Source organism: Hyperoodon ampullatus, assembly GCF_949752795.1.
Source record: "Hyperoodon ampullatus genome assembly, chromosome: X".
In the NCBI taxonomy this organism is placed as follows: domain Eukaryota; kingdom Metazoa; phylum Chordata; class Mammalia; order Artiodactyla; family Ziphiidae; genus Hyperoodon; species Hyperoodon ampullatus.
In genome coordinates, this window is record NC_136913.1 from 14,861,305 (window position 1) to 14,983,200 (window position 121,896).

General features: G+C 42.8%; 2 protein-coding genes across 2 annotated transcripts; one reads left to right on the forward strand and one right to left on the reverse strand.

Moving 5' to 3' along the window:
* Positions 1 to 21,436: 21,436 nt before the first annotated feature.
* CTPS2 (CTP synthase 2) lies at positions 21,437 to 120,625 on the reverse strand. Its single transcript, XM_079727118.1, has 18 exons — positions 120,445 to 120,625; positions 114,502 to 114,672; positions 112,088 to 112,188; positions 108,082 to 108,198; positions 107,721 to 107,804; positions 106,773 to 106,853; positions 103,329 to 103,480; positions 99,432 to 99,564; positions 97,101 to 97,189; positions 95,878 to 95,972; positions 93,853 to 93,915; positions 93,703 to 93,746; positions 55,523 to 55,619; positions 43,778 to 43,833; positions 41,784 to 41,880; positions 36,698 to 36,842; positions 22,552 to 22,662; positions 21,437 to 21,656 (listed from the first exon to the last, which is right to left on the reverse strand). Exons 1-17 carry the CDS (start codon positions 120,608 to 120,610, stop codon positions 22,593 to 22,595), a joined length of 1,761 nt encoding a protein of 586 aa, XP_079583244.1. The 5' UTR covers positions 120,611 to 120,625; the 3' UTR covers positions 21,437 to 21,656; positions 22,552 to 22,592.
* On the forward strand, positions 68,849 to 72,361 carry S100G (S100 calcium binding protein G; the record flags this gene model as incomplete). The annotated part of the gene is made up of 2 exons (XM_079727119.1): positions 68,849 to 68,983; positions 72,257 to 72,361. The coding sequence occupies 2 exons, from the start codon at positions 68,849 to 68,851 to the stop codon at positions 72,359 to 72,361; spliced, it is 240 nt and encodes a 79-aa protein (XP_079583245.1).
* Positions 120,626 to 121,896: the final 1,271 nt, after the last annotated feature.

The window sequence follows — 121,896 nt, forward strand, 5'->3', positions numbered from 1 at the left end:
TCTCAATTCTTCCTTCCTTCCCTTCCTTTACCAGGGTTTACTGTGGGCAGAGAATAAGTCCCAACCCTCGCTGATTTAGCCAATGGCATTAAAGCAGAGGCTTTAGTTGTGTTCGCAGGGTTTGGCTTGGCCTCTTTTGCACTTCTGCCATTGGCCATGAGAACAGGCCTTGAGTAGCCACTGGGGATATATGGAGCAGACCAGAAACGAACCTGCAGCCAGAAGCCAAGTGCTGCAAAGCCACAACTACTTGCAGACCCATGAGTAAGAAATAAGTGCTTGTTTTTGTGAGTCATTGAGATTTGGGGGTGTTAGTTGTTATGTAGCATTATCACACCAGAAACCTGACTACAGGTTTCTTCACTGGGAAGACAAAATAACAAGTGTATATATCACAGTCTATCATTGGTAGTTTATTGTGCGTATACACACACACACGCCTTTATTCCTATGCATATTTTTTAAATGCTACCACCTACTACAGCTAATCCAAATACAACCAAAAATGAACTGACCCCCTTCCCAATATGAGGCAACTCAAAATCATAGTCTCCCCATCCAGCTTCCAAGTCAAGTATCACTTGGTGATGTCCATGACTCAAGCAGGATGAGATGTGACGTCTCATGGTCTTGCAACTTGTGGCCTGAATGATATCCGTTATACAACATGAGCAGGGAGGGACCAAAAATGCTCAAGGAAAAAAGAAAAGCAACATGTCAAGCATGGACATGATCCTCCTGGAACGTCCTTAGAGTCTACTTGTCAATTCACCTCCCTGGCCGTGCAGAGAGGTCCTTGATCAACTCAGGTTGTGTCCTCTGGATTTCCTTCACCCAGTGTCTTCCAAGGCCCCACCTGAGCGAAGTGGTGGGAGGGTTCCCCTGCCGCAAACGGCACCATCTTAGCAGACTGCTTCCTAAGGGAGCATGACCGACAGACGCTTGGTATGTTGGATCATCAGCCAGGGTATATGCTTTCTTAATGATGCTGTACACCAAAGCTTAGTGCCTTCTGGAAGCACCTTGAGAAAGGCAGAAAAGTAGCCCACCCTGGGAAACATCCAGACATTTTACACGTAAGGTGCACAGTCCCAGGAAAAAAATGAAGCACAGTCTGATCAGCAGTTTTGCTGCCCTTTATTATAAAAAACAGGGCAGGCTCTGCCATTCTCAATCAGTTTCACATTCTAGGGTCTGTTCCTTGCAAAAATCCCTCCTGTATGTACAAATTTATGACTTAGTTTTCTTTTGGTTGTAAGCAAACAGAAACCAATGCTGGCAATAAGCACAAAGTGAGGGTGTGGGCTGCGGGAGAATTCATCGGAAGGACACACACTCAAAAGCAAGCTCAACAACCAAGCTGTGGAAGGCAGAAACCAGGGCCTCAGCAACCAGGGTCCACGGACCTTTCGTTCAGGCCTGTGGGATCAGCAAGGTCACAGGGAGTGCTCAACCTAAACATGTCTCCTGGAGCTCAAGGAACAGCCACTTTTGGAGCTGACGAAAATGTTCTAAAATGCATCATGGTGATGGTTGCACAACATTGTGAGTATACTAAAAAGCAATGAATACTTTTTAAGTGGGTAAATTGTATGATGTGTGAATTATATCTCAATAAAGCCAGTATAGATATAAATAGATTTTTTAAAAGTCAGGAAATCAGAGAAAAAAAAACAAAGATTAAGAAGAGGCAATGCACAAAGGTGGAAGTCAGAATGCTAACATCACCAGCAATCAGAGAAATGTCAAAACAAGATACCACTTTGCACCTATCAGACAGAGAAAAATTAGAAAGGTGGGTAATACTTAGCAGCTGGGGGTGGGGGACCTGGCCCATGCCTGACCTGCTGATGGAAATGTGGACAGGCTGCTGCAGCCACTTTCCAGAAAAGCAACCTGGCTGGCTGTGGCTCAGTTAAGTGTGCCCGTTTCCTATGGCCCAGCAATTCTGCTCCTGGATCTGTGTACTCCAGAGAAACTCGCAGATAGCTCCACTAGGGCACAAGTTCAAAGATAACCTTTGCAGCACTGTTTGTGGTAGCAGGAAAGTGGATGCAACTCAAGAAATACAAAAGGAAACGTAATGAATGCAGACTGAGGAATACTACACAGCAACCCAAAGCAACGAACTAAACGTACAAATGGCAGTGGGGATAGACTTTAAAATCATGGTGCTGAAAGATAGCAGTAAAAAAAACAGAATAAGAGTTGTAGCACAATGCCATTTATAGAAATGAGACATAAACACGTGCATAAAACAAGACTGTCAATGCTTCAGGGATTTGTACCTTTTCAAGAACATGGTGGGGAGAGGGGACACCAAAAAAAAAAAAAAAAAATCAGGGGCCTTGGACTGACCACGGAGGATAGTGAGCCATGAATGGAGATTCATGATGAACTAAGCTCTCTGTCAGAGATCTTTTTTAATTAAATAAACAAAAGTCAAATGTTTCACTGACTCGTTCCAGATGACTCTTTAAAAATAAAGGAAATTAGAACAAGGAAAAAATTCACCTATATTTCCCATCACCCAAAGATAACCATTGTTAATATCCCCAATGTTTTCTCAAAGAATTGCTTCTTTTAAAGTGATTTCATACAGCTATTTTACATATTAACAGTTTATACTTTTCCTACTTTTCATGGAGCTCTATTACACATAAGTGATTTATAATTTTACCACTTTGACTACTATCATAAAATAGGATTTCCAAAGCTTAAATAAGGTATGGCAAAGGTGCTTTACAAGTTTTCAACAGCCAGATTGCTCCCTTGCATAATAAGGTCACTATTAGGTATGTCTCTTAAGGGAAAAAAGAGATATCTTATATTAAAAAAAAAAAAGACATTTTCAGTTACATGATGAGTATATGCCACCATATTTACCTACTTCGCTATTTTCTTTGCACATCAAATGACTTAGAGCTAAAGAAAACCTCAGGTGTGGACAATAAATAAATAATCTTGATTCGGTTGCCAATTTGTAGGCGCTCTACATTTTCTCACAGCTGTGGAATCCCACCAAAGGGAGTTTTGCCTTCACAATAAACCTTATTTCTGGGGTTTAAATTCTAAGTGATTTAACCCCTGAAGTACTATCGTAGTTGCCTTGCTGACTTTCTATGAGCGGCGTAAGAGCGAAGTTGCAATCAAAGAGTCAAAGAAAATAAGACAAAACAAAGTAAACAGACCTCAAGAGTTTCCCTGACTTGTACTGTATATCCATTTGGTATTCTAGGTAACATGTTACTTTTCCTTTGATGCTCTTCCTGAATGCTTTCTGCCTGGGACCAGAATTGAGATTAAACTGGGCTTTTCTATAAGACCAGAAACATATCAAGAGCAAATAACTGCCATTCCCAAACTAGCCAATCCATATTGTATGGCTCCCAATTAAACACAGAGAAAATGGATGTCGGAAAATGCTACCACACTCTGACTGAGAGGTAGTTTGCCAGGGCTGCCACCTTGGCCAGGCCCTTTACCCTTGTCTAGACCAGCAGTATTCTGTGTGAGAATTCAGCCCCATTTCTCTTACATAGAAAAGTAGTACTTCTCCATGAAGGGCCTTTGGCTGTTTGGTGAATCCCAGCTTTGCATGATACAAACTGGAAGTTCAGGTTAGTTTTGACCTCAATTTCCTCTGGCTCATAAAGGTGGAAGTAACATTATACATACATTTTTACTAAGGATTATTCTGGACACCAAGCTTCTTGTTTCTGTGTGGCCAGCCACAGAGTCTGGCATACCACAGAGAACCACTGCTGAGCACTGGAAATGTGGCTAGTCTGCACTGAAACATGCTGTCAAGACCAACAGACCCAGAGTATATGCTAAATTTAAAACAAATGCCCAATAAACATAAATCTCACTTCTAAATTAAGAAAGACATAATTTATGCAGCCACTTGAAAAATTTTCTAGTCCAAAATCATACTTTTCCTTTATTAACTGCCATTTAAAAACTTTGATTGGGTCATTAGCATTAGGGGCTCCCTTCCCTCGACAGGCTTCCTAGCTTGCTTTCATTCTGTTTTAGATTAGAAAAGAATTATACTAAGATGCAATTATTTATTATCAAGCTAGAAACAGACAGGAATCATGAGAGCCATGGAAAGGGATTCTAGTGCAATTTACAAATTTAATGTTTCCAACTGCATTTCCAAATGTTCATCATTCAACAGCTGAAAGCCCTATGATTGTTATTATAAAACCCCTTCACAAAACATGTCACAATCCCATAAATCTACCCAACTCTACCCTAGGTTGGAGGAAATCATCCTTGTGCATGTTCACATGTGTGTACAACTTCTCTCAGTAAAGCACAAAGCCTCACATACATGTCATCACCTCCCAAGTAATATGCCATGACACGATTCTATCCCTCCATTAAAGAACTCTTGAAAGACTCAGATGTTACTCACGTGTAAATCTCTTCCTATCTTCCCTAACATCAGACTGAATTATCTGAACATAGGGCTTGAAGGCTACTGTCTAGCACCCTACTGGCAAAGTTGACTCAAAAAAATGTTTGATGAATTGAATTATCCATGTGTCTCAAACTTTCTTTCTTAAGAATTCCATTTTCTTCAGTCCTAATGATTAGAAGGGCCAAATTTGCTGATCAACAGTAGCTTCCACTCGAAGCTTTGACAGGGGGTCTGGCTATTTTCTAAAGTATACCCAAATCAAGGGCAAAATGTAGAAGTACAACACTGGCAATCAGTAGATTTTGCTGTAAATGATTATTTTCCTTTGAATGCAGAAAATACTCATTACTTACAAGTGTTATTAAGGGGAATCTGAAAGAACCTGCCAAGTAAATTTACCCTACGATGGTCCCGGGTAGAGAGTGGAAAACCCTAGAAAAGCAAAACCAACTAACCTGGGACTTCCCTGGTGGTCCAGTGGGTAAGACTCCGCCCTACCAATACAGAGGGCCCAGGTTCGATCCCTGGTTGGGGAACTAGATTCCGCCTGCTGCAACTAAAAGAATCTCACATGCCGCAACTAAGATCCAGTGCAGCCAAAATAAATAAATATTTTTAAAAAACAAACAACTAATCTGCATTTCTCCTCTCTTTAAGAACACTATTCAGTATCTGGAGACTTCTAAGGAAGAGAGAAGCAAGCAACTTTCTCAAAAAATGGAGGCAGCGGTAGGACTTGGGTACCTGGGGAGCCACCAGAAGAAACCAGCCAGATGACCAACTGCCAAACCCAATAGCAAGCCTCACACGTGGCTATACTATACTGGTTTCACCCCAAACACAAAAATATGCATAACTAAATAGGAGATGCTTTATGATTTTAATATATATACTTCTCTCTGAATTATACCCAGGGATTCCACCATGAGCAAGTGGTGGATGTGCACGTCCCCTTTATACAGCATCTAGAGCTGTGCTGTCCAATACCAAAGCACTCCTACATGTGGCTACCGAGCACTTGAAATGTGGCTAGTCTGAATTAAGATGCACTTGTAAATGTAAAATCTACACCAAATTCCAAAGACTTCATATAACAAAAAATATAAAATATCTCATTAACAATTTTATATTGACTACATGTTGAAATTGTATATTACTTATATATTGTACTAAAATATATTACTAAAATTAATTTCACCTGTTCCTTTTCACTTTAATATGGCTGCTAGAAATTTTCAAATGTGGCTCACATTTTTTGGACAGCACTGGCTAATATTTGCTTTATGTATTTACGTGCTCCTATGTTGGGTTAATATATGTTTACAATTGTTATATCTTCTTGCTGGATTTATCCATTTATCATTATAAAATGTCTTTCTTTTAAAGTCTATTTTGTCTGATAGAAGTATTGCTACTCCAGCTTTCTTTTCATTTCCATGGAATACTTTTTGCATCCCCTCACTTTCAGTCTGTGTGTGTCTTTAGATCTGAAGTTGAGTCCCCTGTGGGCAAGATATACAGATCTTGTTTTTGTTTTTGTTTTTCTGGGTTTTTTTTTTTGTGGTATGCGGGCCTCTCACTGTTGTGGCCTCTCCCGTTGCGGAGCACAGGCTCCAGACGCGCAGGCTCAGCGGCCATGGCTCACGGGCCCAGCCGCTCCGTGGCATGTGGGATCTTCCCGGACTGGGGCAAGAACCCGTGTCCCCTGCATCGGCAGGTGGACTCTCAACCACTGCGCCACCAGGGAAGCCCTGGATCTTGTTTTTGTATCCTTTCAGCCAGTCTATGTCTTTTGATTGGAGCACTTAGTCCATTTACATTTAAAGTAATTATTGATAGGTATGTACTTATTGCCATTTTGTTCATTATTTTCTGGTTGTTTCTGTAGTTCTTCTTTGTTCCTTCCTTCTTTTGTGCTCTCTTTCTTTGTAATTTGATGACTACCTTTAGTTTCATGTTTGGATTCCTTTCTGTTTTTGTGTGTATATTATAGGTTTTTGATTTCTGGTTACCATAACATTCATATATAACAACACATGCACACACAGTTATTTTCAGTTGACAATTTCTTAAGTTCAAACACATTCTAACAACTCTACATTTTTACACCCCCCACGCACCTTTAATGTTTTTGACATCATATTTTATATCTTTCTGTTTTGTGTATCCCTTAACTACTTATTGTGGATATAGATGATTTTACTACTTTTGTCTTTTAACCTTCCTACTAGATTTATAAGTGGTTGATTAACTACCTTTACTGAATGTTTGCCGATACCAATGAGATTTTTCCTTTCATAAGTTTCATATTTCTAGTGTGGTCTTTTCTGCTTAGAGAAGTCCCTTTAACATTTCTTGTGAAGCTGCTTTAGTGGTGCTGAAGTCTTTTAGCTTTTGCTTGTCTGTGAAACTCTCTCTCTCCTTCAAATCTGAATGATAGCCTTGACAGGTATTCCTGATTGTAGGGTTTTTTCTTTCATCACTTTGAATATATCATGCCACTCCCTCTGGCCTGCAGAGTTTCTGCTGAAAAGTCAGCTGACAGTCTTATGGGAGTTCCCTTGTACATAACTAGTTGCTTTTTACTTGCTGCTTTTAAGATTCTCCATTTTTAATTTTTGCCATTTTAGTTACTAAGTGTCTTGGTGTGGACCTCTTGGGTTCATCTTGTTTGGAACCCTCTGTGCTTCCTGAACCTGGATATCTGTTTCCTTTCCCAGGTTAGGGAAGTTTTCAGTCTTGGCAGTATTTATAATACAAAGATGCATTTACTCAACTCCTACTCATGCATCAGGATTTGGTTCAAGCACTGTAGTAGGCCACTCCTCAGCTAGACCACATCTTACAGGTTTTTCCATATTCTCTGCTGCATAAATTCAGGGTGGGCCCACAGCATGTACACAATATCTGTGACAAGCTGAACTAAGAATTGACCTTTCCCTTGTACATTTTTTCTCATAATTACTTTTTTTTAAATTTATTTATTTTTGGCTGTGTTGGGTCTTCGTTGCTGTGCGTGGGCTTTCCCTAGTTGTGGCAAGCAGAGGCCACTCCTCACCACAGGGCACGGGTCTCTCACCGCGGTGGCCTCTCCCGTTGTGGAGCATGGGTTCCAGGCATGCAGGCCTCAGTAGTTGTGGCATGTGGGCTTCAGTAGCTGTGGCTCACAGGCTCCAGAGCGCAGGTTCAGCAGTTGTGGTGCACAGGCCTAGCTGCCCCACGGCATGTGGGATCCTCCCAGACCCGGGCTCAAACCTGTGTCCCCTGCACTAGCAGGTGGACTCTCAACCACTGTGCGACCAGGGAAGCCCCATCTCTTTTTTCTTACTAAATAGAGAAATATAACCACAACTGAAATAAGAATGCTGCTTCAACATAGTAAAACAATAATCCTTGCATGATATGTCTCTGGAAGAACCCAGAACCATTTGATAATATGGTCTCCAGGGAAGGGAACAAGGTGGCTGAGGACAGAGGTTGAAGAGAGATTTTTCTGTAACCTTTCAATTTGTAACCTCATGTCAAGAATTCTTTTAAAATCTTTTTAAGAGAATATCTTCACTATATAGAAAAAAAGATTTTTTTAAACTTAGGTTCCATTGGAGACTGTTCCATTGCAAATATTTTTTCTTGCATTGTACCTTTTAGATCAGCAGTCAACAAACTTTTTCTGTAAAGTGCCAGATAGTAAATATTGTAGGCTTTGTGGGTCTCTGTGGCAACCACTCAACTCTGCTGTAGTAGCATGAAAACAACCATAGACAATATGTAAAGGAACATGTGTGGCTGTGGGTCAATAAAACTTTAATTTAAAAACTAGGCAGGACTTCCCTCATAGCACAGTGGTTAAGAATCTGCCTGCCAGTGCAGGGGACACAGGTTCGAGCCCTGGTCCAGGGAGATCCCACATGCCGCGGAGCAGCTAAGCCCGTGCACCACAACTACTGAGCCTGCGCTCTAGAGCCCGCAAGCCACAACTACTGACCCACCTGCCACAACTACTGAAGCCTGCGCAACCAGAGCCCGTCCTCCGCAACAAGAGAAGCCACCATGATGAGAAGCCCATGCACTGCAACAAAGACCCAGCGCAGCCAAAAATAAACAAATTTAAAAATAAATAAATAAATAATAAAAAACAGGGAGAATTTAGCCTGTGGCCAGTTTGCCACTCCCCCTACAACCACCCTGCTTTAGAGAGTGCCTCCTCTGAACAATAAAGAACGTGTAATCATATTCTTTACTTTTTCATTCTTAAACATGTTAAAACAAATCTCCCTTCAACTCAAATTAAGAATTATGTTAGGAATGTTGGAACAAAAAGATAAAGATAATGGGGAACAGAAGAAAAACATCTAGTTTATGATATAAAACCATAAAGTTGTAATACTCACTCGGAAAAACAAAGGTGTTTCAAAAGCCATGAATAACTCTCATCCTATCAGAAATCTTCTGGGTAAGAATCAATGGTGGCAACAAAGAAGTCACATTCTGGGTTGAAAATTACTTCTGAGTCTTCATACGTCTCAAGTTGGACACTAAAATAATATATACTTGTGCAAATAAATTCAGAAATTGCTACTCTGGAAATGTAGATAATCTAAATTAACTAAATATTGACTGCTTACCATTAAATTCTCTACAGAAGTGACCATTATAACAAGTAGTCTCGGACCTTCAGGACGGAGGAGGAGCAAGACATAGAGGTGACCTTCCTCCCCACAAATACATCTACATGTGGAAAAACACCTATAGAACACCTACTGAACGCTGGCAGAAGACCTCAGACTTCCCAAAAGGCAAGAAAGGCCCCACGTACCTGGGTAGGGCAACAGAAAAAACAGAGACAAAAGCATAGGGACGGGACCTGTACCTCAGGGAGGGAGCTGTGAAGAAGGAAAAGTTTCTACACACTAGAGAACCCCTTCACTGGTGGGGATGGGGGGTGACGGGGGGGAAGCTTCGGAGCCATGGAGGAGAGCGCAGCAACAGGGGTGCGGAGGGCAAAGCAGAAAGATTCCTGCACAGAGGACCGGTGCCAACCAGCACTCACCAGCCCGAGAGACTTGTCTGCTCACTCGCCGGGGCGGGCGGGGGGCTGGCAACTGAGGCTCGGGCTTCAGAGGTCAGACCCCAGGGAGAGGACTGGGGGTGGCTGCATGAACACAGCCTGAAGGGGGCTGGTGCGCCACAGCTAGCCAGGAGGGAGTCCGGGAAAAGTCTGGAGCTGCCGAAGAGGCAAGAGACCATTGTTTCGGGGTGCACAAGGAGTGGGGATTCCTGCTCCGTGTGCCCACAGAAGGCAGAACACCGCCTAAGTGAGTTCCAGAAACAGGTGCGAGCTGTGGCTATCAGCTCAGACCCCAGAGATGGGCATGAACCGCTAACGCTGCCGCTGCTGCCACCAATAATCCTGTGTGCAAGCACAGGTCACACTACCACACACCCTCAGAGCCTGTGCAGCACGCCACTGCCAGGGTCCCATGATCCAGGGACAACTTCTCCAGGAGTAAACACAGCGTGCCTCCAGCTGTTGCATCTCACACTAGCCTCTGCCACTGCAGGCTCACCCCGGATTCCAATTATGACTACCGTACACCTCCCTGTCCCTGGCCTGAGTGAGCAAGAGAGCCCTAATCAGCTGCTGCTTTAACCCCCTCCTGTCTGGGCAGGGAACAGATGCCTGAGGGTGGCCTACATGCAGAGGCAGGGCCAAAACCAAACCTGAATTCCAAGAGCTGTTCGAACAAAGAAGAGACAGGGAAATTTCTCCATGCAGCCTCAGGATCAGCAGATTAAATCCTCACAATCAACTTGATAAACCCTGCACCTGTGGAATACCTGAATAGACAATGAATGTTTCCAAAATTGAGGAGGTGGACTTTGGGAGCAACCGTAGACATGGGGTTTGCTTTCTGCATCTGATTTGTTCCTGGTTTTATGTTTATCTTAGTTTAGTTTTTAGTGCTTGTTATCATTGGTGGATTTGGCTATATTGGTTTGTTTGCTTTCCTTCTTAATTTTAAATATTTTATTTAAAAATTTTTTTTTCCTTTTTTTTTTCTCTTTTTGTGAGTGTGTATGTGTATGTTTCTTTGTGTGATTTTGTCTGTTTAGGTTTGCTTTTGCCGTGTGTCCTAGGGTTCTGTCTCTTCATTGTCTTTGTTTTTTGTTCTTTGTTTTTCTTCCTTTTCTTCCGAGCCATGTGGCTGGCAGGGTCTCAGTGTTCCGGGTGGGTGCTGGGCCTGAACCTCCGAGGTGGGAGAGCCGAGTTCAGGACACTGAACCAACAGAGACCTCCTGGCCCCACGTAATATCAATCAGCAAGAGCTCTGCCGGAGACCTCCATCTCAATGCTAAGACCCAGCTCCACCCCAACGGCCAGCAAGCTCCAGTGCTGGATGCCCCATGCCAAACAACTAGGAAGACAGGAACAACCCCATCCATTAGCAGAGAGGCTGCCTAAAGTCATACTAAGTTCACAGACACCTCAAAACACACCACCGGACGTGGCCCTGCCCACCAGAAGGACAAGATCCAGCCCCACCCACCAGAACACAGGCACGAGTCCCCTCCACCAGGAAGCCTACACAAGCCACTGAACCAACCTCACCCACTGGAGGTAGACACCAAAAATAATGGGAACTATGAACCTGCCACCTGCACAAAGGAGACCCCAAACACAGTAAGTTAAACAAAATGAGAAGACAGAGAAGTATGCAGCAGATGAAGGAGCAAGATAAAAACCCACCAGACGAAACAAATGAAGGGGAAATAGGCAGTCTACCTGAAAAAGAATTTAGAGTAATGATAGTAAAGATGATCCAAAATCTTGGAAATAGAATGGAGAAAATACAAGAAACGTTTAACAAGGACCTAGAAGAACTAAAGAGCAAACAAACGATGATGAACAACACAATAAATGAAATTAAAAATTCTCTAGAAGGAATCAATAGCAGAATAACGGAGGCAGAAGAATGGATAAGTGACCTGGAAGATAAAATAGGGGAAATAACTGCTGTAGAGCAGAATAAAGAAAAAAGAATGAAAAGAATTGAGGACAGTCTCAGAGACCTCTGGGACAACATTAAACACACCAACATTCGAATCATAGCAGTCCCAGAAAAAGAAAGGGTCTGAGAAAATATTTGAAGAGATTAGAGTTGAAAACTTCCCTAACATAGGAAAGGAAATAGTCAATCAAGTCCAGGAAGCAAGAGAGGCCCATACAAGATAAATCCAAGGAAAAACACACCAAGACACATATTAATCAAACTATCAAAAATTAAAGACAAAGAAAAATATTAAAAGCAGCAAGGGAAAAGCCACAAAAAACATACAAGGGAATCCCCATAAGGTTAACAGCTGATCTTTCAGCAGAAACTCTGCAAGCCAGAAGGGAGTGCCAGGACATATTTAAAGTGATGAAAGGGGAAAACCTACAACCAAGATTACTCTACACAGCAAGGATCTCATTTAGATTCGATGGAGAAATTAAAACCTTTACAGACAAGCAACAGCTAAGAGAACTCAGCACCACCAAACCAGCTTTACAACAAATGCTAAAGGAATTTCTCTAGGCAGAAAACACAAGAGAAGGAAAAGACCTACAATAACAAACCCAAAACAATTAAGAAAATGGTAATAGGACCATATATATCGATAATTACCTTAAATGTAAATGGATTAAATGCTCCAAGCAAAAGACTGGCTGAATGGATACAAAAACAAGACCCATATACATGCTGTCTACAAGAGACCCACTTCAGACCTAGGGACACATACAGACTGAAAGCGAGGGTATGGAAAAAAATATTCCATGCAAATGGAATTCAAAAGAAAGCTGGAGTAGCAATTCTCATATCAGACAAAATAGACTTTAAAACAAAGACTATTACAAGAGACAAAGAGGGGCACTACATATTGATCAAGGGATCAATCCAAGAAGAAGATATAACAATTGTAAATATTTATGCACCCAACATAGGAGCACCTCAATACATAAGGCAAATACTAACAGCCATAAAAGGGGAAATCGACAGTAACACAATCATAGTAGGGGACTTCAACACCCCACTTTCACCAATGGACAGATCATCCAAAATGAAAATAAATAAGGAAACGCAAGCTTTAAATGATACATTAAACAAGATGGAATTAATTGATATTTATAGGACATTCCATCCAAAAACAACAGAACACACTTTCTTCTCAAGTGCTCATGGAACATTCTCCAGGATAGATCACATCTTGGGTCACAAATCAAGCCTCGGTAAATTTAAGAAAATTGAATTCGTATAAAGTATCTTTTCTGACCACAACACTATGAGACTAGATATCAATTACAGGAAAAAAACTGTAAAAGATACAAACACATGGACGCTAAACAATACACTACTAAATAACCAAGAGATCACTGAAGAAATCAAACAGGAAATCAAAAAATACCTAGAAACAAATGACAACGAAAACATGACAACCCAAAACTATGGTATGCAGCAAAAGCAGTTCTAAGAGGGAAGTTTACAGCAAAACAATCCTACCTCAAGAAACAAGAAGAATCTCAAATAAACAACCTAACCTTACACCTAAAGCAATTAGAGGAAGACGAACAAAAAAACCCCAAAGTTAGCAGAAGGAAAGAAATCATAGAGATCAGATCAGAAATAAATGAAAAAGAAATGAAGGAAACGATAGCAAAGATCAATAAAACTAAAAGTTGGTTCTTTACAAGATAAACAAAATTGATAAACCATTAGCCAGACTCATCAAGAAAAACAGGGAGAAGACTCAAATCAACAGAATTAGTAATGAAAAAGAAGAAGTAACAACTGACACTGCAGAAATACAAAGGATCATGAGAGATTACTAAAAGCAACTGTATGCCAATAAAATGGAAAACCTGGAAGAAATGGACAAATTCTTAGAGAGGTATAACCTTCCAAGACTGAACCAGGAAGAAACAGAAAATATGAACAGACCAATCACAAGCACTGAAATTGAAGCTGTGATTAAAAATCTTCCAACAAACAAAAGTCCAGAACCAGATGGCTTCACAGGTGAATTCTATCAAACATTTAGAGAAGAGCTAACACCTATCCTTCTCAAACTCTTCCAAAATATAGCAGAGGGAGGAACACTCCCAAACTCATTCTATGAGGCCACCATCACCCTGATAACAAAACCAGACAGAGGTACGACCAAAAAAGCAAATTACAGACCAATATCACTGATGAATATAGATGCAAAAATCCTCAACAAAATACTAGCAAACAGAATCCAACAGCACATTAAAAGGATCATACACCATGATCAAGTGGGGTTTATCCCAGGAATGCAAGGAATTTTCAATATATGCAAATCAATGTGATAAAACATATTAACAAATTGAAGGAGAAAAACCACATGATCATCTCAATAGATGCAGAAAAAGCTTTTGACAAAATTCAACACTCATTTATGATAAAAACTCTCCTGAAAGTGGGCATAGAGGGAACCTACCTCAACATAATAAAGGCCATATATGACAGACCCACAGCCAACATCGTTCTCAATGGTGAAAAACTGAAACCATTTCCTTTAAGATCAGGAACAAGACAAGGTTGCCCACTCTCACCACTATTATTCAACACAGTTTTGGAAGTTTTAGCCAGAGCAATCAGAGAAGAAAAAGAAATAAAAGGAATCCAAATCGGAAAAGAAGTAAAACTGTCACTGCTTGCACATGGCATGACACTATACATAGAGAATCCTAAAGATGCTACCAGAAAACTACTAGAGCTAATCAATGAATTTGGTAAAGTAGCAGGATACCAAATTAATGCACAGAAATCTCTTGCATTCCTATATACTAATGATGAAAAATCTGAAAGAGAAATTAAGGAAACACTCCCATCTACCACTGCCACAAAAAGAATAAAATACCTAGGAATAAACCTCCCTGAGGAGACAAAAGACCTGTATGCAGAAAACTATAAGACACTGATGAAAGAAATTAAAGATGATACAAACAGATGGAGAGATATACCATGTTCTTGGAAGAATCAATATCATGAAAATGACTATACTACCCAAAGCAATCTACAGATTCAATGCAATCCCTTTCAAAGAACCAATGGAATTTTTCACAGAACTAGAACAAAAAATTTCACAATTTGTTTGGAAACACAAAAGACCCCGAATAGTCAAAGCAATCTTGACAAAGAAAAACGGAGCTGGAGGAATCAGGCTCCCTGACTTCAGACTATACTACAAAGCTACAGTTATCAAGATAGTACGGTACTGGCACAAAAAACAGAAATATAGATCAATGGAATAGGAGAGAAAGCCCAGAGATAAACCCATGTACATATGGTCACCTTATCTTTGACAAAGGAGGCAAGAATATAGAATGGAGAAAAGACAGCCTCTTCAATAAGTGGTGCTGGGAAAACTGGACAGCTACATGTGAAAGAATGAAATTAGAACACTTCCTAACACCATACACAAAAATAAACTCAAAACGGATTAAAGACCTAAATGTAAGGCCAGACACTATAAAACTCTTAGAGGAAAACATAGGCAGAACACTCTATGACATAAATCACAGCAAGATCCTCTTTGAGCCACCTCCTAGAGTAATGGAAATAAAAACAAAAATAAACAAATGGGACCTAATGAAACTTAAAAGCTTTTACACAGCAAAGGAATTCATAATCCAGATGAAAAGACAACCCTCTGAATGGGAGAAAATATTTGCAAACAAAGCACCTGACAAAGGATTAATCTCCAAAATACACATGCAGCTCAATATCAAAATAAACAAACAACCCAATCAAAAAATGGGCGGAAGACCTAAATATACACTTCTCCAAAGAAGATATACAGTTGGCCAACAAAGACATAAAAACCTGCTCAACATCACCATTCATTAGAAAAATGCAAATCAAAACCACAATGAGGTATCACCTCACACCAGTCAGAATGGCCATCATCAAAAAATCTACAAACAATAAATGCTGGAGAGGGTGTGGAGAAAAGGGAACCCTCCTGCACTGTTGGTGGGAATGTAAATTGGTACAGCCACTCTGGAGAACAGGATGGAGGTTCCTTAAAGAACTCAAAATATAACCACCATATGACCCAGCAATCCCACTACTGGGCCTATACCCTGAGAAAACCATAGTTCAAAAATAGACATGTACCACAGTGTTCATTGCAGCACTATTTACAATAGCCAGGACACGGAAGCAACCTAAGTGTCCATCGACAGATGAATGGATAAAGAAGATGCAGCACATATATACAATGGACTATTACTCAGCCATAAAAAGAAACAAAATTGGGTTATTTGTAGTGAGGTGGATAGACCTAGAGTCTGTCATACAGAGTGAAGTAAGTCAGAAAGAGAAAAACAAATATTGTATGCTAACACATATATATGGAACCTAAAAAAAAATGGTTCTGAAGAACCTAGGGGCAGGACAGGAATAAAGACGCAGATGTAAAGAACGGACTTGAGGACACGGGGAGGGGGAAGGGGAAGCTGGGACGAAGTGAGAGAGTGGCATGGACGTATATACACTACCAAACGTAAAATAGATAGCTAGTGGGAAGCAGCCGCATAGCACAGGGAGATCAGCTCGGTGTTTTGTGACCACATAGAGGGGTAGGATAGGGAGGGTGGGAGGGAGATGCAAGAGGGAGGGGATATGGGGATGTGTGTGTATACATAGCTGATTCACTCTGTTATGCAGCATAAGCTAACACAACATTGTGCAGCAATTATACGCCAATAAAGATGTTCAAACAAACAAACAAACAAGTAGTCTCATCATCCCAGCCTGTGGCAGATGGTGAGGTTTAATTCAGAGCATCCCCTTGAGAGGGTGATTCAGTGTGGAAAAGTTTAGTACTGGGACACTGGTCCCAATCCCCAGATTCTAGGCTTTTATCTTACTCTACAGAATACTCCCAGCATATTAACTGAAAGCATAGTCTCCCCCAGAAAAAAAAAAAGTTAAGAAAGATTCTATTTTCAAAACAATTTCTTTTTCAAGATGGGAAGTTTAAAAGTTAACATTAAGGCTAAAAATGAAGTATATAACCAAACAGTGCCAACTGGATTCCCCAGCTTTACACTGATATTCTTCTCAGAGGAAGCAGGTAATACCAAAGAAGCTTCAGGGATGGAAACTGGGCCCCATAGAATTTGCCACTATCTTTTAGAGATATTCATGGACATAAACCTTGAAGAGCAAAAGTTGCATAGCAAAAAGCAGCTCAACAAGTTCAATTTATATTTCCATCAGCACCTAGTATGTCCCACGTGGAAAGCCTATGTAGAAATAGGGTAGGATATCCACCAGACCAGTGAAAAACCTTGATGTATAGCAAAACCCAAAGAAAGATGGAAATACAGTGGTTTTGTTCAAGGGCAGCGTGAGTCAAAATGGAATGAGCTGTTTTTCAAAATGGCTCACCTATTGATTATTACTGATAATAGAAGAAGCAGTGACGTGCAAAATGGCAGTTCATCATTATATCTGGCTTATTAATAAACCCATATTCAAATGTAAACACAAATCAAATAATGGTATCACACAAGAAAAGCCTACCTCCAAAAGAACTAAGAGGCTGGTCACTTCCCCAAAGTTGACTCTCTGGCTAGCACTGACTGTGCTGCTCAGATTAACAATGAGTATAGAGCCTGCTTCCTTACCACTGACCCTGAGAATACAAGTGTGATTCTATTTTGCAGACTGAAAGAACCCCACATCTCCTCATCCACAAGTGAAACAAAAGAGTTAGAAGGGAGACTCTGAGAAGGGCTTGGCGGCCTAGGGAGAGAGTGATGCAGACCTGTTGCTGCTACACGATCTTGAGCTCTTTCTTGCTCCATTCAAGAAATTCAATCAAACCGCAAAGACACTAGCACAGAAAAGAACCCACAGGCAACACTTCACTAACTCTGGATTTCTGGTGTTGTTTCTGCGTTATCTCCCCTCATCTTGTATGGCATCTTTGGGGTGCAGAACTTCAACTCTAGGGGAAAACTGTGATGAGTGTCAATGTCTGGCACTGACCTTATCAGAGCACACATGTGCATATAACTGGTACTTTTTACTTCAACAAAATATAAAGTCCAAGTAAGAAGTACAGCAACAAAAGTGACAATTGGGAATGGAGCTGGAGAGCTTATGGAGAAAACAGAAAAGCTGAGTCCCTTCAGCTTTAGTCCAAACTTCAACCAAGGAAAGGTGTGGGCTGATACCAAGCAGGGGATGACACCAGTGAAACAGTGTCATCACTCACCCAACTGCCAGCCAGTCTGGGAAACCACAGCCCACTGGTTCTCGGAGCTCTTTGCTCACCATCTTTGCATTGTGTGACCACAGGCACAAATCTGTGTGAAACATTTACCAGCTTTGCTCAGAAGGCCTTCCTTGGCTCCCCAGTTTGTCAGAGGATCCCATTTTACACTCTCTCATAGCCTCTTTGTCCTTATTCTTTAACACTCATAGCTCCCTGAACATCTCACAATTAATTAATTGCTTGTTTTCCTACAGATTTGTTTAAAGCCTGCCTTCCCCCAAGAGAAGGTCAGGTGCAAGAAGGTAGGTTGCTTCTGTAGGGGAAGAAAAATCATTTTCCCTCTACCCTTCTAGGTTCTTGGCTGAGACCTTTCTGTAATAAAAGACAGATTAACAGGAGAAAAACAAACAAGTTTTGTTGTTGAACCCAAGATTGTGTGCCTGTGTGTCCTGAAGCCAAACAAACCGAAATGTTGAAGTTCTGAGAAAGGTTTACTGATTGAGAGGGCGCCAGCCGAGAAGATGGGAGATGTAGGCTGATCTCAGATCCATTTTACTGGCTGGCCTGGGGGTAAGGTTTTGAAAGGCAAAAGGGGCAAAAGGGTGTGTGACCGGTTCGCGCACAGTTCTCTATTGGTGCGTGGGGAGGTGACGGTAATGTTTTGGGAGTCAACATCATCAACCTGGTTCCAACCAGTCTGGGGTCTACTGCTTGTGCTCAGCATGTAGTCACCATCCATCACCAGGGTGCAGGTTGTAGTTCCTGCAGAACAACTCAAAGATATGCATCAGACTGTCATATATATCCCTTGAGGAGGAACTAGGGCTATGTATTATCACTGAACTATTCTTTCTCGACTGCTTCTCCTCTGTTTCTGCATCTTCTCACTTCCCCAGTTAGTACCTGCTTGAGTCTGCTCTTTGGAACTCAGGGAAAGCTTAGGAGACTAAAGCCTTTTTCTACAAACAAGAAACAGAGGACATGGAAAGGCTTTTGTACCCGGGAGGGCCCTGCAGGCTCCTGCTTGGTTTCAGCTTAATAACATGTGTACCTGCTGTATACATGGGAGAGACCCAGGAAAACTGAGTAACTCTTCAAAATGGCCCAAGCCACCACCTTCAATACCATCTCCAGCGAAAGACAGAAGATGTTTTTGTGGGGGAGGCAGTTGTGGAAGGTGACCAGGCGAAACACAGTAATCAAGGGTGAGGTTGTTATACAGATTTAAGTCCCTGCCTTCTCCACTGAGAAGGTAAATGTTTCACACAGATTTGTACCTGTGGTCATACAATGCAAAGATGGTGAGCAAAGAGCTCCGAGAACCAGTGGGCTGTGGTTTCCCAGACTGGCTGGCAGTTGGGTGAGTGGTGACACTGTTTCACTGGTGTCATCTACGTCCAGAGACGTAGAGTCCTCAGTCTCTCCCTGGTACAAAGAAGGACTCAACTTTACAAACAAAGGTTTCCCTTATAAATGTAAATGTCTCTTAAAAAGGGCAACTTCTGGGCCTCCCTGGTGGCGCAGTGGTTGAGAGTCCGCCTGCTGATGCAGGGGATACGGGTTCGTGCCCCGGTCTGGGAGGATCCCATATGCCGCGGAGCGGCTGGGCCCGTGAGCCATGGCCGCTGAGCCTGCGCATCCAGAGCCTGTGCTCCGCAACGGGAGAGGCCACAACAGTGAGAGGCCCGCGTACCGCAAAAAAAAAAAAAAAAAAAAAAAAAAAAAAAAAAAGGGCAACTTCTATTCAGTTTTCAGAGCTTTTCCTGTGTCTGCTGTTTCTTTAAAATAATCCTTATGCCAAAGAGACATATTTGGGGGGCAAATTCTGCTCCCCTCCACTTCCCCCAGCACCTGACACCATGTGTCGCTCATCCTGGGGGCTCAAGATACATTTGTCGAATGACTGACTTATAATACCTTTCTATGTGCTCCACTACCCTACGCAGCCATGCTATTACCATTCTGCACTTCGCTGAACTCCAAGTTCAACAGGTGTCTCCAAAAGAGAAAATCTCATGTAGAAACAACAAAGAGGCTGCTTTGCTGCTTCTTAATCATTAGCCTGAAGGTAAGCACTCTGTTATAAGTAACTTTAGAAGTCATAATTACTACAATTGAAAACTCCCATTTAAGCCAGACTACCTCTTGTGCTGTTCAAGCATCCCCTCTGTGCTTACATACCTCTCTCTAGGAGGCCTATACCAGCTTTTAACCTATCTTGTGGGCTTTTCATTTGGAGCCTCCCGTGATCTTCAAGCTGTAATTTTCACAAGTGGAGCCCTAACGTTCTTTAATATTTTTGTTTACCAGAATTATTCATTTCATTTCTGCATGTGTTTGGTAGATGAATTTTCTGTAGCAGTTCACAAAATAATGCTTTACAGCATTAAGAGAAAACAGTTAAAGGCCAAAGACAACCACAAAAAAATTAACCGAGCAGTTAAAATATTTAAATCAGTTTCAGAAGGCTGAAATGTAAGCAACAACTAAGTCATCTCAAGTACATTCAACAGGGAAATCAGGAAGCATACTGGATGAGAACGTTGTACAACTGGCCCAGGACTAGGGCAGGTGAGGGAGGGGCAGGGTTGGATCCTGTCCTTATTTTAAAATTTGGTATTTTGCTCTTTGTAAATTTTTTTTATGAATTTTGGTTTTTTAAAATCTTACATTAAAATATTACTGATGCTTCCGCCAAAAGTCAAACAGAATTACCACATGACCCAGCAATTCCACTCCTAGGTATAACCATTTACCAAAAGAGTTAAAAACAGATACTCAAACAGTTATTTACAGGAATTCCCTGGCAGTCCAGCAGTTAAGGACTCTGTGCTCTCACTACCGAGGGCCCGGCTTGGATCCCTGGTCGGGGAACTAAGATCCCACAAGCCTCACGGTGTGGCAAAAACAAAAAACAAAAACAAACAAACAAAATTTATTTACACATGAATGTTCACAGCAGCGCTATCCAAAAAAGCCAAAAGGTAGAAACAAATCAAATGTCCATCAACGGATGAATGAATAAACAAATTGTAGTCTAATCCATACCAGGAAATTCTATTCAGCCACAACAAGGAAGAACTGACATAGGCCACAACATGGACGAACCTTGAAAACATCAAGCTCAGTGAAAGAAGCCAGACACGAGAGGCCACGTATTATATGATTCCACTAATATGAAATATCCAGAATAGGCCAATCCATGGAAATAGAATGGAGATAAGTGGTTGCGGAGGCGGCTGGGAAGACAGATGGAACCAGATGAAGGTGGTGGTTGCACAGCACTGCGAATGTACCCAATGCTACTGCATCGTTCACTTTGAAATGGTTAATCTACGTTATGTGAATTTCACCTCAAGTAAATATATATATATATATGTTACTGATCTTGATTCCTGAGTTTTTTTATGCCCCCTTAAATTCTGTGCCTGAGGCCAGGGCCTTACTTACCACCCCCAGTCTTGGACCTGTTTCATTTTACTTTTTACTACAAATAAACAGAGTGAAAACCTGAAATAAGCTTGGGCCACATGCAAATCTGTGGCTGAATTCCAGGTAACAGAATGACTCATTTTTGACACAAAATTAGTTGTTGCGTGTGCCTTGCCGGCCTTCCCATATAGCCCAGAGAAGGCTCAGTTACCTGGATCCTTCCTCACCACCTGGACGTCACCATACACCAGACAAGACACCAACACACTTTCTGCCCATTGAAGTTGCTGGGAAAAGTTTAATTGGCTACAGAAATTTGCAAGAACCAAAGGTCACCTCTGGAGGAAAAAGAAAACTACCCCTTTGATTCTGGTTCATGGAAGTGCATATTATTAGATTCCCCTCGAGGCTGTACATCCCATGTTTGGTGGAGAAAAGAGTGATTCTATGAGTGTGGTGATTTCCTTAGATAGTTCCTTCATCTTGGCTTCGGTTACTTCAGAGCCTTAAAAAAAAAAAAAAAGTATTAGCCGCATCAGAAGCTGAATAATATGTCTTGCAAGTACCTCCAACTAATCTTTGCACCATTTTGGTTTGCTTCTGAAGGTCTCCATGTCTGAGGCAAACCTAAATAGACCCGGATGTGCCTTCCCTGGTGAACAGGAATGTTCTGCCCCTAAGTGAAATAAGAAGAGAAATCACACTGGAGCGATTGTACGAATTTTCCAAAAGCTGCTGTCCCTGCTAAAGAGCAGGGTTGTCCAGGCAGCATCTGCCTCTGAGCATCAATGGAATAAAGCCATCCAGGCTGCTACCTTCTCTAATAAAACCTCCAGGAGCCGTGAGGGACATAAGCTGCTCTTGGAAGCCAAGCCAGTCTCTGGCATCTCCCTACAAAGAAAGAAAACACTATTTTATTTTCTACAAATCCAAGGAACTCTGCTTTTCCATGAGTGACCTAGACCAGGGGTCAGCACACTGTGTTTGGAAATCAAGTTTTACTGGGACACAGCCCTGCCCATTTATGTACATACTGTCCAAGCCTGCTCTCCCTCTCCAACGCACTGGAGGGCCCACAAAGCCGAAAACAGTCACTGTCTGGCCCTTTACAGAACAAGTTTGCTGACCCCTCAGCTACACTATCAGCCTCCACGTATCCATTTATAGGTGCACGGATATATTTATTCCCAGCCTCAGGCGCATTCCTAACTGCCTGCTTTCTCAGGTGCATTCCAGATTCCCAGAAGCATAATCAGCTGTCAAGTCCGTCCTGCTAACTATGCAAACAGGAGCATCCCAGGGGAGCAGGATCCTGCGAGACAAGTCCTGTGATGCTCCCTTCTACACCAAGAAGACAGCTTGTCTGTAAAACAAACAAGAACTTAAAGGTTCCATCTCACCCTCTCAGGCAGTCCTGGTGATTCCAAGTCATGTAACAGTTTCAGCTGATTTCCAACTCAGCTATCCTTGGCTCTGAAAAGCTGTCATCACTGGCATCGCTGTATCTATCACTAGAGCAAAAGATGAATTAACTTAGCAAGGTGTAAAAAAACTCTGGACAATTATCCTATTTACAATCCTAAACACTTTCCATAATTAACCCCCACTAAGAGAAGATACTAAGGAATATTCTATTATTAATTCCTAGTCACTCCAGGAAGACATTAGTCCAACCACAACCAACGGCCTCCTTCTTTTGTCAGAGGAACTGATCACTTGCTTGTGTCTTAAATTGGAAGTACCTTATTCAGAAAATTTATAAAAGCATTTCAATTTAGACTGAAATTTATAACCTTCTGAAGACCACTAATACAGGTCAACAGCATGAAAGTTTTCCATTCCAATAAACATTCTCGTAGGTCCAAGCATTTGAGAAATAATTTGCACAATTTTGCTATTCTCAAATTAGAAACTTTATGTGATGCTCCAACTACCTCAAGTTACATGTAGTATTCAAAGTAGGACTGATTATTGACATAGATGCCGCCATCTTGGGTTCCTGAAGAAATACACCTTCTCCATGAGATAGGCCTGCAATTGTACTTTCACTTTGAGCCACAGACTCAGTTTGGGGTTCCTCTTGCTTGGTTCCAAGTAAGTCAGCAGGTTGATCAACCCCTCAAGAGTTCTACTGATCTACGAAGATGACATTGTCAGGAAGTGTTTTATGCCTGACCCATTCCTAGCCTTGGCCAAGTTTTTGCTGACTTATAGCAATAGAAGGCTGAATTCCATAAGAGGTGAAAATCTACTTTTTTTTAAAGAGAGGAGAGGAAACAATTGGAGAAACCCTATGCTGACAGGCTAGAAAACAAAGATTTACCCTAAACATATGGAGTAAATATCAATAAATACATAAACAAAATCATAACAGACAACCTCACTCTCCTCCCTGACTTTTGGACAAAATACTGGAAAGGGGGAGGGTGGGGCTAGAGTATGGAGAAGACACAGAAAAAGATCAAGAATTGGCAGAAAAGACGAGATTACTTAGATGAACAAAGAAATCAACATATCCTTAAAACCAATCAAGTAGAAGATACCTCCTAGTTAGATTTTAATTCAGGAAAACCACTTCTACTGTTACAAAAGGGTTTCCAATAAAGAAAACACAGGAATAACCAAAGAAAATATATTTTTAAAAAACAACCCCCCAAAATTGATATATCCTTATCCATGCACTCTCACTACACAAACGTTGAGTCCTTCCTGGTTCTCTGCAACAAAAGGGGATTTGGAAGATGCACTCAACTTCCTATGTGAGAAGAAATGAAGGTCAGGGATGTTCAAGTGACTCACTAGGCACACAGCTCATTCAAGGTGGGACCAGGATCCCCATCATGCTAACCCAGGCCACAAGCTCAAGTCTAAGCTGTGTGCTGCAGTGGGCCCCACAGGGCATGTACCCTGACACCACAAGTGAGAAGGTCCAAAGGGCCAAGGGAACTCCATTTTCTCAAGTATCTCAAGCTTCCTTACCCACCTCTGAGCCCGTGGAGGAGTGGGGTGGGCCCACATCCTCGCCCTCACACTCCTGGCTGTACTAGTTATTAGCCACATGCCTGAGAGTCTAGAAAAAAGTAGTAACAATACCTACCACCTCATCAAAATGTTATGAGGGCTGAAAGAGAATGCATAAATGTGCTCTGAAACTATATGAAAATATGAGCTGTTGATGTTTATGGGGGTTATGTGTTTACAACATGATATCTCTCAAAAAGTCATGGAAATATAAAGAAGTGGCGAAAACTGCCAAGTGCATGATTTTCAGAAGTCTTTCCTGTACCAAGAGTAATTCCCTACCCACTTCAGCAAGTGGATTTGGGTGGGTCTAACCTAATGGCTCTCATTTCCTGTCTGCTGGCTGTCACCCCCAAACTCTGCCAAGGCATCAAAATGGCACAGGTTGAGTCTGCCAAAGGGGAGCTCCAAGGCAAATAACTGGGTTCACTAATTCTCTTTCATATGTGTTCAGGGGCAGAGGTAGAACAACCACATAAACCACAACACTCAAGAACAGAATTCTCAAAATAGGCAGTGCTGCTCAATAAACATGCTGATTTCATGGCATTCATGCTCCAGCAAAATACAAGTGCTAGAAACACAATTCCACATGCAGAACAGCAGTGGTTCCTGCCCATCCAATAAAATGCGGGTGCTGCTCTGTGCCATGTAAGACTTAGGGCTTCATTTTTGTTTCACACAGAATGGACTTAAGTCATAAGATACTTATCTGGGCATATTTTCACTTAATTCGAGACATCTCAGCTCTATCTTAAGACAACCTGTCTTTTAAAATAACCACTGTACACACACACACACACACACACACACACACACTTCTCAGTGGGGAGAGTTATTAGACATTAGGGTCTTACATGTTAAATTTTTTGAAATGCCGCAGAATACAGAGCTATTCGTGTGTGCCTTGTTACATTTGAGGAGTAGAAAGTTTTAAACCTGCACTGTCCGATATGGTAGCCACAAGCCGCAGTAGCTATCTAAATTTAAATCAACTAAAACCAAATAAAATGTAAAATTCCATTCCTCATGTGTACACACTGAGCCACACTTCAAGTGCTCAATAGCCATGTGTGGTTGGCAGCTGCCATATTGGACAGTGCAGATTATAGAACATTTCCATCACTGCAAAAAGTTCTATTGGATAGCATTGATTTAAAAACAAATGAATGATGATTTAAAAAAAAAAAAAAACATAATCACCATGCAATGGTTCTCCTTATCACTCCCTAAGAAAGTTTTTTTTTAAGGTCTGGCTATGTACAGTCAAAATCACAGCAACTCTCTCTCATACATGCATGTACCCCCCAAATAACAGAAGCACTCTTTTTTTTTTTTCTTTGCGGTATGCGGGCCTCTCACTGTTGTGGCCTCTCCCGTTGCGGAGCACAGGCTCCGGACGCGCAGGCTCAGCGGCCATGGCTTACGGGCCCAGCCACTCCGCAGCATGTGGGATCCTCCTGGACTGGGGCACGAACCCGTGTCCCCTGCATCGGCAGGCGGACTCTCAACCACTGCGCCACCAGGGAAGCCCCAGAGGCACTCTTCTTAAAAAAGTGTTTTACTGTACTATTTCTTACAAGACAAAATCAAAATCACCAGCAGCAACGTATGGGAATCGCTATCCTTAAACACTGGCTGGACTTACAAGACTTGACTTGGTCTACATGTGGTTCTTCGACAAACAAAAGGCTTGTCATAGTCAAGTTTGTTTGTCCAAGACTCCTGGTTCCTAATAAATTCCCAATATAAGAAAACATATATTCCAAGGCACCACGGCGAGGGTAGAGTAATGCCTCATGTAGTCCACCTTCTTTGCTACCCTGATGCAGCCATTAAACCATTTCTTCTCCATTAACAGAAAGAGGTGGTCGGAATTAAAAAAAAAACTAATAGCATACTTAAGATTCCCAGCATGCATACATTCCTATAACACTTTATATCAAAATCCATTTCATACGGAGAAAGCATGTTTTCAAACAGGTTGCCATGCACACAGTTTCCCCCAAAGCATTGTTATTGCTATGCTTACTTCCTTCTCAAACAGCCCCTGGAAGCCATAAAGTATAAGAGCAATGGAATAAAAACTTAGTATGCTTTGAATGAGTTTTGCATTGAATAGTAAACGGTAGAACACAACCCTAGCAGGGCGTTAAAAGCACAGTAGTCTGTATCTCTATTAACTCCGTCCCTGGCTGGCACCACATCATCTGCAGGCAGTGAATCACGATCAATAAAGAGCACCTTTTAAGCAACATTTAATCCCTGAGGGAAGGCATACTCAAATGGGGTTTATCAGCAGTACTTTACAAGAAAAAGTCTCCAGGTATGGTTTTGGAGTCCAACAATAAGGGAGGGGGGCTGTTTTAAAGATGTTTAAAAGAACTGTCAAAAAAGAAAGCAAAAAAGAATCTTTTTTTTCAGTTCACTTTTGCTTGAAATGTAACAAAGGAGGAAAAGTAGTATTTTTATATCAGTTGAAAGTTTACAAAGCACCATCTCAACTGTTCCTCACAGCAACCCTAAAGGATGAAGATCCTGAGGTTTAGGACTGGGGACTTGGAAAAAAATTACCCAGTAAGTGGCAGATCCAGAAAATAAACCCATAGCACCCGCTCTACTGGCCCACACTGTCCACACAAAAATAAAATATTTGCACCTTATACTGCAAGAATGGCCCCTGGCAACATCAACCATGTAGCCCAAAAGTTAAAATAAAAAGCAAGGTGATTCCAAGTTTAGAACAGTGCTGGAAAATGCACATTAGATTCACACAGGAGAAAAAGAGTATCTTACTCTCCTAGTCAAATAGAAAGACACCCAAAGTGGGATAAGGATGCCTTAGAGGGAGAAATGCACACTCTATATATAATCAGCGGAGAGGCCACACCCACCTCTAATGCCCACCATCAGTAACAATTTGGGGAACCAGCATCCTAATGGGCTACAGATGGGCATTCCCTTCTCGCTAAGCACTTCAGGAATGTATAACAGGAGCCAAGGGAGACGTGAGAGCTGAAGCCAAAGCACTAAACCCTCTGGGGGAGTTCAGGCTGTTCTGTATGGATTTGTGTGCATTTTATGCTGTGAGTCAAGGGAAGCCATTTAGAGATTCAAGCTCCAAAATAATGCAGGAAGAGCATTCTGCCAGCAGAAGATGGATTGAGAAGAGGAAAGCTGGAGGCCTGGAGACCAGGTAGGAGGCTTTGAGTAGGCAAGAGATGAAGGAGGCGGGAACTAAGGTGAAATTAATAATAGCACAATAATAATTCCCATTTAATTTCCTACCATAGACCAGGCACTGTGCTAAGGGCTTTCCATTTAGAATAAAACGTACTCTTCATCACTACCATGTGAAGTGAGTACTATTACCATCCCCTTTTTATAAAGACTATCTTAGCTGGGGGTCTGTATCTGAGGACCCCTAGAAGAATATCGATGGATGGGAGGCTTTTGGGATATGAATACCGTTCCAATTGCTATGTGTGTGCAGTCTTCCAGGAAGTGGGTCCACAGCTTTCATCACTTTCTTGGAAAGTGATTTGTCAGCCTCAAAATGCAGAGAACCATTATACTACCCAATGAGTCCCCCAGGACAGGGTGTATGTTCTTATTGGACTTGCAGTTGATCCTCTTGCACCCAGCACCATGTCTGGGATGGCGTGAGCTGCAGCACATGTGGCGCACTGAGTGGATGCTGAAGCACACAGCCAGCAAACAGCAAGAGCATCATGCAACTTGGAAAAATGTGTACGAGGTGTTCAGTTCAAAAGACAGGCTTTTGTAATTAATAAAGACGCTGTGGTGATGCTTTGAGAACATATGAATATCCTGTTTTCCGAAACCTTTCATCCAATGGTTTTGGCATCCACTGATGATCCTTATTTGACTCAGTTATTACATTGGGGGTTGCATCTACATTTCTTTTAATTGGCCTTTTGGTTTTTTTGAGTATTATTGTGGAATTTTAAAAAAATATTATGTGTTATAATCCAATTTTGTCATTATTGTTTTTGATGTTCAAACTGTCCAAAGTGAGCCCCTTTCAAGTGGCTTCTTTGACCTTATACAAAATCTCCCCCTTGGTTTTGAACTATTCCTTCCTTTAAGTCTAGCAATACGTTCTGGGCTCATCTTGTACTTTCCCTGCCCCAGACCTGAAACCAACCATTTCTTCCAGGAGCCCTAGTTCATTTCAGTGGGGGGTGGTATTTTAGAAACTAAAATGGAAAAAAAATGTTTCTTTACAAAAGAGACGTCCACACAGTCACTACCTTAACCAGGTGGTAAACTCAGCATCATCCACCGTGTGACAACAGAGGGAAGGTTACGTGCCTTATATGTCTCCTGACGTGTCCTTATAAAGTCTACAACAGCCCCAATGAACTATTCTTCCCAAAATGTCTAACCTGATTCTAATCATGAGAAAACAATCAGATGAATCCAAATTCTGGTCATTGCTACAAGACAATTGGCCTGGCCTCTATAAAAGTCAATGTGGGCTTCCCTGGTGGCGCAGTGGTTGAGAGTCCACCTGCCGATGCAGGGGACGCGGGTTCGTGCCCCGGTCTGGGAGGATCCCACATGCCGCGGAGCGGCTGGGCCCGTGAGCCGTGGCCGCTGAGCCTGTGCTCCGGAGCCTGTGCTCCGCAAGGGGAGAGGCCACAACAGTGAGAGGCCCGCCTACCGCAAAAAAAAAAAAAAAAAAAAAAAAAAAAAAAAGTCAATGTTATGCAGAACTGAAAACGAGAGGGTGATTTACCCAGATTAAAAGAAACTAAGGAAACATAACAAAATGAACCTCAAATTGAGCACTGATTACATTTTTTTGATTTCAAAAAAAAGCTAAAGATACATTTGGGGATAAATGGAGAAATTTAAATATGGACTGGATATTAAATGATGTCACTGAATTAATGTTAATTTTCTTAGGTGTGATCATGATACCGCATTTACGTAAGAAAATGTCTTCAGTTTTAGAAAATGAATGATAAAGTATTTAGGAGTGAACTGCTATGATGTTTGCAACTTATAAATGATTCAGAAATAAGTATACACACAGAGAAAGAGAGAATCAAATGTGGTAAAAAGGCAACAATTGATGAATCTAGGTGAAAGGTTTACAAGTATTCACTGTACTATTCTTTCATCTTTTCTGTAGGCTTGAAAGTTTTCAAAATAAAAGAATCAGGAAAAATACACACACACACACACACACACACTCACTATTATGATTACAAGCATGAAAGGAGTCATATACGGATATGGACTAAAGACTGGAAGGAAAGACTCAAAAACGAGCACAGTGACTATGTTAGGTTTATAGGTTTATGGATCCTTTTTCCTTTTTCCCAATTTTCTGTAATGCCTCAGCTAGAAGTCCACAGAAAACAAAATCTTCCCAGGCTGGAAGCCAGCATGTCACTGAGAAGGAAAAGCCCAGTAGTCACAGGAGAGAGACCAGAGACAATGGCGAAGGAAATGGGTGCCTTCGCTCCCTGACTGCTACCGAGATTCAAAGAGAAAAGTGAAGAGGGAAGCCTGAGCTTGCAGGAGAGAAGGGACTCAGATCCCAGGAGCACACTCGGGCTCAGGAAATGGAAGGCACTGACTCCAGCTCTGTACTTCCTTTAAGGACCCTCCGATTATGAAGTAGTTTCAACTCCTGAGTTTGGTCTGAAACGATCAAGCTAATACAGTGCATCGTGGAGTTAACTTCCCTCCTCTTTCTGTACCGGCCTGCCTCCTGTCTCGCCACAAAAAGATGACTTCTCTGCATAAGAGATAGTATGTATTGGGTGGAGACATGGAATCTAAGATCCTAAAACCTAGAATAAAATGCTACTCACATGTCTTAAGATTCCGGTTTTATACTTTAAAAACATGTTTCCCAAAAGAGCTGCATTTCTGTGAACTGCTGACTGAACCCCATCTCATTTCTTGCTTTCAGACATAGAACACATAGAACAAGCACTATCTAAGCACAAGAGTTTTACTCTGACCTGACAGAGGGGCATGATAAATGTTGAAATCATAAAAACTGGAAGTCGTTCCTGACCTCGGTGTGGAGTGGTTGCACCTCAGGGCCTTGCAAGGCAGCCCCAGAGACACGCAGACTGAAAAACAACCTATGAACTTTAGACTCCCATCCCTCTTCTCTTTCCAGTTGCTTAAAAATGGAATTCTGAAACAACAAGGTCCTACTGTATAGCACAGGGAACTATATTCAATATCACGTAATAAACCATAATGGAAAAGAATATATATATAAAACTGAATCACCTTGCTATACACCAGAAACTAACACAACACTGTAAATCAACTATACTGCAATTAAAAAAAAAGGAATTCTGGACAGAGATCATGTGCTTCGTTTCTAGATACTGAAAAACTTGCAATTATAAGAACCTTTGGATACCCTATTTAGTATAAATCTACAATTTTTATTACAATTACATGAAGCAGTCTCATTCTATTACATCATACACCAGCAAAGCCATGCAAATTTGTGGATACCGTTTAAACATGGGACAAATTATATTTAGACACCAGGGGAGAGACCTCAGCAAGTAATTACAATGATTTATTTAATGGACCATAATTTCCCATTGGATTTCTTTATTCTAAAAATGGTTTATTAGACTTGTGCAAAAGAGTTAACACAGCAGGCCTGAGGCTGCTATCTTTAGAAGGGCCTGCTTGCTGGGGAACTTAGCTTTCAGAATGTTTTCTCCATTGCTAACTGATAAGGTCATTTCATTGGGCCTAGGCTGTTTGTACAAGCAAGGTGATATATGGTGAACGCTTGCTATCCTTCTGGGAGCCTGGAATTTGGGTGGTTGCTAGGCAGAGAATGCCCATGTGACCAGTCTCCTATAGAAACTCTAAACTCTTAAGTGTCAAATGGGCTTCTCTGGGCATAAACATTACACACTGCATTTTTACTGCTGAGGGAGGGTGAGCTCTGTGTGACCTCTCACAGGAGGGAGAGAACATAGGAAACCTGCAGATAGATTTCTCCAGACTCTACTTATACCCCTTTCCCTTACTGAGCCAGCTGTGTATGATTACTCTGTCACTGAAATGAATTTTAGCCATGAGTACAACTATATTCTGATTCCTTCTAGTCAATCATCGAATGTGTGGGTGGTCTTGGGGGACCCCCAAAACAATACTTAGTTTGATTTTGCAAGTACTTCTGAGTAGCTTATAAAAACCTAAAAAAAAATTTTAAATACTATCCTAAAACTATTATGCCTGGGGGCTTCCCTGGTGGCGGAGTGGTTGAGAGTCCGCCTGCCGATGCAGGGGACACGGGTTCGTGCCCCGGTCCGGGAAGATCCCACATGCCGCGGAGCGGCTGGGCTGTGAGCCATGGCCGCTGAGCCTGCGCGTCTGGAGCCTGTGCTCCGCAACGGGAGAGGCCACAACAGTGAGAGGCCCGCATACCGCAAAAAAAAAAAAAAGAAAAAGAAAAAGTGAAAAAACTATTATGCCTCTTGAACAGACCACCACAGGTGGTGGACCTGGTCTTCGTAACTGCTGCCATTCTATAGATACCAGAGTAGCTGAGAGTTCAGCTCACCAGCTCTAGATCCCAAAATAATATTCTTACTGCAACTTCCCAGGCAATAAAAGATAAATGTTCTCCACGAAGCAGAAAGCAAAGGTTAGAGCCCAGGTGTATTTGCTCAAAGCCAAGGATTTTTTTACATTGTGGGTTTTAAAGACATCAGCTGCACATGTGCCATACATTTAAATAATATCAGCCAATTTCTGGGAAAGTAAGTCATTAGTCTAGTGTTCATATTTCTTGTCACATTTGTTTAGGATTGATTACAGACAGTAATCTTGTTTGACAGAAATACAGTCCCAACTCAGCTCACATTAGAGCATGGCCATCAAAGCAGTTATTTGCTTTTCAATGCTCACTAACACCATGGAGCCAGGCAGAGAGGAGCTGAAGTGCAAGGTTCCTCTGGAATCCTAGGCTCTGCCACTGGATTAAGTCATGGGCACCATTCTTAGTTGGAAAACCCCCTGCAAGGTGTCAAGATCATACTAGACTATATCCTCCCCTGCTACCTACATTTAGTACTGTAATGGGTAGTAAGCAACCACTGCATACTAGGGAGCCAGGGAGACAAAGATAAATAAGATGCTGGCTGCTCTTAAGGACCGCACCAGTTGGTGGCTGATAGATAGGAATTCTCTGACCACCACAGAAGCCTGCTAGTCAGCTGTGATCCCAATCCCAGCATCAGAGTCTTGTTAAGAGATCTTTCCTTTCTTTCTGAGACACTGTGCCTCGCTCAGCAGTTGCTGGCAAGCAGTCACTTTTCTCAGAAACTACTGGTGAGCTTTACTCAGAGACCACCAGGCCCCAGGCAAGAACTGGCGGACCAGCCAGCACACAGGTGGGCGGGCCACAGAAACCAGACGCCATTTCTATATTAGTTGATGCTTGCAAACAACCAGATAGTTATGCATGAACGATTATGTGTGCGTTATTTCTCCCAGCCATCTCACTTGTTCCACTGTCATCCTCCTTTCACGTGTGAGCACCTGAAATAATGGAGACAATAAAGTGGCTGGGAAGGGTCAGAGCATATATCCAACACGGGACCACGCTGGAATGTTCAATCTGCTGTGTAAGCCATGCAGCCTCACAGCACAGGAAGCTCATCTTCATATGCAATCTCATGCAGAACCAGGCCACGTGAGCCAGGAAAAGTGGAGCTGAAGCTCCGCTGAAGCAGGAAAGAGCCTGGAAACTGCCCCCATCCCCCCCCCGGCCCTGATCCCAGTCTACTCCTCATGGCAGCCTGGATTGCAGCTCCACAAGGCATGGTGTGAAAACCACTGCACTGGTTCAAGAGTGCAGGGAGTGATCATTAATTCATTAAGAGACCCAACATGCAAAATATGTAAAGCTATTCCCATCTGAACACACAGTTAAAGGAAATGCTAGAGAGCTGTGAGTCTCTCCTAGCAGGTAATATCGCAAACAAGCAGGCTTGTGTAACAAAGCACACGTAGACACACCACACAGCGATCCTGGCAGTCCTCAAATGCAATATCGCCAGGCTCATTTGCTAGGATGAGGGTCCACAATGGTAATCTTCTAAACAAGATATATCCAGTTATTGTGGTAATAACCCCTAGCTAAGAACATGATTCCGGCTAGTTCCTTTCACTTTGAAAGTTATTACATACAATATTCTTAGATGAGAGGAAGTAAAGATGTAAATTCTCCCCAAATGAGTATTTAAATCTAAAGAAAAAAAATTTTTTTTTTTTTTTGCAGTGCACAGGCCTCTCACTGTTGTGGCCTCTCCCATTGCGGAGCACAGGCTCCGGACGCGCAGGCCCAGCGGCCATGGCTCACGGGTCTAGCCGCTCCATGGCATGTGGGATCTTTCCGGACCGGGGCACGAACCCGTGTCCCCTGCATCGGCAGGCGGACTCTCAACCACTGCGCCACCAGGGAAGCCCTTAACTATCAAGAAATTTTAACGAAAATCCCTAAGGGATTTTTTTATTCAAACTTGACTCTAAAAATCATTATACAGGTCCTCCAGAAGAAAGCAAAACACATTTTTAAAAATGTTAAATAAAAATGAGAGTAGGGTAGATAAGGGCTTGATTTACAATAATCCTATGATAATGAAAAGGGTGGTAAGGATTCAGAAAAAAGAGGAAATCACCAATGGAACAAAACAGAAATCCCTGAAACAAATCTAAATTACTTCACTGGCGGGGGCACGGGGGGGCAGTGTAAGGGGGATGCAGATTCCCTGCCTCACACAATACACCAAAAATAAAGTCCATATAAATTACAAATTGAAAATATAAAATTGAAACCATATCAGTCTCCCAAGGCAATAGAAATAAAAACAAAAATAAACAAATGGGACCTAATCAAACTTACAAGCTTTTACACAGCAAAGGAAACCATAAACAAAACAAAAAGACAACCTACGGAATGGGAAAAAATATTTGCAAATGATGCCACGGACAAGGGCTTAATCCCCAAAGTACACAAACAACTCATATAAGTCAACCAAAAAAAACCCAAACAACCCAATTGAAAAATGGGCAGAAGACCTAAATAGACATTTCTCCAAAGAACACGTACAGATGGCTAACAAACAAATGAAAAGATGCTCAAAATCACTAATCATTAGAGAAATGCAAATTGAAACTACCATGAGCTATCACCTCACACCAGTCAGAATGGCCATCATTAAAAAGTCTACAAATAACAAATGCTGGAGAGTGTGTGGAGAAAAGGGAACCCTCCTACACTGTTGGTGGGAATGTAAATTGGTGCAGCCACTAGGAAAAACAGTATGGAGGTTCCTCAGAAAACTAAAAATAGAGTTACTATATGATCCAGCAATCCCAGTCCTGGGCATATACTTGGACAAAACTATAATTCAAAAAGATAACTGCACCTCTATGTTCACAGCAGCGCTATTCACAATAGCCAAGACATGGAAACAACGTAAATATGCACTGACAGATGAATGGATAAAGAAGATGTGGTACATAAACACAATGGAATATTACTCAGCCATAAAAAAGAATGAAATAATGCCATTTGCAGCAACAAGGAGGCAACTAGAGATTATCATACTAAGTGAAGTAAGTCAGAAAGAGAGAGGCAAATACCACATGATATCACTTATATGTGGAATCTAAAATATAGTACAAATGAACCTATCTACAAAACAGAAACAGACTCACAGACGTAGAGAACAGACTTGTGGTTGCCACGGGTGAGGGGTGGGGGGATGGAGAAGGGTGGATTCGGAGTTTGGTGCTGTTAGATGAAAACTATTACATTTAGAATGGATAAACAACAAGGTCCTTCTGTATAGCACAGGGAACTATATCCCATCTCCTGGCATAAACCATAATGGAAAAGAAAATTTTAAAAAGAATGTATATACATGTATAACTGAGTCACTGAGCTGTACAGCAGAAATTAGCACAACATTGTAAACAAACTATACTTCAATTCAAAAAATTTTTAGGCTTCCCTGGTGGCACAGTGGTTGAGAGTCTGCCTGCCGATGCAGGGGACACGGGTTCGTGCCCGGGTCTGGGAGGATCCCACATGCCGCCGAGTGGCTGGACCCGTGAGCCATGGCCGCTGGGCCTGCACGTCCGGAGCCTGTGCCCCGCAAGGGGAGAGGCCACAGCGGTGAGAGGCCCGCGTACCGCAAAAAAAAAAAAAAAAAAAAAAAATTTTTAAAAAGAGAAACCATAAAAGTGCTAGTGGAAAACAAATGGGTAATTATTTATATAATAATCTTTTGATAGGGAAAGACTTTAGGCAGGATACTAAAGACATAATCCACAAAAGTAAAAGATTTGACCACATATAAATAAAAAATACATGAATAAGGACTACATAAAGTCTCTATTTAAAACTTTAGGGAAAATAAAAACTAAGATAAAACTAACAAAAACTAATGAAAGCTGTTAACAACTTAGAAAAAAAACAAAATCACTTTGAAAAAGTATGTGTAACCTAACAAAGGATTAATGTCCTTTATATATAAAGAGCCTACCAATCATTAAGAAAAAAGGAGGCGATTTCCCTGGTGGCACAGTGGTTAAGAATCCTCCTGCAGGGCTTCCCTGGTGGCGCAGTGGTTGAGAGTCCGCCTGCCGATGCAGGGGACACGAGTTCGTGCCCCGGTCCGGGAGGATCCCACATGCCGCGGAGCGGCTGGGCCCGTGAGCCATGGCCGCTGAGCCTGTGCGTCCGGAGCCTGTGCTCCGCAAGGGGAGAGGCCACAACAGTGAGAGGCCCGCGTAACAAAAAAAAAAAAAAAAAAAAAAAAAAAAAAGAATCCTCCTGCAAATGCAGGGACATGGGTTCAAGCCCTGGTCCGGGAAGATCCCACATGCCGCAGAGTAACTAAGCCCGTGTGCCACAACTACTGAGCCCGCGGGCCACAACTACTGAAGTTCGCGTGCCCAGAGCCCATGCTCCACAACAAGAGAAGCCACCGCAATGACAAGCCCGCACACCGCGATGAACAGCAGCACCTGCTTGCCGCAACTAGAGAAAGCCCGCGCACAGCAACGAAGACCCAACGCAGCCAAAAATTAATTATTTTTAAAAAAGAAAAAGGATAATAGCAAAAGGAAAAATAGGGCAAAGGATATGAACACGCTATTCAAAAAACAAAAAGCCAATAAACGTATAAAATATTCATATGTATTTATTAATCAAAAAGTCAACAAAAGAAAATCCCTTTTTTAACCTATCAAAATGACAAAAATCTCTAAAACAATACTCAGCATCAGCATGATTTTGAAAGCTGACACATTACCATTGTAGATGTGATTAAATCATTTTCACTAAGAGAAAAAAGTATGCTTGTTAAGAGGGGAAAAAATGATTCTCCACTTTTTAAAAAAATCCTACAATGATATTAAATTTTATGAGAAACCTAAGATGTTGATAACTGCATCTCAAGTCACTGCTAAGAACTGTAAGCTGGTTACCTGGAAGACAGCTTGCATCCCTGAAGAAGGTAGGCATTCAGATTCCCAGTTGCCGCAAGTAATAGCCCCAGGTATGGAGGGGAAGGCTTCATTGGCCTAGAAGAAAACTCAGGATGGAATTGGACACCAACAAAATAGGGGTGATCTGAAATGAGAATAATCATAATGCAATTGAAGCAGATAAATATGAGAACAGCTTTAAAGGTCTTCTTATCTTTAAATAAGAAAACTCATTAAATGGTAAGATGATTATTTAACTTGTTACCATCATAGCCAGTTATTTTCATGATCCAACTTGGTAGTAGAATTTCAAATTGCAAAACGCATCACACTAATAAGAGATCCAGCATTTTATTTGTGCAAGGTGTTACAGTGAGCAAAGTTAAGCAAAAGTTTTTAAATGGGAAGATGATCTGCTTTCCCCAAATCTGCCCGCTATCTAGACCCTTCACAGATGTACAGTGGTTCCATTTCCATGGATGGGGCCCAGGGCAGGCCACCCCAAAATATGCCTAAATGGCATATTGATTATTTTGAATTAAAGTTACTTAAGATTGAGCTGATGGGGACTTCCTTGGTGGCACAGTGGTTAAGAATCCGCCTGCCAATGCAGGGGACATGGGTTCGAGCCCTGGTCCGGGAAGATCCCACATGCCACGGAGCAACTGAGTCCATGCGCCACAACTACTGAGCCTGCGCTCTAGAGCCCGTGAGCCACAGCTACTGAGCCCACATGCCACAGCTACAGAAGCCCGCGCACCTAGAGCCCATGCTCAACAAGAGAAGCCACCGCAAAGAGAAGCCTGCGCACCGTAACGAAGACCCAACGCAGCCAAAAATAAATAAATGAATGAATTAAAAAAAAAATTGAGCTGATGCAAGAGGGACACTTTGACACACACCCCACCTAGTCTCCAAGCAGGAAATAAATCTCTCTTGTGAAAGGTGTACTTCCTGCCTCTGAAGTGGAAGGATACCCTTATCACCAGAGACAGGGAATTTGGGCAGAGAAGCCTATATAAACACATTTTGTGACTTCTTTAATTTACTACCCAAGCCCAAACTTTGTTTAGATTCTTCACTAATTAAGCACCCAAAGCCTAAGTTTCTTTGTCCTGTTAGTTCCTCACATATTTATTGTTTCTTTGTCTAAAAAGTATAAAGGCTGCCTGCTTTGGCCACTTCTTAGGTCCCATTTCTATGAGACCTCCATCTGTATGAGTTAAAATTTGGTTTTCTCCTGCTTATCTGTCTTGGGTCAATTTTATTATTAGTCTAGCCACAAGAACTCAAGAGGGTAGGGGGGAAGGGTCCCCTCCCAGCACCCTGGTATCCTCATACTTAAGGCTAACGGTAAGTCACTCTTTCTCTTAGATGGCTTCAGGCCATTTTCCACAAGGTCTCCTTTCCCAAGGGATGGGTCCCCTGGGAATGCACCAGCTATAACTGCTTTTCTAGTCACAGCTCTGGGATGGATATTAATCATGGATAACATCACAAAGCTGAACAGGCACTCATATTTCAGCCTATGCCAACGTATCTCTTGTGATGAAGAGTCTCCAAGTGATAAAAGGATGCCCTTTCAGGATGTTAATGGTGGTTATGGCTCAGGGGGTGAGAGTTCAAGATATTTTTATTTTCTCCCTTATATTGATACTTCTCTGTATCATGTGAACCTTTACAATCAACACATATTTCTTACATTATCAGAGGGCAAATAAAGCTATTACATATTGAGGGTTGTAAGAAGTCCCTATATGAGCAATTCAAGTTCTCCTAGATGTAATAGGAACAGAAAAGTAGCTTTTCTCAGGTATCTGAAATCCCTCGTTTGGGAATGGTAAAAATTAATGGGCAACATTTCCAAATTTGGGTAGAAATTTTCTAGGATTACAAATTCCTCTCCCCACTCAGAACTCTCAAAAACTATGTTTATTCCCAGATTAGGAAGCAACTCCTAATTAGAGATTGGGCAACTCTCTAATCCCATAATTGCTATAGTCAAAGCATGGTTAGTATGTATTCCTTACTTTAAAAATCATTTTAATGGCCATATACATGTCAAACTGAAGATGATAAAATACAAGTTTTACAGGAGGAAGTAAATATAACTTTAAATCTTTCAATGAGATGCTTTATCAAGTGACCTGAAAGTCTAGTATGGAATTCAAAATCACAAATCCCCATCACTTACCACTGAAGACCCAAAACTACTGCTCAGTAGTAAGGAAATGATGATTGAACTGCAATGTCCACTCTGTTAAGGTTATCATTTAAAGCTTATCCCTCATCCTAATAAAATAGGTAGCAGGCTAGCAGAGTGTTCTCATCTAATGGTTATGGAACTTTAGAACAGGAAAGGACTTCAGAAGTAGGGTAAATGTCCAGGTATAGACGCAGAAGCCTGGAGAAGCTTTGTCCTGTTCCTGGTCGGCTAGCTGGGGTTTCAGCTTTCATCGTCTGACTACTAGCTCACGCCTCCCTTTGCACCCGTGGGGCCAGGTGTGTCCTGGGGCACTCACTGCCCAGTTCAGAAGCTTTGATGTAAGATCACCATTTGTTCTCTTCTGCAAAGGATTGATCTTTCAATTCTCAAATGATGATGATGATGATCCTTCTCCTATTTTTTTTTTTTTTTTTTTTTTTTTTTTTTTTTTGCGGTACGCGGGCCTCTCACTGCTGTGGCCTCCCCCGTTGCGGAGCACAGGCTCCGGACGCGCAGGCTCAGCGGCCATGGCTCACGGGCCCAGCCGCTCCGCGGCACGTGGGATCCTCCCGGACCGGGGCACGAACCCGCGTCCCCCGCATCGGCAGGCGGACTCTCAACCACTGCGCCACCAGGGAAGCCCCCTTCTCCTATTTTGAGTCTTCTTTATAAAATAGTGGCAGTATCAGAGAGTAGTTTTTCATGTTTGTTTTAATTTTTACTCCTTACTTAACTAAATAAAAATTGGAAACCCGAAAAAAAATAATAAAGCTTTGCTATACAAAATGGTAGCCCCTGGCCACAGATGACCATTTAATAAACTCATTCAAATTAACTGAGCACATTTCAAGTGCTAAATAGCCACAAACAGCTAGTGGCTACCATACTGAACAGGGCAGAATACTCCATTATTGCAGCAGATTCTACTGGATAGCTCTGAATCCAGAAAAATCCAGTGTAGAAATCCTCTACATCATATCCAAGAAGTAGCCTCCTTGAATTAGAAGGACATTCAGGTATGAAAGCTTGGTGAGAGGAATGCCACCTTCTCCCAGGAAAGTGTCCCCTCAAGAAAAGAAGAAGAGAAACCATCTGCCCTTAGAAAAGAAAACAATGCCTCTTTAAATTAAAGATGTGATGAATCTTGCAGCACAGCATCTAGGGATGTCTCTGAAAGAAGCTGACAATAATTGTGTTTTGGTACCACTAGAGACAGAAGCTAAGCAACGGATCGTGTCATAGCCAGGGAAAGAATATTTGAACGAATGGATCGTTGCTCTGAATCACTTTACCCAAAAAAATCCAATATGAGGAAAGAGACTAAAAACTTTTTATTTTGATGATGTTCTATCAGTCAAAGTATCTTTTAAATAATGCTCTTAATTGCTTTGAAACAAATTCTGACATTATACTAATCTCAAGCTTTGTTGTTCCTTTTAGAATTCCTTCAGGAATGTAGTGATTCATGGATGAGATAAGGGTAGCTAAGATCAAAATCTTCTGGGAAATTTTCCTTAATAAAATGAAATCCCTTGCAGTCAGCTTTTTAAAAATTGCAAGGTTTTACAGCAGGTCTCATTTCCTTTCCAACCCACATGAAATTTGAAAGTGTCAATGGGAAACTAAATCCTTGCGATGAAGAAGCTTCTAAGTGTTTGCTGGTAATAATGAGACAGGAGAATTAAAGAGAATAAGTACTTGAACAAAGTAAACAAATAGTAATTTGCGTAAGAAACTTCTCTGCCCTCTCACATGCCAGACTTAAGAGACTTCAACACCAAACAGTGATCCACACTATAAAAATTGTAAATGATGGGCCTTTCCATCAGAAGGACTACAGAAAATACATCCTCATATTCTAATTTAAAACTTCAGGCATAGATTGATAATCCTAAGTGGAATGTGACTGGCTGGATGGCCCTGGCAGGTTGCTTAACCTCTCTGCACTCCGGTCTCCTTCTCCATAAAGTAGGAATAATATCACCTGCCTTGTAAGTTACATAAGGTGCGTAGAGTCCCTAGCAAGGGGTCTGGTGAGAAGCATCTAGTGAGTGCACACTCAATGTCCACTGCTTGCCTTCTTTCTGGGTCCAGGTAACACGCTACAGTGGTCAAAGAAGCCTTTCCCAACTTCAGTACTCCTCCCTGCTCGGGACTTCTGAAGTACCTGAACAGTTGAGAGACAGAAAAGGAAAGGGACAGAGAAAAGGAATTTGAAGTAGAAGAACAGTGACATGGACTAAAATGGAAAAAACAGTAGGAAAGTTAGAAGAAGAGTAAGTAGTTCAGGTTATCTGGAGCCTAAAGTATACAGATTGGAAAAGGTAGGTTCTAGAAAATGATGCTACCATTTTTAGAGTATCCTGTACACACTAAGCATTCAATAATGAGGATGGTTTATCTAACAAATTATTGTCACATGTGCTGCACAGTCAGTCACCAGTAGTGAGGAGGGCACTGGGCCATTCTTCCTCAGAGGAGGGAGAAAGCAGAGTGCTACTCAACAGTGGGCTACCTGCCTTTCCCAGAGCGTCTAACCCAGAAGCTGCAACAAGAGACACCCCAGGAAGGGGACAAGGATGCTAGGAAGCATACTACTGGTAGATCTGGTAGGCTCCGAACACTACATCATTTTATGGCAGGTTCACTCTAATAGGCCCCCAAATGATTAGTATTATAAGCAATCTAGTTTTTCATGCACTTTATATTTAGTGCATATTATTTCTATTTAGCTGCATATTTATTTCAAAGGAGAGAGGAAAAGAAAGAGAGCAAATAAAATGGGTCTCAAGTTATATCTTTGTATGCTTACAGTTGACAAAGAGACATTAGCTCACCACAATCACCACAAAAATTTTCAAAAATGAAGAGCCCACTCACTTGCCAGTTCAATGATTTCCATCCTCTCCCCGTCGACATCCTGACCTACAAAACTTAAGTCATTCTGCTCAAGTTGGTTGATCAGGCTAGGATTCACCTGGAAAAACAAGAAATTAAATGTCTTTGGACAGCAGAGCAATACAGACATATCAGCTTATGAAAATGTCTTCCACCAACTGGGTGGATTTTCCATTTCGGTGATGCTCTAACTAGGAGTTAATTTCTATTTATATTCAAATCTCAAAGCCTATTTTTAAATTCATGATGAACCTGATAAATAGTTGGATCACAGCCCTTAAATTTGGGAGGCCCACCTTCTACTGTCCAAAGATGAGTTTCAAAAAGTAGGACTGTGAGACTACATCAAACTAAAAACTTTCTACACAGCGAAGGAAACCATCATCAAAACAAAAAGGTGGGCAATTTCCTGGCAGTCCAGTGGTTAGGACTCCACACTTCCACTGCAGGGGGCGTGGGTTCAATCTCTGCTTGGGGAACTAAAGTCCCGCAAGCCACGCAGCGTGGCCAAAACAAACAAACAAACAAAACAAGGCAACCTACTGAATAGGAGAAGATATTTGCAAATCACGTATCTGATAAGGGGTTAATATCCAAGATATATAAGGAACTCATACACCTCAACACCAAAAAAAAAAAAAAAAAACACAATTAAAAAATGGGCAGAGGATCTGAATAGACCTTTTTCCAAAGAAGACATACAGATGGCCAAAAGGTACATGAAAAGATATTCAACATCACTAATTATCAAGAAAATGTAAATCAAAACCACAATGAGCTATCACCTCATATCTGTTAGAAAGGCTATCATCAAAAATACAAGGAATAACAAATGTGGGAAAGGATGTAGAGAAAAGTCCTACAATGCTGGTGGGACTGTAAATTGGTACAGCCACTAAGGAAAATAGTATGGAGACTCCTCAAAAAATTAAGAGTAGAACTACCATATGACCTAGCTATTCCACTTCTGGGTACTTATCCAAAGAACATGAAGACACTAATTCAAAAAGACATATGCACACTATGTTCACTGCAGCATTATTTACAATAGCCATGATATGGAAACAACATAAGTATCCATTGATGGATAAAGAAAATGTGAGATTATATATATATATATAGCAGTTGAACTGTTACTGGTTCACAAGTGGGCAGGTAATCTAAATTGACCCAATCAGGTTTAGGAGAGATGCATGTTGCCTCACTTGCCACTGGCAGCCATCTTAAAACTATGAGGGAGACCAGCCTAAGGACAAGGCAGACACACAGAAAAGGGTAGGGCCAAGGGACTCCTAGGCAAAGCAAGAGCCCTGATTGTACCATGCCTGGAGCCCGCCAAGCCTCTGGACTACCTATTACCTGAGATAAATTTCCTTATTGCTTAGGCTGGTTTCAGTGAATAATGAGCAGGAATTTGGACTCTTCACAGTCAAAAGCAATGTAATTGGTACACCAATTAATCCCTGAACAGACAATTTGCATTTTGGGGAATGTAGGCTTCTCATGCGACAATCTCAACAATAACTCCTCTTAATCATGCGACACTAAGCTTCATGCTCAATGTAGCTTCCAAGAGGCTCCCAAACCAAGAGTCCATCATGTGATACCCAGAGGCACATCCCTATCCCGAGAGGCATTTGGTTCAGAAGATGCAAGTACCCTTTTCCCAACTCTGCCAAAATAAAGGGCAGGAGGTTCAGGATAAGTATAAGAACTTTATCTCGGTCTAAGAGACAGCAGTTAGGGTAACAGAGAGCCCTGAAATGTCCCATGTGCAGATACTTAAAGATTTTGCCTTTGGAATGCCAAGACCGGAGTCTCCCCGCCCTACCCGCCTCCTCTGGGCAATCTGGCACTTCTCCCCTGAGCCCTATGGACACCAGGCTGGACAGCTTCTCCAGAGGCCCACTTGTGATCACTGGGGTTCCTCACACTAAGCATCTATATTCAACAGTAATTCCATGTGACAGCCATACCTCATACCGATGTCTGTGTCTTTCTTCTATAAAAGGAACGTCACCATAAAGTTTCCCTGCAAAGATATGAAAGTGAAATGAATATTGTAGTAATCAGCTTTGGAACCACATCCATGGCATCTGTGTGGGGGAAATCTCTTTGATCTCTATCCGTCTGTCAGAGGCCTAAAAGTGAACCAGACTCTAGATAGTAATCTCAATTTTCTTTCCTTATAGGACAGCCATAGCTTCTTTGAAACCCTGAAGCAATTCTCAAGTAAGCCATCAGCAGTGCACAGAGGGAAGCCCACCATGGACTCCAGCAGAGGCCCTCCTTTCATACGCCTGCCTGCAGAACGGAGAGCCCCAGTGACATCTGCATCATCACCATTGTGCACATTCACAACGGGGCTCATGTTACAAAAGAAGAAAATGAAACCAAGGGAAGGGAAACGAAACCAAAGGACTTGCCCAAAGCCCCGCCCCGCTGGCCATGCCGTCCTGTCTGGAGACCAGGCCTCCTCACTCCCCGCCCAACGCTTTCTCCACTACACCAGCCGCCTCTTCTTTCGCACGTGTGGTACTGGCCACACTGGTTTACACCCCACCTTAAAAATATGCCTATCCTTTGACTAAAATTTGACCTCTAAGAATTTACCCCAGAAAACAGAAACGAGGACAGAGATGTAACCACGAAGATGTGACCTGCTGCGTTATTAGCAGGGGACAATCGAAAACCAGCATCGCCTCAGGAACGGAGTGCTGCTGGCAGGAATGAGAGCACATGTCCACCCACAGTTCTCATCCAGGGGTGTGTGGCAGGGAATCACACGCGCGGCTGCTGAGACAGGGCAGCATCTCGGGCACAGCCTGTCTGGCGATGGACACGGGGGCCAGTGGGACGCCCAGTGACCCCAGTGTGAGGTGGAGAGGAGCAGGGTCTGTCACCAGACACCTCTCAAGAACATAGGGCCCATCGAGCACGTGGAGAAGCAGGATGGCCACGTGGGTCACAGCACTGGAGCAGGCACAGGAGCCGAGGACTATTCCCTCCGCACCGGCTCTCGGCACACAGACCCCAGGCTCACAGCCAGGGGACGGGAAGACCCGCCGACAGCGCTGGAACACATCGTCGAACCCCAGCAGAATCAGGAGCAGGGCTCAAGCCCACAGGCAGGGGATTGCCAGACTCCCCAAGGTGTCATCAGGCCGCGGAGCAGGATGTTTCAACCAAGAGACCGAATGTCTCACATCCCGCTTGAGCTTTTGACTTGGATAAAGAAAACGCAATCTGGCTGTATTCTCTATGACTCAGTGCGATCAATTATCATGACTGAACTTCTACCTGCAATTCTGTGCATACAAACTGAGTTCCCTGGTGATGATGTTAATGACAGTGAGTATTTAGGTATGTGCCTTGGAAGAAAAATGGGCATAGTGGGGGCAGGGAGCTCCTCTGAGAGAACTCCAACATGCCACTGCCAGGGGGTTATTCAAGACAGAGCCCTTTGTACTCAAACTATCGGTTCATAAAAATGAAAGAAAAAATGGAAGATGATAGCACAATAATGCCCAGTTGGAAAAAATGGAAACACTTATACCATGAAGTTACAAGAAAAAGCAGTTGAAACATCTGGACCTAACTTTGAGAGGATTCTCATTCTCCTCTGACCTCTAACTTTGTCACTGATCTTTTCCTCCTAGAGTCCAAAATGTCTTCTCTCCTTCCTTCATTAGGACAGATGACTAAGCACATCCAATAACAGAGCCTGCCAATACTAAGAGAGATGGTGGGAAAAATGGCAAAAACCTCCAAATTAGGATATAAGTAATTATATTGAGGAATTATATCTGAGTCATTGGGACTAGCAGGATATTGCACGAACTTTTGAACCTGCGTGGCTTGTGCCTGCTGCCTGGCTTAAGGCAAACTTTGTGCTTGCTATGAAATCCCAGAAGTGACAGGAAGAGGGGAGGTATAGTGACTCTGGAGCCAGAATGCCTGGCTTTAAATTCCACTATACCATGTAATGGATGTGTGACTTGGGCAAATTACTGCACCTCTCTGCCTCAGCTTCCTCATCTATAAAATGGGGGTGACGACAGTCTCTACTTCATAGCGTTGTTGTGAGGACTGAATAAATCAAAACATGTGAAACACTTAAAACAGTAAGTAAACCATGTGATTGGTATTGTTATCTCTTGACTATGAAATCCAAACAGAAAGAATGGAAGCTAGAACATAAGTTCTACAAGATAATAGACAAGATAGGGACCCATCTCCTCAATTCTTGAGACCAGTGTCTAGCATATAAGCAGGTACTCGATACATATTTGTTTAATGAATGAAGCATATATATGGGGCAGGGGGTGTACATGGTACACGATGAAACATGTTTTCAGAACTTTGGAAATGCTGTTTTGTGCACTCAAAATCTTTCTTAATCACTGACAAATCTATCAAGAATGAATTTATGAAATTAATCCATTGCCATATCCATGAAAAAAGAAAAAAATTTAAATTTCCATTAAAACTATATGTTGAGAATCAGCTCAGAGTGTTACCAGATGAAAACACCTTAAAATCAAAAACTAAGAATTCTCACTGCAGGGCCACCCTGGCACCAGGAATTCTGATTTCGATGCTCTCAGGAGAGTGCCCAGGCACGTGGGTTTTTACAAAGCACCGAGTGACTCCCTGTGCGTTCCTCGTCAGTAACCACTGAGCCACAGTATCACTGAACATGCTGTTGGAGGGACAATCAATGACAAGCGAGATGCTGGATGCTGCTGGACGCAGACTGTATCCAGGTGTGGACTGAAAAGACTAAGGGGTAGATATGCCATGTTGTTAGGAGTGCTTCTCTGGACGGATTTATTGAGCACACATGCCACATGGTAAGCCTAGGCACAGGGGACATCCTCAACGATGACAAAGTGACCTGGTCTTCCTTCCTGTCCTAGTCTTTTTGGAGACAAAATAAAATGCAACAGAGATTAACTGCACATAAGCTTAATGTTCACTTAAGAAGCAAGTAGCATCAAAGCTTTAGAGAAAGACACCTAATAGGGTCTTAGGACCTACAAAATACTCTCAGTGTAGGCAGCAAGACACCAACAATGCATATAATAGCATCGTCGGAAACAAAAACCCTGCTGAATTACACCTTATCCTTCTCTAATTCGCTACTGGGTAGATTTTGTCTCATATATAATATATATTTAACCCACTAACGGTCCTGCCAATCCCCACCCTCCTGTTAATAATCCTAGCGTGTGAACCTGAACCTTTCTCTTTCCTTTTCAGATCAAAAATTTCCCCCACAAAAAGCTATACAAGCTAGAAGGTGGAAACAACCCAAATGTCCATGGACAGGTTAATGGATAAACAAAAATGATATATACATGCAATGGATTATTATGCAGCCTTAAAAAGGAAGGAAACCCTGACACATGCTACCATATGGATGAACCTTAAGGACTTCATGCTAAATGAAACAAGTCAGCCACAAAAAGCAAATGCTACATGACTCCACGTATATGAGGCACCCAGAGTCATCAAATTCTTGGCGAGAGAAAGCAGAATGGTGGTTTCCAGGGGCTGGGGGCAAGAGGAATCAGGAGTTGTCGCTTAATGGGTAAAATGTCTTAGTTTTGCAAGATGAAAAAGTTCTGGAGATCAGCTGCACAACCATGTGAATATACTTAACACTTCTGAACTGTACACGTAGAAATGGTTAAGATCATAAATTTTATGTTATGTGTGTTTTACAACTAAAATTTTTTAAAGTAAAAGGTAAACAACCCCATTCTTGCCCCCACCACTCCCTCTTCCTCTGACTCTCCCTTTATCCAACACCCCCATCCCTGTCCTTTGCAACCCAGCTTTCATTCCTGTCATTTTACTGAACTGTTCTCTAAAACCCAGCAGATCCGTCCTCAGTGAGGACTGGAGTAACGCCCCCACCCCCATCTGTGACCTCTGCTCCTCTCTGGACTCCCCTTGCCCCGCCTCCCTGACTTGCGGCCTCCACTGGGGACAGCTGCCCACGCTTACACCCTCTCTTCCTCTCCCACCTTCACTCCCCGGGAAGCTGTCAGCCTTACGCTCCCATTCTACACCTCCCGATCCTTACCTTTCACTGGGTCTCCACATTTCCTATTTCCAGGGGGCCAGAAGAAATCACCCATAGTGTGCAATAAAGCTAAAATCACTACCTGATGGGCTTCATTACCTCCCTCTCGGAAGACCTGCTGTGCTTTTGCACAAATATCTTTTAACTGCTGTACCGGTGTCTTAATTTGACTCACTTTTAAGACTGCCCGGAACCTTGCCCTGTACTAATTAGGTATTATAGGAGCTACAGCTCTCTTTGTATGTACAAGGATTTGCTGATGTTTGTCTAGAGATCCCAAGAGGCTGCCCAGCGTGCAGATTTTTGGTGTATTTGGCTTGCACAGTGTCGGGAGACACAGTTTTTAATTTTTAAATAAGTTGCCAACATTTAAGAATCAGAAGATTTCTCATAAAACTCTGGATTTCCAGATTCTTTTAAAAATTTAGAAGACTGGCAACAGTGAATCCACAGTCCTTCATGCAACTATCAGCTGTAGCAGTTACTCCTTTGATGGGTCAAGTGCTTGTCAATTTGCCCCAGGCCCCACCATTCCCTACGGCCTCTCTAACTCTGAGGCCCACTGTAACTGCCATTGATTGTTGAGCTTAAGCCATGGCATTTCTCACATTTGGCTGTGTAACTCGTTCACATTCCCAACCGGGGCCTAATGGCCCAGCTTCTCAGTCCAAGGTTGATTCAGTGTCCTTCCTCAAGCCAAGCACCCGATTTCAACTGGCTTTCAGAAGCCAGGGGTGGGCTCTTCACTCCCTGTTCTCCTCCACAAGACACTCCTGCTGAAACCTGCGGAAGCCTGTCTTGGGGCTCTCAGTGCGAGGAGGCTCAGCTCTGGGAGCTGTTTGGGGGTTTCTGTCCCCTCTTTGATTAAGGTCCAGCCATTTGGCAGAGTGAGGCGGTCAGGAGTTCGGGCTCTGAAATTAGCTCAGTGACTGTCTAACAAGTGACTTCGCCATGCTACGACACGGTTCTCGCGTGCAAAATGCGGCTGGGTCCCAGGGGTGTTGACAGGCATAACTGAAAAGATGCCCATCGTGTCCTAGTGACCGATACTTAGAAAGTACATGGTCCGGTATCTTTCTCCTTCTCCATTTTTTACTTTTGGATTTTAGCAGATCATTCCTTTAATTTTTAGAAAACATCTCATTTCTTTTAAGTATCTAAACTCCTCCCCTTACCCTAATTTTATTTTTCATGCTCTGCTTTTATCTCAATTTTCTATTATGAAAATGCTAATTTTCAAGTTTAAAAATGCTAGTCCTCCCCTTTAACTCTACACTGCAGGGTCACATGCTTTTCCATTGCTTGTATCTCCTTTTATTCCCACCACCCCCCCCTTTTAGTATTCTCATCGCATTTTTTTAAACTCTTTTCTTAGATTTTCTGCATTCTTCTGCTAGACCATATTAGCAGGTTGGGGAGCCAGGAAACCAGAACGGAGGGGCTTGAGAGAACCTGCAAGACAAAGGGGCTGCCTGCCCCCCACCCCTCGGCTCACCTCTCCTCCCCACCCACTGGCCCCGTGAGAGCCCATTCTTAACACAGGCCACTAACTGGAGTTTACCCCGAGCTCTGAGAGAATCACAGGTCAACACAATGAACCCTCCCCATTCACGATCCTAGCATCGCACTGAAATAGTGCTTTCCTGTGCCAGGTGCTGTTCTAAGGACCCACGTGCATAGCTGATTTAGCCCTCACAAGGCCCCCACAAGGTAGCAGCTCTTCTGATGTCCATTTTCTAGATGCAGAACTGAGGGTGAGCAGCTACACAGCCAGCGATTGAGAGCTGGGGATGGGGCGGTGTGACTCCAGGGGCTGGGTTGTAACCACTTCCCGAGTTCCCACAGGTGAAGTGCTCAGGACAGAGCTGGTCCAGTAAGGGGGACATAAATGTTTTAACCCCTTACAATGAAAGGAGCTATGTCCCAGACCTGTGAGCCCCCATATCCACGAATACACTTTGCTGGGAAAGCCCCAGCAAAAGGCAAGAAGCAGCCGGGGAGAGAGGGACCCCCAGTGTGGGCTGTCCACGGGGAGGCGGGGAAGCTGGCCCACTCCTCTCCCAAGGCGCACCACGCTCCTTTCAAACTCCTGTCTCAGTGAAACATGTTACCGTGGCACGGATCTTCTGGGTCCCTAACTCCCTGGTGATCTCTTTCAAACTTTTATAAATCACCTCATTAACCCAGCTAAGGTTTTTTTGTGTGGCTGTTTTTTTCCTCAAACTTCCTAACAATCTAATCACACAAGGAACTAGAAGCTGTTTTTGTCTATCAACGCTTGGATAAGAGGTAAGAAAGCACAAGCAGTTTTTCTAGCCTGAAAATTTCTTCCCCTTATCCGCCTGTCTTTCAGTTCTTTCAAATTTGAGATTAAACCACTCTGCATTTCCAATGCCATGAATTTTACCCAGATCCTTAATACAGGGACTCACTCAATACCTTCCTAATTGGCCTCTTGCCTCTGTTCTCTCAAAACAAAAACCTCTTTCTCTTACAGTAAAGCAGAACCAAGCCTTTCAGTCAAGTCCTTCTCCTTATTATGACGAAATGCAGACAAGGTCCCCAAAAGGAATTAAGTCTTTTCCTAAACTATTCAATTTTCACCTGCTGCGTCCAGACAGCTTCGCTGGCCTCTGTAGCCTAGACTCTGCCACACTCATTAGCAGCTGGCGTCACCCTGAGGAGCTCTTCCCAGCCTCCTCTGCCAGCTGACGTCTGCCAGCATCAACTCACTGTCCCCATGTCATCTGCCCTGAGGATGAGGGTCACGTCAGAACTCTGATGGGAAATCACCAGGACCTGGTCTCCAGCTGTGCGCACTGCACAGCAGGGGGCTCCAAATTCCTTCCAATACATCATGCTGCATCCACCACTGGACCGGACACCCCTGGAGGGCAAAACAGCATCCACTCACCTTTAACGACCCCACGGCCCAGCCCCACCGTGCTCAGGGGCTGGCCCTTCTCCCTCCTCTGCTTCCCCGAGTGCCTCCTCCCATACCCTCCCGGCTTCCAGCCCTGCTCATTCCTCTGATTCTAAAGGCAAGGGTGCTGGTTTGGAGGGCAGAGTCACGCGGATTGCATACACAGTTTGGGACTGTTTTAAACTGGGCTTACTCTAGCGTTCCTACCAGCGCACACCCACACCAGACTGTGCAGTATTCAAACACGCTACCTGAATGGTCCCAATAATGTTTTCCTGCTGCTGGTGGCAGTTCGGTTTAAAGACCACACTTGGCACAGAGAAAACAGGCTTCTTTTCCTGGATGTCTTAGCAACATACTTGGGACCTGACCAAAAAAATTAAGCCAGGGACCAATAATATTTTGGACACACTATCCAACAAGCTGTCAGCTGTCCCCTGAATGAGCTCTGAACCTTGTCTGTACTGCTTTGTACTTCAGTATGTTCCCAGCTCTCACACTCAGTTGAGAGCCACAAGCAAAACAATAGTTTCTGAAGTCTTAAAACCCTCTCATACCAAAGTTCCTCAGTGCTCTCCCTGGCTTCCCTCTCACCTGAGCCTGACCCCCTCCATCTCTAGCCACACCTCAATCTAGATTTCTCACTCTTCGAAGCACCCCATTTAAGACTTAACTGCTAATGTAAAATAGATGGCTAGAGGGAAGCAGCGGCATAGCACAGGGAGATCAGCTCGGTGCTTTGTGACCACCGAGAGGGGTGGGATAGGGAGGGTGGGAGGGAGGGAGACGCAAGAGGGAGGAGATATGGGGATATATGTATATGTACAGCTGATTCACTTTGTTATAAAGCAGGAACTAACACACCACTGTAAAGCAATTATACTCCAATAAAGATGTTTAAAAAAAAAAAAAGGGCTTCCCTGGTGGCACAGTGGTTGAGAGTCCGCCTGCCGATGCAGGGGACACGGGTTCGTGCCCGGTCCGGGAAGATCCCACATGCCGCGGAGCGGCTGGGCCCGTGAGCCATGGCGCTGAGCCTGCGCGTCCGGAGCCTGTGCTCCGCAACGGGAGAGGCCACAGCGGTGAGAGGCCCATGTACCGCAAAAAAAAAAAAAAAGACTTAACTGCTTTGTACCATATCCCCCTGCTTTTCAAAAGTCATCTAATGAGTTAATCAAACAAGTAACAGTATCACTATAGGTAGACAAGTCCTACCATCTACATTCCCAGATAAAATGTGTGTGGTTTTTAAATTGAGGTATAATTTACATGCAATAAAATATACACATCTGAAGTGTTTGACAAGTTTCACAATCCTGAAACGTGTGTTTAAAGAGCCACGTTTTGGAGAGTGATCGTAACGGTGGGCTGTGGAGCCAGGGCCACGTGTTCCAGTAGAAGACTAAAAACAATGTGAGAAGAGCAGCCGAGGCCTGTCCCCCCCACCCCCACCCATGGCCCTCCGCTTGCTCAGGTGAACAGTACAAAGGCTGGACCAAATGGCTTCTGAAAGCCGTCTTGGCCTTATTCTGTCACTAAATAGGGTATTTAGGCAGGCAAGTGGACAAGCGGGGAGATGTCCTTGAACGCTCCCCAGGAGGGTAGCAGCCTTGCAGCCTTGGCCTCTTGCTTTGTTCAGCCTGTGCTTCTTTTGTTTAGACGGGGGTTCTGTAAGCCGTGGCAACCCCGAGGCAGAACAGGATTCCCCTGTCTTTGTTCAGCTCTCGAACTAAGAATGGTTTTTACATTTTCAGATGGTTAAAAAAAAACAGGAGAAAAATAATGTTTCATGATGCATGAAAATTACATGAAATTCACATTTCAGTGTCCATAAATAAAGGTTCATTGGAACACAACCATGCTTGTTCATTTGCATATTTGCCTATTGCTGCTTTCATGCTACAACACAGAGTTGAGTAGTTGCATCAAAGACCATATGGCTCCAAAATTGAAAATATTTACTATCTGGCCCCTTACAGAAAAAGCTTACCAACCCTTGCTTTAGACCATCTGGGTAAGAGACTCTGGGCTGGTATATCTCTCTGTTCCCATATTAAGTGCTGGTGGAGACTTCAGACATGGGTGGTATACAAACAAGTAAACCACCATCTGGAAAGGGGAAATTTCCACTTTGTAGAAATGAAAAGAAATGCAAATTAAAGTACAATAATACAAGGCCCTTTTTGTTCTTGTTAATAGAACAGAAGAAAAATAATAAAAATATTAGCAAAAAGACTAGAGAAAGCAAGGACACGACAGTACAGTTAACATCATTATGAACTGGTTCACCTTTTCTTTCAAACAATCCAGAATTAACAGTTATAAAAGTGTTCATACCCTTTGACATAATAGTCTGACTCCTGGAAATCTATCCTAAAGAAACAATCAAAAGGACAAGAGAACACTGGGTCAAAATGTTCACATCAGCATTTTTCTAACAAAATGACAGAAACAACCTGAAATGCTTAGCAAATGGAAATGAATCAGTATATTATGGTTCCTTAACTCAATTAAATATATGTCCAAATAATAGACATGAAGACTAAATACATGAAAAAGTTTGCTACTATAACAGACTATATAAAAACTAAGGATGATAGGGACTTCCCTGGTGGACCCGTGGTTAAGACTCCACGCTTCCACTGCAGGGGGCCCAGGGTTCAATCCCCGGTCAGGAAACTAAGATCCCGCATGCCACGTGGTGTGGCAAAAAAAAAACCCAACAACTAAGGTTGATAGATAAAGTTTAGAAAAGACCATGAAAACTTAAAAAGAAAAAGTTTAGAAAAAAATGGAATGGAGTACTGACACATGCTATAATGTACACATACGTTTAAACATTATGCTAAATGAAAGAAGCCAAACACAAATGCCAGAGATCATACCATTCTATCTATATGAAATATCCAGAATAGGCAAAACTATAGATTAAGGTAATGGGCTTAGGGCTGGAGGGGGTGGTGGTGATAGCTAAAGGGAACAGGGTTTCTTTTTGAGGTGATAAAAATGTTCAAAACTTCACTGTGGGGGGCTTCCCTGGTGGCGCAGTGGTTGAGGGTCCGCCTGCCGATGCAGGGGACACGGGTTCGTGCCCCGGTCCGGGAAGATACCACATGCCGCGGGGCGGCTGGGCCCGTGAGCCATGGCTGCTGAGCCTGCGCGTCCGGAGCCTGTGCTCCGCAACGGGAGAGGCCACAGCAGTGAGAAGCCCGCGTACGGCAAAATTTAAAAAAACAAAAAAAAACTTGACTGTGGTGATGGTTGCATAACTCTGAGTTGTACACTTTTAGCAGATGAATTGTATGGTATGTAAATTACATCTTAATAGAGCTGTTTAAATTTTTTTCACGGCAGGCAAAAGATGTTAATTAAGCAACAAAGTTTGGTGTTATGTTTAAGATTCATAAACATCATCAATGCTACTTTTAGGTCTACTGTAAAGAAAAACAAATCCTAAATCAGTCTTATTTCCATCAAGACAGGTAAAAATTTTAAATATATTGAACACAATGCTCCTTTTAAAAAGCTTAGTACGATTATAACTGAATCTTTTACAGTAGATAACAATTTTAAAAGATGAAATTTCTCACTAACCATTTTTGCCTCTTAGACCACTATTTGAACAAAGTCTCAAAGTATTTAGAAACATCTGAAAGCCAAAGAATTGCTGCTAATACCCACAAAGAGAAAAAATTCTTATATTCTTAAAGAAAAAAGTCACTTAAAGAACACTGGCTTCTCACCCAGAGAGAGTAGGGAAATATGTGCACTTTAAAACTTTTCCTTTTTAAATTTCCTTCTTGCTAAGAAGCTTTATATTCCTTAGAAGCTGTTTATCAGCCTTAAAGGAGAACCTCATATTTCTAGTCTTACTCTTCTTTGAGTGAAGAAGGCATTTTTCTAAGGTATTCTTATAACTTCACAAGAACGATGCTGGACGCCCGAGATACCTGGGTTCCCTCCTCTGCATCCAGCCCAGGACGGGCGGGATGGGGGGTGGAGGGGGGAAGGTGAGCAGCGCTGGCATCTGTCCTGGCCACTGCTGTCTCTCCAGAATCGAGCACAGTGCATATGGCGCAGAGCAGGCACTGAGATATATTTATCAAATTGAATTAGGGGTTTTGGGGTTACATTAAGTTAGTCTCATATCATATGTTAATCTATGGGAAAAAGTTCCACAGAAATTAGAATAACCTTATCGGGAGTGGAAGATCAGCAAATACCAGACAGTGAAGCACATCATATCTTCCTTACCCCGTGCTGGAGCGACTCGGGGAACAGAGAAATAGACTTCTGAGACATAACTGCCCCGCTTCTCAAGAAGTTCAAAAATTAGTGGCTCAAAGCAGTCAGACATGAAACAGTTAAACAGGGAGCCGGTTTCGATGCAGTGGAGAAAACAGTGGATTGGAAAGCACTGAGCTGGAATCAGGGCTGTCCCGGTGCAGGGTCAACCCCAGGAGCATCGGTAAAGCACAAAGCAGCCCACTGGCCAGGGTGTGGTGGAGGGCAAATGAGAAGGGGCACCCATGGGTGTTCTACCAACCCTTTCAGGGAGAGGAATGGGGACGCAGGAGGACCAGCGAGGGCAGAGGCAGGGAAGGGGCGAGCCGGACGGGACGGGAGAGCTCCAGGAGGGCTGTGGCCAGGCACAGCCATGTAAATGACGCCTGCCATGTTATAAAACAAACGATCTGAGAAACTTACTTAATATTGAATTTTCAGTTTTGAAAACAGTTCTTCTTATTCCCAGCCTCATCGTTCCTCCCAAATTGCCAGGGTTGTGTTCCGGCATATCAATCACCTTAGAAAACAAAACAAGTGCGGTTTTGCCATCTTGTCAAAACGTAATTTCCCACATTTCAAGCTTTACTTTTAGGGGATGCTCACTGGGTAAGGATGTTCCTTAAACAAGAAAATCTGATCGTTCCTTCCAATTTTCCTATTCAAACACGATCATGCTTTTATACGCTCCTCACAGTATGCTGCCTTTTCATCTCTGCTTCTCATCTTTCATTCAAATCACAGGTAAAAAATTTATCAGGAGCATCTTTATAACCTCCCTCCTGTCATTACTCAAACTGTCAGTTCCAGGCAATGTTCACACTTCAAGTTCTGACCTTCTGGGACCTTCTGCTTTGGTCTTCACGTCCCTTATAATAACAACCCTCTCCCACCGCCCACTCCATTCCCTAAAGATTTTCCATAAGCAAATCTGTCCATTTTGGAAAAGGATACCAAAAGTACAGTCGTCCCTCAGTATCCAAGGGGACAGGTTCCAGGACCCCTCTGGATAACAAAATCCTTGGATGCTCCAATCCCTTATCTAAAATGGCATAATACAGTCAGCTATCGGTATCTGCGGATGCCAAACCCATGGATACGGAGAGCCAACTGTACTTATTTGCAGAAAATCATTTAGAAGGATTCTTTTTTTTTTTTTGGCTATGCCATACGGCATGCAGGATCTTAGTTCCCCAACCAGGAATCGAACCTGTGCCCCCTGCAGTGGAAGCATGGAATCTTTAACCACTGGACCACCAGGGAAGCCCCCTAGAAGGGTTACTCTTATAAAAAAAATTAAAGAAAAAAATATATAATCCATTCTACCACATTCCATAGGTAGAAACCTAAGTGCCACCCTGGATCTCTCCCTCTCCCTCATCTCCAGTGTGTCAAGTCCTATCCACTTACCGGCTCCAGACTTCCCGCATCCATCCACAGCTCCCACCACCACCCAAACCACAGTCCCTCACCCGGACTGCGGCCAGAGCTCACCAACTAGACATGCCCCACCTTCACATGTCCCCCCAACCCTGCGCACTGCAGGCAGAGTGGTGTGGTGTTTCTCCTGCTTGAAATCCTTGACTGCCTGGTACTGGCCCAACCTAGCCCTTCAGCCTCACTTCCCATGACTTTCCCCTCCTACCCTGAGCTCTGGTCGCTGAGCCTTCCTTCAGTTCCTCAAGTGCATCTTCCTTCCTCCCACCATGGAGACTTTGAACATCTCCCACTCCCCTACCCTCTTTTCCTAAGTTAATCCATCCTTAACCCTAAGATCTTAGCTCAACTATCCAATATGAGCTTCCGCAGGAGCTGATATTACCAGGCGCCATAGCCTAGTCGGGGTCCTCTATCAACACGCTCCCCGTCACCGTGCTCCCCTCCATTTGTGTGTAGAGTGCTTTGTGCGCTAGACCGTGAATCGCTAAGAGCTGGGGCACTTTTTGCTTTTACCATCGCATTCCCAGCCCCTAGCACACGTGGAACTGGCATCTGGTATGCACTGAACGAATGCATGGATGATTGAATGAACTCGGACCAAATAATTTCAGATTTATCTTTAGGACTAATTCACAGAAATGCAGACACGTGATTTTTATGAAAAGTCTGTTCTTGTTAGCCAATGGTCTATTTTTGCAATTCTGTTCACTACAATCTCATGGTTTTATTTCATCTTTGTTAGAACAGACTACAGTTGGGTGAGTTAACCTGTTCTAGTGGAATTGCTCAAGTTTCCTCTCATAAAACCTTTCTTTCCTTGTTTTTTCTATACCCTAACTGCCACATGTTGCTCTACAGGAATCCTTGACAACCGGAATTTTCCAAGAACTTGTATGACCTTATCAGTGCTCCAGAAGAACTTTCTGAGCCATTTGAACCCTGTGGCCCGGGTACACTCTAAGAGTCACTGAGAGGAAGGGGTGGAGAAAAAACTTGACTACACCCCTTGGCAGATGGAGTGCTTGGTTCTGAAGTGCTCTTGGCCTTGGCATGTCTTTCCTATCTTCTTGGGTCGGCTAATTACGGCTAGATTAAGTATTACAGGAGTGAGGTGAGGAGAGGGCATCAGCTTCCAGTTCAGAAAGCTGAGCTGTTTAGCTTTCAGCCCCTTGGGTATTTTCTAGGAAAGTACAGATAAGACTACACTACCTGCCACAGACTCTTAGGTTGACTCACAGCTTCAATTTCCGCTTCAGTTGAAGACAACCTGAACCCTTTAGGAAGACCACAGCAATAAACTCCCCTGGTTTCTTCTTATAAGTGTACTGTGATGCTTCAAGTCAACCTTACTTCAGGCATTGGGTTTTTCCACTCAGGAAGAGACTTTTAATGTAGTTTGTTCAGTTATTGGCATGTTTGGAATTCAAGGAATGTTCTGGTATAAACCACTGAGAATGGAGTCAAATGACCCAACTAAGAACGGGAGTCCTCTCTTACTGCTTACTTGGGTTGAATCTGACAAACACAAGACCAGAAAATATTTCCAAAAGCTAAATGCAGCGGGCACAGGGCTGCCTAAGGATCTTAAATACTCCTCCAACATAGAGGGAAGTCTGGAAATTCCTGAAAGAGCAATATGAGAACATTATTTAGAAACATGAAGGTAAATATCAGGAGAAGCAGCTGTAAGAGTTGAGTTTGGTAGACACGAGGTGAGGATTACTGAATTTTTTCATTATAGGCCTTTTGGAATTGTTGGCTTTTTTTTTTTTGGAATTGTTGAACACATAATTACTTTAATGAAAATACAAATTGAAGGCCCAAATAGTGAAATATATTGTGTAGGCCTTCCACTAGGGTATTAGTTCACATTATCCCTGCTGTTTTCAAAAGCAATAAATAAGACCGTCTCCTGATATGATAGTACAGAAAGAAATCCCAAGGTGTAACTGCCCCGGTGACCCTCCGATTAAAATACGCTCCCATAGAAACCACTGGAGAGGCAAAGAAAACAGTAGACAAAAGATGGGGGAGCAGATGGAAGTAGATTTCCAACTCTGAATGATGCCCCGAACAGCAGTGAAAGGAGAAAAGCAGAGCAAGAACTGACAGGGGGCTTCATCCGGGGATGCCCATCACACACTCAGTGGAAGAACGTCCAGGCCAGGAAGATCTTCAAGACGGCAGAAGAGTAAGACGTGGAGATCAACTTCCTCCCCACAAATACTCAGAAATTCATCTACACGTGGAACAACTCCCACAGAACACCTACTGAACGCTGGCAGAAGACCTCAGACCTCCCAAAAGGCAAGAAACTCCCCACGTACCTGGGTAGGGCAAAAGAAACAAGAATAAACAGAGACAAAAGGATAGGGACGGGACCTGCACCAGCGGGAGGGAGCTGTGAAGGAGGAAAGGTTTCCACACACTAGGAGCCCCTTCCTGGGCGGAGGCTGCGGGTGGCGGAGGGGGAAAGCTTCGGAGCCACGGGGGAGAGCACAGCAACAGGGGTGCGGAGGGCAAAGCGGAGAGATGCCCGCACAGAGGATCGGTGCCGACCGGCACTCACCAGCCCGAGAGGCTTGTCTGCTCACCCGCCGGGGCGGGCGGGGCTGGGAGCTGAGGCTTGGGTTTTGGTCGGAGCGCAGGGAGAGGACTGGGGTTGGCGGCGTGAACACAGCCTGAAGGGGCTAGTGCACCACGGCTAGCCGGAAGGGAGTCCGGGAAAAAGTCTGGAGCTGCCAAAGACACAAGAGACCATTGTTTCGGGGTGCACGAGGAGAGGGGATTCAGAGCACCGCCTAAACGAGCTTCAGAGACGGGCGCGAGCCGCGGCTATCAGCGCAGACCCCAGAGACGGGCATGGGACGCTAAGGCTGCTGCTGCCGCCACCAAGAAGGCTGTGTGCGAGCACAGGTCACTATCCACAGCCCCCTCCCTGGAGCCCGTGCAGCCCGCCACTGCCAGGGTCCCGTGATCCAGGGACACGTTCCCCGGGAGAACGCACGGCGCGCCTCAGGCTCGTGCAACGTTCCGCCGCCCTCTGCCACCGCAGGCTCACCCCGCACTCCGTACCCCTCCTTCCCCCCAGCCTGAGTGAGCCAGAGCCCCTGAAGCAGCTGCTCCTTTAACCCCGTCCTGTGGAGAAAAGGGAACCCTCTTGCACTGTTGGTGGGAATATAAATTGATACAGCCACTATGGAGAACAGTATGGAGGTTCCTTAAAAAACTAAAAATAGAACTACCATACGACCCAGCAATCCCACTACTGGGCATATACCCTGAGAAAACCATAATTCAAAAAGAGTCATGTACCCCAATGTTCATGGCAGCTCTATTTACAACAGCCAGGACATGGAAGCAATCTAAGTGTCCATCGACAGACGAATGGATAAAGAAGATGTGGCACATATATACAATGGAATATTACTCAGCCGTAAAAAGAAACGAAATTGAGTTATTTGTAGTGAGGTGGATGGACCTAGAGTCTGTCATACAGAGTGAAGTAAGTCAGAAAGAGAAAAACAAATACCGTATGCTAACACATATATATGGAATCTAAAAAAAAAAAAAAGGTTATGAAGAACCTAGGGGCAGGACGGGAATAAAGACGCAGACCTACTAGAGAATGGACTTGAGGACACGGGGAGGGGAAAGGGTAAGCTGGGACAAAGTGAGACAGTGGCATGGACATATATACACTCCCAAACGTAAAATCCATAGCTAGTGGGAAGCAGCCGCATGGCGCAGGGAGATCAGCTCGGTGCTTTGTAACCACCTTGAGGGGTGGGATAGGGAGGGTGGGAGGGAGACGCAAGAGGGAGGGGATATGGGGATATATGTATATGTAGAGCTGATCCAGTTCGTTATAAAGCAGAAACCAACACACCACTGTAAAGCAATTATACTCCATTAAAGATGTGAAAAAAAAAGAACGTCCAGGCCAGGCTCCAGCTGGGAGAACAGAAACACTCCAGAAGGGGACGGCTGGGGAAGGCAGAGAACACAGGGTACTTCTGGTCAAGCCTGGCCAAACCAGTTGCCTTGCAGAGTTATCAGGCCGTCCTACCAGCTCTAAAGATGACAGTATGACTGCCTCCCGGTTACAAACGACCTGATTGAGCAACAAAATTAAGGAAACATCTTTGTTCCTGGCGTTCCTTCCGCAAAAAGCCTGAGAGATAGGAGAACATCACAGTTTTAAAACATATCTTTTATCATTACTGGGGCGGTTAAAGAACTTCAGATATGCTTTAGTTTTACTCCCAACATTTTCAAAAGACCCTAGATTTTGCATCTGAGAGGAAAATGCCTCTTCCGTTGCAAAAGGGTCACCTCGGCCCATTCTGAGTTTGCCAAAATACAAGCTGTCATCTGATCTCCACTACAGATCTGTCGTTTCTTGGAACCGAGCCATAGCGCAGAAGAAAAATAAAAAAGGATCAATAAGTAACGAATATTAGTGGTGATAAAGCTTTAGGAGATGTAAATGTACCATGTAAGGATAAACACGGCCCTAATTAACCTTTACCAAAGTTTCTGCAGCCCATGATAAAAGTGTAATGGGTTCAAGACTTCAGGAGTCCTGGGTGCCTTAAACAACAAAGTCTAGGGAAGCTAGGTTCTCTTATCAAAGATGAAATCCCACCCCCCTTTTTTTTTGGCCACGGAGCGCGGCTTGCAGGATCTTAGTTCCCCAACCAGGGAACTAAGCCTGAGCCTCGGCAGTGAAAGTGCAAAGTCCTAACCATTAGACTGCCAGGGAATTCCCAAAGATGAAATTCCTTAATGGCAGTGCGGGAAAGAGTGCAAGCCTTCTGACCTACCTGACAGAACCCTGGTAAGGCCAGCTTCTGTCCAGTCCCTTGCCTTTGGACATTTCATTTGGGGACACTAGAGGAGCCTACCTCCCAGCAGACCATCTTCAGTAGCTGGGCAGCTACCGCAGCCTCCATCGTTGCAGACCAAATCTGAACCCTTCCATGTGGCTCGCAGGGTCCACCTCATTCAGGAACCGTCTATGCTCTCCCCACGTATTCCGACCCGTGGTTTCTACCTCAGCTGGATAGGTCCGTCGCCGATGGCGCCTCTGCATACATACCGCCTCTTCACTACTTTCCCTGAGATGGCTTCTCCCCACCATCCCACGTGGGCTTGCGCTTTAGGGGCACCCTCCAGTTCTCCTTACTGTGCCATACTTAATACCACTGTTATGCTCACCCTACCAAACAAATGACCTACACTGTGTTAATTCATTTCCAATAAGTGGTAGGCTGAATAACAGCCCCCCCCAAAGATGTCCTAGTCCTAGTCCCCAGAAACCGTGAATATGTTGCCTTCCATGGCAAAAGCGACTTTGCAGGCCTGATTAAATTAAGCCTCCTGAGATGGTAAAATTATCTGGGGGTTATCAGGGTAGGCCCAACATAACCACAGGGTCTTCATAAGAAGAAGCAGGAGGGTCAGAATCAGAGATGGAGATGTGACAACGAAGCAGAGGTCAGAGAGAGAGGGAGAGAGAGAGACTGGAAGAGGCCACATGGCTGGCTTTAAAGATGGAGGAAAGGGCCATGAGCAGGCAGTCTCTAGAAGCTGGAAAAGGCAAAGAAATAGATTCTCCCCTAGAGCCTCCAGAAGAAATGCTTCTGAGCTCCAGACCTGTAAAAAAATAAATTTGGCACTAAGTTGGTGGTAATTTGTTACAGCAGCAATAGGAAACTAATCCAGTCCTTTATCGTATACAACTTTAACCTCCGCCATCATTTCATATATGCACCTCCTCTCAGAAACTAAAGTGTGGGCTCCTCACGCACAAGGACTAGATCTTCTTCTCTAGCACCATCAGAGTTCAGCACAATGGCAGGTTTGGATCAAGCGCTCCATCATTAAATCTCCCTGGATTTTAATCAAAAACTAACAGAGGAGACCCAGGGACTGGTCGGTGGGCCTACAAGAAGTAGAGGGTCTCTGAGACCAAGTCACAGATGGAAGGGGAGAGGGGCAGTGGCCTGCTCTGAGGCCAAGGTACGCTGTGCCCAAGCTCACCTCTCACCTGATACAGGGCCGGTACTTCCCTGCAGCATCAGGGCAGCGTGAGGATGGAATCTACAATGGTGAAAGCATTAAGCAGTCCTAGAAATACGTAGATATTTTCTAGGTTTTTTTTTTTTTTTTTTTTGTGGTACGCGGGCCTCTCACTGTTGTGGCCTCTCCTGTTGCGGAGCACAGGCTCTGGACGCGCAGGCCCAGCGGCCATGGCTCACGGGCCCAGCCGCTCTGCGGCATGTGGGATCTTCCCGGACCGGGGCACGAACCCGTGTCCCCTGCATCGGCAGGCGGACTCTCAACCACTGTGCCACCAGGGAAGCCCCTCTAGTTTTTTTAACTTGGTTTTTTCCACCAGTAAAATAAGGTCTATGTTACTTCCACCAGGAAAAGAACATTCTTATACCTTCAGGTGTGATCATGACACTGAAGTCCTGCCTCTGAGACTCACACTAACATTGACCAGCTCTCCTCACAGAAGCCCTACTCCTGAGATGGGGCAGGTGGCATGGTGGCTGAGGGTGCAGGCTGGCTCTGGACTTGAATCCCAGCTCTGCCAGTCCCCAGTGACATGACCTTGAACGGGTCCTTGACCGTCTCTGTAGACTGGACGTAACAGCGGCATCCACTTCACACAGGTGCTGCGGGATTTCTGGAGCTAACGGGTCAGGTGCGGGGGCAGCACACAGCCCATGATAAAAAAGCAGGCCTCGATAGTCCCGGACTCTGATAAGGAGGCCTCTGCGAACTCTGGCACCCAGGGCAGAAGCTGGAAGTGAAAGGTGAACTCTGTCCTGGGCGGTGGGGGGGAGCTCCCTTTTAGGGACAGCTGCTCTTTAATAGTCAGGGTCAAACCTCAGCATCAAAGACAACACGAGCCCACAGACAGCATTTCACACCCATTTTGCTTCGCAGGGCCTGGCTGCTGACACTACCCTCTTCCCGAGGTGCTTTTTGAGGCGCTGCTGCTGTGGCCTTCGAGCACAGTAACCCGGCCACGGAGATCTGTGGTACCCCAAGCTTGTAAAATAAGTTACTCTTGGCTTTCCTAGGGAAAACTGAAGTCTGTCCAAAGATCAAGCAATTCAACGGTGAGGCAAAATAACCTTTGCCTCTCCATTTTTCCATTACCCATCTTGTGCCTGTCATTTTTTCCCCTTTCTCTGGTTTCAAAATGCACTCTTTTGAACACACCCTGTATTTATCGCCCATCTCCATATATTTTTAGTTAATGTTTCATGAGAGTATCTATTGGTGGATTTCATGTTTCCCACTGCAGGTTTACCCTCACGCTTGAGTCCACAGGTAAAGAGAAAAATAAGAGACGAGAGATGTGACTTGCAGAGGTGAGCAAGTGAAAATATAAGAGGACCAACGGGGTGTTTTTCCCGTTCTGTTAGTGTTTACCACAAGCCTAACTTCTGACAACAAGCAGCACTGGGCCTGTTTTAATCAGAGGTCTTCCCTTGAATCTAGAGATTTGTAGCCTAAAAGACTGTTAACCAATACTGTTCCAAATGTTTTTCTTAGAGTTCATTTTATATACACACATGCTCACACACACGTGTGTTCATATATACATTTCATGTGTTGTATACAACATATATTATCTCATACAATATATACTTGTTAAAATCATATAGTTATATATTATATTGTTATTAAGATCACATATAGTTATTAAAATCACTTCTTCAATAGACTCAAGAAATAAAACAACTGCCATGTTGATTTTAGCTCACAAGTGGTAATTTGAGAGAACAGATAATTTAAGATGCTATTTCAACAACTGGGGAGATGTGAATACGGGCTGTGATAATGGCATTGTGGTTGTGTAAGAGAATGTCCTTGTCCTTATGAGATAAGATGCTGAGGTATTTAGGGGGTTAGTGTCTGGATGTCTGTAACTGATTCTCAAATGGTTGGGGTTGGGGGGTCATCCATAAAAAGAGAAAGCAAATGTGGAAATGTTACCGATTAGTGAATCTGGGCGAAAGGTGGGTTGGTATTCATTGACTCTTTCTGCAAATTTTCTGTAGATTTGAAATTTTTTTAAAAAGGTGTTGGCAGAAAAAGATATTTTCATGACTGTTCAACAAAAGCCTCCTTCCTCCCAGGTAAGACAGAGCATAAGTATAAAAACCCGAGAAATTCTCGAAAATCTTGATTAAAATACATTGCCAAATCAGAACATTTTTTTTTTGTATCTGATCATATTTAATGATGCTTTACAGTAGGATAATTCTAAATACATAAAAATCTAAATGAATTAAAGAACAAAGCAATACTCAAATAGGGAAAATAAAAACTTTTTTTTGGAGTATTGTTTATATATATATATATTTTTTTTTAATTTTTTTAATTAACAAATTTAATCAGTTATACATATACATATGTTCCCATATCCCCTCCCTTTTGCGTCTCCCTCCCGCCCTCCCTATCCCACCCCTCCAGGCGGTCACAAAGCTGATCTCCCTGTGCTATGCGGCTGCTTCCCACTAGCTATCTACCTTACATTTGGTAGTGTATATATGTCCATGCCTCTCTTTCGCTTTGTCACAGCTTACCCTTCCCCCTCCCCATATCCTCAAGTCCATTCTCTAGTAGATCTGTGTCTTTATTCCTGTCTTACCCCTATGTTCTTCATGACATTTTTTTCCCTTAAATTCCATATATATGTGTCAGCATACAGTATTTGTCTTTCTCTTTCTGACTTACTTCACTCTGTATGACAGACTCTAGGTCCATCCACCTCATTACAAATAGCTCAATTTCGTTTCTTTTTATGGCTGAGTAATATTCCATTGTATATATGTGCCACATCTTCTTTATCCATTCATCCGGTGATGGACACTTAGGTTGTTTCCATCTCCGGGCTATTGTAAATAGGGCTGCTATGAACATTTTGGTACATGACTCTTTTTGAATTATGGTTTTCTCAGGGTATATGCCCAGTAGTGGGATTGCTGGGTCATATGGTAGTTCTATTTGTAGTTTTTTAAGGAACCTCCATACCGTTCTCCATAGTGGCTGTACCAATTCACATTCCCACCAGCAGTGCAAGAGTGTTCCCTTTTTTCCACACCCTCTCCAGCATTTATTGTTTCTAGATTTTTTGATGATGGCCATTCTGACTGGTGTGAGATGATATCGCAGTGTAGTTTTGATTTGCATTTCTCTAATGAGTAAAGATGTTGAGCATCCTTTCATGTGTTTGTTGGCAGTCTGTATATCTTCTGTGGAGAAATGTCTATTTAGGTCTTCTGCCCATTTTTGGATTGGGTTGTTTGTTTTTTTTGTTATTGAGCTGCATGAGCTGCTTATAAATTTTGGAGATTAATCCTTTGTCAGTTGCTTCATTTGCAAATATTTTCTCCCATTCTGAGGGTTGTCTTTTGGTCTTGTTTATGGTTTCCTTTGCTGTGCAAAAGCTTTTAAGTTTCATTAGGTCCCATGTGTTTATTTTTGTCTTTATTTCCATTTCTCTAGTAGGTGGGTCCAAAAGGATCTTGCTGTGATTTATGTCATAGAGTGTTCTGCCTATGTTTTCCTCTAAGAGGAAATCTTGATTAAAATACATTAAAATACATTGCCAAATCAGAACATTTTTGTGTAAATCTTACAGCTAAAAGCAAAAGGCCTATCTTTACTCTAAGAAGTGAGTTAATACATAGTCAGTACTGATGCATACCAATGTCAAATAATCTGCAATAAAAGCGAGAATAACATACACAAGACAGTTAAGGTGCATGGAATGATCAGGACTCAGGATTGGTGGCAGCTTTTTTTTTTTTTTTTTTTTTTTTTTTTTTTTTGTGGTATGCGGGCCTCTCACTGTTGTGGCCTCTCCCGTTGCGGAGCACAGGCTCCGGATGCGCAGGCTCAGCAGCCATGGCTCACGGGCCCAGCCGCTCCGCGGCATATGGGATCCTCCCAGACCGGGGCACGAACCCGTATCCCCTGCATCGGCAGGCGGACTCTCAACCACTGCGCCACCAGGGAGGCCCTGGTGGCAGCTTTTAAGGAACTCTATATATAAGATTTCACATTTGTTCTCCAAGGTAAATAAGGTTCTAGAATTTTAGAACTGAAAAGCCTCAGAGAGAAATACAGTCCAATATTTTAATGCTGAATTTGTCTGCAATATAACAAAGGGCCATAGAAAACTAAATATAGAAAAGGTCCATAAAAAGTGTGGACATATACAAGTATTTAAAAGCTGATAAGTGCTTTTAAAGTTGATCTGGAAACCCCTTTTGTGAGTTACAGTTGGATCAATGTTCCCAGGAAATGTCCTAATTCTTTCATGGAACTCTTTCTAAGAGAAATAAATTTAGTCTCCAATTTTAAATCCTGGCAGTTCCAAAAGTTTGAAGTAATTCCAATTGAATAAAAGTAAGTCAAGTATTTTCACGAGTTTTTAGAATGATTAACAAAATAGATTTGGCAAGGAAAAGAAATAAAAAGCACATATGGGAACAACAAATAATGAAAAAGTTGAAAAATGACCATGCTATTTGGCAATCTTGCCTTGCCAAATGAAACCACAAATTATTGTGTATCTTCCCCCGACTTCTTAAACCTGCTTCTCAATGATATTTTATTCATTCATTCAGTTATTCAAAAATTTAACCACCTAGGGACTTCCCTGGTGGCACAGTGGTTAAGAATCCACCTGCCAATGCAGGGGACACGGGTTCGAGCCCTGGTCTGGGAAGATCCCACATGCCGCAGAGCAACCAAGCCCGTGCGCCACAAGTACTGAGCCAGCACTCTAAACCCCACAAGCCACAACTACTAAGCCCGCATGCCACAACTACTGAAGCCCGCGCACCTAGAGCCCATGTTCCGCAACAAGAGAAGCCACCACAGTGAGAAGACTGTGCACCGCAACGAAGAGTAGCCCCCGCTCGCCGCAACTAGAGAAAAGCCCGCGCGCAGCAACTAAGACCCAACACAGCCTAATTAATTAATTAATTAATTTTAAAAAGTGGATGTTTATTAAAAAAAAAATTTAACCACCTTATATGTACAAAACATCAGAGGGACTTCAAAGGCTATAAGGCAATTCTTTAAACTATGTAGTATTTGATTATCTATTTCAGCATTTTTTTCTTGATGTGCAGAAAATTATTGTTTTCAAGCCTAAATATGCAACTAAATTGAAAAAAACCAACCCTCCATATTTGAGCTTTCTGAAATGTGAACAGTGAGCAAATATCCTAGTTCCACATTGTAGGGAAAATATAATCTAAGGGGTAAAGAATCCAAGCTTATACTTGGGACTCTGAACCATTAAGCAACTGTTGAGGTGGCCCTTTATTGGATCTTGCCCTTAATTATGAAGCTCATGCAGTCTTAGGCTTGGGTTTGAAAAATCATTAATAATTACCCTTAAATGGCAAACAAAAGGAAAATTTCATAATCAGGGTGGTGTAGCTGTAAAGACTATAAAAGTCACAGGATCCTGCTCAGCTTCTCACACTCCTAATTTGATTCTTCCAGCTGCCTCACTGCTGGACGACCAGGTAAGTGTGATTTTAGTACTGCCTGTAGCTGCTTCTGCTTCCTTTCAGAATGGTGTGAAAGATCACGGTCTAGAGAAAAAGTGGGTTTGTGCCACCTAAAGATATTACCAGTAACTTAAGAGGCTAGAAGCTGTGGTCAGGTTTCTTCAAGACCACAGCCTACAGCGTGCAGAGCAGGTACCTAAAATGTGAAAAATGTCATAATTACTAGTAAAAGTATTTGGCTCCAAAGACTATGTTCTAACAGATGTACTCCAAAAACAGACATTTAACAACCTATCTAAGATGATTTTTTTTTTTTTTATTTTCTTGCGGTACGCGGGCCTCTCACTGTTGTGGCCTCTCCCGTTGCGGAGCACAGGCTCCGGACGCGCAGGCTCAGCGGCCATGGCTCACGGGCCCAGCCGCTCCGTGGTATGTGGGATCTTCCCGGACCAGGGCACGAACCCGTGTCTCCTGCATCGGCAGGCGGACTCTCAACCACTGCGCCACCAGGGAAGCCCGATGATTATTTTTAAAACACGTTTTCAGTCACTGGTACATTGTGATTCCCACAGTTCCCGCCCCCTCTCTCCTCCTCCTCCTCTTTATCTTCCCCTCTCCCCTTTCCTTTATTCTCTCTCACCTATGCCTAGGAAACAGCCCAAAAGCACTCAACTCCTGCTGGCAATCATCAGTATAAAATACTTCAGCTTTCTGGTAAGTTCATCTCTTTCTCAATTTACAGGACACCAAAATGAGTACAAACAAGCTTCCTGAAGAACTGAAGAGGATTTTTGAAAAATACGCAGCCAAAGAAGGTGATCCAAACCAGCTGTCGAAGGAGGAGCTGAAGCTATTGATTCAGACTGAATTCCCCAGTTTACTGAAAGTGAGTATACCACGACAGAGCCCGCTGATGGGGCGGCGATGGTGGGAAGGGAGGGGAGAAGAGAGGAAAGGACGCGGCCAGAGGCTGAGGTCCGCGACGATACGGATCAGAGCTCCATCTGAGGCAGAGCGCCCAGCAGCCCAGGCATAGGCATCACAGGAGGGAGGGCGCTTGAATGTGTGCTTTCCTCCCCTGAGGGCAGGCCACATTTCAGAAGGCGAGCTCCTAGAAAACACGGACTACGCCTTCTATTGCCCACAGCCTTGACACAGAACTCCCCGGGAGCAGCCATAGGAAACAGAAGCCATGATCGCACTCTTACCAAGCTAGGCCTGGAAGACCCGCAGGTTGCCAAGCAAACACACTAAGGCCTTCAGCCTGGATTCAGCACCCCTGTGCCAGGCTTTAGGAAAACAACGAGGCCTGTACGGTTATAGGAGCTGGACTTGGATGTGCTCCACTGTTATAGGCAGGATCTCTCAACTAGACCAACACTTACTTGGCAGGCTGTTAAGAAAACCGGCTTCATGCTGATAAATTGCCCTCTGGCGACACCCATTTCTATTTCAAAAGCATTTACATTTGTGTTAATTTGTGTTAAGCACCTAAATTTGTGCTGATGAGCAACCACAGGTTTCTAAACAACTTTCAGGAAAGGATTACATTTCCTCAGCCATAAAGTTTCTGATCAAAACCATCCCAGAGTTATCAAAATCAAAATGCATCTAGAGGCAATAAGGGATAGGGAAAGGTTGATTCTCTTTGCTCCAATACAGTTTGTTTCCCTTGGAACTAAAAACCATCTTCAAAATGGAAGCAACTGTGCAACTACCTGTTACATTTGACTTGGTCCCTACTTAGCTCTAACTTCAGAATTTTGTTCTCAGTCTTTAACCAGAGATGTCCCTTCTGTCAATATGACATGTGAGAAGGTTTCTAGTTTTAGTCGTTGAGGTTTCTGTTTTTAGTACTAAAAAGTGAAGTAGCTGAATTCAATGACCTTGTAATCGATATTGTCTTATAGTTAAAATGTGAAATAACTTGAAAAGTTAAAGGTACTAGCAGAAAAAGAGACTTTCTAATTAAAAATAAAAACCAGTGTTTCTGAGAAAGATTCAACTTTTCAAAAAACTCTTAAATTTTTCCAAAAGGAAGAAAAATAATAATAGGAATAATAGAAAATAATAAGAAAAAGAAGAAAAATAATAATCTGACAGGAAAGCCTAGGCAATCTATTCAAACAAGTTGTTTTTAAATAAGGTAAGATGGGTGATTTTTTCTGTATTTTTCTATATTTTATGTATTTCCTATAAAAAGCACATATGACTTTTCTAATTTGGTTAAAGGTAGGAAGACTAATGGTAAGTTGTGAAAAATCTACTTATCAAGTCATGTACTGATTATATTTCCATATGGATTTCTAAGGTTTTCTAAGCTATACTCTGTTTACATCACATCACCTTGTATGGTTTAGAATGTAGCAAATGCTTCAGGAAAACAGTGCTTGGTATTTATAAAACAGATGCTAAGTAACTAACACAGTTTGGTCTTGTGAGCATAGCTAAGTGCCAGTGTCTTTACAGGAATCTTAGGGATTAAATCATACCTTGATGTAGAGATTTGTTGCACAACAATGTGAACATACTTAATATTACTGAACCGTATACTTAAAAATAGTTAAGATGGGGAATGTTATCTTATGTGTTTTTTACCACAATTAAAAAAAATTTTTCGAAGCTGACTTATAAACTAAACTGTTATTTCAATAGGTTTCCTGGGTACTATTTTGCCACAGAGACTCCTAACCTGAAAGTCAGAGTTGTGATGGCTTTAAGATTTGAGTTTTATGGCAGTGGAGGGGCTCAGAACAAGTCTCCCTGAAATATGCCACTTTAGCATGAAGATTACTTGGAACTAAAAAAAATCAAAACCCAAAGATTCAGGGAAAGCTCTTTACCTCCCACTCAACCGCCTAAATTTACACTGCAAAGAGAGCTCTTCTTTTACCAGGAAGAGAGCTCTTGCTAGAGATTCCTTTTTTCCTAAGAAATTTATCTGTAGAACAGGCCAAACTTTTGTTTTCCAAACATCTTTGCCTACCTCTGAATGGCCTTCCTTCCTTTTGTAGCCTTAGCCCAGGATGTTATATAAGCCTCAGTTACCTGGCTGCCCTTTGGGTATCACATTTTTATGGGGAACCCTGTACCTATGTAATTAAACTTGTTTTTCTCCTGTTGATCTGTCTATGTCAATTTAATTAATAGACCAGCCAAAGAACCCAGAAGGGAGGAAGGGAAATTTTTCCACCCCTACAGCAGAGACAAAAATTAATTCTGCTTAATTCACTACAGGAACACCAGTAGTCAAAAGGGAGTTGAGCTGAACATGATCTGATGTAACAAGCAGTGGTTCTCTGAGTAGTCAGTCCTGGACCAGCAGCATCAACACCGCCCAGGAACCTGTTGGAAATACAGATTCTCAGGTCCCACCCCAAGCCTAGTCAATCGGAAGCTCTGGGAGTAAGACCACCCATCAGTTTGGGTTTACTAAGGTCAGCAAGCCCACCTGGTGATTCTGACGCATGCCAAAGTGTGAGAACCACTGAGCCAAAGTCATCCTGCATAGCATAGCAGTGGGCTGCAACCCGGGGTTTGGGAAAAAACTAGGGTGGTTGCTAATTAAGGGGTTGAGCTCTGGAGTCAGTGTTTGAACCCCAAGCCCTCTACTTACCAGCTGGGGGCCCTGAGCAAGTCAGCGGGTGTCTCAAAGCCTCAGTTTCCTCATCTGTAAAGTGGATCTCCCGCACACGGCAGCTGGGAGAACTGCACAGGCTAAGGAAAAGCTTTGGCATGCGGCTGGTCCATGGCAAGCCTAGGATCACATGCTGGTCCAGCTCTGGGGCTGGATGCCAAACCAGTTACCAGGGAAACCTTGGAGCAGGGCCCCTTGGCAGTCAAGTAAAGCCCTGGGACTTCTCAAAAGAATGATTTAGATTTAGTTTACATAGGAAACCAATTATTTTAAAATACACATTATCAATTTTAAAATAATAAATGCATGATATAGTTTTTTTTAAAAAAAGGGTAGTCAGTTCTGTGACATGAAGCAATACAACTAAAGTTGGTTTTTTCATCCCTATCGGTAACATGTGACTGAAAACTCGGCTGCCTTCTAGGAACGCAGACCCAGTGTCTCTAATTTCGGAGAATGTGCAGCAGTAACTGAATCATTTTCTCTCCTCTCTTCTGTCTCATCCTTTTTGTCTAAAACCAGGGTCCAAGCACCCTAGATGACCTCTTTCAAGAACTGGACAGGAATGGAGATGGAGAAGTTAGTTTCGAAGAATTCCAGGCATTAGTAAAAAAGATATCCCAGTGAAGGAAAAAACAAAACATCATTCTAAGAACCGGAAGAAGAGTGCCTGGGATGTGGCCCTATTCTGTACGAAACCACCATTGTCTCCACTTAATTCTTTGCAATTGTAATGATCAAGCAGTGAGGTCTAATTACTGAATAAAGAAATCCTTAGACGTGTCTCACCTTGTCAAGTACTGACCCCTGTAGCTTACTAGATTTGAAAGTAACCTTAATTTGATGCACCTAATCTATAGATTTATAAAGAAAAAAAAAAAAGGCCCAGAATAGTTCCATGATCTTGACCAAGACCACAAAGATGGTGGCGGAGAGTTGGAAAGAATTCTGACGAGTCAAACCAACTCCCTCCCTCCACTCGTCCACCAGAATAACCCCCTCCCTGCTCTCCCTCCGCAGCCACGCAGGGCTCACATCATTCCCAGCATCAACTCGTATTTCACTCTAGTCAATAGCTATGGAGAAACAGACTTCACAAAACAGACACTTGTCTTTAAAGTTATCTCCCAGCATCGGCTGTGCCTCTTGAATCAATGACCCTTTGCGGGGGAGCAAAAGGAATGTATGTCCAGAGAGTCAGTTCCATTCCATCATTGAGGGGACGGCCTTGGTTCTAGTATGTGACGTGGAAAATAAAAGGGACAGGAAGGCATAGGGCCCTCCAGCTCTGGCATCCTGCGATGCTGGGGCGCTGGGTATCTGAGAAACAGCTAGTCCTCAAGTTCTACTAGTTGAATCCAGCTGTGGCGGCGGTGGGGAGAGGGAGGAGCGTGGGAGAGGAGTAACTTTCTTCTGCCCCTTACCAGACAGTAAAAATGGCAAAGTCAAATCAGTCTAAGTTGGCCACGGCAGCCCACCACAGCAGTGCCCTGGAAGCCAGGTCTTTATCCTGACCACCACTCTCCCCTCCTCGGAAACACCCACAAATCATCAGCGCTGCACCCATTCCCTTTGGCCAGCATCTCAACCTTTCTGTTCATTATCACTTTCCTAATGAGCCTTGTTAGACATTTTTTTCCCAGTTGCCCCTCCAACGAAATTTTAATTCCACATATATTTTGTGTGTATACCTGTTTATGTACCACATTCATATCTGCGCTTTAGACATGGTATAAGATGGTTTTTTGACCCACCACCGCCCCTCAAAAGCAATTTTAACCCCTGTGGTGTAAGCACATAGGGTAGCACGTCCCCAGAGAAAGAAAACCAGGCATGGCTGGTTTTCTTGACATAAGAGAACCCATTTTTGGCCTAAGCCATTTTGTGATCTAAGCCTGGCCATAATGCTTGTCCTTGAACAGGTCTCAGTAATTAATGACCTTAAGGAAACAATGTAGGAACAAATGACTTATCAGGCAAGAGAAGTAACAAGAGCAAAGATAATATATCAGTTGTAAAGACCCCCAGTTCTGTTTCAGCAGTAAAGACTAGCCTGAAGCACTCAACCACCAGATCAACTGGAACCTAAGGGATGATAATGTTGACCTTTTCTGACCCTTGTGACTTCAGTCAACTAGAGCTTGGACTGTGTGAACCACCCAAGCCCCTTCGTGAATACGCATGTACCCTTAGCTTAAAACTTCCCCAGTTTTCAGGGAGACACTGCTTTGAGAAAGATCCCTGGTGTTCTCCTTACTTGCTGCAAGTAATAGATCCTTCCTCCTCCCATGCTTTGGCTTGGTTGCATCTTTTGGCTCAACACCCATGAAGAGGTGAACCCAGTTTTTGGGTAACATTGGGAGCAATAGCGCATGCCTTTGAACAATGTTCTTCGATGTTTTTATTTTTAACTCATGCTCTAGAGCCAAAATTGCCACACTTTACTTTCTGTAGTTGACATCAGAAAGATATGGGATTATCTTCACTTTCAAAATGTAGGAAATGACAACATTGAATGGTTTTAAAACTACACAAGCCCTCCTGAAGATTCTGCTATGACCTTACTCTCAAGCTGAGAATCACTGCCTGAAAAGTACTGCCTTTGAGTCAGTTTTTTTAACCTAACATATTTGAAGTGTGTGCTGGGTATGTCAGTCAAGTTGGCTGCTGTAATTTTCCCAGTAGCTTCAACTGTGCACTTGAAGGCACTCCAAGGTGGGCACACACCCACTCCCCACCTCGTTCACCCTGTAGGGGAGCAGAATTTGCCCCCCTATGTCTCTTTGGCATATTAATTCTTTTAAGCTGGTTATTTTCTAAGAAACAGCAGACATGGGAGAAACGCTGAAAACCAAGTAGAAGTTACCCTTTTGTAAGAAACATTTACATGCATAAGGAAAATCTCCATTTGTAAGGGTGTCTCCTTGACTGTACCAAGAAGAGGAGGATGACCAAATCTCTAGAAACTTATCAATGGAGAAGGCAAAGGCTTACATCTGCATGAAAAGCTCACCCTTGTTTACCATGCTTTTCCTGGTCACCTCCCATAACTGACTCCCCACTGTCCACACCCTCTTTTGTCTTTAGCCAAAGATGGTATTCAAGGTGAAAGCCTTCTCTCCCATGTATTCATGTTATTCAATTTTTGTGTGATTTTCTCCTGTTAATCTGTCTCATGTCCATTTAATTCTTAGACCAGCCAGAAGAACCTAGAAGGGTAGAGGAAAATGTCTTCCTCCCCAACAACCCATAGAGCGGGCAGGGGGCTGTCCATAGGCTGAGGAGTTGCATCTCAGACAGGCAAGTCCTGGTGATGTGAGAATCTAGAACAAGGCCAGCCAGGGTGGCCCAAAGTGGGCCAGGCATAAATGAGTTAGGCAGTAGATAGTGACTTGAAGACAAGGTGGGGGGAGGTCATATATTTAAATTTGCTTGAACATGAGCAAAAAAAAAAATCTCTGAAAGGACACAGAAGAAACTGAGGCAGGAGATAGGTGGGCTCCAGGCTAGGCGTTTACAACTGGCCTCCTGTTCACACCTCCTGGGGTGAGAAGAAGATGAGCTCCAGGTCGGACATTCATTACCAGCCCCCAGTTTACATTTCCTGGGGCAAGAGACAAACGGGCTCCAGGACTGCATATTTATGACCGGACTCCTGTCTATATTTCGAGATCTGCGCCTTGATATAAGAAACAGGAACAGGGTAGATAACCGGACACCGGACACTTTTATGGCAGAGACAGAGAGGGGCTAAACCCTGTTAAAAGATCGAGAGGTCATACATTTCCCATCCTTGGGGCAAGGGAGACACTACGCATGCACAAAAGCCTTCACAGGGTTAAAAAGGCAGGAGATGCCAGACCATAGTAAGTCCTGCTACCTTCCTCCCAGAGGCCTTTGCGATGATAGCCCTCTTGACTGAGAGGTGCGTGTACACCCAGGGGAAGGTCCAGAGACAAATTAGCCATGGGGTCAAAACAATACGACTGGCCAAGAAGAAGACAAAGACCTGGAAGACTGCCCCCTCATAAAGGGTTTAAACTTCCTAAAGGCGCGACTCTTTCGACTCTCTCACTGAGTTCGCCTGTGCTTCCTTCCGCGTGTACTCTGCTTTTCCAGTAAACTTTTTACTTTTCTCTTTACCTTCTGCCTCCTCGCCTGAATTCTTTCTTGACAAGGCAGGCAAGAACTAGGGACCCAGGCCCTAGCTGCTGGCCTCTGTGGTCCAGTGGTTAGGACACCCAGTCCGGGAACTAAGATCTTGCTTCCAGCTACTGCTCGCTGCTGCTTGCTGCAAGCTGCTGCTTACTGACGCCTGTGTCCAAAATCAAAACTAGCATCAGTGGTCACATGTTAGTATGAAAGCGAGTCCCCCTAAAACTGAATTCCCCTGCCGAGTTTATGATTAACCTCTCTATTAAAACCTTTTTCCCCTTTCTCATCCCCTCTGACCTCAATCCTGTGCTAACTGAACAATGATCAACCAGAGCCAGAGGGCTAAAAGTGCTCTTGTCAATAACATCCTTAACATACTCAGGTTGTTTCTCCAGGGCAAGATGAGCTAACAGACCGCCCCCCTCCCCAGGTCATGGACAACCTGGCCAAAGACTCATAACCTTAGGCATCCTGACTCTTGAAACTGCGATTAACAAATGTCACAAGACAATGATTAGCCCCACCTTCTTTGTCCTTCCCCTTTGGAGGGGATCTGAGGCTCACCTCCCACTCCCCTGCTTGGCACCCTGCAATAAACCCTTACTTTGCTGCAAATACCCGCTGTCAGAGTTTGGCTTTCTGAGCAGCGAGCACTCAACCCCTTGCTCGGTTTCAAGGAAAGGACTGGGCAGATGAGGGACAGAGGTGTGAAAGCCACTTCTCACTTCATATTTTATGGTACATTTTTGGTTTTTCAACCCTGTAAATGTGTGTCCCATCAAAAAGAATAAAAGAAAATTTTAAATAAAAAGAAAACAGGGCTTCCCTGGTGGCGCAGTGGCTGAGAGTCCGCCTGCCGATGCAGGGGACACGGGTTCGTGCCCCGGTCCGGGAAGATCCCACATGCCGCAGAGCAGCTGGGCCCGTGAGCCATGGCCGCTGAGCCTGCGCGTCCGGAGCCTGTGCTCCGCAACGGGAGAGGCCACAACAGTAAGAGGCCCGCGTACCGCAAAAAAAAAAAAAAAAAAAAAAAGAAAACATTTGTAAAATACCATATTGTTGTTTTTCATAATGAGCCTTTTTTCAACCTCTTTCTTATTTGGAACAGTCGGAACATACAACCACCTAAATTTTGGGAAGTGCATTGGAACCTATTTCAAACACTCAGAAATTTAACCAGAAAAAAAGAAAAATGAGTTCTAACCCTTCCATCAAGAAACAAAGGAGATTTTTATACACCATGACGGAATGTTTAAACACAATCTGTATCATTCTAATTCATACAAGAGCATTCTCATAGCATCAAAAGCCTTAAACATTTCTAATGACTTATTATATTCCACTGTAGGGATACCCCTTAATGGTCTCAACTATTTCCCCATTGTGGGGCATCTAAATTACTGTCATTTTCTGATTCTTCTAACTAATGTTATACTGAATACCTGTTCACTTCTTTGTCAACATATCAGACTCCTTAGGAGAATTTCGGAGAAGTAAATGTCTGAGTCAGAGGGTATGAATATTTTTATGCTTTGTGAAAGAGACCACCTAGTTGACTTCCAAAAGGTTGTATTGATTCATATTGCTACAAACAGGCAGGAGAGCACCAACTTCACTCCCCAGACAGCATTCATCAGTCTCATTTTAACTACTTCATTAATCGCAACAGTACATATCTTTTATTATTTCTGGTTTTTATAGGAATCCCCCACTACAGATGGTACCCAAATTACAATGCTTCAACTTTCCATTTTTCAGCTTTAAGATGGTATAAAAGCAATGTGCATTTAGCAGAAACTGTACTTCAATTTTTGAATTTTGATCTCCTCCTGAGCTTGAGATATGCAATATGATCCTCTCGTGATGCTGGGCAGTGGCAGCCACAGCTCCCCGTCAGCCGTGCAATCACGAGGGGAAACAACTGATACACGTACAACCATTCTGCACCCAGACAACCATTCTGTTTTTCACTTTCAGTACAGTATTCAATAAATTATGAAACAGAGCAGGACCCTGCGAGGCCCTCCTGGGTACAAGCGCCTCCTTGTCTCCTGTTGCTTGTTTGTAGAAAAAGCTTTTGTCTCCTAGGCTTTCCCCAGGTTCCAAAGAGCAGACCCAGTTAATGATTAGAGAAGTGGAAAATGCAGAAACAAAGGAAAGCAATCAAACAAGAAAAGTACTAATAGCTTAAACAATAGAGTCACAGGACTCCTAGTTCCTCCTGAAGGGATATAGACAACAATCTGACACATATCTTTGAGTTGTTCTGCAGAAACTAAGTGGAAGATGTTGACTACATGCTGACCACAAGCACACAGACCCCAGACTGGTTGGAACCAGAAGACTGATGATTGAGATTCCTGAAACATCACCCTGTTACCTCACCACCAACCAATCAGAAAGAATGTCCATGAGCTGATCAGGCACTCTACGACCCTCTCCCATAATGCTGCCTTTAAAAACCCTTGCCTAAAAGCCATCAGGGAGTTTGGGTCTTTTGAGCACTAGCTGCACATTCTCCTTGTTTGGCACCCTGCAATAAACGCTGTCCCGTCCCTCACCAGAACCCGATGTCAGCAGACTGGCTTTGCTGTGCATCAGGCAGGTGGACCCAAGTTTGGTTCAGTAACAATTTCATGAGATTTTTAACACTTTATTATGAAATAGGCTTTGTGTGAGATGGTTCTTCCCAACTGTGGGCTAATGTAAGTGTTCTGAGCACATTTAAGGTAGGCTAGGCTAAACTATGATGTTCGGTAGGTTAGGCGTATTAAATGCATTGACTTCCCATATTCAGGACATAACCCCATCATAAGTCAGGGAAGATCTTTATTCTCCCACTGAGTTTATGGTTGGGTACTGTTTTGTAAAAGATATTCTTTCTCTTGTTTGAAGCACCCTGTCAAGTTTGTTATGAGATTGTGAGCACCAGGGTGTAGATACTGTACACTGCCTATTGAGTGTCTATGGTGATACGGGGGTTCACTCTTTTGTTTGAACAATATGATGTGTTAATCAATTTAATTCCCAGGATAAACACACTATCCATTCATGACTGATTATCCCTTAACACTATTAAATTAGACATTCTAATATTTTATTTAAGGTTTTTACATCTTTATTAATAACCAACATTAGTCTATAGCTTGGAGTTTTATGTTTTGTTGTATGTGCTTTCTTGAGTTCTAATGTTTAGGTCATGTTAGCTTCCCATTTTCGCCTATGTTTTCGATCTCAATTCGCCTCTCACAAAGTAAATATACACTATCTCAATTCCAACATACATAAAGCACCTACTACAGGCAAGGTATTATACAAGATGCCATAAGAGATACAAATTGTCAGACCTCTCAGATCCTAAGTCAGTGATTTTGAGATCAGGTGAGGGAAAGGCTTAATCTAAGAAGTAGTATTTCAACTGGGATTTGTAGAAGCAACATTGAATACAACGTGCAGAGAAGGGGCAGCACTGGGCATTGAAAAAGAGAGGAAACACAACAAATAAACATCATGTTGTTAAGAAGGAAGACACTTTCCTCTACCCTTATAAGGTCTTCTGGCTGGTCTAACAGTTAAATTGACATGAGACAGATTAACAAGACAAAATCAAAGTTTAATAACATGTATACATGGGAGAGACCCAGGAAAACTGAGTAACTCACCAAAATGGCCAAAACCCTAACCTTAAATACCAACTTCAGCCCAGACAAGAGGATGTTGAAGGTGGGTAGAGTCAGTTATGGGAGGTGACTAGGAAAAGCACAGTCAACAAGGGCAAGACTGTGATGCAGATTTGCACACTGCCTGAAGTCTTTTCTCCCCTCTCATCCCTCTGTCTCCTATGCCAAGTGAATCCTCCTAAAACACCCATTTCTATTGACAAGTCTTCAGTAACAAGTACAGTATTTATCAATTACATAATATGTCAAGGTTGGCAGGTATTATCTTACTCATTCCCTGATCCTTCAGCATTAATTTTGACACTGACACTCAAGGACCTCTACAAATTCACACCAATCTCCTTTATTTCCTTCCACTTCTGTACAGGAGAGATGTGCTTCGGCCACACTATTTTATGACCAAATCTTGGACATTCCAGCCTAGCATAAGCCTCCCCTCTTTTCAATGAACTCTCCAAGAGTCTCACAATCTTCCCTTCTTACTGTAACCCACAGTATTTCCCCCCTCTCACCACCCCGGACCCCGAATTCTTAAGTATCCAAGGTCCACCTGTGCTGTGCAATACCTTGGCCACTACACTAGGTGGCTATTGACATTAAAATCAATTAAAATTAAATAAAATTTAGGGACTTCCCTGGTGGCAGAGTGTTTAAGAATTCACCTGCCAATGCAGGGGACACAGGTTCGAGCCCTGGGCCAGGAAGATCCCACATGCTGCAGAGTCACTAAGCCTGTGCACCACAACTACTGAGCCTGCGCTCTAGAGACCACGAGCCACAACTACTGAGCCCACGTGCCACAACTGCTGAAGCCCGCGTGCCTAGAGCCGGAGCTCCGCAACAAGAGAAGCCGCCGCAATGAGAAGCCCAAGCACCACAAAAAAGAGTATCCCCTGATCACCGCAACTAGAGAAAGCCCGTGCACAGCAGCAAGGACCCAACGCAGCCAAAAATAAACTAATTAAATAAATTTTTTTTTAAATTAAATTAAATTTAAAATTCACTTCCTTCACAGAAGAGAAGACACAGAGACATAGGAAGAGGAGGAAGCAATGTAACCAAGGTGATAGAGATAAGAGTGAAGTAGGCCCTGAACCAAGATGGCAGAGGAGAAGGACACACTCTCACTCCCTCATGCGAGAACACCAGAATCACAACTAACTGCTGAACAATCATCGACAGGAAGACACTGGAACTCACCAAAAAAGATACCCCACTTCCAAAGACAAAGGAAAAGCCACAATGAGATGGTAGGAGGGGCGCAATCACAATAACATCAAATCCCATAACTGCTGGGTGGGTGACTCACAGACTGGAGAACACTTATACCACAGAAGTCTACCCACTGGGGTGAAGGTTCTGACCCCACGTCAGGCTTCCTAACCTGGGGGTCCGGCAACAGGAGGAGGAATTCCTATAGAATCAGACTTTGAAGGCTAGCGGGATTTGACTACAGGACTTTGAGAGGACTGGGGGAAACAGAGACTCCACTCTTGGACGGCACACACAAAGTAGTGTGCACATCAGGACCCAAGGGAAGGAGCAGTGACCCCATAGGAGACTGAACCAGACCTACCTGCTAGTGTTGGACGGTCTCCTGCAGAGGCGGGGGGTGCTGTGTCTCACCATGAGGACAAGGACACTGGCAGCAGAAGTTCTGGGAAGTACTCCTTGGCGTGAGCCCTCCCAGAGGCCGCCATTAGCCCCACCAAAGAGCCCGGGTAGGTTCCAGTGTTGGGTCCCCTCATGCCAAACAACCAACAGGGAGGGAACCCAGCCCCACCCATCAGCAGTGAAGAGGATTAAAGTTTTAATGAGCTCTGCCCACCAGAGCAACACCCAGCTCTACCCACCACCAGTCCCTCCCATCAGGAAATTTGCACAAGCCTCTTAGATAGCCTCATCCACCAGAGGGCAGACAGCAGAAGCAAGGAGAACTACAATCCTGCAGCCTGTGGAACAAAAACCACATTCACAGAAAGACAGAAAAGGTGACAAGGTAGAGGGCTATGTATCAGATGAAGGAACAAGATAAAACCCCAGAAAAACAACTAAATGAAGTGGAGATAGGCAACCTTCCAGAAAAAGAATTCAGAATAATGATAGTGAAGATGATCCAGGACCTTGGGAAAAAAATGGAGGCAAAGAGCAAGAAGATGCAAGAAATGTTTAACAAAGACCTAGAAGAATTAAAGAACAAACAAACAGAGATGAACAATACAATAACTGAAATGAAAACTATACTAGAAGGAATCAATAGCAGAATAACTGAGGCAGAAGAACGGATAAGTGACCTGGAAGACAGAATGGTGGAATTCATTGCTGCAGAACAGAATAAAGAAAAAAGAATGAACAGAAATGAATACAGCCTAAGAGACATCTGGGACAACATTAAACGCAACAACATTTGCATTACAGGGGTCCCAGAAGGAGAAGAGAGAGAGAAAGGACCCAAGAAAATGTTTGAAGAGATTATAGTCAAAAACTTCCCTAACATGGGAAAAGAAATAGCCACCCGAGTCCAGGAAGCACAGAGAGTCCCACACAGGATAAACCCAAGGAGAAACATGCCGAGACACATAGTAATCAAATTGGCAAAAATTAAAGACAAAAATTATTGAAAGCAGCAAGGGAAAAATGACAAATAACATTCAAGGGAACTGCCATAAGGTTAACAGCTGATTTCTCAGCAGACACTCTACAAGCCAGAAGGCATTGGAATGATATACTTAAAGTGATGAAAGGGAAGAACCTACAGCCAAGACTACTCTACCCGGCAAGGATCGCATTCAGATTCGATGGAGAAATCAAAAGCTTTAGAGACAAGCAAAAGCTAAGAGAATTCAGCACCACCAAACCGGCTCTACAACAAATGCTAAAGGAACTTCTCTAAGTGGGAAACACAAGAGAAGAAAAGGACCTACAAAAACAAACCCAAAACAATTAAGAAAATGTTCAAAGGAACATGCATATCAATAATTACCTTAAACATGAATGGATTAAATGCTCCAACCAAAAGACACAGGCCTGCTGAATGGATACAAAAACAAGACCCATATAATATATGCTCTCTACAAGAGACCCACTTCAGACCTAGGGACACATACAGACTGAAAGCGAGGGGATGGAAAAAGATATTCCATGCAAATGGAAATCAAAAGAAAGCCGGAGTAGCAATACTCATATCAGATAAAATAGACTTTAAAATAAAGAATGTGACAAGAGACAAGGAAAGACACTACATAATGATCAAGGGGTCAATCCAAGAAGAAGATATAACAACTATAAATATATATGCACCCAAAATAGGAGCACTTCAATACATAAGGCAACTGCTAACAGCTATAAAAGAGGAAATCGACAGGAACACAATAATAGTGGGGGACTTTAACACCTCAATGGACAGATCATCCTAAATGAAAATAAAGAAGGAAACAGAAGCTTTAAATGACACAATAGACCAGATAGGTTTAACTGATATTTATAGGACATTCCATCCCAAAACAGCAGATTACACTTTCTTCTCAAGTGCGCACAGAACATTCTCCAGGATAGATCACATCCTGGGTCACAAATCAAGCCTCAGTAAATTTAAGAAAACTGAAATCATATCAAGCATCTTTTCTGACCACAACGCTATGAGATTAGAAATGAATTACAGGGAAAAAAACCATAAAAAACACAACACATGGAGACTAAACAATACATTACTAATTAACCAAGACATCACTGAAGAAATCAAAGAGGAAATCAAAAAATACCTAGAGACAAATGACAATGAAAACATAGCGATCCAAAACCTATGGGATGCAGCAATAGCAGTTCTAAGAGGGAAGTTTATAGCTATACAAGCCTACCTCAAGAAACAAGAGGGCTTCCCTGGTGGCGCAGTGGTTGAGAGTCCGCCTGCCGATGCAGGGGACACGGGTTCGTGCCCCGGTCCGGGAAGATCCCACATGCCGTGGAGCGGCTGGGCCCGTGAGCCGTGGCCGCTGAGCCTGCGTGTCCGGAGCCTGTGCTCCGCAACAGGAGAGGCCACAACAGTGAGAGGCCCCCGTACCGCAAAAAAAAAAAAAAAAAAAAAAAAAAAGAAACAAGAAAAATCTCAAATAAACAATCTAACCTTACACCTAAGGGAACTAGAGAAAGAAGAACAAACAAAACCCAAAGTTAGCAGAAGGAAAGAAATCATAAAGATCAGAGCAGAAATAAATGAAATAGAAACAAAGAAAACAATAGCAAAGATCAATAAAACTAAAAGCTTGTTGTTTGAGAAGATAAACAAAATTGATAAACCATTAGCCAGACTCATCAAGAAAAAGAGGGAGAGGACTCAAATCAACAGAATTCAAAATGAAAAAGGAGAAGTTACAACAGACACTGCAGAGATACAAAGCATCCTAAGAGATTACTAAAAGCAACTCTATGCCAATAAAATGGACAACCTGGAAGAAATGGACAAATTCTTAGAAAGGTATAACCTTCCAGGGCTGAACCAGGAAGAAATAGAAAATACGAACAGACCGATCACAAGTAATGAAGTTGGAACTGTGATTGAAAATCTTCCAACAAAAGTCCAGGATCAGATGGCTTCACAGGTGAATTCTATCAAACATTTAGAAAAGAGCTAACACCCATCCTTCTCAAACTCTTCCAAAACCTTGCAGAGGAAGGAACACTCCCAAACTCATTCTATGAGGCCACCATCACCCTGATACCAAAACCAGACAAAGATACTACAAAAATAGAAAATTACAGACCACTATCACTGATGAATATGGATGCAAAAATCCTCAACAAAATACTAGCAAACAGAATCCCACAACACATTAAAAGGATCATACACCATGATCAAGTGGGGTTTATCCCAGGGATGCAAGGATTCTTCAACAGATGCAAATCAATCAATGTGATACACCATATTAGCAAATTGAAGAATAAAAACCATATGATCATCTCAATAGATGCAGAAAAAGCTTTTGACAAAATTCAACACCCATTTATGATAAAAACGCTCCAGAAAGTGGGCATAGAGGGAACCTACCTCAACATAATAAAGGCCATATACGACAAACCCACAGCAAACATCATTCTCAATGGTGAAAAACTGAAAGCATTTCCTCTAAGATCAGGAACAAGACAAGGATGTCCACTCTCACTACTATTATTCAACATAGTTTTGGAAGTCCTAGCCACGGCAATCAGAGAAGAAAAAGAAATAAAAGGAATCCAAATTGGAAAAGAAGAAGTAAAACTGTCACTGTTTGCAGATGACATGATACTATACATAGAGAATCCTAAAGATGCCACCAGAAAACTACTAGAGCTAATCAATGAATTTGGTAAAGTTGCAGGATACAAAATTAATGCACAGAAATCTCTTGCATTCGTATACACTAATGATGAAAAATCTGAAAGAGAAATTTAGGAAACACTCCCATTTACCACTGCGACAAAAAGAATAAAATACCTAGGAATAAACCTACCTAGGGAGACAAAAGACCTGTATGCAGAAAACTATATGACACTAATGAAAGAAATTAAAGATGATAGCAACATATGGAGAGACATACCATGTTCTTGGATTGGAAGAATCAATATTGTGAAAACGACCATACTACCCAAAGCAATCTACAGATTCAATGCAATCCCTATCAAATTACCAATGGCGTTTTTTACGGAACTAGAACAAATCATCTTAAAATTTGTATGGAGACACAAAAGACACTGAATAGCCAAAACAGTCTTGAAGGATAAAAACGGAGCTGGAGGAATCAGACTCCCTGACTTCAGACTATACTATAAAGCTACAGTAATGGAGACAATATGGTACTGGCACAAAAACAGAAACAGAGATCCATGGAACAAGATAGAAAGCCCAGAGATAAACCCACGCACCTATGGTCAACTAATCTATGACAAAGGAGGCAACAATATACAATGGAGAAAAGACAGCCTCTTCAATAAATGGTGCTGGGAAAACTGGACAGCTACATGTAAAAGAATGAAATTAGAACACTCCCTAACACCAAAGACAAAAATAAACTCAAAATGGATTCGAGACCCAAATGTAAGACCAGACACTATAAAACTCTTAGAGGAAAACATAGGAAGAACACTCTTTGACATAAATCACAGCAAGATCTGTTTTGATCCACCTCCTAGAGTAATGGAAATAAAAACAAAAATAAACAAATGGGACCTAATGAAACTTCAAATCTTTTGCACAGCAAAGGAAACCATAAACAAGACGAAAAGACAACCCTCAGAATGGGAGAAAATATTCACAAACGATGCAATGGATAAAGGATTAATCTCCAAAATATATAAATAGCTCATGCAGCTCAATATTAAAAAACAAACAACCCAATCCAAAAATGGACTGAAGTCCTAGACATTTCTCCAAAGAAGACATACAGATGGCCAAGAAGCACATGAAAAGCTGCTCAACATCACTAATTATTAAGAGAAATGCAAATCAAAACTACAATGAGGTATCACCTCACACCAGTTAGAATGGGCAGCATCAGAAAATCTACAAACAACAAATGCTGGAGAGGGTGTGGAGAAAAGGGAACCCTCTTGCACTGTTGGTGGGAATGTAAATTGATACAGCCACTATGGAGAACAGTACAGAGGTTCCTTAAAACACAAAAAATAGAATTACCATATGATCCAGCAATCCCACTACTGGGCATATACCCAGGGAAAATCATAATTCAAAATGACACATGCACCCCAATGTTCATTGCAGCACTATTTACAATAGCCAGGTCATGGAAGCAACGTAAATGCCCATCGACAGACGAATGGATAAAGAAGATGTGGTACGTATATACAATGGAATATTACTCAGCCATTAAAAAGGAACGAAATTGGGTCATTTGTTGAGATGTGGATCAACCTAGCGACTGTCGTACAGAGTGAAGTCAGAAAGAGAAAAACAAGTATCGTATATTAACGCATATATGTGGAACCTAGCAAAATGGTACAGATGAACCGGTTTGCAGGGCAGAAACTGAGACACAGATGTAGAGAACAAATCTATGGACACCAAGGGGGGAAAGCGGCAGGGGGGTGGGGATGGTGGTGTGATGAATTGGGCAATTGGGATTGACATGTATACACTGATGTGTATAAAACTGATGACTAATAAGAACCTGTTGTATAAAAAAATAAATTAAATTAAATTGAAAAATTCAAAAAAAGAAGAGTGAAGTAGCCAAGGAAGCTAAGGGTTTCTCGGAGCAACGAGAAGCTGGAAGAGACAGGGAGGGATCCAAAACTAACTAACTAAATAAATAAAATAAAAATAAAAAAATAAAATTCAGTTCCTTAGCCACCCTAGCTAAATTTCAAGTGCTCCACAGCCCCATGTGGCTCGTGGCTGCCATAAAGGATGGCACAGATCCAGAACATTCTCTCATGGCAGAAGTCCTGGTTGTCAGAGCTGGTAGCATTACTGAGGGCGTACTCACATACTGCCACACATTTGGTTGTATGTCTCAGGCATCTGTGTCTTGTGTCTCCAACTAAACTGCGTGCAAGCAGGGTTGTGGCAGCTGCTCATTTGTAATACACTACATTTAGGACTGCACTTAAGTGGACGAGTGCCAAATGCACAGTGAGTTTTTTCTTAATAATCTCTTTCCACTAGAATCCAGCTATTTCTACTGCAAAAAAGAAAAAATCTTTCAAGTTGTTGAAATACCTATTCCTAAGGCATTTCCCATTGAGCTAAAGGTATAAAAGCTTTCAAATACATTAGCTTTGAAGTACTCATTTAGTTATTCAGTTATTGTTAAAATTATGGGCTACCCTTATTGATTCACTAATGGGGGCTTACTCCCAGCTGTGCTGACTCCTTTTAAAACGTAGACTCCAGTAACAGCCTGATATCAACTCTGAACCTATGGTCCCCACAGAGACAGGATTAAGTGACTATTAGTCTCCCACACTGGTCCATAAAAAGCTATTTTACCCACAGTACAGCTGTCTTGCTCACAGCTGCTTTTATGAGAAAAAAGTTCTTTAGCCCAAACTAAGCTCCAAATGACTTCTTTAAGATCATTTTGTTAGTTGGGAAATGCTTACTACAATGTTCTAAATTAAAGCAGTCTTCAAATTTATAAAAGTTGCCTGGAAGGTTATGGGTTTTTTTGGCCATGCAGCGGGGCTTGTGGGATCTTAGTTCCCCGACCAGGGATCGAACCCGGCCCCACCCCCACCCCCCGGCAGTGGAAGCGTGGAGTTCTAACCACTGGCAGGGAATTCCCCCAAATTACAATTCTTATGATTCCAGATGAACTCTTTTCCTATTTGCAGCCTCCTGTATTATTTTTTTAGTTGACACCAGTCTGTGTTGATGTGTTTGAATGTGGAACATGGATTCTGTTTTCAGATTCTGTTTCCATATCTAATGTAAATTCATATTTTTAAGTTATAATTTTCAGTAAACAGAAAAGAAATGCTAAAAATTATGCATATCCACATACCTAAACATCAGATTGAGATCATTCTTCCTATATATATCTCAAAAGCCAAAAACATTCTAAATATAAACTCTACAATGCCATGAGCTATCCTCCACATGAACTGGAGAGATCTGAAGCCAAATTCAAGGTCAAGGGTGTCAGCAGCAGCCATGTGATTGATACAGAGTCAGAATACAAGCCAGCTACAGCTGTGCTCCTGGTACACATCATCTAGAAGGCACGTGAAGCTGCTTTAAAGCAGGCCAGAAAGTCAGACTTGCTGTAGAACCTAAATATTCTGCAAAGTTCCAGAGCCTTCTATTTCACCTTGTGGATCAAGCAGAGAAATGGCACAATAAAATAAATTTTACTCACTCTCTCCTGGTACTTCCAGACTCAGAAAGACTCTACCTTCACTCTTAGAAAAAAAACTATTTCTCCTTTTATGTGCATAAGAGACGCCCCCTCTTAGATATCTGTGCTGTATGCCAGTATATCTACTGATTTAATAAGCAACCATAAGATTAATCATGCATGCCAAAGGAGGGCCACGATGGCCCACGAAGGGGAGCAGAATTTGCCCCCCACACACAAAATATGCCTCTTTGGCATAAGATTATCCTGGGCTGATTATTTTTAAGAAACAGGAGACATAGGAGAAGCTCTAAAACAGAACAGAAGTTACCCTTTTGTTAGAGACATTTGCATTTACAAGGGAAACCTCCATTTGTAAGGGTGTCTCCCTCTCTGTACCAGGAAGAGAAGGGTGACTCTAAATCTCTAGAAACTCTTTTCAATGGAGAAGGCAGGGACTTAAATCTGCATAACAAACTCACCCTTGTTTACTGTGCTTTGCCTTGAAAACCTCCCATAAATACTTCCACCCCCAACATCTTTTCTCTGTAGCTGGAGACAGTACTTAAGATGGTGGCTTGGGCCATTTCTGGGAGTTACTCAGTTTTCCTGGGTATACAGGAGGTATCCATGTTATTAAGCTTCTGTTTGTTTTTCCCCTGTTATTCCTTTATTACAAGGGGTCTCAGCCAAGAATCCAGAAGAGTAGAGGGAAATTATTTTTATCCCCCACACCCATAAAACAGATTTTAGCTGCAAATATACCCTTTAGGAGGCTCCTGGTTTCCAAAACTATTTACTTTTTTAGCGAGAAGGGCCAGAATGGCCATACCCACTGTAAGTCATTGCTATTTGCTCAAGTTTAAGTGATTCCCCAGGCTTCCTGGTGTCTGCTCCCTGGTGATTCTATTACCTTAGTCTTTTCCTTCAGTAAGATTTCTCTCCATCCTCATAAATGGTGGCTCTTAAGGCTATTTTTCTCCAACAAACTGAATGCAGGACATAAATATGTTCAGTAGCAATTAGGTTTTATTGTTCTAATCTCACTTATGAGTATAGAAACTATCAAAATGTAAGTCGCACAATTCCTCTGACTTCGCAATTCCCCTTCTAGGAATTCATCCCATAGAAGTGTGTATGTGTCGCTATGAGAACACATGTACACATACTAATTTGCAGCATGATTTAAAGCAGCAAATAATGGACACAACCAAAATATTCATCAATATGAGACTGTTTAAATAAAGAATGATGTGTAGAGCAAGGCAAGTATGTAGCAGATCCCTGTGCACTGATGTGGAGCGACGAGTACAAAGAGCAAGGAGGGGGCTTCCCTGGTGGCACAGCGGTTAAGAATCCGCCTGCCAATGCAGGGGACACAGGTTTGAGCCCTTGTCCGGGAAGATACCACATGCCGAGGAGCAACTAAGCCCATGTGCCACATCTACGGAGCCTGCGCTCTAGAGCCTGAGAGCCACAACTACTGAGCCTGCGCGCCTAGAGCCTGTGCTCCGCAACAAGAGAAGCCACCGCAATGAGAAGCCCGCACACCACAACGAAGAGTAGTCCCTGCTCACCGCAACTAGAGAATGCCAGCACACAGCAACAAAGACCCAACGTAGCCATAAATAAATAAATAAATAAAATAAATTTATTTAAAAAAAAAAAAAGCAAGGGGAACGATGTCTCAAGCATGGTAGCATATGTATTTTTTTAAAGGAACATATGTCCATATATGTTTGCAGGTAGGCATTTGTACACACACACAATATTTGGAAGAATAACAAAAGAAATGGATGAAGGTAGTCACCTCTGGGTAAGGGAACTGAGGTAAGGTAGGGGCACATGAGAGGCAGTTTTATACCTTTTCTGTAGGGCTTAACTTTTTTATCCTGTGTATAAATGTCTTAAAAATACGCAAACACACACACACACACACAAAGAGTAAAGGAGAGTCATCAAGGAATTAACCTTGCCAAAGCTATCTAACAGTGGCACCTACTGGTAAAATCACTTCCTATCCCAAAGTATTCTCTAAAAGAAAACCCAAGGTTCGCCTGGCACAGCCATTTCAGCCATTAGTCGGGACATATGTTTCTGTTAAAGCCTTGTAAGGAACTCTTCACTTGTATTAAGTCTTCTGAGTATAAGACTTAAAAGTGCCATCTGGCTGGGAAGTTACAATTCATTATAGTCTGAATTGCAAGCTATAAAAATGAGTGAAGTGGACTTCCCTGGTGATGCAGTGGTTAAGTATCCGCCTGCCAACGCAGGGGACACGGGGTTCGAGCTCTGGTCCAGGAAGATCCCACGTGCCACGGAGTAACTAAGCCCGTGCGCTCCAACTACAGAGCCTGCACTCTAGAGCCCGCAAGCCACAACTACTGAAGCCCATGTGCCTAGAGCCCATGCTCCGCAACAAGAGAAGCCACTGCAATGAGAAGCCCACGCACCACAATGAAGAGTAGCCCCCGGGCTTCCCTGGTGGCGCAGTGGTTGAGAGTCCGCCTGCCGATGCAGGGGACACGGGTTCGTGCCCTGATCCCGGAGGGTCCCACATGCCGCGGAGCGGCTGGGCCCGCGAGCCATGGCCGCGGAGCCTGTGTGTCCGGAGCCTGTGCTCCGCAACGGGAGAGGCCACAGCAGTGAGAGGCCCGCGTACAGCAAAAAAAAAAAAAAAGAGTAGCCCCCGCTCACCACAACGAGAGGAAGTCCGCGCACAGCAACGAAGACCCAACGCAGCCAAAAATAAATAAATAAATTTATTTTTAAAAAAAAATGAGTGAAGAATATCTCTATATCCTTCCACGGGGTGATCTCCACTCCAGCATACATAGTTAAGTGAAAAAAGCAAGGCAGAAAAGATGGGCAGAGTATGCTGTCACTTATCTTAAGAAGGGGAAGGGGTTACAAGTAGACATACAGATTTACTTATACTTTAAAAATGGGAAGATAACCCATTCAAAAAAATGAATTAATGGTTGCCATAGGGAAGGAAGGGACTATGCTGGAGGGGAGAGAACAGAACTAGATTTCTCTGAATCAGTGCTTCTCCACGGGGGCAATTCCACCTGTGTCCCCAGGGGATGCTCGGCAAAGTCTGCAGGTATTTTTAGTCACAGCTGGGGTTTGGGAGAAGTGCACTACTGACATCTAGTGGGCGGAGGCCAAGACGCTGCTGAACATCCTACAATGAACAGGACAATCATCCGGCTCCAAATGTCAATAGTACAAATTATATATCTAATAAGGAACTTGTATATAGATTATATAAAAAACTCTTACAACTTACTAATAAAATGACAAATAACCCAATTTAAAATTGGGCAAAGGATCTGAATAGACAGTTCTCCAAAGATGATATACAAGTGGCCAATAAGCATACGAGAAGATGTTCGACATCCTGAGACATCAAGGAGATGTGAAGCAAAGCCACAGTGAGCCACAACTTCACACCCACTAGAATGGCTATACGGTTGACTCTTGAACAATGCAGGGCTTAGGGGCACTGACCCCCAAGTAGTCAAAAATTCGAATATAACTTTACACTTGGCCCTCTGTATCTGCAGTCCCATACCCGTGAATTCAACCTACTGGATCATGTAGTACTGTGGTATGTATTTATTAAAAAAAAAAACAACATATATGTGGACCCATGCAGTTCAAATCCATGTTGTTCAAGAGTCAACTGTAATCAAAAAGACAATAACAAGTGTTGAGGATATGAAGAAATTGGAACCCTCACACACTGCTGGTGGGAATGTAAAATGCTGCAGCCACTTTGGAAAACAGTCTGGCAGTTCCTCAAAAAATTAAACATACAGTCACCATATGACCCACAATTCCACTCCTAGGTATAGACCCAAGTGAAACAAAAACATATGTCCATACAAAAACTTGTACACAAATATTCATAGCAGCATTATTCGTAGTAGCCAAAAAGTAGAAACAGCAAATGTCCATCAAAGGATGAATGGATAAGAAACAAAGTACTGATACATGCTACAACATAGACAGACCTTGACAATGTTATGCTAAATGAAAGAAGCCAGTCACAAAAGGCCACATATAGTATGATTCCATTTACAATTGACCAACACAGGTTTGAACTGAGCAGGTCCACTTAGACATGCCTTTCTTTCCATAGTAAATAGTACTACATGGTCCATGGTTGGTTGAAGCCGTAGATGCGGAACTACAGATACGGAGGAATGCATATACGGAGAGGCGACTAGGAGTTATAGGCAGATTTTTGACTGCGTGGAGTGTCAGCCCCTGACCCCTGCATTATTCAAAGGTCAACTGTATATGAAATGGCCAGAATAGGCAAATATATAGAGTGACAGAAAACAGATTAATGGTTGCCTAGAGCTAGAAGGATAGGCGGCTTGGGGATGTCAGCTAAAGGGTGTGGAATTTCTTTCTGGAGTAATCAAAATGGTCCAAAATTGATGGTGGTGATGGTTGCAGAAATCTGTGAATGTGCTAAGTCACTGCATTATACACTTTCGACGGCTAAATTTTGTGGTATGTGAATTATATCTCAATAAACTGTTAATAAAAAACCATCACAATGGTGAGGTGTATACTCTGATAGAGGTGGTACAAGGTACAGAAGGCAAAGGCCAGGAAACAAAGGAGGTCAGAAAAGGCTTCCCAGGATGAATAGGAAGTTGTCAGTAATCAGGTTTGGTTTATTTTTGTAATTAAATTCTTCATCGGTTTTATTGAGATTCCAGGGGTAAGGAGGTTGCAGGTGTAGGGAATCTCAGGATACATCTAAAAAACTCATTCAGATTGTCCAACTATAAAACCCCAAGTGCAGGAGAGAGGGGGATGCCATGGGATAGGTTAGCAGAGCAGCAGGTGACAGAGCACAATGGCCTTCGCTCCCAGCCAAAATCTTGGACTGAATGTTTTACAGGAAAAGGAATCAGTGAAAGATGAGGAGCAGCAGAAGAACAGACGGGGATGGGTCTAGAGACAGGACAGCCTGCGTGTTTACAGCAGCTGTGATCAACTGTCGTCACAGTCAACTCAACCCTTTCCTAAACATTCAGCTTGAAAACTACTGCAAAGAGAAACCAATCTAGGACTGTGTCTTCCTTCAAGGCACAACTGACAAGATGGACAATTGAGAACAAAGTGGTTTGATATAAACTAATAACAATAAGAGTAATAAGAATAAGAAAAATCATACATAATTAAAATGTCCTGATGTCAGAATGAAAAAAAATAGTAATAATAACCCCTCATGAGTTTATGCCAGAGCCAGAAACAAAACAATGAAAGTTAAGCCACTTACCACGGGAACATGGGCATTTGGCTCAAATTCTGTGGAATCAGCATCTGAAGATAAAGAAATGAATTCAGTAACTCACCAATACTGCTGAAAAATACTTCAAGTAATAAGAATGCTTTTTACTAAGAGGTTATTATAAAATCTCAGACTTACCTTTCAAGTTAAGGCAGTTTCTCGCAAATTCTATCACTGCCAGTTGCATCCCAAGGCAAACTCCTATTTTTAAAAGCACATATATAAAGCAAATGAATGTTATTTTGTACTGCTTCGTATTTTCTGTTCATTTATTTGCTGTCTATCTCCTCCATCTAGAATGTAGGCTCCAAAAAAGAAAGTTTGCTGCTGTAGCCTCTGCCCTCAGAACATGTGTGGCAGGGGCAGGGAAGGGGTTGGACAACCCAAACTTGAGGAAGAATAAATGCGAGTTCAGAAAAGGCCAGGAAAGGAGAAGGCAAGGTCCAAAAGGCAAATCTGCCTCCCTGCCAATGTGTCTCTAGATTGAGGCACACTTGTGGGCTGGAGGGCTGCCCCAAAGCGCCCGACTCCTTCAGAGAATGTCTAACAACACCTCAATTCAAGAGGGAGTCTCTGTGGGCTGGGACTTCACACCCCCTCTTCTCAAGGTAGATTCACTGCCTTAAATGCAGGCTCTGCTTGCGGGCAGCCCCCAGCTGGCCAGCAGGCTGGGATCCAAGGAGCACCTACAGGTGGGCAGGGGAGTGGGAGGTCTGTGCCCAGCTGCTGAGCCCAGAAGAGCCCTAAACCTCACTGCAGGGAAACAGCAGCAGCTGGGGAAACTGGTACCTCCACCGCAGGCTGGAGCGCAACAGAGAGGCCAAATGGAACTGAACAGAGAGCTCAGTCAGGAGAAAAGGGGACCTGCGTAGGCCCAGGGCTGTTGCCACAGGGATGTGCCCCTCGCCGATCTCCACATTCACTGCGGCCCACCGATTCTCTCCAATAAACAAATGCCAAGGAGCATTCCAGATGCTTTTATAGATGTTCAAGGTACACAGGGGCTCAAAGGAGAGAGCAATCAATATACCGGGCACGCCAGAACAAAAGTCAATAAGCGTGAAACAGCTGAGTGCTTTGGGGGCACTTTAGAAAGTTCCATGAGGCTAGGACATAAAGAGACAGTGTGTTAAGGAGAAATTTAAAGAGCTGCAAACTGTTCTATGCAGTGAAAATTATCTGAAGAACGCTAACCACGTTTAGACAGAAACTAAACAAGATTACTTCAAAAGAAAACAGTGGCCCAGATGAGCTTAGATGGATAAAACAAAGCAAGGTATCAAGGTAACTACTCCTGGCTTCTCTTTTGAAAATGGATCCCAAGTGGAGAGCATCTAGGAAGCTAATCAAAGAACAGGCAAGGGGGAAAATGAAGTCTGCTGATATTAAGTAAAGAGCACCAAAGCTGGTCCACTCGGTTCATAAACCCACCAGCCCATGCAAGCACAGCATGAAACATGGCCTCTCCCCACTCCCTCTTCCGCCTGAATCCCCAGCTGCAGGGCTGCCTTTATCCCATCAGTGTTCCATTTCATCTGGTTTCATTGCTCCAGAAGCCATGCTTTGCAATTTGGACAAACGCATTGAAAAGACCCAGCTCTACTAAATCTTAACAGAGCTGTCCCTGTAACGTTGGATGGTCTTTCTGTACTATCTTTTCTAGAAGGAGCATATAAATTTCAATGTAAGCTTTTTTTTCTGATGAGAAATAACACTGTGGCATTCTGTTGAGATGTTTGCTCGAAGTGGTGAAAGGTGGAATCGGAGAAGGGCAGGTATGAACAGCCTCTTGCTACACAACCAGAAAAGTGGTAAGTTCTCCTGGGTTGGCAAATGTTTTTGGTCAAGGGCCAGAGAGTAGAGATTTTAGGCCTTGCAGGCTGTAGGGTCTCAAACTCTGCCACTGCATCGCAAAAACAGCCACAGACAATAGGTAAACCAACTGGTGTGGCTGTGTTCCAATAAAACTTTATTTACAAAGCGCTGCAAGCCAGGTAAGGCTCGCAGAATATAGTTTCCAGACCCTGTAGCAAACTATTTGGCACCTGAATATTCAAATTCAAGGTCACACTTTTCACATTAACAAACTCTATTACGTGTTACCCTACTAGGTGTCAAAAATCTAAAAAACTCATAGTTAGGATTCATAAACATCAGTTTTACCCAGAAAAGGAATCTTCCTTGACCGTGCCCAAGAAATCGCCTGCAGTTTTCCCAACGTTCCTCTGATTCCGAAGCCTCCTGGCACAAGAACACCACTGCAAGCAACACAAGAGGAGGGGAAATTTGACATTATTTTTATTTGTAAAACTCTTGTTTTCAGCCATTCATGCTTATTGATCCCAAATCCGACACTTGGCACAGCTGCTAGAGAATACGCTTGGAGTCTATTTTCAGAACTGATTACATGATTTCACATCCTGGACTTTCTTCTTGAAATCCTCCCAATGTTATAAAGAAGTTGCAACAACTTCTCACAACTGACCTTGATATATATTTTCTGATAGGTCTTTGCAGCACGTGAGCATGGTGACTGAGAAGCTCAATTCAATTAAAAATGCCACTGAAAGAATTATCTGAATAAAAATAGGTTAAGGTTCTTTTAAAAGTACTTTTATACAAATGTTAAGATGTCTGGGGCTTTCCTCGTGGCGCAGTGGTTAAGAATCCGCCTGCCAATGCAGGGGACAAGGGTTCGATCCCTGGTCTGGGAAGATCCCATATGCCGTAGAGCAACTAAGCCCATGCGCCACAACTACTGAAGCCCATGTGCCTAGAGCCCGTGCTCCGCAACAAGAGAAGCCACCGCAATGAGAAGCCCGCGCACGACAACAAAGAGTAGCCCCCGCTCACCATACCTAGAGAAAGCCCACGCGCAGCAACAAAGACCCAACACAGCCAAAAATAAATAAATTAATTAATTAAAAAAAAAAACACACAAGAGTTCAAGAGAAAAACCCAAGGGCCATGCTACCCTGACAACACAATGCCACCCCCAAAAGTTTTATTGATTACTTACAAAATAAAACCTAGAATCAAAGGATGTGGAAAAGAAAATAAAACCAAGAGAGGAGGGAGGATTGTCATTCTTGCACTTTAACTTTGTATATGTAAGGTCCATCTCTGCATCTTTCAGTAGCATCAGCTCACTCTCCCGCCAATACGGTATCGTCATCCTCCCCAGAATAAAACCATCTCCACTGCACGTGCCACTAACATTGACATGGCACGTTTCAAAGTAAATGCAGCATGAATGCAGCACAACCATCCAGAATCACCACAAGTACTCCAAACTACACTTCAAAATGCACAAAAATTAGTAACTGGGGTAAATCGAATCATGGAAAAAATCACAATGGCGTTCTCCTAACTGGCGTGGTACTTACTCAGCTTTGCAGAGTTTCTGCCAAGCTTCGTGGAATTTCACAGGGTCCTCAGTTTCGGTAGTCTGCTCCAGATCAATGGAGTCTATGTACTAAAAACATGCAACAAGTTAAAGGAACATTTCAGAAAAATAAAAACTGGAAAATACTAGAGCCATCTAATACTGACACAATTATTTGATGACTACTTATTATGCAAACACTGTACTGGTCACTTAGCATAGAAAAGCACCATCTCTGTCTTGTGGCTCTTACAATCTTTCAGGCAGGTTATGAAACCAAATAAACAGGCATCCACATTACAGGGAGGTAATGGCTATGATGGGCAAAGAAGAGAACACTGCGGAAGGAACCAGGAGCCGCAGCTGACACGTATGTGGACCGGAGAGAAGAAGGGCAAGAGTGCCTTCAGGGAAGCCCTCTGGGAAGGGGATGTCCAAGAAGCTAAGCCCTTGAGGATGAGTGGACGCAAGCCGAGCGCGTGTGTGCAGTTGGGGGGCAAGTGGGAAGGGGTGCGGGGGGTGGGGGAGGGCTGTGAAGGAACAGCTTCAAAAATCAGAAAGACAAAAAACAGACAAAAACCAGAAAGTGGTGACCACTCTGGGGACTTCAAAAGAAGCTCCATCCGGTGAGAGAAGTTTATAGCTGAAGCCACTGAAAAATCTGAAGGAACAGAGAGCGATTTTAGAAAAATCACTCTGGCTCAGTGAAGGAAAGGGAGGGAAAACTGAAAACCAGTCAGGAAATTACTGCAAAAGCCAGGCGAGATAAACACAGCACAAGTCCATGATTCAAACAGTACTTAGTAGAAGCCACCATCAATGAATTCTATTACGTGAAAAATGTGTACAACAATTCCTATGTACATAACAGTCCCTATATGTCTATATTATTTTAGAATTTCTGTTGTAAAAATTACTATCTGAATATATCTTAAGATACAAAATTTTACTTTATAAAATTAGTATTATAGCAGATTTTCTATTGTTTTCTTTTTTCTATGAGGGACTGGCGGACTAGGAAGGAAGAGGAAGAACAGGCAGGGAACTATTCCTTGGAAAGTCAAAAATAAAAAGTGATTAGAGAAGGAAGCTACAAAGAGGTGAGAGAAAACTGGATAGGTCCTAAGCTGGAAGTTACTAAGTTTCTTGAACACATAAGTGTATCTTTTGGCTCATTATATTAAGGTTTTACCATTTAAATCAAGATAATAAGGCCTCCCTAAACTGTGATATACGCAGAGAGAATAGCATTAAATATAAACATTTATATAGGGGGAGAAAACTCTAGAAAGATATGCATCAAACTGGGAACGACAGGTACATCAAGAGAAGTGGGATTTCACGGTGGAAGAATCTTCCACTTTCTGCATTTTACATTATGCTTTGCTTAAATTTTCTACAGTGAGCATATACTACTTCTGTATCTAACAAAGAATATATTCGAGCTATATATAACTCCACCTCTGCTATCCCATAATACTGTTTAAAAAACAAACAGTCACTGTTTGCCAGATATCAGTCCTCCAAGTTAGAAAGGGAAATATATATAAATACGGCATTTTAAAAATCTGGGTTCAATTCCCACGCTAAAGAGGAAAAAAAGTTCTATTATTTTCTCATTAGACAAACACAAAATAGTTACATGAGCATGAAGTATATATGTCCCTGAATGTGCAAAGCCTAATTTCAAAAAGTGTGCCTTAAACCTGTATGCAGAAAAAAAGTTAACAGACTGAAATCCTTGGAAATGCCTGCTTACAAGGTTGGCCCTTGTCTGGCATCTGGAAACGTGGATTTGGGGAGGGTTCCCACCATTCCCAAGAACCAGTAAGAGTGGCTCAGTGTGCCTACAGTGTTTGGAGAAACAACATGATTTAAGCTGAACACCTGCTTTCCTCCTGGGAGTCTGAAATTTTGACACTCAGGAGGCAGAGGGCATCTGTGTGACCAGCCCCCAGTAAAAACCCTGGGCGCTGAGTCTCTAATGAGCTTCCCTGGTGACAGCACGTCACCTGTGTTGTTACAGCTCGCTGCTGGGGGATTTAAGCACGTCCTCCGTGACTCCACTGGAGGAGGGCTGTTGGAAGCTTACACCTGGTTTCCCCCAGACTTCATCCCACGTGCCTTTGCCTTTGCTGACTTGGCTCTGCGTCCTATCACTAAACTAAGTCACAACCGTGAGTACAGCTGTATGCTGAGTCCTCTGCGTCCCCCTGGTGAATCATTAACCCTGGAGGTGGACTCGGGGATCCCTGAACGCAACCTGCCTCTCTGCAACACAAGATTTCATGATGAATGCCTGAAATAGGCAGAAGACCAGGTGGGGGCTCACCATCAGATTCAACTTGTGGTTGATGGCCAATGCTGAGTGTTCCAGGGCTTTGAACACGGAGGCATAGCAGTCCCTGAGCTTGGTGTATTTGCCAACCAGGGCTATGGAACACGTTTTCTGTAACCTTTCATACCTGGGAAGGAAAACAAGCTTAAAGGTTATATGCATGTAACATCACATCACAAGCATAATGACAGCCACTGTTCTTATCCCAAGGCACTTTTTAAAACCTGAGGAACAGATGTGCCTTGAACTTGGTGTACTTGACTCAAATTCCCCACCCCACCCCCAAAGAATAACAATCTGTACCCCAAGAGATTTGAAAATCATGAGAAAGCCCAACATTGGCTTACATAAGCAGGCAAAGATATAAATCTGAGGAGAGTATATCAGAGAAAAAGTTAAATGCATTAAAAATAAAAAAGCTCTCCCCAGGCCTCCCTGGTGGCAGTGGTTAAGAATCCGCCTGCCAATGCAGGGGACACGGGTTCGAGCCCTGGTCCGGGAAGATCCCACATGCCGCGGAGCAACTAAGCCCGTGTGTTACAACTGAGCCTGTGCTCTAGAGCCCACGAGCCACAACTACCGAGCCCACGTGCCACAACTACTGAAGCCTGCGTGCCTAAAGCCCGTGCTCGGCAACAAGAGAAGCCACTGCAATGAGAAGCCTGTGCACCGCAACGAAGAGTAGCTCCCGCTCACCGCAACTAGAGAAAGCCTGTGTACAGAAACGAAGACCCAATGCAACCAAAAATTAATAATAAATAAATTCAAAAAAAAGCTCTCCCCATCTAATAAACATGAACTGTCCTGAAATTCATTTATAAGGTGACACTGTATAAGAAAATGCATTCTCAGTGTCAATAGGAGACACTCCAATATTACCTTTGTAAGGTGATACCATATAAGAAAATGCATTCAAAGTGTCTACATTAAAAATAGTTACATTCCCAGCTGGCCCACAAAAGCCAGGTTATTTATGGCATTCCTGAAGAATGGTGCTGAGAGAACTATTTAAAATACTATAAGCCACTTAGATCATTTTTATGAGAAAATTCCATTCTACATGAGACACTCAATCACATTTTACCATTAGAGACATAATCTTTACCGTTGCTTTCGTCAGGAGATCTGTTCAAGGAACATGAAAAATGCCTGGTCTGGTACTAAGTATGCGGGAATGTCACTTGGGGCTGAAGATCTTTTAGGGCTTTGAAGCAAACTGTTCCCCAAACACCTTAGAACGAAAATGTTACCAGGATGAGGAATATTCCTCCTTCATAACAACATCTGCAAAGAGTGACAGAGAAGCCTGATGGAAACAGGCTGGGAGGAGAAAAAGGCACAAGGGGCTAAGAAGTTAAAATTGACAGCAGAGGTGACTTTCTAGGAAGGTGACTGAAGAACGTGAGAGAAAGATGCTAAACCTCTAACTTACCAGTTAATTTTATGTCTCTGTGGAGACTGCCTGCCTGCCTGCCTGTGCTTCGCCCCAGCTCTAGGGAAAGGACTCAGGTAACAAAGCAAGTTGGTATCCAGCCAAGATTCCAAGACGATGTGGGGTGGGGGACGCATCCTGTCCCTCCGGGGAGGGACGCAGGGCTGCAGTCAGCATGGCCAGTCCCTCCTTTCAGCCACTCTCCTTCCACTCACTCGTTGCTGGTCTTCCCGGGGCAGGGTTGGGGGGAGTGGGGGACAGGGGAGGCCACTGGGTCAGTCCAGCCGCCGTCCAGGGAGGTATGCCGAGCCCACGCCCCTGTGCTCTCTTCCCCTCTTGGCCCTGCAGGCTGGGCTCATGGAGCACTGCCCAGACCAGCCAAGCACCTCCCTCCCCTCGTGCTCTCCATTCAGCCATCAGCTGGGTGTGACACAGCAGCTGACTCTGCAGTCAGCTGGTCGGCTTTGTAGGCCCATCCCCCAGCAGGAAGGTTCCCGGGGAGGCAGGGTTGTCCCCACCTCAGGACCCAGGCAAGTTCTTCCACCCAGCTCAACCAGGGACCCCTGGCCTCTGGGCAGCACTGGACCTCCACGATCAACGCTGTCCCTTTGACCTCTGTGTGCCTCCTTGTATCTCTCTACAGGCTGTACTGAGGGGACAGGGCCTAAAGAATGGACACTTCACACTGCCATGACTAATGAACTAACATCACAGCCAACATGATGCAGAGGGACTGATGCTCAATATCCCCTTTGCTTGAAGCCTGAACTGAATGGTGGCCCCAAAAAACATATGTCCCCCAGAACCTATGAATGTGCCCATATCTGGAAAACAGGGTCTTTGCAGATGCAATTAAGTTAAGGATCTCCAGTTGAGATCATCCTGAATTAGAATGGACCCTAACTGCAAAGACAAGCATCCTTATAAAAGAGAAAGGAAGAAGACACAAAGGAGAAGGACACGCGACAAGAGAGGCAGAGATTGGAGTGATGTGCCCACAAGCCAAGGAACACCAAGGAAGCTAACCCCCAGAAGCCAGGAGAAATGCATGGAACAGATTCTCCCTCAGAGTTCCAGAAGGAACCAACCCTGCTGACACCTTGATTTAGGACTTCTAACCTCCACAACTGTGACAGAACAAATTTCTATTGGTTTAAGCCACCCATTTTGTAGTGACTTATTACAGCAGACACAGGAAACTAATACAGAAACCAAACACTGGCTTTAAAAAGCACAGAGGCATAGAGTAAAATTTAGAACTATTTCCAACACGAAGAGTTAAAATATTAAAGTTTCTAAACGCTTTTAAAATTTTAAAGTGAAAGGGCAAAAGAACTTTCAATCTACTAGTCATCTACCAAAGGTCAGTGCTTTTGTCATCATCAAATCATTTAAATTATTGTTACCGACATCAGTAACCAATAGTGCCTGATGTGATGTTAAGGCCTGGTGTATTTTCTCTCATAAGTGCCACAACGTGGTACTAGTATCCCCCCAGTTATATATGGATGGGAGAATAAGCCCAGAGAGGTTAAGTAATCTACCCAAACTCAAAAACAGCTAGTGAAAGGAGGAGCTGGGGTCTGAATCTATGGTGCCCGACACCAGAGCTTACGTTTTTTCATTGAGATATAACTGACATACAACATTACATTAGTTCCAGATGTATAACCTAATGATTCAATATATTTATATATTACGAAATGATGACCACAATATTCTAGTTAGCATCTATCACCGCACATAGTTACAATTTTTTTTGTGTGATGAGAACTTTTAAGATCTACTCCTTAGCAACACCAGAGCCTTCACTTGTAACTACTGCGCCTATTGCCTCTACTTCAGCTGCAGGAGAAGTCAAGCAGCCAGGACTTTATGGAGTCACGCCTCATCAACATTTAGTAAAAGAAAACAGGTGATGGGGATTTAATCTGTATACGACATCAAATTAGACAAACCTTGCTGAAATCAATATGACTGTCTTAAAGCTAAAACCTATCAGGGGTTTTTAATGCCGATACTGATAGTTAATAACTGCAAGATAGAACAACAATGCCATAGCCAAAACTTCCCATTCAGAAGGATTTTCTTTAAGAAATGTTAGCCAAATCTTAAAAACAAGCAAAACAAAACAAAGCCTGTAGCATTTTAAACAGTTTAAAATATTCAGAAACTAAATAATAAACTAATAAATAAATGCTTCCAAAAGTTTTTTAAAATTCTGGAATCCAAATGCCTTCAATTCACTTTGCTTTAGTAGAGCAAAATCAAAGGCCCCAGAAATCTTCAGAGTACAGCAAAACACCCTAACAATATGCTAGAGCTTTAGATGTTTCCAGAACCAAACATACCCATGTGGAAAGTGGAATGCTACATAGTTACCTTTTAAGGTACACCTCAGTGCTACCCCCAAACCCAAGAATTATGAAAAATTACATTAGTAATTCCTTTCACAGTACCTGTCAGCCATATTTTTCCACTTGAAAAGCAAATTACTTGCAGAATCCCCAATAGGCAGATCCAATCTCGCTTTGAAATATTTAACGATGCCTTGTTCCTCCAAAAGCACAGGTACTCGGTAGGTAGAAGAAACATCGTGGATACATATAACCTGATCAATGATGATAAAACACCATATTTAATGGAACAACTCAAGTATGCCACAAAATGAACGTAAGAATGAACCAAAACTCAAGAGAGATGGCAGTTTATTTTTACTGACAGAAGAAAACCAAGAACACAGCAACCTAAACAGGAGTCAGATTTACACAAGGTTAGTTGGATCTAATTACAAAACACTTTGAAGTCATTATTCTACATCTGGAACCATGGATGCTATGGTAGAATATATATATATTTTTCCCTATATACACATTCTTTGTTCCTAGTTCCTGGCACAGGGCTTCAAAAACATTCAAAATTTCCTGAGTTATAGGGGTAACTTTGTTAAGTTCATGAGGTGACTCAGGGTGGCCCCTAGATGACTTCAGGATGGGAGTTGGTCACCAGAAAAACCAAGCAGGTCATTAGAAGGCTGGAACTTTCAGCCACCTGACCTCCACGGAGGGGACAGGGGCTAGAGACTGAGTTCAATCAGGTGACCAATGATTTACTCCATCATGCCTACGCAATGAAACCCCAATCAAAATGCTGAACATCAGGACTCAGGGGAGCATCCTCGCTGGTGAATTTACAGTGTACTGGGAAGGTGGTGCACCCTGACTCCACAGGGATAAAAGTTCTTGTGCCTGGGACTCTCCTAGACCTTGCCCTTTGTGTCTCTTCATCTGGCTGTTCACCTGCACCCTTTACAATTAAACAGTTATCATAAGTATAGCACTTTCCGGAGTTGTGAGTCATTCTAGAGAATTATCAAACCGGAGGTGGTTATGGGAAGCTTCAACTTTGTAGTCAGCCCGGCAGAAGCGTGGGTGGCTTGGGACAATAGAAACCTGCGGCGAGTGTCTGAAGTGCAGGGCAGTCTTATAAAGACCTGCGGAGTCTGATGCTCACTCCAGGTAGTTAGTGTCTGAGCTGAACTGCAGGAACCCCAGGGGGTGTCAGAGACTTGGTATTGGAACATGAATGCTTTATATGTCAGTATCCAAGACACATGGCCCAAGGCACCATCTTCTAAGCCTAGGTTAAGGCAGTAGCAATGAATACATACACCTTGTCTTCTAAGTGTGGGTATGAAGTTTGTTTGTTCACTCATTTGTTGTTGCTGCTGCCTCCGTAGTTGCTTTTGTCTGTGCTCCCTTCACTTGGGTAAATTTAGAAGCACACATTAACACAGTCAAATTAATTACACTTGTGAGGGGAGAAAGGCTCTTTTAAATGCCAGGTGGTGTGGTTGTTTTTCACACCCTAAGGAGCTTTCACCACCCTCTCAGGTACATGCAAAGGGCTACTGGCAGGCATTTAAGGATCTGCCACATCCTAAATAAATGCCAAGAAATGTTCTGCCAACTCTATGTGTTCAGTCTTTCCCAATCCATAGCTATCCAACCAAGGGTTCCTAAGCTGTTTGGACATGGACAACTTGATACTTAAGACTATTGTGTCTCACCCATGCATTCCGTGATACAATTCAAAGTGCCAAGATGTCACTGATATGAGGCTCCATCCCAATTATTAATTAAAATTATTGATAAATCTCTGGACAGCCACAACTCCCACAAGTGGAAGGCATGAGGTGTGGAGCTATTTACTCATTTATCCTCCAAGCCAGAGACATTTTTTCAAATATCATGGTAACAGAGAACATCACAGAGACGCCTGTGACTTTCCATTCCCTCCTCAGCAATCCAGGTGAGAAGAGCTCTAAATGTAAGTTCACCAGGAACTAAGAAATGGGAGAATTAACTCATATGAGAAAAAGCAATGTGCTGACAGATGTCGAAAACAAACTTACGGTTACTGGGGGTGGGGGAGTAGTGGGAGGGATATTGGGAGATTGGGATTGACATATACACACTACTGTATATAAAATATAGATAATTAATAAGAACCTACTGTATAGCACAGGGCACTCTACTCCATACTCTGTCATGACCTATATGGGAAAAGAATCTAAAAAAGAGTAGATAGATATACGTATATGTAGAGCCGATTCACTTTGCTGTACAGCAGAAACTAACACAACATTGTAAATCAACTATACTCCAATAAAATTTTTTTTAAAAAAAAGCAGTGTGCTAAAAAATGGCTAATAGACTAGCCTGTGGACTGATGAGACAGAACATTCTTCAGAATCTATAGTTATAAAGAAAATAAACTCAAGAATTCCCTGGCAGTGCAGGGGTTAGGACTTGGCACTTTCACTGCTGTGGCCCAGGTTCAATCCCTGGTCGGGGAACTAAGATCCCGCAAGCCATGTGGCATGGCCAAAAAAAAAGGAAACTCCATACGGTTGAAAGTTTGGACTGTATCATCTGTTCTCAGAGCTCTCAGCAACCCAACTCTAAAAGCTGTATCCTTCTATTTCGGAAACCAGGTTAAATGTGTGTGTGATACCCACACCAAGTACTATTTACAAAAAACAACGGAATAAAACCAAAATGGCTTGATGACACACAGATATAGGAGAGTGCTTTAAACCTGCCATCACATTTTTCAAAGGAGTTCAGACTTGTGCACTGACCCTGAAGCATCAGGCAGTGAATTACATCAGCCTGCCTCCTGAGACTCAGAAATCTGATTAGGTGGTTTTTAGGCTTCAGAGAACCCCGAGCTAATCTGAAGAAAACAAAAGGTTTCTGCCAAACCTCGCCCTTTTCCTGAGCACCCGTCATATCACTTTTTAAACTCCAATCCCTTGTGCCTGAGCCTTATTGCAAACAAGAGACAGAGATAAGCAGATGAAAGAGAAAAAGATGAAAGAGAAAAGAAAAGCCGGCTCTTGGATACCCAGGTGGAAAGTCCTGCAGAACAGAGGACCTGAACCCACGTCACAGTGGTTTTTGTAGCAATGAACTGAACTGAGGCCACCGATGTAATCAGAAGTGATAGTGTGAATGTCACCGTAATGTGTGGTTTGGGGTGAGTTAAGCTGTAACAAGTACAAAAGAGAAATCAAAGTAAAAGCCATAAGTGTCCTGGAAAGACAAGATAAAGAGACGATAAGCAGGCGTCAAATGGTTCTCTCTAGAGGTTGGACTGCGAGTTAAAAAAACAACCCACTTGGTTTTGTACCTACAATTAAAATTTAAGGAGTGAAACACACAATCTATTTCAGGAGTCTCAAGACTGTTCACTTAAGGGCAAGGGAGCCGTAGTTGCATATGAGTCCCCCAAATCTTTTATAAATGTTGCAAAAAGTAATACGATAATTTAAGAGGTGTAAAATGCTGGCATCAGCAGAAGTGCCTTCAAGGCATTCAAATCTAAAGAGCAGCACTAACCTGTTCAGGGTTCACGTGACAAAACATAGAAATCTTTTCCTTCACAGCCATTTCGATGGGCGTTGAACTTCGGCAGACAATCTGTCAAAGTCAATTACGCACGGGTTAGCAGACAGGAACTGGGCTGTTCACACCGCCACTGATTTTCAGGAGGATGCTACGTTAATTTTGCTCCAGGAGACTTGACCGAGTGGGCATTTCTCCATCCTGGGCGTTCCACTGGGCTACTAGAAATTGGTCTGAGCACTAATACAAGCAAGTGTAACCAAACTCAACACAAATCCACCGGTAGGAAATGGCAAGGCATTTCTAGCGAACAGACTCGAGGCTCACAAAAGTTACTTCTTTAAAACTACAAGAATAGAGCCAGACCAAGGGTTGGCAAACTTTTCTCTAAAGGGCCAGATGGTAAAAGCTTTAGGCTTTGCAGGTCATGCAGCTGCTGCCGTGACTCCTCATGGTACCACCATGAGCAAAGGCAGCCAGAGACAAATGTGGACAATGAGTGGTAGTGTGCTGTAGAAAAACTTCCTTTACAGGAGGCAGGTCTGCAGGCCCTTACTTGCCAGCCTCTGATCTAGACTACTGGCAATAACTGGATTACTGCTATAAATAAGAGCAGGGATAGCCCGACCTAGCAGGCTCATAGGAAAATCTCCCAGGTCCCACCTCCCTCTAAGGGACCCAGGGACCACACAAATGACAGGACATTGCACTTGCCCAGATGCCAGTGTGGCCAATCAAATGAGGACCTGGAGAAGAAGAGATGGCCAATTTAGAAATGTGTGAAGCGACGCTTGAGGATGAGGGAATAAGCCTTCCCCAGCTCCCAGATACAAAAAGCTCAGTCATAGAAACCATTTGAGAGGTAGGAAGGACTTAGATGATGTTATAATTGAAGAAACGGAGGTCCTATTCCAAGAAACTTACCCACTCTCTTTAACTCACCAGATCGGGAGACAGGCCTAACCCCCTCAGCGCACGGACACTGTTTTGTGTGGGTTTGGTTTTCTGTTCTCCAGTAGCACTGGGCTGAAAAGAAATGGGTCACTGTCAGTACACTGGACATCTAGCTCTTCTGGATAATGAATGGCTTCCTGGTTTAAAATTTTCAATAGGGGGCTTCCCTGGCAGTCCAGTGGTTGACTCTGCACTTCCACTGCAGGGGGCGCAGGTTCAATCCCTGGTCAGGGAACTAAGATCCCACGTGCCACACAATGCGGCCAAAACAAAAAGAAAGTGGAATAAACAGAGTATCATAGGAAGACCTACAGGAGTTGCTGACTACACACTTATCTGGAAAGCTCACCTGTGGGACAAGGCTAACATGGATATTACAGAAATTCTCTCTTTTTGCTTTAAACTGGAATTGTCTGAACGCTTCCACAAATGGCATTCCTTCAATGTCTCCAATGGTGCCACCCAGCTGGGAATGGAAAAAAAAGACACAAGAGATCAAATAGCTTCTGTGGTACACAGACTAACAGAACAATTCTTAATACACTAAGCGTGAGAACTGAAGTCCCCCGAAAATGGGGATCACTAATAGGCTGTCAACCCTTCACCTCATCAAGACTGAAAAAAAATTTTTTTTAAAGAAAAGGAGCGGGACTTCCCTGGTGGCACAGTGCTTAAGAACCTGCCTGCCAAGGCAGGGGACACAGGTTCGAGCCCTGCTCTGGGAAGATCCCACATGCTGCGGAGCAACTAAGCCCGTGTGCCACAACTACTGAGCCTGCGTTCTAGAGCCCGCGAGTCACAACCACTGAAGCCCGTGTGCCTAGAGCCCGTGCTCCGCAACAAGAGAAGTCACCGCAATGAGAAGCCCACGCATCGCAATGAAGAGTAGTCCCGCTCGCCACAACTAGGGAAAAGCCCGCGTGCAGCAATGAAGACCCAATGCAGCCAAAAATAAATAAATAAATCAATTTTTTTTAAAAAGGGTTTGTTTAAAGAAAAAAAAAAGAGCACTTTAAGAAAAGAGAAGGGAATTCCTAAGCAGATAAAAAGATCCAGAATATACACCACAGAGGAGTGAGATCAGTTAGTTTCTACCAGTGGTCCCGTTGGAAGGGAGAATTCAAATCCAGTGACAGTATGAGAAAAGGGAGAGCCATCTGGTTCTGCCTGGTGTGAAACAGTTAGCATTCTCCCTCTCTCTCTCTCTCTCTCTCTCTTTCTCTCTCTCTCTCTCTCTTCATGAACACACACACACAAACAAACACACATACACACACACACCTGTATGCAGCTGAACAGTCTCCTTGTAATGGTGGTACTACCAGAATTAAATCACTTGTAATAAAACATGCTGGCTCTCTGAAAGAAGTAGTACCAAAAACCCCGAGAATATTCCTGACAGTGTAATCCTTTGACAAATGTTAACTTAATTTACATTGTACTTCCAATAAAGTTACTTAAGCATTTTACTTTAGACAAGGATAAAATTCACCTTAACGCATTCGTCCTCACCATAGTTAAATACTTAAAGATTATCATCCAGATTTTTAAATTAATTCTTTAGTATTTGAGCATCTACTACAGGCTCAACACTTTAAATGAGCTGCTGGGAAGAACTTAAGACAACCTGCTCCTGAGGAGCTCGGAATTTAGCGAGGAGAATAAGGCAGAGCTAAAGAACAATAAAGCAAGAGTAAAACTTGAGCACTACGTGGAATGATCTGGATGCTGAGGAAGAAGAGATCATGGTGGGCCCAGGCCCAGGATTCACCACCTTCCCTGGCTTCAGCTACTCGACTGGGTCCAAAATCTACTTGCAGCCCTGACCTCTCCTCCCAGCGCTGCTGGGCTTTGAAGCCAACTTGTCCGTGACATCTTGAATGGATCAGTAAGTATTCAAACTTACCATGGCCCAAACTGAACTCCTGGTCCCCACAGCCCTGGGCCTGTTTGTCTGGGGGCTTCTCCCTCATCTCAGCAACAGCATCTCCTACCACTAACTGGTTCAAGCTAGAGGTCTGTAAATCATCCTCCATTCCCACCTTTTCCTCACCCAACCCTGTCCAGTGAGCTGTACCTCCAAAACATTCTTGCAAATCTCTCCACTGCTATTTCCACCACTACCACTCTAGACGCCCAAGCCAACACCATCTTTTGCAGGGATTATGGCAATCGTCTAAGCGTGGGGTGGCTAAGATGGCCTGCTGTCTATTTTCACACATGAAGCTATACTGGCACACGGCCATGCCCACCCACACGTCACCTAAGGCTGCTTGGGCACTGCAATGGCAGAGTGGAGTAGCTGTGACAGAGACTCTCTGACCTGCAAAACCAAACATATTTACTATCTGGCCCTTTACAGAAAAAGTTGGCTGCCCCCAATTTTAATGGCTTAGTTGCTCCGCGGCATGTGGGATCTTCCCGGACCAGGGCTCGAACCCATGTCCCCTGCACTGGCAGGCGGATTCTTAACCACTGCACCACCAGGGAAGCCCGGCAAGTGCTTTAACTTCTTTGTTGGGATTTCTTCTGGTAGTTACCTCCATATCTCTAAACCAAAGCTCATCCATCTCAGCTCTTCCTCAACTTAGCTATTTCAGACACCCTCTAATGAACGTAGGTGTACTTCCTGCTGTGACAGATGAGGATGCAGCTCTCTGGTACCCCCATCCCCAGATACCAATCTCAATTGTTAATTCTACTGGTTACTTTCCTAACCTGAGATACTTTTGCTTCTTTTTCAGCCAAATACTAACAGTACCTGTAGACCCTCGCAGTGTACAATGAGGTTCTGCCCTCCCTCCTTCCCGTCCAGCACTCCTCCACCCCCTCCACCTCACGATCCCTCTTTTCAAAGTTGATGACACATTCCTGCTTTTAAGGTTTCTCTGATTCATCCTGGAGATGGGTCCTAAAAACTGAAAATCAATAAAGAGAGTGACCGTGCAAGTCTCCTTCACCGTAGAGTCAAGCTATGCCCCAGTTTACATCTTTGTTCTCATATCAGATGTTATTCTCCTGACACTTTCACCTGCCTTTCTCTCTTCTCACACTATTTGTCTTTATCATTGCCTCGATTTGTTTGCAAACTATTCACTGTATTAGATATTAAATGTTTTTAAAGGAAGCAAGCCTAGTTATGCAGACATGGTCAGTTTATAAAACTTCATCAAGCTATACATCTGTGATATGTGCACTTTTCTGTGTTTATGTTATACTCTGATTTTTAAAAATTATAAAGGAAGCATCCTCTCTTTCCTCGTAAATTGTGAAGGAAGAAATACAAAAGGAGAGAAAATTTTATATAGCACACTTATACATTTACATTAAGTTTATCAACCACACCATTATAGTAGTAAAATATGTAATTAATATATGATAGTACAGCACATTTACGTTAAGATTATCAGCTCTACTATTAACAAAATGGATCTTGTGGGTAGCATAATATCTATTCACAAACACTGATAACGATGACAATAATAGCAGCTAACATGTTTATTGAGCACCTCCTAAATGCCAGACACAGCCAAGTGCTTTTTACATTATTATATTTAATTCTTGCAACAACCCTGTTATTATTACCTTGTTGTGATTACAATATTACACTATCATATTGTTATAGATGAGTACATTGACACTTTGAGAAGTAACTTGCCAAGTCATACAAGCATCTTAACAATGGTTAATAATTTTCGAGCACTTAGTATAGATCCGACACAATCTAAGCACTAAACGTATTGGCTTATTTAATCCTCAAAACATTATCCCCACTTGGTAGATGAATAAATTGAGGCACAGAGTAGTTAAGCAAACTTGTCCAAGGTCACCCAGCTGGTAAGTGAACCAGCTGGGCTATGAACCCAAGCAGTCTGGCTCCAGACTCTTAACCACTAAGCCATACACCACTTGGGGGTGAGGGCAGAAATGTGAGCTTTTGGGGAGTCTGCCTCTAGGAACCAACATGTTCATTATTCTGCTGTCCTGCCTTGCAATTAGGTCAACTGACCTTTAGATAAGGAGTACATGGATGTTATTCTCATTCTAGTCTCTCTCTAGTTCCAAAGCACTTTGCAAACAGCACTCAGTAGAATGCATTCTGTGACTGATCAGTCCTCACTTGCAGACTGCTGCACGCCCACCCCAGGAGTAATCACACACTTTAAGCCAATCTTGCCCACTAACTTGTGACCACAAAAGCAGGGACCATCTATGTCGCTCCCTGCTGTAATCCCACCTCCTAGGCCGGTGTCCAGCACACATGAGGCCATCTACATATATCTGTTGAATGAATGAAGATCAGCTGCTTAAAAACCCATAAGGATATAAATTATAAAGAAAAGTTCCATGCTTGCCTCAATAACACATATTTGGGGCTCTTCCTTATGACCATCCACAGGCACCATGGCTTGATTCATAACCCACTCCTGGACAGCATCAGTAATGTGAGGGACAACTGTAGAAAGAAGTAATAATTAGCACAAAAGCTTATTTCACGGTCATGGTCATGAGAAATGAATGTATTAGTGTCTTTAGACCTCCCAAATAACCTGAAAGCCACCTGGCAAATTAGACAAGCTACAGTCCTCACATTATTATCCATCTCACTGAAATTAATACTATAGACGCAACATAGGTCTAGTCATTTAAATGTTATGCCGTTTGGGGCTTCCCTGGTGGCGTGGTGGTTGAGGGTCCGCCTGCCGATGCAGAGGACACGGGTTCGTGCCCCGGTCTGGGAAGATCCCACATGCCGCGGAGCGGCTGGGCCCGTGAGCCATGGCCGCTGAGCCTGCGCGTCCGGAGCCTGTGCTCCGCAACGGGAGAGGCCACAACAGTGAGAGGCCCGCGTACCGCAAAAAAAAAAAAAAAAAAAGTGGTAAATGTTATGCCGTTTCTCTTGAAATCGACGAACCAGAGAGAGAGAGGGTGCTGAATACTGGACTCCAAGGGGAAGAAGGTCTCAGAGTGGCCCAGCCCTGCAGACCTTGGGCAATTCGCCAGTGTGGAAGGGTCCCTCAGAGGGTGTAGACGAGGCCTGCATGCTGACCAGGGGCCTGAGGCTGCTAATCTCAGCAGAAGAGACAAAAAGATGCAGCCAACTAACCTAATGTGATGTACGAAGCAGGAATGTTGGCGTCTGGGAAGCTGACGCGGACAGCGTCTGTCACCTGCTCCCCCGGCACCAGCAGCTCCCTCGGCACCGGCAGCTCCCTGGCCCGCCTGCTCCCGCGAGGCGGGAGGAAGTCGTCTCTGATTGGTGCGTTTGGAACGACCCACCACGCATGCCCAGCCCCTTTCTGGGAGGGCGGGGTAGGTCCGGCTCTGCCTCCACGTGGGCAGTGCACGGATCAGGGGTCAAGGCCCAGGTCTGGGGCCTTGTCCTCTCCCCAAGTTTGGGACGTGGCAGGTATGAGGCAGCAACTCTCCCTCCCGCGGGTCTTCCCAATACCTACACTTGGGGGAAAACTATTAGAAAGTACAATTGTAGCTAAGATCTAAACCACACCGTCCAGTGTCAGCAGTAACATAGCTGATCTTTTGATCTCCATCTGTCCAACTTCTTATCTACTTCTCAGCTGCTTTCCAACATGAAGGTGATTTAAAGGGGATGGGGAATTAGCACCTTTACCCTACCACGTAGGAACTTATGAATACAAGCCGGGGGGGGGGGGGCGGGGGGGAGGGTGGCCTGCGGGTCTCTCTTCGAGGACAAAAGAAAATAAGAATCATACCCCCCATGAAAAGGGTTGGTGAAAAAAGGGTCGTATCATGCTGCCCTCCAGTTCAATCCCCCCACCCCCCCCACGTCCCCCCATCACTGTTCTTCTTCAAAGGGGAGTAATCATCATCCATGCAAAGATACAAGAAAAAAGTAGAAAAAGAACATATTAAATAAAGGACAGACAAAAACAAACCAAAATAAATCTATACCCCAATCAGATTTGTGATGAATAAATGGTTTCCCATGGATTTTATAAATAAAAGCTAAAGACAGAAAGAGAAAGAGGACAGAAACATGGACTAAAGGAAACAATGACATTAGTTAAAAAAAAAAAAAAAGACTGATGAAAATACAATCAGGAACATGGAGGATGAACTTGAAACCTTTGAGGAAAATGAAAAGTAAAAGTTTGTATGGTGCCATCGTGGTGATCATTTTGAAATGTATAAAAACATCAAACCACTATGTTGTGTAACAGGAACTAACATCGTGTTGCAGGTCAGTTATACGTCAAAAACAAACAAACTCATAAAAAAGACAGATCAGATTTGTGGTTATGGGGCAGGGGGGACTGGATGAAGGTAGTCAAAAGGTACAAGCTTCCAGTCATAAGATAAATAAGTACTAGGGATGTAATACACACCATGATAAATATAATTAACACTGCTCTATGTTATATATGAAAGTTGTTGAGAGTAAATCCTAAGAGTTTTCATCACAAGGGAAACATTTTTGTCTATTTCTTTAATTTTGCATCTATCAAAGATGATGGATGTTCACTAAACTTATTGTGGTCATCATTCCATGATGTATGTAAGTCAAATCATTATGCTGTACACCCTAAACTTATACGGTGCTGTATGTCATTTATAGCTCAATAAAACTGGAGGGAAAAAAAAGAAGGAAAGAAAAGGAGGAGAAAACAGGGATCTGAAAAGGATTGGAGCTTGTCGAGCACAGGGACCCCCTCATCTTCAGGTCTATTTTGAGCAGGGCGTGAGTGCTCAGCACACAGGGCCCCCTAATGTTTGTGGAATATAATACCTTGTACTGTTTTCCCCAGGTAATCGCCACGCCTCTCTTTATTGATCACATGTTGATATATCTTCCCGGTGGTGATGTTGTTGTCTTTATAAAGATTAATATCCAAGAACCTTTCATAATTTCCAAGGTCTAAATCAACTTCTCCACCATCGTTTAAGACAAACACTTCACCTGGGATAAAAAGGCAATGTAAAAATTAAAAATTTGCTTCCAGTAGATTTTTCAAAGATGAGCACAATGTATTAAAGAGCTGGTAAAAGACTTATTTATAAGCCATAGAGTATCACCATTTCTATATTTCGATGGGAAAGTTTAGCAATTCGATTCTATCCATGAAAGTGCATTGGTAAAATTCTGGTATTCTATTACGGTAGTTTTAAATGCTTACTGAAATTCTGTCCTCAAGATTTAGCTTTTCCAAACTCATCATATACCACATGAAAAAGGGACTTCAAGGGCCTCCCTGGTGGCGCAGTGGTTGAGAGTCCGCCTGCCGATGCAGGGGACACGGGTTCATGCCCCAGTCCAGGAAGACCCCACATGCCGCGGAGCGGCTGGGTCCGTGAGCCATGGCCGCTGAGCCTGCGCGTCCGGAGCCTGTGCTCCGCAACGGGAGAGGCCACAACAGTGAGAGGCCCGCGTACCACAAAAAAAAAAAAAAAAAAAAAAAAAAGGGACTTGAAAACAGCAATTTTTAAAACAAATAGCAATTGACTTCAAAGCATCAGTATCCCGGACTCTGAAATTGGCGTAAGAAAATTTTCATTGATTCCAGTCTTGGATAAAGTCACTATTAAACAGACAGTAGATGAAAAGCAGGGCCTCCACTAGCCCACCGGGCGACTTGGTGAAACTGAGGCCAAAAAGAAAGTGAGCAATAAGCCACCTGCACAACAGCACCGTGAAGAAGGATACAGATGAAGACTTGGGACTTCCCTGGTGGCACAGTGGTTAAGAATCCACCTGCCAATGCAGGGGACACAGGTTCGAGCCCTGGTCCGGGAAGATTTCACATGCCGCAGAGCAACTAAGCCCACACGCCACAACTACTGAAGCCCGCACACCACAACTACTGAAGCCCGCACGCCACAACTACTGAAGCCCACGTGCCTAGAGCCCAAGCTCTGCAACAAGGGAAGCCACCGCAGTGAGAAGCCCGTGCGCCACAATGAGGAGTAGCCCCTGCTCACCACAACTAGAGAAAGCCTGTGGGCAGCAATGAAGACCCAACACAGCCAAAAAAATTTTTTTAATTAATTTTTTAAAAATGTGTATAGATGAAGACTTAATCACACGACCGGCAACTGTGTTGACTACTAGGCAAGCATTTGGGTCTCCAGCGTTACTTGAGGGCATCGATTGGGAGTCCAATGTCCTAAAGCCACCTTGTCAGAACTGAAACTCTCCCTGATTAAGGAAGTTCTATCATTTACTTCTATAGCTAGATGTTCACAGCATAAAAAGAAGGCTGGCTAGCTTCTGAACCTAATCAGAAGCCTTTTATAGTCTCATTTATGTCTCCCTCATAAGGTACCTAAGTGTGATCAGAAAGATCTCTAACTTTAAGGACAAAAGAGCAAAATGATGAAACTGTAATATTTTCATGTTTCCCAAATTCCATTTCCAGTTCAAATTCTATTTTCTCATGTTTATCAGGAATTGCCAATCCATGGAAAAGTCTTTGTACTTTGATTATCTTAACTTCTGCCAAAGAGGGGAAGATCTCTGAAATCTCTCTAGTTAATTCAGGCCAAAGCCAGTTTGGCAATACTCCAGGTATACGACAAAGGTCTTGAAATTTTAGATTCCCAAATTTAAAAATTTTAGATTCCTATTATGTTCCTAGAAGAAAAAGAAAAGCTGTAGATCATGTCTTCAAAAACATTTTTTTTGATTTAATGCAATTATAATAAAAATGCCAACAGATTTTTTTTAACTTCACAGTGAAACTAAAGTTAATTTGGAAGAAAAACAGGTGTGATTACCAAAACAAAACACATGAAAAATAAATAAAAATAAAAGCCCTTAAAAAATAACAGTGAGTGGGCTTCCCTGGTGGCGCAGTGGTTGAGAGTCCGCCTGCCGATGCAGGGGACACGGGTTCGTGCCCCGGTCCAGAAAGATCCCACATGCCGCAGAGCGGCTAGGCCCATGAGCCATGGCTGCTGAGCCTGCGCGTCCGGAGCCTGTGCTCCGCAACGGGAGAGGCCACAGCAGTGGGAGGCCCGCGTACCAAAAAAAAAAAAAAAAAAAAAAAACAGTGAGTAAAGGAAGATTAAAATATATATGTGTTTAAAAAATAAATAAAATAAAGTTCAAAAAAATGTGTATATATTTATATATGTCAGTATATACAAATATGGAATAAGACAACATGAACAAATACTACACAAAACCAAAATACCCCAAAAAGTCCCTATTACATAAAGGAATTTAATACATGACTAAAAAAAACCAAAGATATCATTACAAATCAAAGTAGGTAAAATACACAGAAATAAATTTCAAAGAAATGTGTAGGACCAATATGAAGAAAACTTTAAAACTTTACTTCAGAGACATAAAAGAAGGTATGGATAAAATGAAAGCCACTTATACAGTTCCTGAATAGGCCAGTCAATATTTTCAGTGTTTTAATTCTTCCCCAAATTAATTCATAAATTTAAAGAGTGATTTCTCATATACTTTGATAAAAGGACTGTGAAGTTAATCTTGAAGACAACTAACATTTTGAGGTTTAAAAAAGGAGAAAAGGAATAATGAGAAAAGTCCTGATAATAAAAAGCTGCAGCTATTAAAATGGTAGGCAGGAATAAACAAAGAGATCTGGAACAGACCAGAGTACAAAGACAGAAATTTAGTATATACTGAAAGGTGGTATTTCAAGTCAGTGGAGAAAGAATGCAATCTTCGATAATTGCGATTAGGAATAGTGGCTAATCAGAAAAAAATTTAGAGAAAAAATTATGTTACATCCTCATCTCCCACCAAATTAAATTCCAGATGTATTAACAACATTAAAGTAAAAGCAAATGGTGGTGATCATTTAAAAATGTACAGAAACATCAAATCACTATATTGTGCACCAGGAACACAGTGTTGTAAGTCAGTTATACTTCAAAAGCAAACTCATAGAAAAAGAGATCAGATTTGTGGTTACCAGAGGAGAGGGGTGGGGTGACGGGAATTGGATGAAGGTGGTCAAAAAGTACAAACTTCCAGTTATAAGATAAGTAAGTACTAGGGATGTAATGTACAGCAAGATAAATATAATTAACACTGCTCTATGTTATACATGAAAGTTAAGAGAGTACATCCTAAGAGTTTTCATCACAAGGGAAACAATTTTTTGCTACTTCTTTAATTTTGCATCTGTATGAGATGATGGATGTTCAACTAAACACTGTGATAATCATTTCATGATGTATGCAAGTCGAATTATTATGCTGTACACCTTAAACTTATACAGTGCTGTATTTCAACTATATCTCAATAAAACTGGAAGAAAAAAAAATAAAGTAAAACCAAATGAAGCTCTAAAAGTGCCAGAAGAAAATATAGATGAATATTTAAATATTCCTGGGACAGAAAAGCTTACAGGTGACGTCAAAGGCAGAAATCATAAAGGAAACAGCTGATACACTTAGTCACACAAATGGTAAAATGAAATTTATCAGCAGAAGTAATATTAAGCAGAAGTAATATTACTTATCAGTTACTTACTTATTAACTAATATTAAGCAGAAGTAATATTACTTATCAGCAGAAGTAATATTAAGACAAATTGCAAACAGAGTAAAAATATATACATGTGGTAAGTATAGGTTAATATACTCTGCACAAAGTATTCTTGAAAATCATTTTTCAAAATCCAAAGGAAAATTGGCATAACACCTGGCATTAGTCAATTCTGCTGCCTACCAAACAACCCTAAAATCTCAGCGACTTAGAAAACATTTACTGATTTCTCCCTCATGTTACGTAGGGGTTGTGGGTCAGTTGTGAGTCTACCCTGTGCCTTCTTATTCCAGGCCCCGGGTTGAAGGAGAAATCCCTATATGGGGCATGCAGCTCTCACAGCAGAGGGCAGAAAGACGACAGAGACTGAGCCAAATTATGCCATTGCATTGAAAAGTTCTGCTTCAAAAAGGCATATTTCATATTCAGTAATATCCCACAGAGCAAAACAAATCACATGGCCAAATAAGGTGACTGACCTCTCTGGTTTGCCCAGGAGTAAAAGGGTTCCCAGGATTCAGGACTTTCAGTTTCAAAACCAGGGAGGTTCCAAACAAATCAGGAAGAGTTAACCATCCTACGTGGCCAAAGGCCAAAGTCTGTGGGGCAGGGAATTTACTCCACCCAGGAAGCTGGGTCATAGTTTCAAACAAATATACAATCTACCATAGACTTGAATAAGCCATTCCACCGAGAAAATGAAAATCAAAGAAATCTAAATTAACATAATGAGATACCCGGGAAATCTCTGCCAGTTCAGTGGTTAGGGCTCCACGCTTCCACTGCAGGGGGCACAGGTTCGATCCCTGGTTATCCCTTTTTTGGTTGTTTGGTGTACTCTCAGGTTAGTAAAGTTTAAAAAGAATAGTATTCAGCAAAGGTATAAAGAAAACTGAAAAACCTGAAAAACATACCTACCCACCAAATCAGGTATTCTGTACCTAGGCATTTATGTTAAAAAAATAAATTTTAAAGTTTCCCTTCACAGTGTTGTTTATAATATCAATAAGTTGGAAATGATTTCCTATTATTGTATAGATTCTATGCAGCCTTTAGAAGTATAGAATCTATTAAAATGTCTACAGTAGATTAAGTTTTAAAATTAGATAGAAAAAAATTTGATTGAAAAAAATATGACTAGGGGAGAGATAAATTGGGAATTCAGGATTAACAGATACCTACTACTATATATAAAATAGATAAACAACAAGGACCTACCGTATAGAATAGGGAACTATATTCAATATCTTGTAATAACCTATAATGGAAAGGAATCTGAAAAAGAATATACATATGTATAACTGAATCACTTTGCTGTACACCTGAAACATTGTAAATCAACTATACTTCAATTAAAAAAATAGTATGACTCAGATTCAGTTCATTTAAAGTTCAAAAATAAGCAAAACTGATCTATAATGTCAGAAGACAGGATAATGGTTACCCTGGTCTTTTCAGATGGGGAGAGACTGGAAGGGGCATAAAGGGGGTTTCTGTTTCTTGAGCTGGAGGCTGATTACACATTATGTTCATTTCATCTACTGGTACTTATGATTTATATACTTTCTTGCTTGTATGTAAAAAGTTTAAGAAGAAAGTATGTAAGGGCTAGTGACTTTTTAAAGATAATTAGTATAGGGACTTCCCTGGCGGCCCAGTGATTAGGACTCCGCACTTCCACTGCAGGGGGCACAGGTTTGATCTCTGGTCAGGGAACTAAGATCCCACAAGCCACGCGGCATGGCCAAAAAAATAATAAATAAATAAATAAAAATAATTAGTATATACACCAAAATTTCAACATTAACAATAATTATTCCAAGTGGTGGGAAATGGACGATTTTTATTTTCTTCAGGTCATTCTATATTGTCAATATATTCTATATTGCCTGAGTTTTTCTCTTAATGAAATGTTGAGAAATATATTACCTTTATGATAAAATAAAACAAAACATAATCCATACTACAAAAGGTACAGTGAGAATGGTATCCTCACACACTGTTTTCCAAAAGGGTGGACTAATTTAGAATGTCATCAGCAATCAGAAAAATGTATCAATAACCATGAGAACACTCACAGATCCAAAATGTATGACCCAGCAGCTCTACTTCTGGAACTCTATCCTAAAGAAATTACCCAAAATACAAGAAAGAACCTCAATTTAACGCAGTGCTTTATAGGGGGGAAGTGGTCCTCCCTCATACCGTGCTCATAAGGTGAAAAAGTGCCTGCATCGATGTTTATATAGGGGTCGATTTTGATGGCAGTAACTCGGAGTCCACATGATTTTAGAATCGTCCCAATGCTGCTTGCTATGATCCCTTTACCGATGCCCGAGATGACCCCACCAGTGACCAAGATGTACTTCATTGGCAGAGGAGTGGCTGAGTGACAGCACCCAGATAGAATCTGAAAGGTAATGAAATTAAGGGTCAGGGAAGAGAAACATGTTCTTAAACCAGTAAAGTGGAGAGTGTGTTGGACCAGAATTTCAAAAGTACACAGCACTTTTTCTAAGTATTTGAAACAAAGTCTTATCGTCTAGGTTTTTCTTTCTTGTCGACATGCAGGAAGCTCTGGATACAGCAAAATGTTTGGCTCCATTACCCTGATTTTACATTTACCCCAACTCTGTCGTGTGACAAACTTCATCATAAGAAGCCAAAATTCTCTGGGATTCAGAAGCATGGTAAAATTTTTAAGAGATCAGGCTTTGGAGTCAGATCTGTACTAGCTATACCTGGGCGGGTTACTAATCCTTTCTGTACCTGTTTCTACATCTGTGAAATGGAATAAAAAGTACCAATCCCTTGGAATACTTTTCAGCACTAAAAAGAAATGAGCTACCAATCCATGAAAAGACATGGAGGAAACTTAAGTGCATGTTACTAAGTGAAAGAAGCCCATCTGAAAAGGCACATACTGCATGATTCCAACTATATGACATTCTGGAAAAGACAAAACTATGAAGACAGTAAAATGATCGGTGGTTTTCAGAGGTTAGTGGGGGAGGGAAAGATGAATAGGTGGAGCATAGAGGATTTTTAGGACAGTGAAACTATTCTGTATGATTCTATAATGGTGGATACAGGTCATTATACATTTGTCCAAACTCACAGAATGTATAACACCAAGAGTGAACTCTAATGTAACCTATGGACTTGGAATGATAATGATGTGTAGCTTCATTGACTGTAACAAATGTACCTCTCTGGTTCAATATTTTGATAATGAGGAACGCTGTGGGCATGGGGCAGTGGGTGTATGGAAACTCAGTACTTTCTGCTCAGTTTTGCTGTGAACCTAAAATTGCTCTAAAAATAGCCTATTTGGGGGGACTTCCCTCGTGGTGCAGTGGTTAAGAATCCGCCTACCAATGCACGGGACACAAGTTCAATCCCTGGTCCGGGAAGATCCCACATGCTGCGGAGCAACTAAGCTCATACACCACAACTACTGAGCCTGTGCTCAAGAGCCCGCAAGCCACAACTACTGAGCCTGCATGCCACAACTACTGAAGCCCACGTGCCTAGAGCCCGTGCTCCGCAACAAGAGAATCCACCGCAATGCGAAGCCCGCGCACCGCAACAAAGAGCAGCCCCTGCTCGCCGCAACTAGAGAAAGCCCGAGCACAGCAACAAAGACCCAACGCAGCC

Bases quoted from the DNA above. Each gene is read 5' to 3' on its own strand.
- CTPS2 (XM_079727118.1), bottom strand. From the start codon at position 120,610: ATGAAGTACATCTTGGTCACTGGTGGGGTCATCTCGGGCATCGGTAAA. The intron at 108,199-112,087 runs GCAAGCATGGAA...TTCCATTCCCAG, and splicing joins CCCAAATATGTGTTATTGAG to CTGGGTGGCACCATTGGAGA. The intron at 41,881-43,777 runs GTATGGCTGTCA...TTGTTTTTCCAG, and splicing joins GACACAGACATCGGTATGAG to GTGAATCCTAGCCTGATCAA.